The sequence below is a fragment of the Capra hircus genome, chromosome 19 (genome assembly GCF_001704415.2).
Source record: "Capra hircus breed San Clemente chromosome 19, ASM170441v1, whole genome shotgun sequence".
Classification (NCBI taxonomy): Eukaryota; Metazoa; Chordata; class Mammalia; order Artiodactyla; family Bovidae; genus Capra; species Capra hircus.
The window spans coordinates 59,835,304-59,979,482 of record NC_030826.1 but is presented as its reverse complement, the minus strand read 5'-3'; the positions used below and the strand labels follow the sequence as shown (position 1 = coordinate 59,979,482).

General features: G+C 44.7%; 1 protein-coding gene across 6 annotated transcripts; it reads left to right on the top strand.

Annotated features, from left to right (window-relative positions):
- On the top strand, positions 65,568 to 134,314 carry KCNJ16 (potassium voltage-gated channel subfamily J member 16). Of its 6 annotated transcripts, XM_018063908.1 has the most exons (4): positions 68,883 to 69,068; positions 129,433 to 129,599; positions 129,986 to 130,569; positions 131,354 to 134,314. In XM_018063908.1, exon 4 carries the CDS (start codon positions 131,453 to 131,455, stop codon positions 132,713 to 132,715), a length of 1,263 nt encoding a protein of 420 aa, XP_017919397.1. In that variant the 5' UTR covers positions 68,883 to 69,068; positions 129,433 to 129,599; positions 129,986 to 130,569; positions 131,354 to 131,452; the 3' UTR covers positions 132,716 to 134,314. The 6 variants fall into 6 exon arrangements, with proteins under 6 accessions (XP_017919399.1, XP_017919397.1, XP_017919398.1 ...); XM_013972641.2 differs by lacking the exon at positions 68,883 to 69,068 and having other exon boundaries at positions 129,240 to 129,599; positions 130,417 to 130,569; XM_018063906.1 differs by lacking the exon at positions 68,883 to 69,068 and having other exon boundaries at positions 129,240 to 129,599.

Below are 144,179 nucleotides of genomic sequence, written 5' to 3'. Positions count from 1 at the left end.
CATTTTTAGGTCTCTGTTAAATATACACATCAGAGCATTTCTTCAGTTTGTAGACTACAGAATTTAGGTATTGGCTTCCCAACCTTTCAAGAAGACCCAACTGGGGAAACTAACAAATTCTTAGTTACAATAGTAGTCTATACAAAAATAGACTATGTCACATTCCCGCAAAGTACAAAACAGAATATTCTACTTCTCAGCCAGAGCTGGGTGTCCAACCTCTCTTAGTCTCCTCTAAAACAAGATGAAGATCTTCTTTAAAGAAATGATTTATTTGCTGTCTTGGTTGTGGCATGTCAAATCTTTAGTTGAGTCATGTGGGATCCAGTTCCTTGACCAAGAATGGAACCTGGGCCCCCTGCGTTGGGAGCACAGAGTCTCAGCCACTGAACCACTAGGGGTGTCCCAGAGGTCATCTTTATTTCAGTGAAGTTGGGTCATTAAGATGAGTGTTGCCCCTGGGACCAGCAACCTTGTGATATCCCCCCCTGGAGTCCTCCATCATCCTCCACCTTGCTGCGGGCTCCGGGAGGCTGACCATTATAGATTCGATCAGGTCCTTTGAATTTCCTGTGGGCTCAGCCATGGGAGGCCACAGTGGGAGTGAAGAGAGAAGGGCTGGGTCATCTTTCTGCCCTGTGTCCCCCTCTCTGTGGGGTCTGCTTAGGCTGCCCCCCCGGCCCCCACCCCCACACTATCCCCTCCTCCCATCTCTCCAGGAGCCTCTTGTCAGGACTCGGGAACTGCTCCCTTCCCCATCTCCTGAGCCACTGATCACAGCTTGGGTGTTACTAGCCCTGGGGGTGCTGACTGCCCTGTCTGTGTGTACTTGTGTGTGTGTGTGCGTGTGTGTGTGTGTGTGTGTGTGTGTGTGTGTGTGATTTCTCTGACCTCTCCCCACAACTTTGCTAATAATTCCTCCATTAAATCTTCCTCAAATTACCACAAATCAAATGTGGCATTTTTTTTCCTTGCAGAATCTCTGGCAAATATATCCCTCAAGGAATTTATCTTTCATAAACACAGGGGTTTGTGCATAAAGGGCAATCAAAAGATTTTTGAATGATTGAGAAAAAATATCCTTTACCAGTAAGTGTGTTATTTTTCCTATTCAATAGATCTTGAGGGGCTGCGTCTGCCTTGTAGAGTTCTATAAACTTTCTTTTTTTAAAAGTTTTTATTGAACTTATTGCAATGTTGCTTTTGTTTTATGTTCTGAGTTTTTGGCCACAAGGCACATGGGATCTCAGCTCCCCAGCCAGGGATCGAACCCTCACTCGCTACACTGGAAGACAGTCTTAACCACTGGACCAGTGAGGAAGTCGTGCCTTGCAGAGTTCTTGAGGAGCTTGAGGAGCGTCAGTATAATGGCTCATATTTCCTGGAAAGTCCTCTGAGAGGCTTGAGATGATTGCTTGTTTATTCTAGAAAAGATAAGGACATTGCTTTTTACAGAATCTCTCCCTTACTCTTATCCAGTAAACAGAGGAGGGGCGACCGGGGAGCAAGGTGCATAAACGTGACAGACAGCACTCACTTCTGTGCTCACTGATGTCCGAGTCCACACGTGTCTTTGGTGGAAAAAGCAACAATGCAGGAGCAAAGGGCATCATATTAGAGAATTATCATAGCATGCTTAAAAAAGACAAAATAAATATGAATACTGGATAAAGCTAAAATGTAAAATGTCAAGGCTGTATATTGTCACCCTGCTTATTTAACTTCTATGCAGAGAACATCATGAGAAACACTGGGCTGGAAGAAGCACAAGCTGGAATCAAGATTGCCGGGAGAAATATCAATAACCTCAGATATGCAGATGACACCAGCCTTATGGCAGAAAGTGAAGAGGAGCTAAAAAGCCTCTTGATGAAAGTGAAAGAGGAGAGTGAAAAAGTTGGCTTAAAGCTCAACATTCAGAAAACGAAGATCATGGCATCTGGTCCCATCACTTCATGGGAAATAGATGGGGAAACAGTGTCAGACTTCATTTTTTTGGGCTCCAAAATCACTGCAGATGGTGATTGCAGCCATAAAATTAAAAAACACTTACTCCTTGGAAGGAAAGTTATGACCAACCTAGATAGCATATTCAAAAGCAGAGACATTAGTTTGCCAACAAAGGTCCATCTAGTGAAGGCTATGGTTTTTCCTGTGGTCATGTATGGATGTGAGTTGGACTGTGAAGAAAGCTGAGTGCCGAAAAATTGATGCTTTTGAACTGTGGTGTTGGAGAAGACTCTTGAGAGTCCCTTGGACTGCAAGGAGATCCAACCAGTCCATTCAAAAGGAGATCAGTCCTGGGTGTTCTTTGGAAGGAATGATGCTAAAGCTGAAACTCCAGTATTTTGGGCACCTCATGCGAAGAGCTGACTCATTGAAAACGACTCTGATGCTGGGAGGGATTGGGAGCGGGAGGAGAAGGGGACAACAGAGGATGAGATGGCTGGATGGCATCATGGACTTGATGGACGTGAGTCTGGGTGAACTCTGGGAGTTGGTGATGGACAGGGAGGCCTGGCATGCTGCTATTCATGGGGTCTGAAAGAGTCGGACATGACTGAGTGACTGAACAGAACTGAACTGAAAATGAAAAAAAATTAAGCATGCTATAAAGAAAATCTAAGTAAAAATATGTGAGATGGTAGGATAAACACTTGAGGCAATGTGAAAAGTTTGATTTTTAAAGATAATTTGAAGGGAATCTGGCTGAACATTCTATATTACCTTGTGGATGGAAACTGGGAAGTGATCAAGGATTAAACCAATAATTTCGGAGTCTTATTATGGCTCTGATGGTGTATAGGGCTATCTCTGGGGTTAATATTTGCTCAGTGGTGTCTGATCGATGAGAGATTGCTGAGATTTCTCAGACATCCATTTTGGTCATGCCGATATGAGTTATCTTAGCTGAAAATAGGAAATAAGCAGTGGCCAGATTTCTGGGTTTTGTCTGCATTCTTTTCTCCTATTAGTTTTGACATTTACAGACACAAGATATCCTGGACGGACGTGGGACCTTGGAGGGTGAAACCCGTTTCTAGATGTGGAGTCATTTCATTCGTTTGTTGGCCAGCTCACGGCCCCTTTTCTCTCCGCTTGCTCCCTGCGCTGCTGTGAAAGTAGGGCACACCGTGTCAAGGCTACAAATCCGAGCTCCTTTGTAGACATGCAGTCTGAGGTTCAAAGGAGCAAGGACCTGACTCTGGGATGCTTCACAGACATCGTTGGCTTGTTTGTTCGTTTTTAATTGATTTATTGGAGAATAGTTGCTCTACGATGTCGTGTTGGTTTCTGACGCGCAACAAAATGAATCAGCTGTTTGCTGCTATTGTTCAGTTACTCAGTCGTATCTGTCTCTTTGCAACCCCGAGAACTGTAGCCCGCCAAGTTCCTCTGTCCATGTTATTTCCCAGGCAAGAATACTGGAGTGGGCTGCCTTTTCCATCTCCATAGGATCTTCCCGACCCAGGGATGGAACTCACGTCTTCCGCCTTGGTGGGCCAGTTCTTTACCGCTGAGCCTCCATGGAAGCCCGGATCAGCCATACTAAACATACATCCCTGCCCATTTGGACTCCCTTCCCGTCAGGTCACCACAGTGCATTGAACAGAGTTCCTTGAGCTATCCCTCAGGTTCTCATTAGTTACCTATTTTATCCATAGATTCAGGTTGGGACTGACACATAGCACTATTGATAACCTGAGAAACACTTTATTGTCAAGAGGAGTTAAGCAAAAATACAGTCTGAGGTTAATCTCAGGTATACTTTCTTCTTTAACAGGGGTGCAACAGATCCATGTGAATGGCTCACAATATTTCCAGTGGCCACCGGTGTAAACAGGCATTTCCCCAGAACTTAGAGTTAAAATTGTTATCATGCAGCTGGTATGTCATGCCTGACTCTTTGTGACCCTGGGGAAGTGCAGCATGCCAGGCTTCCCTGTCCTTCAGCATTGCCTGCAGTTGGCTCAATTCATGGGCACTGAGTCAGGGATGCCATTCAACCGGCTTATCCTCTGTCTTCCCTTCTCATCCTGCCCTCAATCTTTCCCAGCATCAGGGTCTTTTCCAATGAGTTGACCCTTCACATCAGGTGGCCAAAGTACTGGAACTTCAGCTTCAGCATCAGCCCTTCTGATATATTCAGCTCAATTGAATATTCAGGCGTGATCTCTTTTAGGATGGACTGGTTTGATCTCCTTGCTGTCCAAGGGACTCTCAAGAGTCTTCTCCAACACCATAGTAAGAAAACATCAATTCTTCAACTCTCAATCTTCTTTATAGTCCAACTCTCACATCCATCCATGACTACTGGAAAGACCATAGCTTTGACTATTTGGACCTTTGTCGGCATAAGATCCAATAATTTTTCGCTATGGCCACCATGAACATGGAAATGGGTTTTATCCCTTTTAATAGTCACAGTAATAAATTGCATGGCCTCTGAAGATGCTAAGAGAGGAAAGCAGATGTCAGATCAGAGGGCTTGTGTTCTCAGAGTGCGCTCTTGCCTTAAAGCAGGCGTGCCTGATGAGCTTGCCTGAAGAAGCCCATCACTGATGGAGCCATGCTGCCTCTGAATCAGCTACTACTTGGGACCAACTGTGAAACGTTCAAAAGGAAGCTCACATCTTTCTGAGTCATCAAGAACTTGAACATTTATTTTCAAGTCCAACCTGGAAACAGAAGCAGTAAGATGAGTCAATACCAAAAGCAAAAGGGAGACCACATCGACAAAATCGTCAGCCCCGCCAAGTTCAGACGCCTCCAGCTTTGCGGCAGGATTCAGGGAGGTCTTACCCGTCAGAACCAGTTCCCCCTTCTTAATTTCCCTTTCATGGACTCTGCCTCTGGGCATACAAAAGTGTCCTTCCATGCAATGGGGACTTAGCTTATTTGTGTGTGGGGGTAAAGCAGCCTTTGATAAATATAAAACCCCATCATTATCTCATTTTGGTGTATTCTGAGATTTTCCTAAACAGATGTCATGGAAAATTCATTGAGAAAGAACATAACTTGTTGCAAAAGTAACCCACAGATTTTATCTTTCTCTTTTCCCTTAGGAGTTCAAAGCTGGGAGAAAAAGGCTTGATTGAGATAGGGCTGAAAGAGAAAGAACTGAACGGTCAGCATGTGGCATTGACAAGGTGGTCGGAAGCGGATTGTTTGGGATGGAAATTTAAATGCTCTCGACGCCCTGTGATTGGGTTTGGCACCGCAAATCGTCCCATTTTCTTGCAGTATTAAACCGTTCTCGTTTTGAATAGCACTACACTTCCCGTAGTAAGAGGGTGCCACCATGAACAGAAACACAGGTGCGTTTGCTGCTGCTGCTGAGTCACTTCAGTCGTGTCCAACTCTGTGCGACCCCATAGACAGCAGCCCACCAGGCTCCCCCGTCCCTGGGATTCTCCAGGCAAGAGTACTGGAGTGGGGTGCCATTGCCTTCTCCAATGCATGAAAGTGAAAAGTGAAAGCGAAGTTGTTCAGTTGTGTCCGACTCTTAGTGACCCCATGGACTGCAGCCTACCAGGCTCCTCTGTCCATGGGATTTTCCAGGCAAGAGTACTGGAGTGGGGTGCCATTTACTTTCCTACATCAGTTCAGTTCAGTTCAGTCACTCAGTCGAGTCCGACTCTTTGCGACCCCATGAATCACAGCATGCCAGGTATCCCTACATAATAGACTGGTTTTTCCCTCGAACTATGGAGAGGCCCTGCTCAAAGCTCTGATCACAGAACTTTGGTAAATAATTTTACAATTTGTTTTAAACATACGTTTGCCATATGACCCAGCCATTTTAACCCTTGATGTTTACCCAAGAAACATGAAATTTGGGGTTTATGGAGGACCTATATGTGAATGGTCGGCACGCTTTTTTTCACAATCTCCAAATCCTGGGTACAATCCAGATGGTTTCCATTCAGTGGCTGGATAAACAAACCATGTTACATCCAAGCAATTAAACTGATGCCTTAATCAATAGGAAATGGCAACCCACTCCAGTATTCTTCCCTGGGAAATCCCATGGACACAGGAGCCTGGCCAGGCTACAGTACATGGGGTTGCAAAGAGTCAAACACAACTTAGCAACTGAACAACAACAAATATATGTATTTACACACACACACACACACGGTCTTCCCAGGTGGCACTAGTGGTAAAGAACCCATCTACCAACTCAGGAGATGGAAGAGACGTGGGTTCGATCCCTGAGTCACGAAGGTCCCCTGGAGGAGGAAATGGCAGCCCACTCCAGTATTCTTGTCTGGAGAGTCCCATGGACAGAGGAGCCTGGAGGGCTGCAGTCCACGGGTGGCAGAGTCAGACATGACTGAAATGATATAGCATGCATGCACACATTCACACACACACACCTACAATTACTACAAAGTTATTCCCCAGCATTTCTTTTTCAAACTGGAATTGAAATCCAGTAACATAGCTTCAGCTTACATGTTCCCCAAAGAAAATCTGGTGCTCAGAAGTATAGAGAAACGCTGGGCTTGCATGTCTGTTAAAACTGTCAGCCTGAGATACAGTACTTTGGGCAGATTTTCTGTGTCATCCTATTGGTCTCTGACTCTCCTAGCTGCTTCCTGTGTCCTGCCTGAAGCTGTCCAGTGGCTTCCTTACTCGGACTCCACGGTAATCTGTGAATCATCAGATTCGGCAAAGATCTATTCACTGTGTACAGAGTTCCTAATGCACTCTTTCAGTGACTGGAGATTCGTCAGCTGAAATGGGTAGAATCCACCATCCGCCAAGCAACCTGAATTTGATGTTTGTAATATTCAGGAGTCAAAAGTCTTTGCCTTCAATTTTCTTGTTTGCTGGTTACTGAAAGCTTCCTAATTCAGCTGTTTCAACTAGTAATTAAAGTTGATTTGAAAAGCATAGAAAAGTAGAATCAATGAAAAAAAAAAGCAGTATCCATTTGGTGGCCTCAGTCATTTCTGATACTGCTTTTCTGAGTTATAACTCAAAAGAACTTGTGTCTTTTGCAAGTTGAGATTCTGGAAACTGACATTTTCACTTTCATTTTCAGTTTCATAAAACTATAGGCAACAAACACTGATTTGTTCATTTGAATGCAGCACGTGGAAAGTAGCGTGCTGAAGCACCAGGCAGGAGCACCCTGCCGGGCCCTGGAGTGCCTGCTAAGAACATCCTGTCTCTCAGGAAAGAACTGTGAGTATGTGACATCGATTATTTAACTAGACAGACATCTTCTGAGCATGCTGGAGCCAGGGGCTCTCCAGAACCCTGAGAAAGGAACTGTGTGTAGTAATGAAGCACCATCTGTCCAGCCAAGACAGTTTATCCTAAGGAACATCACCACCCAAGCAAAATCGTCATCCCCTGGTTGCATTTCGCGCTGATTTAAAGCCGCATGAATGAGCCTGTTCCCCCCTGGAGATCCTGCAGGCTCCACTTCAGATCACAGCATGAGTGCTGCAGTAAGTGAGCTGTGCCGACCTTCTGGTTTCCTAGTGCAGATAGAAAGGGTGCTTCAGCTGTACAGTCCGTTGAGTCTATTAAGTGTGCAAGAGCAGTCTGTCTAAAACAAATGGACTGTTTGCTTAGTCGTTCAGGCGTGTCCAGCTCTCTGTGACCCCATGGACTGTGGCCCTCCAGGTGTTTCTGTCCACAGGATTCTCCAGGCAAGAGCACTGGAGTGGGTTGCCATGCCCTCCTCCAGGGGATCCTCCCAATCCAGGATTGAGCCCAGGTCTCCCGCATTGCAGGTGGATTCTTTACTATCTGAGCCAGCAGGGAAGCCCAAGAATACTGGAGTGGGTAGCCTATCCCTTCTCCAGGGGATCTTGCTGACTCAGGAATCAAACCAGGGTCTCCTGCATTGCAGGCAGACTCTTTACCAACTTAAAAATTAGTTTATTGCTTAAAAAAAAAAAAAAACACGCTATCATCTGAGCCTTCTGCAAGTCCTAGGAGTAAGATCAAAGATGACTGGTCACAAATCACTATAACAAATATACTAATTATGAAAAAGTTTGAAATATTTCAAGAATATCAAAATGGGATATGGAGACGCGAAGTGAGCAGATGCTTTGGAAAGATGATGCTGGTAGACTCACTTGGCACAGGGTTGCCTCAAAGCTTCAATCTGTGAAAAATACAGTCTCTGTAACGTGCAATGAAGCAAAGCCCAATGAAGTACAGTAGGTACTGTATTTCTTTGTGTTGACACCAATAAACCAGAGTTTCTAACACCTTTCCTGCAAGAATTTGAAGAACCTCTAATTTTAGGATAAAACATGGTTACGCAGGACTTGAGTATTTTACCTTTGAATGGGATTTCCTCATTTGAGGTAATTTTGACCAGATTTAGCTTTTTGTTCATCTTTATTTTTCTAAATAGTGATTTAGAAAAACACAAATGAGATCCATGAGCCTCTAACTATTTTACTTTGCTGTAAGGAACGAAAGTATCATAATAAAATCTGAATTACTTACATTTAGTATGGACTTCTTAGCCAATAAGAAGTTTTTCTTATCCTAAGAAAGACGACTTGAGAACCTTAAAATTATGTTGCATTCTTTTAAATCTGTGACTCAAACTTTTTAGCAAAGAGTGAGTCCATACTTTAAAGGAGATGAAAAATATTCATAAAATTAACTCGAGATTTTGTAGACATCATACAGTTTGGATTTTCCTCTTCTCTGACCTCATAAATATTTTCATGTGCTAAGTGTACGTGGACATGAAACACAGATTAAAATAAATATACACTATTCAACAAAAAAGGAAAAGTCTTTGAAAATGAGATGACTTTGAATAGAAAAGACTGGTAAGGGCCACTAAGGACCACCAACTTGGAGGCTCCTGTTTTGGAGTCTGACAGATATATGTTTGAATGGCAGTTTTATCAGGGCAGATACTATAATTTAACCACCTCAAATCTGTTTTTTTTTTTCTTTTTTTTTGGCAGAAATAAAACTCCCATACATACGTCAGCTTTCTTTTAGGCTTCAGTTCAGTTCACTTCACTTCAGTCACTTAGTCGTGTCCGACTTTTTGCTACCCCATGAATTGCAGCACGCCAGGCCTCCCTGTCCATCACCAACTCCCGGAGTTCACTCAGATTCACGTCCATCCAGTCAGTGATGCCATCCAGCCATCTCATCTTCTGTCGCCCCCTTCTCCTCCTGCCCCCAATCCCTCCCAACATCTAAAAACAATACCTTTTCTACTCCTAGTCACATATCCAGAGAAGACCATAACTGAAAAAGATACAGGCACCCCCGTGTTCATAGCAGCACCACTAAGACCTGGAAGCAAGCTAACTACCCATCAACTGAGGAAGGGCTAAAGAAGATATGGTGTGTGTGTGTGTGTGTATATATATATGTGATGGAATATTATTCAACCATAAAAAAGAATGAAGTAGTACCATTTGCAGGGACATGGATGAAACCAGAGATTATACCGAGTGAAGTAAATCAGACAAAGACAAATATCATATGATATCCCTTGTATGTGGAATATTAAAAAATGATACAAATGAACTGATTTGCGAAACAGATTTACAGACTTTGAAAACAAACTTAACGATTACCAAGGGGGAAACGCAGAGGGGAGGGATAAATTAGGAGTTTGGGGTTGACATACACACACTACTAGAGATAAAACAGATAACAAGGGCCTACTGTACAGCACAGAGAACTCTGTTCAATAATCCAGGTGTTATTCGCTCAGTCGTGGCCTACTCTTTGTGACGCTATGGACTCTAGCCCATGAGGCTCCTCTGTCCATGGAATTCTCCAGGCAAGAACACTGCAGTGGGTGGAGTGGGTTGCTATTTCCTTCTCCAGGGGATCTTCTTGACCCAGGGACTGAACCCAGGGCTCTCACGTTGCAGGCACCGTCTTTACTGACCGGGCCAGCAGGGAAGACCTGTAATAGCCTAAATGGGGAAAATTTTGAAAAAGAACAGATACACATGTATGTGTAACTGAATCACTTGCCATACACCTGAAACTAACACAACATTGTAAATCCACTCTAGACCAATATAAAATGAAAATTAAATTTAAAAATGAATTTTAGAAAGCTAACTTTCCAAGATTTCCTTGCAGTTTGTTGTTGTTTCATCACTAAGCCATGTCAAACTCTTCGTGACCCCATGGACTGGAGCCTGGCAGGTTCCACTGTCTTTGGGATTTCCCAGGAGTGGGTTGCCATGCCCTTCTCCAGGGGATCCTCCCAACCCAGGGATCAAACCTGTGTCTCTTATGTCTCCTGCTTTGGCAGGCGGATTCTTCACCATTGAGCTGCCTGGAAATCCTTGCAGTTAGTGTGCCCTAATTAAGTAAGTTCAGACCCGTGGTATATGTAAGTGAAAACAGTGGTGTGACTTCCTGGGAGGAGGAAGCCTGTGCTTTCCTCCTTTTCTTCTCTTCCTGCTAGTGCTGGAACACACATCTTGGAGCAAGGTGTAAAAATGGTGTTATTGGGATATCATTGAAATCTGTGGATCAATTGGGTAGAAAATTTACATTTTAACAATACTGAATCTTCCCATATAAGAGCACGGAATAGCTGCCTAGTCAGAACTGATTATTAAATCATCTGAGCCTGAGGATTTCTTTTTGGGAGTATTTTTGGTTAGAAAATTCAAGTTTTCTATGTATATATAGTTAACTACATAAACTTGGCTCCATGCCAATATGTGGTATTGGCCTGAAACTGCCAATAAGATGCTTTGTTTTCTCCTCCCACTAAGAGGAGCTCAGGCAGAGATATACATTCTCATGGCCATATACAAAAGCTGGTGAAAGGTCTTAGTTAGCCCACCCAGTGTAGAAGATTTAAATTTAGCCCAGACCTAGCAGGATGTTAGTGGCTCATTTGTGTCTGACTCTTTGTGATCCCATGAACTGTAGTCTTCCAGGCTCCTCTGTCTGTGGGGATTCTCCAGGCAAGAATACTGGAGTGGGTTGCCATTCCCTTCTCCAGGGGATCTTCCTGACTGATCCAGGGATCGAACCTGGTTTTCCCGCATTGCAGGCAGGCTCTTTACCATCTGAGCCACCAGGGAAGTCCCAAGCTGGACATAAGGCTCAGTTCTAAACCTCAGTCTAAGGCAAGTTCCATGTAACTCCTCCTGTTCCTCTACGTGAATCATCCATGGTCTAGCTGTTCCATTCAGTTTCTGGGGTTCTTCTGGCAACCATCTATAAACTTATCTCTCTAGCTTGAGTTGCCTCTTTATTTCTGGAACCTGAGAATTTCCCTTTCTTTCATTTGGATTCAGCTATATGATTAATCAGCAATTTTATTGTAGGGAGGAGAGAGTTCCTCACTACATTTGAACCTAACGTTGCCACTCGAGTTTATTATTCTTGAAGGCATGTAGAGGGTGTGTTTTATTTATATCTTTATTCTTTATAGTACTTAGCTCATGGTTGTAAAACTCCATTAGTGCTTAATAAAAATAAGCAGGATGGATTTTAAAGTGGATGAAAGCAGAGGACTATAACACTCACAGTTAAAGGAGAGAAGGCTTCAGTGCTTTAAAAGACGAATTCTGTCTCTCCATCTCCAGGGGTTGTGAGAATGAGGTGGGGGAGAGGAGTTGGCAAAAGGTCTTGCCTTCCTCACTCATGTATCAACAGTCTCGTGTAGCGCTTCATTTCCAAAAGAAAAACGTCCCATGCTGGTTGCTGTCCACAGAAATTCTGCCAACATCCTGGTGGTTGCTGGTTTGTAATTTTATGGGTTTCCAGAGGATCAAACACTGTATTATTATGTTTGGCTACTAACTTGGGTCAGCAGTTCAAAAGGAGAAGAGAAGGGGAATGAAGTAGGTAGAAGGGGGCGCGGGGACCGTACAGGAGCCCATGCGTTTAGTTGTATTGAATATACTGAGAGTAAAGCCCAGTCCTTACTGAAACAGTTAATTTTGTTTCAGCAGATGATGATGGTATAGGTTCAAAGCTCTGTTTCACGAGAACGAAAGATGTGGTGATTATGCACCCATTTTAATTTTGACTAAAGAATAAATTAATAGGTTGTTTGCCACATGTATAGTCTTCCCTTTACAAAGTGCTGAAATGGAAGATTTTCTATCAACAATGACAACAACAAACACATGATTAAACATTCCCTGAGTCCCAAATCCCTCTTCCTTCAAAATAAATTTATTTACCTTAATATAATTTGTAGGAATATTTATATGAAATATTATAATTTTTGACCTTTAAAAATAATGTTTAATATTAAGAAATGGTCAAAATAACCAGTATTCAGTTCTGAAACAATGTGTATATTTTCTTAGAAAATGAAGCTCAATTTAATAACTTAAGTAACTCTGAACTTGGCCCGTTATTATTGAAATCTGCATGTCCAGTAATTTCTTTAGTGTCAGAAAAGAATTAACATATGTCTAACACTTATAGCAAGTGTAGCTTCCTTATAGGCCCAAGAAGGAATTATGTTTGACTTTGCCGTAGTTTATATGCCTTGGATCCAGAAGGGACTGAGAGAGAAATGGGTAAAACTATCTTGTTTGACGTAAGACAAACTATTCCTGTATCTGTGGCTTTTCTTTCCTGCTACATCCTCAAAATAATTGCTTTGTATTGTTAACCCTGTGATTGGCTGGCTACCTACAACCAAGAGGGGTGGGATGTGGGTTGGAGTTGGGAGGGAGGTGCAAAAGGGTGGGGACACACATATGCCTACGGCTGATTTGTCTTGATGTATGGCGGAAGCCAGCACAGTGTTGTAAATCAATTATCCTCCAATTAAAAATAAATAAATTACAAAAAACAAAAGGAATAGGAGAGAATTGTGTACGGACATTACAAAAAGCATCAGGAAGGGATAGATCGAGAGTTTGGGACTGACATATATGCACTACTATGTTTAAAATAGGGAGCCAACAAGGACCTACTGCATAGCACAGGGGTCTCTGCTCAATATTCTGTAATAACTAAAATGGAGAAAGAATTTGTAAAAGAATATGCATAGATATATATATATACACACACATGTATAACTGAGTCACTTTGCAATACACCTGAAACTAACTCAACATTGTAAATCAAATATAGTCCAATACAAAATTAATTTGACAGAAAAGCATCATAGTACAACTCTTTATTATCGTTACCTATGATAAAAGTGCATATATATATACATATATTTTATTTATTTATCAATTTATCCACTGCTTTCAACGTTCCATTATTCTTTCCTCATTCCAGTATTTGTGAACCACTGATCTTGTGTTTTGCGCCCTGGGACTACAGTCATGATCAGTGAAACAAGATCTTCGCTCTGGAGGAGGAGACGTTCCGGCCTGGAGGCACCATAAACAATGAACACAAATAATGCAAGGGCTGTGGATAAAACAGTGGAAAGGGATAGAGTGACTGGCCTGTATTGGACAGGCTGTGCAGGACAGTATGGCCAGAGATGGCCTTTCTCAGAAGATACTGTGTATACCAGTGTCTGCCAGGTGGAAAGAGCCGGTGTGAGCTTGGAGAGTAGCCATTGGCTGCGATGCCCGGGCCAGGCTCCCCGCGAGCGGGGCTCCAGGCCCTAGTGTGCTTCCGTGTGCATGCTAAGTTGCTCAGTCGTGCCCAACCCTTTGTGATCCTATGGACTGTAGCCTGCCGGGTTCCTCTGTCCATGGGATTCTCCAGGCAAGAATACTGGAGTGGGTTGCCATTTCCTTCTCCAGGGGATCTTCCCAACCCAGGGATCAAACCGGAGGCCTCTACATCTCCTGCATTGGCAGGTGGGTTCTTTACCACTAGCGCCACCTGGGAAGCCCTAGACCCCCATCTAAATACTTGAAAATTATAAATCAAGCTCACAAGCCATAATATAATATTTTATACAACCTTGACAAATAAGCCTCCCTAACAACCTGGAAGGTTTGCTTTGTATTTAAAATATCGTGGACTTTCTGGCATTCTTCCTTGGCACATGGAAGCTTGGGGAGAGCCAACCCCGTTCCCGGCATGTTCCTCCTTATCTTCTCACCTGTGGCCCCCTCACCAATCCCAGGAGCCCCCACGCTCACCTGTGGACCCCTCAGGCCATGCATCCAAGCTGTCTACACCCCCGCCGTCTGCCATCATCTGATCACTCCTTGAGCCAGGAGAGTACACGTCAATATTGTCAACCAACCTAACTTTACTGAGAGTCTCCCCTATAGCAAGAAGTTATGGCTCTAATGCTTGTAAGCCGTGACTGTGATTGGGATGTGTCAGAAAAAAGCAGAAAGTTCAGGGTGGGCAGTGAACATGCCCCCAGTGTTCAGTTCAGTTCAGTTCAGTTCAGTCGCTCAGTTGCGTCCAACTCCTTGTGACCCCATGAATCACAGCATGACAGGCCTCCCTGCCCATCACCAACTCCCAGAGTTCACCCAGACTCACGTCCATCGAGTCAGTGATGCCATCCAGCCATCTCATCCTCGGTCATCCCCTTCTTCTGCCCCCAATCCCTCCCAGCATCAAAGTCTTTTCCAATGAGTCAACTCTTTGCATGAGGTGGCCAAAGTACTGGAGTTTCAGCTTTAGCATCATTTCTTCCAAAGAAATCCCAGGGCTGATCTCCTTCAGAACGGACTGGTTGGATCTCCTTGCAGTCCAAGGGACTCTCAAGAGTCTTCTCCAACAACACAGTTCAAAAGCATCAATTCTTTGGCACTCAGCCTTCTTCACGGTCCAACTCTCACATCCATACATGACCACAGGAAAAACCATAGCCTTGACTACACGGACCTTAGTTGGCAAAGTAAAGTCTCTGCTTTTGAATATACTATCTAGGTTGGTCATAACTTTTCTTCCAAGGAGTAAGCATCTTTTAATTTCATGGCTGAAGTCACCATCTGCAGTGATTTTGGAGCTCAAAAAAATAAAGTCTGACACTGTTTCCCCTGTTTCCCCATCTATTTCCCATGAAGTGATGGGACTGGATGCCATGATCTTCGTTTTCTGAATGTTGAGCTTTAAGCCAACTTTTTCACTCTCTTCTTTGACTTTCATCAAGAGGCTTTTTAGTTCCTCTTCACTTTCTGCCATAAGGGTGGTGTCATCTGCATATCTGAGGTTATTGGTGTTTCTCCCGGCAATCTTGATTTCAGCTTGTGTTTCTTCCAGTCCAGTGTTTCTTCCAGTCCAGTGTTTCTCATGATGTACTCTGCGTATAAGTTAAACAAGCAGGGTGACAATATACAGCCTTGACGTACTCCTTTTCCTATTTGGAACCAGTGTGTTGTTCCATGTCCAGTTCTAACTCTTGCTTCCTGACCTGCATACAGATTTCTCAAGAGGCAGGTTAGGTGGTCTGGTATTCCCATCTCTTTAAGAATTTTCCACAGTTTATTGGGATCCACATAGTCAAAGGCTTTGGCATAGTCAATAAAGCAGAAATAGATGTTTTTCTGGAACTCTCTTGCTTTTTCCATGATCTAGCAGATGTTGGCAATTTGATCTCTGGTTCCTCTGCCTTTTCTAAAACCAGCTTGAACATCAGGGAGTTCACGGTTCACGTATTGCTGAAGCCTGGCTTGGAGAATTTTGAGCATTACTTTACTAGCATGTGAGATGAGTGCAATTATGCACTAGTTTAAGCATTCTTTGGCATTGCCTTTCTTTGGGATTGGAATGAAAACCGACCTTTTCCAGTCCTGTGGCCACTGCTGAGTTTTCCAAATTTGCTGACATGTTGAGTGCAGCACTTTCACAGCATCATCTTCCAGGATTTGAAACAGCTCAACTGGAATTCCATCACCTCCACTAGCTTTGTTCATAATGATGCTTTCTAAAGCCCACTTGACTTCACATTCTAGGATGTCTGGCTCTAGATTAGTGATAACACCATCATAATTATCTGGGTCGTGAAGATCTTTTTTGTACAGTAAGGTATTGAGCATGATCTGCTGTTCTCTACATCTGTTTGTCTCATATGGACATTTCCATGTGTTACAAAGATGCTTGAGGACTTCAAGGCATACTTTCCAATCAAACGCCTGGTATCATTCATCTCTGCTCCACCATCCTGGAAAGAAAGACCCGCAACTCCAACAGCAGCTCCCTGGAGAAAGGAGAACCAGCTGTGGTTTATGGGTAAGCAGATGAAGCTCAGTGTTCAGTGGGTGGCAGAGTAGAAAAGGGTTAGGAACATGGAGACTGATTTGGGTCCTTAGTGTCCCGTATGTTGGTTGTATGACTTTAGATGAGTTCATATCTTTACCTTTAGTTCCATCTAAGATATCCTCTAGTCAGTGGTGATAATGACAGTATCATCACCCAGCATCATGGACGGAACGTAAACGAGGTGACATATACAGTGCATTTAACAGAAGGCCTTGCCCATCATTCATGGTCAAGAAACTTTGATTTGTTTTCATTGTTACTTCAACTACAGGACAACTACTTCTGCTATGATTATTTACTCAGGGCTGTGTGTGTCGCGTGTGCTAAGTCACTCAGTCCTGCCCAACTCTTTGTGACCCCATGAACTATCACCCTCCAGGCTCCTCTGTCCATGGGATTGTCCAGGCAAGAATGCTGGAGTGGGTTGCCAGGCCCTCCTCCGGGGGCTTTTCCTGACCCAGGCATCGAACCCGCATCTCTTATGTCTCCTGCCTTGGCAGGCGGGTTGTTTACCACCAGCACCACCAGGGAAGCCCATTACCCAGGGTTACATTAAGCAATTGAGAGAACTTAAATATAGGTTTTCTGATTCAAAGACTTGTACCCTGGAAAGCCTTTAGCTATGCTCATTTCATAAAAAAAATAAACATAAAGCATGAAACAAGAAAATCCAACAGCACCATTACTTGCAGACACCCACCATCATCCACAATCACAGTACGAAAGGGGGTGAGGTCAGGGCAGCGACATCTCGTCGTCTTGTAAAGGCAGAGCCATTTCCTTTCCTGTATGATCACACTCACTGTGGTGCTGGCCCCAGACCAGCAGCTGGAGGAAGCTCTTGACTGTTCACACAAATGGAGTGTGACAGCTTGGAAAATGTAGAACAATGGGCCGCTCAACCTAATTACAGCTTGGCTTTTGGCTTTAGGGCTGGAGGTTCTGAGTCTCTCTCTGCCCTTCTCTGCCCGCCGCCTCTCTTTTCTCCTCTGTCTCTGTCTCCCTCTGTCTCTCTCTGTGTGTCTCTCCCTCACATGCACACAGAGGTACAGACACACACACACAAAGACACACAGGCACACATTAGACATGTGTGCAGTTTCCCTGTATTCACCTCTTTGCTCTTGGACTCACCTTGTTGCCCTTCAACTATAGTAGATAACTATTCCTAATCAAAAGCTATGCGCAAAATGCCAAGGTCACCTTAAACTTCCTGCCGTGTTACACATGGCATGCAGTCAGGGAAGGTTCAGTGAGTTAGCGAATGGTACTGAGGTTGTTTTCCAGAAGAAAATACTTTGTTCTCAAGCTTTGTTACCCGGACTTTGTTCTGCTTCTTGGAAATCTTCTATCTGTGGTAAGAACTTTGAGTTCAGGAGAATGGGGGTCAAATTCTAGCTTTCCACAAGGGATTTCTGCAAGGTTCAATCTCTCTGACAAGGTTAATCATAATAAGAACACTGTTATTATTCTAGCAGGTTCAGCCTCTCTGAACCTGTCCTGTGCTATAAGGTAGACCCTCATAAAGAACTACCTTTGTCATTGTTAATATTCATTATTATGATTATTCCTTGAAATTAGGGCTGAGAGACTCTATGAAGTGTGTAGTGGCCCTTTTCAACCACTCAGAAGGAAAATGTTTGACCAAAAACATCTTAAAGAGCATGTTGTTCGTCGAGGTTTCTTAGGAAAAAAAGGCTGAGGCTGTGTGGGGTGGTTCCTTTGGGGAAGTCATCTCAGACATGAGGAGGGGTGGACTAGAGAAGGTGAAGCAAGGTGGGTGGGGAAATGGCATTATCTCATCCTTTGTTGGCTGCGTAGTATTCCATTGTATATGGATACCACGCCTTTTATAACCATTCCTCTGCTGATCGACATTTAGGTTGCTTCCCTGTCTTGGCTACTGTAAACAGTCTGCCATGAACGCTGGGGTGCACATATCTTTTCCAAGTATAGTTTTCTCCAGATATATGCCCAGGCCTGGGATTGCTGGGTCATATGGCAGCTCTATTTTCAGTCTTTTAAGGAACATCTGTACTGTTCTCTAGGCAGTTGTGCCAATTTCTGTACCCAGCAGCACTGTAGGAGGGTTCCTTTCTCTCTACACCCTGGAGAGCCACACCCTCTCCAGCAAAGAGTCGGGCACGACTGAGCGGCTCACACGTACATATATACGCTCTACTAAAATAACGGTGTCTCTCCTGTATCCCTTTTCTGTCTACCCGCCCAGTCCCCAACAACTGACCCCTTCCTGTGCCTGTTCCCCAGGCCCAAGTACAAGGGAAAGTGGTTCATCTGTATGGCTGACAAGTGACTTGTACCCAAAAAGATTTTTCTCTGTAGTTCTGTTTACTAGAAGTGCTATTAAAAGCAACCTGATAGAGCCAACACAACTGGTTGCAATCAAGAGCAGTTAAATAAAGGAATCTTCTAAAAAAAGCATCAAGGGAGGACTCAATAGTTTGCTAGGATGAGGTACACTTAAAAATATTTTGTGTGTGTTTTTCTCCATGTTAAAATGCTCCTCATTTCAAAGGGAATGTCTTCCATAGCTCTTGAGAATGTTTCTTCCGGTAAGCGCAAACCTGACCAACCAGCAAATTAACAAGGATGATATAAGTCTGTCCAGGAACAGTTTTTTTCCCATTCAGACATTTTTGTCAACCAAATGTTTCATTTTTAGAATACTTTTAGATTGGCGAAGGTAGGACGGACGGTCCCCAGGCACCGCAATCCCAGTTGTCCTCCTCTTTTAACACCTTCCACTTCCGTGTCTGTTTGTCACAATTAATGAAGCAACATTGCTACTTTATTATTAACTGAAGTCAATACTTTATTCAGGGGTCTTCAGCTTTTCCCTAGAGTCCTTTTTTATTCCAGGATCCCATCAGGAGACCACATTACATTTAGTCATGGTGTCTTGCGAGGCGACTCTTGAGTGTGCCACTCTGTAGCATCCTTTCTCATCCCGAGTAGCCCTTTAGGGCAGAGCGCCAATGATGGCTATAGATGGGGACGCATGACTTTGCCTTCCGTGTATCCATAGGAAGTGCTACATCATGGGGATTCCCTGAGCACCAGGACCGTTGAACCAGAGACTATAATCTCATAATGATGCATGAGGTTCCTTGACACACGAAGACGTGGAGTGGCTTCATTTTTTAATGTTTTTAAAGATTTTTTTTAATGTGGACCATTTTAATAAGCCTTTATTTAGTTTGTCAGAATATTTCTTCTGTTTTCTGTTTTCTGTTTTGCTTTTGAACCCCACCCAATGCACTGGAAGGTGGATTCATAACCACTGGACCACAGAGAAGTCCCTCAGTGGCTTTGGAATCTGGTCCCAGCCTTCCTTTTCGGCCCCATGTCTTTTTGCCCCCACCCCTTTCTTGCATCCTGAGACTCAGATGTTCATGTTCGTCCCCATTCTGTGCATCCTTGACTCAGCGCTGGACTCCTCCTGACAAGCCCGTTTGGAGGGTCTTCCCCTCACCTCAGCACCTGTTAACAGCACTCCAACGTTCACGGTTACCCCCTCTTATGAGCCTTCCTCACAGGCAGTCAACTTCCCTGTTGACTCAGCTCAGCACAGACTGTTTCCGGTTACCTGTTCATTCTGTGTGCGTGCATGCTCGTCTGACTCCTTTGTGACCCCCATGGACCGTAGCCCGCCAGGCCCCCCTGTCCATGGGATTCTCCAGGCAAAAATCCTGGAGAGGGTTGCCATTTCCTTCTCCAGGGGATCTTCCTGACTCAGGGATCGAACCCGCCTCCCCTGAGGGTCCTGCATGGCAGGCGGGCTCTTGATCACTGAGCCTCCTGGGTCTTCCGCTTGTTCGGTCTAGACACGCATGGGTAATGACAGTGCTCAGAACTTTTCATCCTGTGCAGGCGCTTTCCACACGTTGCCTTGTTTAATCTTGGCGACACCTTGGGAGGAGGTTCTGCAAAGTGACCTCACCCTGCAGAAGATGAGGAGGCGCAGCATGCTTTTCCCCGTCCCGGGCCTCCTGAGTGGGAGAGTGGCGCCTGGAGACTCAGTCTCCCCTGCTCCTGATGAAGGTGAGGCTGGGGCCTTATTCTTCTCGTTTCTGATTGAAGCACCACTTTTCTTGCCGAAGCCCGTGGCTCCCCGTCCCACAGTCGCCTGTGAGCTCCTTATTCCTGGGGTCCAGTTTATTCACGTCTCCATTCACAGGGCGCTCAGTTCCATACCTTACTCATGGAAGGCATTCACTAAGAGCTTATTGAACCGGATTTCTTATGTTAAAAAACAAAAACAAAAACAAACCTGTCCTCTAAGCTTGAATCCAGCAGCTCTGAAAGTGAGCTGGAAGATGTCTCATGGGAGGAGAAGAGCTAAAAATCCTTTCGCATTAAAAGGCCAATCCAAACTACCCGTGGACAGTCTCCAGGGTCTCTGGCTGCCCCAGCTCCAGGGCTGAGGCCTGACTGAGAAAACACGCCCCGTCCAGGGACCATGCTTTGCCCACACTGGGGAAATGACAAGACAGGGTAGAATGCACTTTGCTCTGCGACTCAACAGACCTGGTGTCCAGCCTGCCAGACACTAACTCCGTGACCTCCTGGGAGTTTCCGAACCTCTCCGGGATCCAGCTTCCTCACCTGTAAAATGTAGGGGAAGGACCCCGGCCAAACTCAGAGGACCCCGCCAGCTCTCACATCCTGTGATTTTAGGTGCAGTTATGCAGGTCCTGGAAGCTGGGCTCATCCACACAGCCTTTTGGAAAAAAGGAAAGGAAAAAGGAAAAGAAAAACACTTCCATAAAAGTATTTATAGCACAGCCAGTGACTATGAATCATGGCATAATTAATTCTCTCTTATGCAGCTGCCTCGCTTTCTGTCTTGGTGGGGTCATTCCTGAGCCCACCCCAGCAGCAGCTTCATTGACAGACATAGCATCTTCCGTGTCATCTCTCCTGGAGTAAGTTCAGAGCCCAGACTGAGTTTCTGCCAGTGCCAGATTTCTGTAACTGCATGATTCTAATCTCCTCTGACTAACTGACAGACCTAGTTCCCAAAGGATGGAAGATAACTGTGATCTAGCTTGACTTCAACAAAGTTTGGAATTAACTTCCTCACATCAGTTTTGTCCATCAGTTTTGAGGATTGAGTGCTTTGCTGTTTAATTGTGATTTGTCTAGAAAACTTGACCATGGGCTGGTTTGAGATTACTCTGTGCCCATCCAGTAAAGTAAAATGTTAGTCGCTCAGTCTTGTCTGACTCTTTGTGACCCTATGGACTATAGCCCTCTAGGTTCCTCTGTCCATAAGATTGTCCAGGCAAGAATACTAGAGTGGGTTGCCATTTCCTTCTCCAGGGAATCTTCCCAACCCAGGGATCAAACCAGACTTCTACCTTGCAGGCAGATTCTTTACTGTCTGAGCCACCAGGGAAGCCTGATTCTGTAGTGAAGAGATAATAAAAACCCTTTTCTGCAAATGGGTTCGACCCTCCCTGTCTTAAATCTGATTCTTCCTGGCACAGCTTTCCAATAACTTGTCTCCTCCCAGAAGAATTGTTTTCTCTAATCTCAGATCCCATCCCAGAATTCTTAAAATGGCATTTAGGGAACTGCCTGCAAGTTTTCCAGCTTCCCAGGTGGCTCAGTAGTAAAGAATCCACCTGCCCAGTGCAGGAGACATGGGTTCAATCTCTGGATCAGGAAGATCCCCTGGAGAAGGAAATGGCAACCCACTCCAGTATTCTTGCCTGGGAAAGCCCATGGAGAGGTCTAGCGGTTTCCAGTTCATGGGGTCACAAAGAGTTGGACATGGCTGAGTGACTGGGCACGCATGCCACAAGTTTTCTTGCTTGATATCATTTTTGATTAAAAATTTCAAGCTTTGTTTTTATCTGCTACCCATCTACTCCCACCGTAGAGTGGAGGAGCCACCATTTCAGTTCCTTTGTCTCTGGATTAAATTTAGCCTGAAGCGAATAGCAGTTGATTTTATGTTGACAAACTCTTCAGAACAGCCAGAGAGAGGAAAATGGCAGGCCTGCCCAGCAGAAACACAGGAGCTTTCGCTTCCCTTTTATTCTGTCTCTTGTCTTACTTGAATTTTGATAGGAGCTGTGTGAATAAAAGGTAATAGGACCACAGCTCAGATCCCTTCTCTGACCTGGAGCAAGGCAGTTTACCTACCTGGTGTCCATTTCCTTGCATGTAGAATCAAGAACCTGACTGGATGACTTCTAAGGCTTTTTTTTTTTTTTTTAAAGCTATTGTTCAATGTAAAGAATCAGGGAGCAGTCTGGGTTAATCCATTTTTATCTGTCCAAGCTCATTTGTTTCTTAAAATGATAAACGTTCCAGGGCCACTTTAAAGCTTTTGCTTTTTAATCAAAAATCTTATTTTTCAGTAATGTGCTTTTGACGTACCCCTCCAGGGGAATGCTATATAAAATATACGACCACAGGGGTGGTGAATTTATCAGCTAGAAACAACATCATCCTTTTATCACCTGAGGTAGTAATAGAACATTATATGCTGCACTAAACGTCTAGACATTTCGGGATCACTCAGAAAATAATCGGCCTGCCATAAATGTTCCTGAGGAAGATAGCAGCGAGCCAGACAAGAAGTGCAATTCTTGGCAGAAATAACTGCTTTTCTAAAAGCAAGGTCCTTACCATCCACTTGACCCCAAATGGAACAGATTTAAAAACACTCAAGGATTTCCAGCTTGATCTGCCTGTTCACTGCCTTCAACCAATTCTGAGTCCTTAGCTTGCCCTTTGGAGAGCTGTGTCTTTGAATTCTATTTTTAATTTGTAAGCAGATAAAGCAGGAGATGCAGGTTCTATCCTTAGGTCAGGAGGATCCCCTGGAGGAGGAAATGGCAACCCTCTCCAGTATTCTTGCCTGATAAGAATACTGTCCCATGGACAGAGGCGGCTGGTGGGCTACAGTCCATGGGGTCCCAAAGAGTCTGACACAACTGAGCAACAACAATAACAAGCAGAGAGAGATATTCCTGCAGAAATGATAACGGGAGCTCTTTCTTGTTTTAGTGATGGTCACTTTCATGAGAAAAAAACATAATCTTTTTTACTGTACATCATATGAAGTCCATTGCATACATTTATAGAGAAACTTTGAGCCTCCATATGACAGCAATTTAAGACTAGATCTTCCGAATTAACTGCAACTTTGTTTTGTATTCTTCGGAGGGTGTCTCCTCATCTGTAGCCAATCCGATGTCATAACACCGCTCAACACTGACGCCTGTAGAACATTGGAGAGAAAGCTGCAGGGTGCCTGGATGCCGTGTGTAGAATTACAGAGGAGATGTTGGCATATGAACATCCTTGCTGTCCCACTCAGCAGCTCAGCCCTCAGGGCCCTGTGTCAGGACCTGTGATGGCAGAGGGCTGGTGGGTCTCCATCTAGTCTGGGCAACTGTATTTTCCAAGCTTAGCATCTGATTCTCTGACAGGCAGCTGAACGTCAGAAGACAGTCCTGACAAGTTTTTGCCATGCAAATTTGCCCTCCTAGTATCCTTAGCACAGTGAGAGAAGAAATCTGTGAGGGAAGAGCTGTGTTCAATGTGGCAATTTCTGGTTTCTGTTCACTACAGAAGTGAACCTCAAGTAGGACTCATTTCGCAACAAGATAAGCATTAACTTCAGGTTGGGTTTGCCTCGTATGCTGGCTGACTCCAGCTTTTAGTCTCATGCAGTCGCTGTGATCTAAAGGGGAGACGTGACTGTTTTTCATCTGGGATGTGCTGCTGGCTCCTGTTGTCTTTCTCGAATGTATACTTTGTCTGGAGCAGGAGAAAATGAGAACAAAAACAGAGGAGAAATGGGGATGGATTTCCTTGTCTCGAAACCAAACCAAAACAAAAAGCTTCTAATTCCGAAATTAAACATGTCGAGTAAAACAACCTCTTCCTCTGCAGGACAGACACACGTGATTGGAAGCTGAACAGAACCATTCTCACGCTGTGTGCGGCCCCTCATAGAGAAGATGGACTTTGCCCCATTTATATCCCGTCATTCTTTGAACTGGAGAAGGCAATGGCACCCCACTCCAATACTCTTGCCTGGAAAATCCCATGGACGGAGGAGCCTGGTGGGCTGCAGTCCATGGGGTCACTAAGAGTCAGACATGACTGAGCAACTTCACTTTGACTCTTCACTTTCATGCATTGGAGAAGGAAATGGCAATCCACTCCAGTATTCTTGCCTAGAGAATCCCAGGGATGGGGGGGGGGGGGGGAACTGGTGGGCTGCCATCTACGGGGTCATGACTGAAGCGACTTAGCAGCAGCAGCAGCATTCTTTGAAATAATGCTCTTAGGTCTGTCTTTAATTTTATTAACCTCACATTGCTTTAAATGGTGCTTATTTTCAGTGGATTCCCTTTATTAAGTCAGAGCTTCATGAGGGATCATTCTCTAGAGGAAAGTGAAAGTTGCTCAGTCCTGTCAGACTCTTTGCGACCCCATGCATACACTATACAGTCCATGGAATTCCCCAGGGCAGAATACTGGAGTGGGTAGCCTTTCTCTTTTTCAGGGGATCTTCCCAACCCAGGGATCAAAGCCAGGTCTCCTGCATTGAAGGCAAATTCTTTATCTGCTGAGCCACAAGGGAAGCCCAGGAATACTGGAGTGGGTAGCCTATCCCATCTTCAGAGGATCTTCCCAATCCAGGAATCAAACCAGGTCTCCTGCATTGCAGGGAGATTCTTTACCAACTGACTTACCAGGGAAGCCCTTCTCTAGAGGAAAGTGAAAGTGAAGTTGCTCAATTGTGTCCAACTCTTTGCGACCCCATGGACTGTAGCTGGCCAGGCTCCCCTGTCCATGGAATTTTCCAGGCAAGAGTAATGGAATGGGTTGCCATTTCCTTCTGCAAAGGAGAAGGAAAAAATTCTTCCTTCTCTAGAGGAAAACAGTAGCAAATACTGCTGAAACTTGTATATTATAAGTGAGATCACATGACTTGCTTGCAAACACTCAGGGCAAAAGGAAATTCCCCCTTTTTTTTAAATTAACAGAGGACTGCCCAACTGAGTAATAAAAGCATGATAGAAAGAATCATCAGGGTTTTTCTAATCCATCCCCTCATTCTAAACAAGGTTAGAAGCATCTAAACATTCTTAGAGTGATTAAAATCTCCCCTGTATCAAATCTTTCAAGGAATAAAATCCATTAAGCAGTATATTGTATAGAAACACTGTAATCATAAATATACCTTTATTTTTATTCTTATTTTCCACTTATAGAATATATAACCTTGGACAGTTATGCAGTGTTTAGAAGTTTAAATATCTTTCCCCTCTCACTTTCACCTAAAAATGTCTCATTAATTGAAGTTGGTAATAAGTACTATATATATTATTACAGAGATGAAAAATCATAGCATGTATTGCTTATATGTGAAATCTAAAAAGAAAATGATAGAAATGAACTTATTTACAAAACAGAAATAGATTCAAGATGTAAAAAAAATAAACATATGGTTACCAAAGGAAGGGAGGAGGGATAAATTAGGAGTTTGAGATTAAAATATACATAAGACTATATATACAGTAAGGTAGGGCTGTAAGGAAATTTTATAGGAGGGAAACAGGACTATGCTGGAGAAAGGGGACTGGGGTCTTAACTCCTCTCTGCAATTCTTGGGTGGTGAAACCAGTTAGACAGGACCTAGATGGTGCCCTCAGTGAAGGTGTCCGTCAGGAAGGGGAAGGTGGCCCTGGGATCTGAATCATGGGAAGATGGGCATATTCATAAGCACATAAAAATACATCCTAGATTTCATATCTTTGCCGACAAAGGTCTGTGTAGTCAAAGCTATGTTTTTTTCACTGGTCATGTATGTGAGAGCTCAACCAAAAAGAAGGCTGAGCACCGAAGAATTGATGCTTTTAAACTGTGGTGCTGGAGAAGACTCTTGAGAGTTCCGTGGACTGCAAGATCAAACCAGTCAATCCTAGAGGAAATCAACTCTGAGTATTCATTGGAAGGACTGATGCTGAAGCTGAAGCTCTAATACTTTAGTTACCAGATGTGAAGAGGCAACTCTTTGGAAAAGACCCTGATGCTGGGAAAGATTGAAGGCAAAGGAGAAGGAGGCAGCAGAGGATGAGATGGTTAGGTAGCATCACCAACTTGATCGACATGAATCTTAGCAAACTGGGAGATGGTGGAGGACAGTGGAGCCTGGCATGCTACAGTCCATGGGGTCACAACTGAACAACAGCAAGATTTAACATTTCTCCAGTGTTGTCTCAAATGTACTAAAAACCAGTCAACCCTGGTTCTTTGTATAGAGAGCTAATATTCTTTACAGATTCTCCACAAATAAAGTAAAATTCCATTTCTAATTTCCCAAAGCCTGTTCTCTCTTAGCAAAGCAGACTAAGAATTAGAAATCTTACCACTCGTCAGATTGTGTTCAGCTCCTGGACCATTGGCAACCGGCTTCCAGCTTATCTGGAGCGGGTTGAGCAGTGGAGAGGTTGCTCAAATCTGGTGTGGGAAATGGAAAAAATTCAGTCTGTGGTGGTCAAAAAAAAATGGGAAATGATACTTTTCGTATCGCTGAGAAAAACACTGGCCTTGTTCTTTGGCCTTTGGTTTCATAAATAAGCTTGCTATGGATCGAAATAGTGTTCAGGCCGCAAATTCCCTTAGCATCATCTTTTCACTTTATTCTCACCATTTTAAAATCGAATGAGTTTTTGTTTAAGAGATTTCCTAGGTAGAGCTGTTTTTTCCTCTCCTCCCTGTTTACCTCTGTCCCAGGTCATCCTTGAGGGCTCTCTTACAGAGGTTCTTTTGTTTTCATCAAGGAAACAATGGTTTTTAACATAATTGGCATTGGATAACTGATAGCCATTTGAAAAAAGGTAAAATTGAGCTTATATTTCACAGCACGTATCACAATAAGCTATAAAGGCATCTGAGTTCTAAAGGCAAAAGCCAAACCCATACAAATCCTAGAGGAAAACATGAGGGAATTCTTTTATAACCGGAGTGTGGTGAAACTTTTTAAATTCTTTCTTTTTTGTGCTTTCTTTTTCCAAAAAGTGGGCAGAAGCTCTAAACATACGTTTCTCCAAAGAAGACATGCAGATGGCTAATAAACACGTGAAAAGATGCTCAACGTCGCTCAGTATTAGAGAAATGGGAATCAAAACTACAATGAGGTATCATCTCACACCAGTCAGAATGTGCAGTGCTGTGCTAAGTCACTTCAGCTGTGTCCAACTCTGTGTGACGCTATGGGCTGTAGCCCGCCGGTTCCTCTGTCCATGGGATTCTCCAGACAAGAATACTGGAGTGGGTTGCCATTTCCTTCTCCGGGGGATCTTCCGTCCAGGGGATAATCCTTCCAGGATCAAACCTGCATCTCCTAGCCCATCAGGCAGGCAGAGGACTTACTGCACCGGAATTCTCATCCACGTCTCAAAGTCAGCTTTTGAGAGAAACCACGAAAGAGGAAATGATTGATAAAATACCTTTAATGATAAAAATATGTGTGTTTATATTTAGAACACATTTCTTCATCCTTTAATCTGTTCATTCATTTAATCACATTGGAGTCAACCCATCTACCAAGTGAAAGTTGTTGACTATCTGGGATTAAAAAACAAACAAACAAACAAAAAAAGATAATTTATGACTCCAAGGGGACCCTAGTCTGGTAGCAATAGGCAAGTGAAAATAATAAGCAAGTAAAAATAAATATACAGGATGAATCTTGGATGCCTTCAATAAAGAAAGCAGGGAGACAAAGCAGGACATTAGGTGCTGTTTTGAGAAAAACAGACCCTCATTTTATGAATGTGGGCTCAGGGTGAGGGAAGGCCACTGGGCTAGTCTGGGGAGAGTGGAGAGAGCAACGCAGGTCTCTCTACTCTAGTCCAGTATTCCTCCTAGCTTCCCATATGGAAAAATGGAAAGAGGTGAATTCCTGACGTTTTATGACTTCAACTATGTCCAGAATTGTATGTGATAAGGTGGTACGTAATCAGTAACTTTTTGTTTCAAATGGATTTAGTTAACTGGAGAAAGAACTAAGTGAGGAAATTATTTTTTCCACTTCTTAACCCACTTTCATGGGCCAAATTCAGCGCTCTTAATATCAGTCTGTAAAAACAGCGAAAAACAAAGAAAGCAAATATAAAACTTAAATTCTATTTAGGTAGGTCCCTTGGACTGCAAGGAGATCCAACCAGTCCATTCTGAAGGAGATCAACCCTGGGATTTCTTTGGAAGGAATGATACTAAAGCTGAAGCTCCAGTACTTTGGACACCTCATGCGAAGAGTTGACTCATTGGAAAAGACTCTGATGATGGGAGAGATTGGAGGCAGGAGGAGAAGGGGACGACCGAGGATGAGATGGCTGGATGGCATCACGGACTCGATGGACGTGAGTCTGAGTGAACTCTGGGAGTTGGTGATGGACAGGGAGGCCTGGCGTGCTGCCATTCATGGGGTCGCAAAGAGTCGGACACGACTGAGCGACTGAACTGAACTGAACTGAACTGAGGTGCAATGAATTGGGAAGAAACGGGTGGTTTCCAAATAATTTTTTTTAAAAATTTTATTTAATATAGTAGTATAGTTTGTTAACAATGTTGCATTAATTTCAGGAGTCCAGCAAAGTGATTCAGTGATACATATACATGCATCTATTCTTTTTTATCATCAGCTAAATGGACATGAGTTTGATCAACCTCCAGGAGATAGTGAAGGACAGGGAAGCCTTGCATGCTGCAGTCCACAGGGTTGCAGAGAGTCAGACAGGACTCAGGGACTGAACAACAACAATTCTTTTCCAGATTCTTATCCCATTTAGATTGTGACACAGGATTGAGCAGAGTTCCCTGTGCAATACAGTAAGTGGGTCCTTGGTGGTTATCTACTTTAAATATAGCCATGTGTACCTGTACCAAATGCTTTCTATTGTCTGGTTTCTCACCTTTGATCTTAGAGCACGACTGTACTATAGTTCAGACTTTCTCCCTTGAGCTGGACATGACACGTGATGGAATGCTTGGGACGGTGAATGTTTGGGAATTGATCACGGGTCATGGCTTGGCAATTGCTTGGCCCTGTGTCTTGAATAGCTTCTTACAAGGCAGGGCCAAAACGTTGCTTGGGGTCCTAAGTTGTCATCTGAACAGGCAGAACGTGTCTTACTGTGGTTCAAATTCAAGTCCAGGGCCCTTTATTATTATTCTCTTCAAAAACAGAGCCTGCTCATACTGGTCCAGATCCCCTTGTATTTGTTTCAAGAGCAGTATCAGGTGACCCCCAATGATTTATTTGTTCATACAGCAAATTAATGGAAATAAATTCTGATTCTCACTAGTCCAGTGAAGGCATTCCAGCAGTTGCATATTGGACCAGCTTGTGACTTCTGCTTTATTATGATGGTACCAGCATTTCATACATAGGGACCATGGGCTTGCCTCCCCTGGTCTCCTAAATTAGAAAAGTTCAACAAATGCCTTATACACCTGCATCCCCTCAAATATTTATCTTCCTTAGCTTTCTAGCATCCTTTACATTTATCCCCTTCCATAATCCTCAAGCAATTACAAAATCCATTCACTATAATTACAATGCTCCATTATAATTTGATACATGCAACAATTAATATTCACCATCTGTAATCTTCCAAATGAATATTTGTTTATTTCAATACTTCAGCTGTGACATCTAAAAATGAAGGTGAATAATTTGACAAGGGCCTCAAAAGGCTTGAATATTTTCTTTCAGTTGAGAAGTGTATGACTTCTTAAAATATCTCAGCTCTTTATCTTTCATAGAACTTCTATGAATGCCCTTATGGATTATTTTGTGAGACTATAAAGGGAAAAGATTTGGATTAAAAAAACCCTTGGCTATTTTTAGAGAAATACTCAACAATCAGAAGATATGTTTCGAGTTTTTCTAAAAAGATTGCTATTCTGTGGTCCATGCAATTCCTAGTTCATAACTGAGGCTCCATCATCATCAAAGAGAAGCGTCATCATATTTATCGAAGGAATCTAATATTATGCTACTTGGAGTCAGAGTTCTTGGTTGAAATTTGTTGTTGTTGCCGTTCAGTCACTAAATCGTGCCTGACTCTTTTTGATGCCATGGACTGCATTACACCAGGCTCCGCTGTCCTCCACTACCTCCTGGAGTCTGCTCAAATTCATGTCCATTGAATTGGTGATGCTATCTAACCATCTCATCCTCTGTCGTCCCCTTCTCTTCCTGTCTTCAATCTTCTCCAGCATCAGGATCTTTCCTAATGAGTCAGCTCTTTGCATCAGGTGGCCAAAATTTTGGAGCTTCAGCTTCAACCTCAGTCCTTCTGATGAATATTCAGGGTTGGTTTCCTTTAGGATTGACTGGTTTGATTTTCCTGCTGTCCAAGGGACTTTCAAGAGTCTTCTCCAGCACCACAATTCAAAAGCATTAATTCTTCAGCCCTCAGTCTTCTTTATGATCGAACTCTCACATCTGTACCTAACTACTGGAAAAAACATAGCTTTGACTATAAGGACCTTTGTCAGCAAAGTGATGCCTTTGCTTTTTAATACACTGTCTAGGTTTGTCATAGCTTTCTTTCCAAGGAGCAGGTGTCTTTTAATATCATGGCCTCAGTCATTATCTGGAGTAATGTTGGAGCCAAGAAAAGAAAATCAGTCACTGCTTTCACTTTTTCCTCTTTCTCTTGGTTGAAATAGAAACCAACAAACCATCTCTGGGTAACTTATGTGGAAAAAAGATAGTTTATGAGATCTGTAAAGTCTCTCAGATTGAAGCTGGAGAACCAGGCTGACACCAAAATCAAGGAAGGAAAGTGTTTTCAATATGCCTTCAGTGAACTTCAAGACATCACTGTTCACCAGATGACCCTTTTTATAGCTACCTCTGGGGTGGAGCAGTGGTTTCAGCAGTATGTGAACTGAGAAATTCCAGATGTCCAAGCTGGATTTAGAAAAGGGAGAGGAACCAAACATCAAATTGCCAACATCCATTGGATCATAGAAAAAGCAAAAGAATTCCAGAAAAACATCTACTTCTGCTTAAATGACTATAGCCTTTGATTGTGTGGATCATAGAAAACTGTGAAAAATTCTTAAAGAGATGGGAATACCAGACCACCTGACCTGCCTCTTGAGAAATCTGTATGCAGGTCAAGAAGCAACCGTTAGAACCAGACATGGAACAACAGACTGATTCCAAATTGGGAGAGGAGTACATCAAGGCTGTATATTGTCACCCTGCTTATTTAATTTACATGCAGAGTACATCATGAGAAATGCTGGATGGATGAAACACAAGCCGGAATCAAGATTGCTGGGAGAAATATCAATAACCTCAGATATGCAGATGACACCACCCTTATGGCAGAAAGTGAAGAGGAACTAAAAAGCCTGTTAATGAAAGTGAAAGAGGAGAGTGAAAAAGCTGGCTTAAAACTCAACATTCAGAAAACTAAGATCACGGCATCTGGTCCCATTACTTCATGGGAAATAGATGAGGATACAATGGAAACAGTGTCAGACTTTATTTTTAGGGGCTCCAAAATCACTGCAGATGGTGATTGCAGCCATGAAATTAAAAGACGCTTACTCCTTGGAAGGAAAGTTATGACCAACCTAGATAGCATATTCAAAAGCAGAGACATTACTTTGCCAACAAAGGTCCATCTGGTGAAGGCTATGGTATTTCCAGTGGTCATGTATGGATGTGAGAGTTGGACTGTGAAGAAAGCTGAGTGCCAAAGAATTGATGCTTTTGAATTGTGGTGTTGGAGAAGACTCTTATGAGTCCCTTGGACTGCAAGGAGATCCAACCAGTCCATTCTAAAGGAGATCAACCCTGGGATTTCTTTGGAAGGAATGATGCTAAAGCTGAAACTCCAGTACTTTGGCCACCTCATGTGACAAGTTGACTTATTGGAAAAAGATTCTGATGCTGGGAGGGATTGGAGGCAGGAGGAAAAGGGGATGACAGAGGATGAGATGGCTGGACAGCATCACCAACTCAATGGACGTGAATTTGATTGAACTCCAGGAGTTGGTGATGGACAGGGAGGCCTGGCGTGCTGTGACTCATGGGGTCGCAAAGAGTCGGACACGACTGAGTGACTGAACTGAACTGAACTGACAAGGCATGGCTCGTAGTTTCACTGAGCTACACAAGGCTGTGGTCCATGTGATCAATTTGGTTAGTCTTCTGTGACTATGGTTTTCAGTCTGTCTGCCCTCTGATGGAGAAGAATAAGAGGCTTATTGAAGTCTCCTGATGAGAGATACTGACTGAGGGGGATACTGGGTCTTATTTTGATGGGCGGGGCCATGTTAAGTAAATGATTAATCCAATTTTCTATTCATGGGTGGGGCTATGTTCACTCCCTGTTATTTGACCTGAGGTCAAACTATGGTGGATGTAATGAAGATAATGTCAACCTTCTTCAAAAGGTCCCAGGTACACATTGCCACACTCAGTGCTCCCGACCCTGCAGCAGGCCATCGTTGACCTACACCTTCCCCAGAGACTCCTGGACACTCCTGGGCAACTCTGGGTCAATCTCTTGTGGGGTCACTGCTCCTTTCTCCTGGGTCCTAGTGCACAAGTTTCTGTTTGTGCCCTCCAAGAGTCTGTTCCCCAGTCCTGTGTATGTCCCGGCTGCTCTATTGTGGGATTAATGGAGACCTCCTCCAAGAGGGCTTGTGCCATATCCAGGCCTGCTGCACCCAGAGCCCCTGTGGCAGGCCACTTCTGACCCACACCTCCTCAGGAGACACTCAGAAACAGTTCTGGCTCAGTCTTGTGAGTTGGGCGTGCATTTTGTGCCCTTCCCTGGTCTGAGCAGCTCAGATGACCAGGTGCTTGGGGGGCACACTGTCCCAGGAGGGCCGTGGTCTTACTCACCTCCCAGTCCTGGCCACTCAGTTTCCTGGGTGTACCACAAGAGCGCCGTCTCAGGTGTGCCACGTGTCTCCTCTGGGGAGCTGATCTCAGGCTGCGACCCTCCTGGCAGATGTCAACTGTCCAGGATCCCAGGAAGACATGGTTAGCAGCTTGCAGCCTGCTCACAGTTTCGTGGAGGATGCTGTCTCTGGGGCTGAGATTGCCCCTTGCCTTCCAGCTCTGGCTGTCGGCCACCTGCCTCTCTGCCTCCAGGCGGGCAGGGGCCAGTCCGCAGCTGGCTAGATCTCCTTTGGGTTTCACTCAGTCCTTTGTTTTGTGAGGGCCAGGCTGTGCATTAGGTTGTTAGATTAGAGCCTTTTGCAGGAAATTTCTCTTTTCTACAGTTGGGATTAAGTGTGTATTCTGTGTGTGTGTGTGTGTGTGTGTATGTGTTTCTCCTTGTTATTTTGCCCTGTGAGATTCCAAAACTCCCCACAGACCCACTGGTGAGAGGGTTTCCTGCTGTGTGGAAACTTCTCCTCCTTCACGACAGGTCTCCATCCCTAACTCTTGTCTCTCTTTTTGTCTTTTATATTTTGTCCTACCTCTTTTAGAAGAGAATGGGCTGCCTTTCCAGGTGCCTGGTGTCCTCTGCCAGTGTTCAGAAGTTGTTTCGTGGAAGTTGCTCAGCATTCAAATGATCTTTTGATGAATTTGTGGGGGAGAAAGTGGTCTCCCTGTCCTTTCCTATCAAGTGGGCCTTAGGAAGCATCACTATGAACAAAGCTAGTGCAGGTGATGGAATTTCTGTTGAGCTATTTCAAATCCTAAAAGATGATGCTGTGAAAGTGCTGTGATGCTGTGAAAGTCAATATGCCAGCAAATCTGGAAAACTCAACAGTGACCACAAGACTGGAAAAGGTCGGTTTTCATTCCAGTCCCAAAGAAAGGCAATGCAAAGTATGTTCATAGCACTCATCTCATATGCTGGAAAAGAAATGCTCAAAATTCTTCAAGCCAGGCTTCAACAGTATGTGAACCATGAACTTCCATATGTTCAAGCTGGATTTAGAAAAGGCAGAGGAACCAGAGATCAAATCACCAACATCCACTGAATCATCAAAAAAGCACAAGAGTTCCAGAAAGACATCTACTTCTGCTTTATTGACTACACAAAAGTCTTTGACTGAGTGGATCACAACAAACTATGAAAAATTCTTAAAGAGATGGGGATATCAGACCACCTGTCCTGCCTCCTGAGAAACCTGTATGCAGGTCAAGAAGCAACAGTTAGATCTGGACATGGAAAAACAGACTGGTTCCAAATTGGGAAAGGAGTACTTCAAGGGTGTATATTGTCACCCTGCTTATTTAACTTCTATGCACAGTACATCATGAGAAACGCTGGACTGGAAGAAACACAAGCTGGAATCAAGATTGCCGGGAGAAATATCAATAACCTCAGATATGCAGATGATACCACCCTTGAGACAGAAAGTGAAGAAGAACTAAAGAGCCTCTTGATGAAAGTGAAAGAGGAGAGTGAAAAAGTTGGCTTAAAACTCAACATTCAGAAAACAAAGATCATGGCATATGGTCCCATCACTTCATGGAAAATAGATGGAGAAACAGTGGAAACAGTGACTTTATTTGGGGGGCTCCAAAGTCACTGCAGATGGTGACTGCAGCCATGAAATTAAATGATGCTTGCTCCTTGGAAGAAAAGCTATGACCAACCTAGACAGTATATTAAAAAGCAGCGACATCACCAACAAAGGCCCATCTAATCAAAGCTATGGTTTTTCCAGTAGTCATGTATGGATGTGAGAGTTGGACTATAAAGAAAGCTGAGTAGCAAAGAATTGATGCTTTTGAACTGTGGTGTTGGAGAAAACTCTTGAGAGTCCCTTGGACTGCAAGGAGATCCAACCAGTCAATCCTAAAGGAAATCAGTCTTGAATATTCTTTTGAGGGACTGATGCTGAAGCTGAAACTCCAATACTTTGGCCACCTGATGCAAAGAACTGACTCAGTGGAAAACACTCTTATGCTGGGAAAGATTGACAGCAAGAGGAGAAGGGGGTGACAGAGGATGAGATGGTTGGATGGCATCACCACTCAATGGACTTGTGTTTGAGCGAGCTCTGGGAGTTGGTGATGGACAGGGCGGCCTGGCGTGCTGCAGTCCATGCTGTCACAAAGAGTTGGACATGACTGAATGACCAAACAACAACAGCAACTGGGTCCAGCAGCCCTGGACACTGGCAATTGCTCTCTCTGAATTGCCTTTGGAGTTTTACTGCTATGCCATTGGCATCCCCATATTACACGGAAACTTTCCGATTTTCTACCTACATATCTTTTATATTGGTTTTCCCCTCCAAGGTCAAATGCAGGCTTTCATGTTTCTGGATGCAGGGTTCTCACAATCTTACAAACTAAGTTCTAGCAATAAATAGATTAGGGGTCTTGAGAGAAGATTTATTTTTAATACTGTAATAAAGGGGATGAGAACAGTTTTCTTCCCAAAGAGCCTTATTTGCTCCTTGGAAGCTATTGTTCTAAGTTCATTTTAATGACCTTATGTCTTAAGAGTCTTGGTTGTCAAGGACTAAAATGCTGTTCATTATGACTTATCCTGGTGTTTTAGTTCCCTGAGATGAGTTTGTTTTTCATCAGAGGGAAGTGATACACTGAAAATAGATGCCTCCACAGAGATCATAATAAGTGAGCTCTTTCAAAGGGGAAATTGCTTTTGCCCGGAGAAATGTTCCCACCATTTTACTTTTTTTTTTTTTTTAATTGTTCTTTCACACCTTACTTCACATAGGAAGAAGTTTTCTTTAATTACCGTCATCAACTGAGAAGCTTATAGGAAGTGACTCAAAGGAAAAGGTGTAGACTCTTGTGAGCTGATAACATAGAAGCTGGTGGCCATGCAGGAAGACTTTCAATGGGGAAACACAATGTTCATTTTGTGCCAGCATTCCATGGCCTGTTACAGGCCACCGTATTCCCTTATATTTACACAATTTCATGAAATCACTTTCAAGTAAAGATTTCAGTCTGTTCAGTTCAGTCCAGTCACTCAGTCATGTCTAACTCTTTGCGACCCCATGAATTGCAGCACACCAGGCCTCCCTGTCCATCACCAACTCCCAGAGTTCACTCAAACTCACGCCCATTGAGTCAGTGAAGCCATCCAGCCATCTCACCCTCTGTCATCCCCTTCTCCTCCTGCCCCCAATCCCTCCCACCATCAAAGTCTTTTCCAATGATTCAACTCTTCACATGAGGTGGCCAAAGTAGTGGAGTTTCAGCTCTAGCATCGTTCCTTCCAAAGAACACCCAGGGCTGATCTCCTTTAGAATGGACTGGTTGGATCTCCTTGCAGTCCAAGGGACTCTCAAGAGTCTTCTCCAACACCACAGTTCAAAAGTATCAATTCTTTGGCATTCTGCTTTCTTCACAGTCCAACTCTCACATCCATGCATGACTACTGAAAAAATCATAGCCTTGACTAGATGGACCTTTGTTGGCAAAGTAATGTCTGCTTTTGAATATGCTATCTAGGTCTGTACTACATGTGAATATATATTACATATTCAGTGAGGTCAAACATTTCCATTTTATTTTATTCAAAAACTATATTTTATATTGGAGTATGGTTTTCCAGTAGTCATCTACGGATGAGAGTTGGACAGTAAAGAAGGCCGAGCACCAAAGAATTGATGCTTTTGAACTGTGGGGCTGGATAAGACTCTTGAGAGTCCCTTGAACTACAAGATCAAACTAGTCAATTCTAAAGGAAGTCAGCCCTGACTATTCATTGGAAGGATTGATGCTGCAGCTGAAATTCCAGTACTTTGACCACCTGATATGAAGACCTAACTCATTGGAAAAGACCCTGATGCTGGGAAAGATTAAGGGCAGGAGGAAAAGGGGATGGCAGAGGATGAGACAGTTGGATGGCATCACTGACTCAATGGGCATGAATATGAGCAAACTCCAGGGGATAGTGGAGGTCAAGGGAGCCCAGCATGCTACAGTGCATGGGGTCACAAAGAGTCAGGCATGACTTAGTGACTAGACGATAACAACCAAAACACAAAGCTGTTGTCTAGTGGAGAGTTGTCTCACACCCTAAGGAGTGACAGCGCAAAGAGATTCCATTGAAAATACTTTCTATGTGTGCTAGTTAAATGTTTCAAATTTGAGATTTTTTTCCCCTTTCCCCCCCAGTGATTTATTATCTTTTTATGTTAGATAGTATCTTTCCAATTAAACAAGACCTAATTTAATTTTTTCAAGAATAATTTACCTTCATATATCTTTCATGTGGTCACAGAGTCAGTCAACAGATATGTATAGATTTCTGAGCACCTGTGAGATGCTGGTCAGTGTTGGAGACACCTTTGTGAGCATGTTTGACATGTGTGTTTCTTCCTGCCTTTCGGATACATCACACTCATTGTGAGAAATCACAAACCTCCATGGGGGGGCCACTTTGAAGTTCTGCACAAAAGCAACACAGGACTCCAAAGATTTAAAAAATCATTTCCTTTTATCACAAAGGGAAGAGCTCACATTTTCCTCTCTATTTTGTGAAGAGGAAATGGGAGTTTGAGTAAATCTTAAGTCTTCTTTTTTTTTTTTTTTCAAAACGTGGATCATAAAGCAAAAAAACAAACAAGGAACAAAGAACAAAACCCACAATAATAGAAACAACAACAACAACAACAAAACTAGGAGTCTTCCGGCTCAGTCTAAGGCAATAATCTATGTGACAGGTAACAGTGACGATCATTCTATATATTCTCTTCCTATTAATAAAAGAAACACAAAGAGAAGAAAAAACAGTCATCATCTGGCTTCCTTTGGATGACTGTGACCATATTAAAAAAAAAAAAAACGAGAAAAAAATAGTTATTTCCTTACTTGATTCATACAAGCAGTCATTTTTATTTTCGTAAATACAAAACAAAAGGCTTTCCCCTATAAAATTTTGGATTGTTACTAAATTATCAGATAGCCTCTTCTACTCTATTTCACTGTTGGTGACTATTTCACCTGTGGTCCCAAAATATCGGCATAAGGCCATGTTCCAAAGGTAAATAACAATAATATTGAGTTGATGCATGCTTTTGAACAGCCATATTCTAAAAAGACAATTTTTTCCAAAACAAGTTTGTTCATCGTGCTTTCTATTTTTAATTTGCACTTAACGCTCCATTTCAGTCCCCACTATGCATGTGGTCTGTGTTTACTCGCCTCCCTTAAAACAGGTCTGTTTCCTTTTCTGCTTTACGGAAACCTTCACCATCTGTTCCTGATGCCATAATAGCCTGCCCTGAGGTTTAGGGTTACAGCAATACTGACAAATTTGATGGGGGAGAGAGATGGCAAAAAAAAAAAAAAAGTAAAGAAGAAAAAAGGACTGAAGCCAATTGAAATTCAAGTTAATTAATGGAAAACTTTCAGGTTAGCAAAGCATTTTTATGGCACACTGTAAAACAAAGTTTACATTTTCTAAAAATGTATTTATTACTGTATCTACTATTAATATGATTAAGTCCTTTTTTATTTGCAGAGTGCTTCATCTCTGAGAGGTTTATGTTATCATCACATCCATAAGTGGGATCAGTTTAGAGAAAAAAGCATTAAGATCATTTTACATTAATAATAAACCAACTCAGTGGAAACATCTCACCAAGAAAATATATAGCATTACTTATTGGGGAAAAGCAAATTTCAGCCATAGTGAGATACTATTTCATATTTATAGAATGGTTATAGAAGGAAATGGCAGCCCACTCCAGTATTCTTACCTGGGAAATCCCATGGACAGAGGAGCCTGGCAGGCTACAGTCCATGTGGTCTCAAGGACTTGGACACGACTGAGAAACTAACTCTTTTTTTACCATACAAAACAGAAATTTTACTTCTAGTTATCTACCCAAGAGAAATGAAACTGTATGGTCACTCCAAAACATGTATATTCCTAGCAGCATTATTCCTAATAAGCCAAAACTGGAAGCAATTCAAATTGTTCACTAACTACCGGAAGGCTAAGTAAGCTATGTTTCCATACAATAAGATACTATTGGGCAATTAGATTAAACTTCTGATACACTTTACAATGTGGTGAACCTGAAAGCGTTGTGCTAAATGAAATGAAGCAGGCAGAAAAGTCTACATATTGGGTGATTCCATTTGTATGGAAATATAAGTACACAAATACAGAGAGACAGAAAAAAAATAGTGGCTACTTTGGGCTTAACTCTAAAGAGGCTCGAGGGATCTTATTAGGATGATGAAATGCTCTAAATCAGGGTTAGAGTGGCAGATGCACCGTTCGGTACATTTACTGAAAACCCTTGAATCGCACACTTGTAATGGGGTTGAGCACCAGCGTGGGTTTCTCTGCAGGTGTTCTGACACCATCTGAAGGTTGGAAAGAGAGATTTGCCCTCATCTAGCAAAGAGAATAGCCAGAATTCAGTCAATTCTGTGTCTCTGTCTGTGCCATTTGCTCCCACCAGGAGACCTTTATGGCCAATAAAAATGGGAAGTAGACCATTCCTGGAGCTTCGGTTTTATATTTTCCTGCCCCAAAGGGTGACATTAAAACTGCATTAACCTTAGGTTTTATGCCCTTCAGGTGTCCCTAAGAGGGTGCGGTGCAGGATGATGTGGGGCTCTTGAAAAGGAGAGCAGCTGGCCCCAGCATCCTGTGGTCAGGTGTGGCCAGGAGGAAACAAGACCCCTGGCAGGTAAAGCTCACTGGAGGCCACACGAGCAATAAGTACAGCAGAGAAGCGTGTGGAGTAGCCAGAGTGGGTGAACAAAGGATTTCCATGTGTATCCTGCCATACTGCATGGAAACTGCATGTGCGACTATTCACTTGAAATTTTGAAAATTAGAATCTTTCTTCTTTTTTGCTATTCATTAGAGCAACAACTTTGGGGCCCCTGTCTCTGTGATGTGGGCTTCCTCCGTGGCTCAGTAGTAAAGAATCGCCTGCAATTTCAGGAGCCACAGAAGACACGGGTTTGATCCCTGGGTCGGGAAGATCCCTTGGAGGAGGGCATGGCAATTCTTACCTGGAGAATCCCGACAGGGGAGCCTGGTGGGTACAGTCCTTAAGGTTGACTTAGCATGCACACATATCTCTGTGATATGTGAGCACTAAAACAGCAATATCATGCATGGTCTTCCATGAATAAACATCACTTTGGTGTTGGGTCTCCCAGAGAAATGGGTTTTCTGCTAGGTGGACAGATGCAAAGGGTGTTGAATATTGTCTTCAGTGATTTGCTGTTCGGTGCACAGGCACAGATAAATAGCTGCAATAAAACAGGAAGGCAAATGCCAGCAACCAGAGGCGTCGAGAGTGGTAGTTCCTAATGCTTTTCCATGTGCTGTTTCCAGATGGGTTGCATTCAATTCAGAAGAGAAATGAAAACACAGCTTCATTGCCCTATTCTAGCCCCCCGCTTCTCAGTGTAGCCTCAGAGCCTCACCTGGAAGCTTGTTGAAGAATGTAGCCCCGCCCCCCCACAACCCCTTCCAAGACCCACTGAATCAGTTTCTGCATTTTTAATAAGATCCCAGGCTTCTCCTGTGTGTCCCACAGTTGAGGAAGCAGCTGGCTGGGCTATATATTTATTATGCCCCCGATGTGGGATCCTGACACGTGGGTTTTCAACAGACTCCCCCAAGGGTTCTGTGTTCCAATCATTCCGAGAAGGCAGGGACCCCTGGAGACCTGGGGCATTACAGAGGCTCTGCAGTGGGTCAGAGAAGGGGGCTGGAGCTGGGTCTGCTGGTGGGTCGAGGGTGGATGGGAAGAGTTGTGGGGCATGACCAAAGGCACTAAGGCAGCACCACACGTGCTCAGCAAGATGAGCTCTCATCCACGCTCCCCACCTCTCAATGGCCCTGTTTCTGATTTCCTATAAATATTTAGACACACCCATACACACACATATATCCCCTTCTCCTGGATTTCCCTCCCATTTAGGTCCTCACAGAGCATGGAATGGGTTCCCCTGTGCTATGCAGCAGGTTCACAGTAGTAGTTCTCGATTTTAAATATTGTGTGTGTGTACCCGTTGGTTGCTCAGTCATGACTGACTGTTTGCGAGACCATGAACTGTAGCTCATCAGGCTCCTCTGCCCATGGGAATTCTCCAGGCAAGAATACTGGAGTGGGTTGCCATGCCCTCCTCCAGGGGGTCTTCCTGACCCAGGAATCTAGCCCACATCTCCTGCACTGGCAGGGGATTCTTTACCAGCTTAGCCACCAGGGAAGCCCCTCTTAAAGAGTACCTTGCAGCAACCAACCAGCATTTTTGTTGAGTGTAACGTTCTTTAAAGGTTTATTTAAAAACATAATAAACAAGCAAGCAAGCCTTAAAACAACAATATAGACTAAACATTTAGTACTGTCCACCTTGAATTTGGAAAAAGAAAGTCTAAGACACACCAGTTTTCCTAAGTAAAGGTAATTTCCAAATACAATGGTCGCATTTTGCATCAGAAGGCCTGTTGGAATTCACAGCCTATTCTGACTTTCCATTTCCTACATCGGCCAGTAAGAGCAGCTGGAAATAACACAGGCACTGCTGGAAATAGGCAGTTCTTTGATAGATACTCAAGGACGTGTTCAGTTTTGTCTTTGGTATGAGACTTTCTGGGCTTCCCTGGTGGCTCAGTGGTAAAGAACCCACCTGCCAATGCGGGAGATCCGGGCTCAATCCCTGGGTTGGGAAGATCCCCTGGAGAAGGAAACGGCAACCCACTTCAGTACTTTTGCCTGGGAAGTCCCATGGACAGGGGAGCCTGGTGGGCTACAGTCCATGGGGTTGCAAAGAGTCAGACACAACTTAGCAACTCAACAACAACAATAAATGAGACTATCTGCTCTTAATCGAAACAAACCTGTGATGAATTATCCTTACTGGAAATTCTGTTCTTCCATCATTTCTACCTTGAACCTCATGTGAGAAATCTTATGAAAAAGGCTCACAGTGCCCTCATTGAAAGTTTGCAAGCCTCTTTGCTTGCAAGGCATGGTCTCTATAGACTGCCCCGCTATCTGACAGAAACCTGGCCTGGGACTTGCCCTTTCTCCTGGTGCAGGGGCAACACCGAAACCGCTATCAGGTGCTGATGATTTCTGAACCAGACGAAAACAACCGAGAGACGCGCACACAGATTTCTGCGCTGTCATCTCCTTCCTGGCGATTTATTCACTGCGAGGCACTGTTTGTTTTCAAAGGCGGAGCCGTTAGAGAAGGTCCAGACTCATCTTTGCAATTTCTTAAGATGCTATCAACAGATCGAGTAGTGCGCTGACCTAATTTTCCAGGCAAGGGTTACCCAATAGGTCAGTCGGCTAATTCCAGATTTTGATGTACTGTGAAAAAGCGTGGTCATCAGATGGAGAAGGCGATGGGGGCGGAGAGCTGCCCTTTAAGAAGAAGATAGCTGACTGGTGACATCACCGTTGGCCCGGCCTCGCTTGCCTTTGAGGGCTGAAGTTTCATAAATTATCACAGATCCATGTTTGTGCAGCATGGGCTATGTAGAGGCAGGAAGATATGATGCACTTTGTGGGAATTACTAGTACTAGGAAAGAATTTACAAAAAGAAAAGAAAGATATTTTGGTTTAAATGAGTCTATAAAATCTTCATATCGATCCATTTCATTTTATTTTAGGGAGGAGGAGTATTGTCTGATAAAAAAATCATTCTTATTTTCATTTATTTTTTAAATTAGCTTTTATTGGAGATAGGAAACAGCAACCCACTCCAGTATTCTTGGGAAATCCCATGGACAGAGGAGCCTGGCTGGCGGGCTACAGTCCATAGCGTCTGTAAGAGTTGGACTCAACTATGCGTGTACAAACCTATAGCCCAATACAGTAGAGCATCCTATAGAGATGCCTTAATTTATCCCACCATTCTCTTAATGCTGGGCATTCGTATTATTGCAAAAACTTCGTATTCTAGTAAAACTTTTTCATCAAACGGCTCTGTGGTTAAAATTGTGTCTGCGCTTCCAAAATTGCCCTTAGAATAGATTCCTAGAAGTAGGATTTCTAGGTTCAATGCTGTAAACATTTGTAAGGCTTCCTATTCTTTTGCCTCCTGTGAGGAGTGTGAATTGGTGTGGCACTTGTGGAATGAAGTTTGGCAAAGCCTCACTGATGCCTCCCTAAGATCTCACTGGTTCCAAGGATGATCCTTTGTAAAGGGAAACAGAGAGAGGTGCATGGACTTTATGTTAGGGAAAAAAGCGTCCTCCCTGAATTCATTTTATGTGCATACAACTTATTACAGAAGCTTGATTTTTTCCAAGTTATTATTCATTTGCACGTCTTCTGTTTAAGTTCTCATTTGCACATTGGCCCCTTTTCTTTTTAAACAATTCTTCATTCACATGCGTTGCTGTGCTGGGGTCTTCACTGGTGCCTGCTAGCTTTCTCTAGTTGCGGCAGGCCGGGCCCCCTCTCTCGCGGTGGAGCACAGGCTGCTCGCTGCGGCGGCCTCTCTGCTGCTGAGCACAGGCTCTCGGCGCTCAGGCTCGGCGCTCTGGCACAGGGGCTTCGCTGCCCCTTGGCAGCTGGGATCTCCCTGGAGTGGAGATCACACCTGCGCCCCTTGCACTGGCAGGCGGGATCCCAGCCCCTGGCCCGCCAGGGGGGTCCCCCCTCGCCTTTTCTTTCTCTCCTTTTTCTCTTCTGCCATTTTGCCTTTTCCGCTCCAGCTTTGCTTCCTTCATCCATAGTTCAGGTAAAAATCTGGGAGCACGGGTTCTATAGTCAGACAACCCAGGGCCGTATTCTGACTCCGCCACTTCTAGCCTTGCGACCTAATTTGTTTCCCATATTTCTCAACTTCTGTATTTTGGAAATGGAGTGTGTAGGAATGTGTACATAGTGTGGCTTTGAGAAAAGTATGGAAAACCCTTTTCACATTCCATCACACACAGTGAATGCTCAGTGAATACCACCTGTGACAGTGATGGACAAGGCACAATTCTGTTATTACTTAAATGTTCATTATTCGTCTGGTGATCAAATGTAGCTTCACCTGTATTTTCCTTTAACTTTATATGACTTAATTAAAAGTTCCCCAGATGCTGTTTTGGTGCAAGTTATGAAGACATGCTCTGAACTGATGTATATTTTCCAAATAGTCAGCCAATGATTGCAGTAGCCTTTACTAAGAAGCACATTCCTTCCCCATTAGTTTGTGCTGTGACCTTTATCAACTATTTTGCTTTAAAACATTTTAGGATCTGCCTCTAGTGTCTTAAATTTATCTGCTGGTTTATTGTGGCCTCTTCATCACTGATTTAATTATTGTGACTTCATAACAAATGTGGGTGGTGGTAGTTTAGTCTCTAAGTCGTCCAACTCTTGCAAACCCATGGACTGTAGCCCACCAGCCTCCTCTGTCCATGGGATTTCTCAGGCAAGAATACTGGAGTGGGTTACCATTTCCTTCTCCAGGGGATCTTCCCGACCCAGGGATCGAACTTGTGTCTCTTGCATTTTCTATGTTAGCAGGTGGATTCTTTACAACGGCACCACTTGGGAAGCCCTTATAATAATTTTAACACCAAATAATACTTGGCATTGCTCTAATTTCCCATTTTTCCCCTGGAATTAATTTTTTCTCCCAGGTGTATTGTATTGTCATGTTTTCAATTTCCAAAAAGAATTATTGTTACTTGAATTTGGATCGTGCAGTTATTGACCCCAAAATATTTTATCTGGGCCTTCCATGTACCAGACACTCTGTAAGGCTCTCAGAAAGTTTTAGAGAAAGATTAAGTCACAGCTCAAAACATTGAGAATCTTCTAGTCTATAAGGAGAGAAAAACCTGTACAAATGGGATTGTAGTCCACGATGGTGGGTGTTACAATAAAAATAGCTTAGGAACAAATGGCTGGCATACAATTTACAGCCGTTTTATGGGGGCAGTCCTTCTAGAAGAGCTGATGATTAAACTAAGCATAGAACTAAGGAGGAGAAGAGGGCAACAGAGGATGAGATGGATAGATAGCATCACCAACTCAGTGGACATGAGTTTGAGCAAACTGCAGGAGATGAAGGACAGGGAAGCCTGACCTGCTGCAGTCCATGGGGTTGCAGAGTCAGACACAACTTAACAACTGAACAACGATAAGAAAGCATAGAAAGATGGACAAGAGCTTTCTAGGTTTGCAGAACAGCAAAGGACGTCGTGAGGTCTGAACCTGAGATCTGCCCATGGAGATGTGAGGAAACAGCCTGTTACTCTCTGTGAAGCTGGGGCTCTAGAAAGCCCCCACACGTCCACTTGAGTTCAGAGTCTGCTCGGAGTGGTCCGCTGGCTCCCTACAAGATGCACCACAGTCCCCAGTGTGGGTTAGCAGGCTCTCCAGAGGGAGCCAGTGATGGAGTGGTAAGACGCACTCCAGTTTTTCTCTAAGCTTCCATCTCACATGAGTTTCTCCTCCAATATTTGGTGATTATGTGGTCTGCCTGAAGGGGAGAGACTTCACGAGTACTGTGTCAGCAGAATACTGGTGTCCAAATTTCACAGTTATCTGGGTTCTCAGGGGCTGACTGGGCTGGACAGCAGACTGAGATTCTGATAAAAGGAGATAAGGAGCAGGGAACGGTCAAAGCAGGAACCACACTTTGTTCAGCCTGAATCAGAAGCAACAGGAGAAATTTAAAGAAGGAGCTAACACCGGAAGTCTTGAGCCTGCAAATAGGTAAGTTAAAACTTTAAACTCCAATAATGTGTAATAATAATAAAAATATTTTTCCTACTTATTATATTAGTGTTGTCAGCTTTAGTCTAGATGCTTCTGTCGTAAGTATGTTGTTTATAAAATTGTCTTTAAAATGTGTATTAACACCTCATGCGAAGAGTTGACTCATTGGAAAAGACTCTTGATGCTGGGAGGGATTGGGGACAGGAGGAGAAGGGGACGACCGAGGATGAGATGGCTGGATGGCATCACTGACTCCATGGACGTGAGTTTGAGTGAACTCCGGGAGTTGGTGATGGACAGGGAGGCCTGGCGTGCTGCGATTCATGGGGTCGCAAAGAGTTGGTCACGACTGAGCGACTGAACTGATGATCATTCATTGTATAATATTTTATTTAATGGTAAGCTCTATTGCAATTAATAATCATTCTGAATCTTTTCATTTTATACATAAGGAATCTGAGGCTTAGAGAGAGGAAGTGATTTATTCAAGTGACATAGTTGGTCCAGGTGTGGGGCAGAAATATCCTTTTGGAAATACAGGACTGACATACACAAGTCTAATGATATTTTGAAACTACTGGACTGTGGAGCTCATTCCTTGATTCTAATTATTTTCATGATAATCATCAATAAAGAAGTTGATTAATCCTGTTATCTGAGCTAAGTTGCTACACACATCTGTGAGCAGAGTAGATATTAAAATGGTTAATTCCTAAAGACCATGACTTTACAGATGATACAGAGGAAAAATGTATTTGGAAGATAAGAGAGAATTTCTCAAGTCAAAAGGAAACAGAGCCTGAATATTTTACCTAACATCCTCAAACCAAACTCAAAATCATTCTTAATTGACAACCTACATTTTCTTGAATGAGAGTTCAAATTTTATCTCAAGACGCCCTTTAATAAATTTCTGATCATGTATTAGCCCATGAAGGGGGAGTGCCCACAATGTTACATTCAGTCACCTCTGTCGCAGATGAGTTTTGCAAGAGGGAATGAGTGGGATAGCATTTAAAGAATCAGAGGATAAAATGCCAGCCCAAGTAAGTGAGGCCTGGGGAGCTCTCTGCTCATTTGTTTTGGTAAACTTACCATTGGTAAGCTCCAGATGATGGACGCGAGGATTCCTCCCAAGGCTCTCAGATGATAATATCTTTTGTCCAGATGCATTTTCATCCTCATATTGCAGAAGACCTAGTAATGCTGAGCTGATGACGAGCAGAGCTCAGGTGGTTCACCTCTCTGTAGCCTCTGAACGTGTTTCTTATTAGGCAAAAGACTTGGAGATCCCTGCTCCCTCTAAGTCACCGAGACTGGCTTACCTGAGGCAAATCCATGATGCTTTTTCCTGACAGGCATCACAGCAGTGGTAAGATGCAGCCTCTGCGGGGTGTTGCCTTTACCTGCCCGATAGCATAATTCATCAGTTATTAGGACATTTACGGATGCATTCTAAGTTTTTACTGCCAGAATTGCCAAGACATGCATGTGCAGAAGCTAAATAAACCTTTTTTTTATATGACTCTCACTGCCTTTTGGGAATACTATAGCCTTGACTTATAATTCAGCAAATAAATTTTATTTTGTAATTGGAGAATTTTTGAAATGTGGCTCCATAATATCCCTCCATTCAAATGTTGGCTTCCCAGGTGGCTCAGATGGTAAACAATGTGCCTGCAAGGCAGAGGATCTGGGTTTGATCAGTGGGTCAAGAAGATCCCCTGGAGAAGGGAATGGAAACCCACTCCAGTATTCTTGCCTGGAGAAGCCCATGGACCGAGGAGGCTGGCTGTTTACAGTCCATGGGGTTGCAAAGAGTTGGACGTGACTGAGCAACTAACACTAACACTGAACAGAATTCAGAAACTAACTTATGTCAAAGACTAAACACTCAGTTATTACTTAAACAACTCAACTGTTGTTCACTGAAACGTGTAAAGACAGATTCACCTTGGGTTTTTGTTTCTCTTTCTCAGCTGTGTCTCTAGAATCCTTTCTTCTTCAGAGGCAGATCCCTAATGTTGAGGATCCCTTTCCTGGGATGGGGGCAGGGACTGGGAATTAGATTCGTGGACTTTTTCCTCTTAACATGAGCTACTCTGGCCTTGGCGACAATTTTTGTTTTCTGGAATTCCTGCAAAACTGGGAATGATTGACTTTGAAAACTAGACTATCCAATTTAATTATTTTGCTCCTAATGCAATGGGAAATGTTATTGAAGATATACCAACCTAGATTCTAAGTACAATTGAATCATTTAATTAAAAAAAATTCTTTGAATATATCTAATCTCATGACAACCATTGATTTCAATGCCAGTCTTTCGTTCTGTTTTGAGTCCTGAGGCTGACTTCATAGGTCTTCAAAGCACCCTCATGTTGAATAGGGTTGATAAAGAATCAAGGTCAGGTTTAACCAGCTAGAAAATGTGGATTCCCTTGTCACAATGTGTCCATGCCAAGGTCAGAAGCTGTATTTCTGTCTATGTGCAGAGGTCATTGAGGAGCTGGGAACAGGCTACTGAAGGCCAGTCAAGGGCAAGCACGTTTACGGCTAGCAAATAGGAAGGCCGCAGCTTTTCCTTCGTAGTGTAGTCGAGTCAACAGGATCAGGCTGAGGAAGCAATTCAGATCTCCTACCTACCTCCTGATAAAGGATAGTTGCAAAAGAACATATGCCATATTTTCCTTAGGGACAAGGCATTCGTTCATGTGAAGGACAACCAGAGGTGACTTATTTGTTCATTTGTATATTTACTTAAAAAGCCAGTATGGAATGCCCCTTGTCCATCAGTGACATAAAGGGTTAGAGAGACCGAAGGGTCAATGGTGGATTCCAGCGTGATGGAGACAGGGCTGACCTCAAAGGTAAGAGCTATGTCTTATTCAGCAGGAACGCTGAGGACTTCAAGCTCGGGAGGCAGTATATCGAGGGACCCTGAGAGAACTGCTCTGAGGAGGTTGGGGAAGAAGCCAGGTTAGATAGAAGTTTTGCAACAAGGGGCAGGTACCCTGAAAATGAGAAGGTTATTGTTAATTAAAGAAAACCAGAGAGCTCAAGGTAAGGAATTTAGTGCTGTACTATGGACAGGAAGATGTAAGACTCTGGGCTCACTGAAATCATTCCTTTGATATTTCATCTCAGCTCTCTGGGGCCGGTATCCTGTGTTTTCACATCCTGCATTTCCTGGGGGGCGGGGGGGGGCGGGGCTCACCATGGAGAGTGGCTGCAGTCCGATGGCTGCTGGATGGCAGATATACGCTTTCCTTCCTGAGTTCCCTCAGGGCTTGCCAGCTCCCCATCCATGGTTGCTGCCGTTGCTGATGACTCTGACGTCCTTTATTTACTAATATGGCAGGAAATATTCCATCCTGGCTTCCCTGATAGCTCAGTTGGTAAACACAGTGCAGGAGATTCCAGTTCGATCCCTGGGTCAGGAAGATCCGCTGGAGAAGGGATAGGCTGCCCACTCCAGTATTCTTTCAGCTTGTAAAGAATCCGCCTGCAGTGTGCGAGGCCTGGGTTTGATCCCTGGGTTGGGAAGATCCCCTGGAGAAGGGAAAGGCTACCCACTCCAGTATTCTGGCTTGGAGAATTCCATGGACTGTAGAGTCTGTGGGGTCACAAAGAGTCGGACAACACTGAGTGACTTTCACTTTCATTCCATTTTTCAGGGCCTTGAGCAGTTCACAGCATGGTGAGGAAGAGAGTCGTGCTTATAAACAGTTATCATTGGCAGTCATCAGTGTGATGGGAGACCCTGAATGATGTGCTGGGGAAGAACATACTTTGCCTAGGAAGGAGGGGAGGGTTTATTAAGGATGTACAAATCTCTTGTAAGTCAGTGGTACAGTATATCTAGCTGTTATGGACTTTATAAACTTTCTCAACTAGACAAATACATGGACCCATTTCCACACTAAAGACACATTCTGCCTCCTATGGATGGCCCTTTGATTGAGTCAGGAGTAGGGTGGAGTGGCCGAGACTTGTATGTGTGGACACAGGGACCAGTAGCTGGTGTGGGGCTGCTGAGCTGTCTGCGGGGGTCTCCTATGTTGTGGTCTCCAGTGGTCACAGTGGATTCTGTGGGATCAGTGGGAGTAGGAAGCAAGAAGAGGGTGAGGGAGGAGAGTGAAAAAGCTGGCGGAGACTCAGTTCAAAAGCCTAAGGTCATGGCATCCGGTCCCATCACTTCATGGCAGATAGAAGGGGAAACAATGGAGACAGTGAGAGATTTTCTTTCCTTGACTCCAAAATCACTGCCAACGGTGACCACAGCCATAAAAAGAAAGAAACATGGACAGCGTATAAAAAGCAAAGACATCACTTTGGCAATAAAGGTCCATATAGTCAAAGTTGTGGTTTTTCCTGTAGTCACGTACAGATGTAAGAGTTGGACCATAAAGAAGGCTGAGCACTGAAGATCTGATGCTCTCAGATTGTGGTGCTGGAGGAGACTCTTGAGAGTCTCTTGAAGAGTAAGGGGATCCAACCAGCCCACCCTAAAGGAAATCAGTCCTGAATATTATTGGAAGGACTGATGCTGAAGCTCCAATACTTTGGCCACCTGATGTGACAAGCCGACTCATTGGCAAAGTCCCTGATGCTGGGAAAGATTGAAGGCAGGAGCAGAAGGGGATGACAGAGGGTGAGATGGTTGGATGGCATCACCAGCTAAAAGGACATATTGAAGGCAAAAGGAAAGGAAAACAAGATGAAAAAATTTACTTGGAAAGTGAGAAAGCGGACAATTTTTCCAGCGTGGAGCAGACTCTTTCCTTGGTCCTCCCAGCTCTTGCTCCCTCCCCCCATTTTTCTGTTTGTTTGTTTGCTTCTGATTATTTGTGGAGCCCATCTTTCTGGAATGCCATGGATCAGAGTACTGTGAGATAGTAGAAAATAAAATTGAAAGGCCAGAATGAGACCAGATTGCACCTACTAAATGGTAGCTTGGGACAAAACTGTGTCTTTGGTTGTCTGGCATTTCCCTTGGAAGATCTCCAGTAACAGATTATGGAGACAGAACTGGGGAGGGGGAAGAATTACTAAAGGGCTCTTGTGTGCTTTAATGCATGAATATATGAGTCCTTTGTATTTTAAAAATAGCTTTGAACATATGGATTTCAGAATATTATAAGAAATACTGTCACATCCTGCATGCATGCTCAATTACTTCAGTTGCGACTCTGCAACCCCATGGACGGTAGCCCACCAGGCTCCTCTGTCCATGAGATTCTCCAGGCAAGAACACTGGAGTGGGCTGCTGTGCCCTCCTCCAGGGGACCTTCCTGACCCAGAGATGGCACCCTGGTCTCTTATGTCTCCTGCCTTGGCAGGCTGGATCTTTAACACTAAAGCGCCACTTTGGAAGCCCACCACATCTTACTGAACCCAAATAATGACTTTGACTTGTAACGTAAATGTGCTCCTTACTTTCAAGATGATAAGTTGTGTTTTGAACTGCTAGGATAATTAAAGTTGCTAAGCCTTTAAGGTTTTTCATAACAGTGACTGTTATTTTTGTTTAATGATTAGGAAACATGCCCCATGACAATGCAAATCAGGTTGTCTAGGGCAGTCTGCCATGACCCTTCATATGCTTTTCAGTAAAGGCAATTCATTAAAAGGATAATCACATTTTGTTTATTCAGAAATAAACTCATAAATCAGAAACATATTCTGCTGATTTTCTTCCACAAAATTTGGTCATTTCACCCATGATAATAATAGCAAAAGTGGCACAGCCTAGAAAATAGACTGTTAAAGAAAACATTCTAGTAAGATTTAAAATGTGGGATGGCTGTTGTTAGAATGGAAATGAGCCTCTGCAGGGGCAGGGAAGGGAGGGACCAAAGAGACCTCAAACCTAAAACACAGTATAGGAGTGCATGAAATGGAGGGAACTCCTTCAGTAGATTTTGAAATGACGCTGATCCAACTCTTTCCAGCCTCACAATTCTTTGTCTTTGCGGAGATCTTGTCAAGTTCTTGAATTTCAACTTGCTCCTTGGAGTGGCCAGTGAAAATCCCACGGAAACAGTTTGTGACTTTCTCTTTCCACCACCCCAGCGTGGTTTGGGCGCTCGGAACATCTAGGAACTTCCAGATCGGCATCAGTTTCATGGGCTCAGTTGTTTCAGGAACTCAGCAGAGTCGCTCTGACCTCCAGGAAGTTAGCCTGGCTGTTTCTCCCGAGGACCTTGAAAATCATGTCTGGGACCAAGGAAGCTCTCTGCGAACACTCAGAGGAAAACAAGTATTTTCATGAAATGGGGAGAATTCAAGGAAGAAAAGTGCCTAACGCAACATCTAGGTCCACAGCATGCACCGTGAAGATGAGGCTAGGACGAGCATTTGGACAAGTGTCAATTCCAAGTTCCTTGCTTCCAGGATAATGAACCTTCACTCAAGAGTTGGGCTCTGCCGGTTTGCGTTTTTCTCCCTGAAGGATACCTGTAAGACATCCGTTTTCATTCAAGAAGAGATTTCGCATTTAAAAACATTGAGTTCACTTGTGATCGGTCCCAAGAACCACAGGCTAAAGTGTGTGTACTAGCAAGAGTCATAATAAAGAGACGCCAGGCTCCTGTGTAGCCGCGTGACACTGAGGTTCCCTTCAAGGCTCCTATTTTTATTTGTACAACAGGAGTGATAATTTTGTGTTGACTCCTGAGGTCACGAGGATTAAATATGATAACATGCTTCAAACACTTTATATACTGCCAGGCCTTTAGCAAATGCTACACAGAACACAGCTGCTATTAATAGCTCCAGAGGGTTGTTTTCAAGTGAATTCTTTCCTCCTGCAGTGATTCTCTATCTAATAGTCGGTAGAAAAGGATTTTTATCTGTTTTGGGGGAAAATAAGAACATATAGAACAAATCTACTTTTTAATTCCTTTGTTATGATATACGCTTCCCCTCAGCAAGTATCCAGAACAAGAACAATTCAGATGCAGTAAAAAGGGTCCTCGTTCTCAAATGGTCATCCGACTGAAGACCAAAAGAACAGGACACGCTGTGTGTGTAATTGTTTCCCTTGGCTTGTTGGGCTTCCCTGATGGCTCAAGCAGTAACGAATCTGCTTGCAGTGCAAGAGACAGGGGTTCAATCCCTGGGTCAGGAAGATCCCCTGGAGGAGGGCATGGCAATCCACTCCAGTATTCTTGCCTGGAGAATCCCATGGACAGAGGAGCCTGGTGGGCTACAATCTATGGGGTCGCACAGTCAGACATGACTGAGCATGCAGGCTTATCTTTTTCTTCCCTTGGTTTACTAGGCTTCATGGTAAATTCCCATTACTAGAATTGCATCATTAGCATATAGTGCGGTCCATGGGGTCGCGAAGAGTCGGACACGACTGAGCAACTTCCCTTTCACTTTTCACTTTTATGCATTGGAGAAGGAAATGGCAACCCACTCCAGTGTTCTTGCCTGGAGAATCCCAGGGACAGGGGAGCCTGGTGGGCTGCCATCTAAGGGGTCACGCAGAGTCAGACACGACTGAAGTGACTTAGCAGCAGCTTTATGTTAGAGAGCTCTGAAGAGAACCCTGCTCCCTAGAAAGTGGGCACCATGGCCTTTTACCAATAGCATAAAGATGTCACCATCCGAGCTCTACAATTTCAAGCGATTTTATTTTATGACTTTTAAATGCCCACTGAGCCCTGCTTGATGTAGAGGTACTGATTTCTTCTACACACAGAGCAGGTGCTGCTTTTTGGAAGTTGGAAGGATAACAAGATTAGATTTTCCAGCCCACCTGTAGCACGCAGATGCCATTCCTGGGGTTTGGGGAGTTGCAGTCAGTTTCTGGCACCACCACTTTGCTGCGTGTGGCACTTGTTCAGACAATTCTCAGGTTTCACTGAGCTTATGATTTTCCATCTGGTTGTTTTGGAATAACTTCCCTTCTTTGTTCACTGACCAACCCAACAAATAGTAAACGGTGAGGAACAAAAATATTCAGGATCCGGGTGCCAGGATGGCTGTGTTTCTGTGACAGAATTTGGCTTCATTTTTAGAAATAACACACATTTTTTCCACCCCTCCAAATACTACCATCATCATCTCATCCCGAGTTGGGACAAGCTAAGGGAGCAGGTCCATGTGTAAATTCTATTCTCTACTCACTACCATTTGTGTGTGTGTCTTCACTTGCTAAATTGTATCCAACTCTTTGAAACCCCATGGACTATAAAATGCCAGTCTTCCCTCAAACACAAATAATTTCCAACTCACTGTGTTGAGAGACCATATTATTTGTTGCAGATGAAAATCCCACTCCTGAATTAGAATGTATACACTTAGAGCTCGGTTTACACAGAGAATTGATTGGCATGTTCTAGGCCAGCAATATTACCAAATATCTGAATCACATATTACACAGCTACCTTTCTGGTAAAGTAATTTGACTTGGTTCATTCAAATCTGTTACAACACTAAAAACTGTATGATAATCAGGTTGTATGTTAAAAAGAAAGTAAGAGAGAAGGAGGTGACTAAAGCTCTAGCTTAAGCTCCTTGAATAATACGTTCCAAATAAATGTCTGGATGGTATTATGGAATGTTCATGGAATTTCTAGACTGGAAGAAATCTTAGATTTTACTTTAGTCATCTTCATTTTATAGATGAAAAACAGAGAGGAAGGAAAGTTAAATGACATCCCAAGGTCACAGTTTAGTAAGTGGCAAAGTTGGGACCACAGGCTAGAGCTCTCAATTGTAAGACCAGTGGTTTTCAAAATATATAATCCGAGTGTGTCTTCAACATTTTCCATTTCAATTGTATTTAATATACATCTGCTGTTTCCCACACTGATATGTTCACGCATCTCATTTGAATGCTCTGTAAAGCCCAGACATGTCAATTGCTTGATGAGATTGAATAAAATGACCCAGAATCTACCTTTTATTATATTTCAGAAATCACTTCTGCAATAGTTAGTTTTTACATTTTACTGACAATAACTGTGCATTTGTGTTGTCAACAGTAGTATGCAATTTCTTGCTCTTTTTATGTTCAAATTACTTCCATTTGGGAGCTTCAGCTGGCTGTTCCCGCTTCCGGACCCTTCTCATGTTTTGTCTCCTCTTCCCCGGGGACCTGGACAGCCCATCACCTGTCACAGGTTTAGTGCTGATCGGACAGGAGTATTTGCGACTGCTTACTGCTCTCTGCTTTCCTCCAGGTCCTGAGACCAGAGCAGAGCCAAGTAAGTGAACTTGATACAATGCTGCCTGGCCCCATATGCTGCCCAGCTCAGTCTCGGCTTCTTGAATTCCTAGGGTCCACTCATCTTGGGGCACTCTCTCTTTACCTAAGTCACCCCAGGTGGTATTACAGGCAGGCCATGATGCTGTATTCCAATAGCTGGGTTATGCTAGAAATTACAGTCATATGAGAGAAATCTCCTATGTAGAATGACACAATGGGAACCCAGAAAGGGTAGGGCATTAGAAATGTGAGTTCCCACTTTAAAAATAATCTGAGTTTTTAAATGTAATGTGGTTCTCTTCTTCGCTTAAAACTCCAGAAATCTAGCGGGGAATGCTGGGAATGCTTGGACAGTTAGACAACAGTGAAGTCTCAGGCTTTGATAATCTCTCATCTCTATGGGAAAAAAAAATGAAAGAAGCATGACTCACAGTCATTGATAGTTCACAAAGAATTGTACCATCCTACTCTGAGAAAGCCAAATATACTGGTTCCGTAAAGGGAATGGAAATATTTGTCTTCAAAGAAGTATAGACAAAGGGGTTTAATACCTTTAATGAAACAGTGTTCTCCTATGAAGTATCTGCCTGTTTCTTTTTCACTCACACTGTAAGCACTGAGTCGTAAGGACTGGATCGCCAAGGAAGTCCCTGGCGATGAAATTTTTGTTTTATGCCTCAATCCTATTTTCTTCATAAGTCCTAGCTTTGGGGTTTATTATTATTATTTCGGTAGATTACGGTGACTTTTAAGAACATGCATGTCATGTTGGAGCAGAGCTAACTGCTACACTATGGAGGAGAGCTGAACTGCACCAGGACCCTCTTGCCTTGGTCGTGCTGTTTCCTGTGAAGAAGGATCTGCTCTCGACCCTCACCATCAGCATGAAAATCTCCGTGTTACTTCCTCTTCGTGTCTGAACTTGTCCTCTGGCCATGCCATTCCTCATGGCCCCCAGGCTTCACTGCCCCAGGGTGAACCTCACCAGTTGGCAATGCCTCGGACTCTGAGATGGGCTTTCCAAAGATCAAATGGACTCTTTTCTTGCCTTTTCAAAGAGAGCCACACAGGAAGGAAAACAAGAAATTCAACTTTTAAGCTGGGCTATTCATGGCCTTTGCTAAATCCTGGCAGAGAACCCTGGCTTTTCATTACGATTCATCTCACTGATTTCCAAATGGAATAATGAACCGGCCTTTTGATTAAGGCCATAGCCAAGCCAAGTGGGGTTGCCCAGGTCAGTAAGTGCTGCTGCTATCTGATGAGTGAGAATCGGGTCACTTTTCAGTGTGCATTGGGGAGCTCTGTGTTTTCTTGCAGTGGATTCTATTCTATGAGAAGCGGCTCAAGGGGCGGGAGGAGTCCAGTCTTGCCTTCTCTCTTCAGCTAGCATAGCCTATGCCTCTCTGCTCTGTGGGCGGTCAGAGACAGATAGATGGGCTCAGGAACCGGAAGTGGGGTGTTTGGTATCCTTATTTCCTGCCTTCTGGAGAGTCCACCATCACACCGGCTCCAGAACATTCTATTCCCCAACTGAACTTACTTACCAAGCAGAAATAGAGTCACAGATGTAGAAAACAAACTTGTGATTATGAAGAAAGAAAGGGAGGTGGGGAGAGATACACTGGGAGATTGGGATTGGCTGGTACATGTGACGAGATATAACAGAGAATAAGGACCTACAGCACAGGGGACTCTACCCAGTGGTCTGTGATGACCTTCCTGGGAATGCATTTTAAAAAGGGGGCTATATAGACGTGTATAACTTATTCTCTTTTCTGAATAGCAGAAACTAACACAACATTATAAATCAACTACACTCCAGTAAAAATCAATTATAAAAAAATCACCCCCCACAGAAAGGAACATTCTTTTCCTATAAACAACAGGAGTATGATTTCATTAGTTTCTTAGATTGTCAACTGAAGCCAACACACACTCATGCACACACACACACACACACTCATGCACGCAAACATATATACTATGATGCTTCTTTTTTCTACCAACCCCCACTCCCTCAAGCCTGGAGGAGGAAATGGCAACCCACTCCCATATTCTGGCCTGGAAAATCCCAAGACAGAGGAGCCTGATGAGCTACAGTCCATGGGGTCGAAAGAGTCAGACACAACTGAGTGACTAACATGCACACCCACACCCACACCCACACACACCCACACACACACACACACACACACACTCCCTACAGATATCATTTTACATAAGACTGGAGGATAGATTTATTTAAACTATGTTCTAAATTATTAGGAAACATAACGATTTTTAACACAATCTATTAAAATGCTTTCTGGATAAATAATATAATGCTTTCAGTTCAGTTCAGTTGCTCAGTTGTGCTCGACTCTTTGTGACCCCATGGACTGCAGCACACCAGGCCTCCCTGTCCATCACCAACTCCCAGACTTTTCCCAAACTCATGTCCATTGAGTCAGTGATGCCATCCAACCATCTCATCCTCTGTAGTCCTCTTCTCTTCCTGCCTTCAATCTGTCCCAGCCTCAGGGCCTTTTCCAATGAGTCAGCTCTTTGTATCAGGTGGCCAAAGTATTGGAGTTTCAGCTTGACATCAGTCTTTCCAATGAACACCCAGGACTGATCTCCTTTAGGATGGACTGGTTGGATCTCCTTGCAGTCCAAGGGACTCTCAAGACTCTTCTCCAACACCACAGTTCAAAAGCATCAATTATTCAGTGCTCAGCTTTCTTTATGGTCCAACTCTCATGTCCATACATGACTACTGGAAAAACCATAGCCTTGACTAGACAGACCTTTGTTGGAAAAGTGATGTCTCTGCTTTTTAATATGCTGTCTAGGTTGGTCATAATTTTCCTTCCAAGGAGTAAACGTCTTTTAATTTCATGGCTGCAATCACCACCTGCAGTGATTTTGGAGTCCCCGAAGTTAAAGTCTGCCACTGTTTCCACTGTTTCCCCATCTATTTGCCATGAAGTGATGGGACCAGATGCCATGATCTTCGTTTTCTGAATGTTGAGCTTTAAGCCAGCGTTTTCACTCTCTGCTTTCACTTTCATCAAGAGGCTCTTCAGTTCTTCTTCACTTTCTGCCATAAGGGTGCTGTCATCTGCATGTCTGAGCATAAAATGCTTTAATTTGAGCTAAATTTACTATACAGTTCCTGTAATTTATAAGTTATTGAAATGAATGCATTATATTTACTTACTTGGATATTAGTAAATGTCATCCTTGAAGATATTATTTTGTGTTCAGTCTTGAAATCGTGTCCGACTCTTTGCGACCCCCCATGATCTGCAACAGCACAGGCTTCCTTACCCTCCTCGGTCCCCTGGAGTTTGCTCAGATTCATGTCCACTGAGTCAGTGATGCTGTCTAATCGTCTCATCCTCTGCTGCCCCCTTCTTCTTTTGCTTCAGTCTTTCCCAGCGTTAGGGTCTTTTCCAATGAGTCGGCTTTTCGCTTCAGGGGGCCAAAGAATCGGAGGTTCAGTTTCAGCATTAGTCTTTCCAATGAACTTTATTATAGTTTTAGACTATATCATAGTCTTTGGAGTTTCAGGACCCAGTTCCAACCCTGTAGGGGACAGTTTCCCTCACCAATAAGGGGTGATTCTCCAGACACTGATTGGGTGTCTTATCATTCAGCTCAATTTTGAAATGATGTTAGCATCAGATTCTGCAGGTTAAATGTTCAGCCCTACAAGACTGCCCCCCCTTGCTCCTCAGACACCAGTTATGAGCCCAGGTTGTTAACTGTGTTTCTGACCACCAACTAGCTCCATATTGTAGATTCCAACAACCCCGCTCTGACTCAGAATGTCAACCGTGGGTCCAGGTTGTCACCTGTACTTCTGGCCAACTGGCTATCAATCAGAAATTCCCACAACCTTTTCCTCGGGTTTGACTGATTTGCTAGAGTGGTTCATAGAACTCAGAGAAACAGGACTTACTAAATCACCCATTTATTAGAAAAAGACATAACTCAGGAACAGACAGAAGAGAGGCACAGGGCGGAAAAGGCGCAGGGATTCCATCCCCCGCAGGTGAACCACTACCCCGGGCCTGATACACACTCGTCAGCTTTGAAGCTCTCTGAACCCCATCCTTTTGGGTTCCTATGGATGCTTCATTCTGTGGTCATGATTGGTTAAATCATTGGCCTGTGGTGGTAGGGATTTGACCTCTGGCCCCTCTCTCCTCCCCAGAGATTCAAGACGGTGGAACCAGTAGTCTCAACCTCTAGTCACAGTTGATTACCTTGATAACCAAAACTCCAACCCTCACCAATTTAGGTTACCTGCAGGCTTTCCAAAAGCTATGTTGTTAGCATAATAAAGAAAAGTTTATTGCTCTTATCACAGGAAATTCCAGGCTTTTAGGAGTTGTGTGGCCGGAAGAGATCTTATAAATCCCAACATCACTCTTAGACTGAACTTTTTGCACATCTAATTCCTTACATTATCAACTTTTTTAAAAAGAAAAAATGGTAGTGGGTTAAGGATTGTGATGAGATAGTATATAACTTGTTAGATATATACCATTTAAATATCTTCAGTTCAGTTAAGTTGCTCCGTTGTGTCCAACTCTTTGTGACCCCATGGACTGCAGCACACCACGCCTCCCTGTCCATCACAAACTTCTGGAGTTTACTCAAACACATGTCCATTGAGTCAGTGGTGCCATCCAACCATCTCATCCTTTGTCATCCCCTTCTCCCACCTTCAATCTTTACCAGCATCAGGGTCTTTTTCAATGAGTCAATTCTTCCCATCAGGTGGCCAAAGTATTGGAGTTTCAGGTTCAACATCAGTCCTTCCAATGAACACCCAGGACTGGTCTCCTTTAGAATGGACTGGTTGGATCTCCTTGCAGTCCAAGGGGCTCTCAAGAGTCATCTCCAACACCACAGTGCAAAAGCATCAATTCGTCGGTGCTCAGCTTTCTTTATACTACAACTCTCACATCCATACATGACTACTGGAAGAACCATAGCCTTGACTAGATGGGCCTTTGTTGGCAAAGTAGTGTGTCTGCTTTTCAATATGCTATCTAGGTTGTTCATAACTTTTCTGCCAAGGAGCAAGTATCTTTTAATTTCATGCCTGCAGTTACCATCTCCAGTGATTTTGGAGACCAAAAAAATGAAATCTGTCACTGTTACCATTGCTTTCTCATCTATTTGCCAAGAAATGATGGGACCAGATGCCATGATCTTAGTTTTCTGAATGTTGAGTTTTAAGCCAACTTTTTCACTCTCCTCTTTCACTTTCACCAAGAGGCTCTTTAGTTCCTCTTCACCTTCTGCCATAAGGGTGGTGTCATCTGCATATCGGAGGTTATTGAGATTTCTCCTGGCAATCAGATATCTTTGTTAGAGGTAAACAATATCATCCAGGTATCTTGTTTGTGTGCATGCTAAGTTGCTTCAGTCCTGTCAGACTGTGTGGGACCCTGTAGACTGTGGCCCACCAGGCTCCTCTGGCCACGGGATTCTCCAGGCAAGAATACTGGAGTGGGCTGCCGTTTTGTCCTCCAGAGGGTTTCCCGACCCAGGGATCCCACCCAGGTCTCCTGCATTGGCAGGCAGTTGTTAACCACTGCGCTACCGGGGAAGTCAGTGTAAAAGGGTACCCCCTACCTGACTCTGCTCGGTAAGCATTTCTTATTGGGCTTATTGGACTGGCAGCTCAGTCGGTAAAGAAACTGTCTGCCGTGTAGGAGACCTGGGTTCAATCCCTGGGTCAGGAAAATCCCCTGGGGATCTATACTGGGAACCCACTCCAGTATTCTTGCCTGGGAAATCTTATGGACAGAAGAGCTTGGTGGGCTACAGTCCATGGAATCTCAAAGAATCTGAAACGGCTTAGCAACTAAACCACCACCATTTCTTGTTGCTGTCATTTTGATTCTGATGATTATTGCCATGGTAAAAACACACAGTTGGAAAATTTCAGGGGAAAAAAAGTTATCTTCAGTGTTATTATTATTTTTTAAATTGTGAAGCCATTCTTTATTGTCTTCTGTCTTACAGCATCTTTTGTTTCTTCTTTTTTGTTTGTTTATTTATTTTTGGACCATGAAGCGTGTAGGCTCTAGTTCCCCAGGAGGGCCTGAACCCAGGACCCCTGCGTGGCAAAGTCACCAGGGAAGTCCCTTCTCTTCAGTTTTAGAGCAATGCTCTTAGTCGCCCATACAGAATCTAACAGGCTGGAGGAGATATCACCTTCATTAAATCAATTCATTTGAAAAGACACTGACATAGATGTATTTCATTCCCATTCTGTACAAATCACTGCCTTTAGGAAATTAAGGTTTTATCCTTTTTAAAATAATCGTCTATTGAAATATTGTGCCTTATGTTAAAAACTGCTAAAATGGATTTCTCCTTGGAATAATAAATTCAAGTTGATTATTTTTCCCTCACCCAGTTATTGTCACATACGCTCTGGAAGATCTGGAACATAGAGAAGTACACAGAATGTTAGTTTTGTTTTTGTTTTTTTTTAAGGAGGAAATGGAGGAGAGGAAGGCAGGAAGGAATCAAGGAGACAAGGCTGTCTGGCAGCAAAGCATGGGTGAGCAGAAACTTACTTTGAGTCAGACTTGTAGCTCTCCTCACAACACGAGGCATTTTGATTTGTGGTTTGTGGGACTAGCTGTTGAACTTTATCTTTACAAGAGGAAAAATCCCGTTTGCATAAGCAAAGGCATCACATTTCAGTCCTATTCCCTCTGGAGATTCAAAGGCTCTCAAGTTCTCCCTCCTCCATAGACAAGCATCAGCTCCGTCAGGCTTCTCCACAGCCCGCACAGGGCAAGTTAGGAACACGTGACTCTCGTAGACAAAACAAGAAGGTAGACAGACTCACGGGAAATGTCTAGATTTTGAAAAGTACCTGATGTGGAAAAAAATTAAGAGAGACATAGGAATGGAAAATTCCTTTGCTGGCTTCCTGTTCTCTTTCCTGCTAAGGTGGGATTAGTTACCAGCTGTCAAAAGAAATATCACTTTTAATTCTTATTTAGGGGGGAAGGAAAGCATTAGAGGAAAATATGTCTTGGAGGAGAGGGAGGCTGGGAGGACCTCCCTTTTGACAATCTGTCTCTGTAGCTTGAAACAATACAAGTGGGGACTTAAGGAGAGCAGAGACAGTTATGTTGCCTTATGAAAATTGAAGACAGCTGAGGGTGTTGTGTAGGTAAATGGCTCTCCTTCTAATGTTTCCTAATGAGATAATCTAAGAGGCAATGAAGCTAGTGAGGAGTTTGGGGCTTCAAGTACTCAGGTAATTATCTCAGTCTTCCCTTGGAGAGATAAAAAGTTCCTAAAAGAAGTATGGTCTTTAGAATAAGGGCATCTTATGAAATCCAATCAACCAACTTTAATGCAACCCCCAATCCCATAAGGCTTCCTGGAGAATTGTTGCTGAATAGCTAAGTCATGTCTGACTCTTTGTGACCCCATGGACTACAGCACACCAGGCCCCTCTGTCCTCCACTGTCTCCAGGAGTTTGCTCAAATCCATGTCCAGTGAGTCCGTGTTGCTATCTAACCATCTCCTGCTTTTTGGTAGATAAGCACCTCTTCCAGAGAAGCCGAAGCTCCGATACTTTGGCCACCTAATGCAAAGAACCAATTCATTTGAAAAGACCCTGAGGCTGGGAAAGATTGAGGGCAGGAGGAGAAGGGGACGACAGAGGATGAGATGGTTGGACGTCATCACCGACTCAATGGACGTGAGTTTGAGCCAACTCTGGGAGATGGTGAAGGATGGGGAAGCCTGGTGTGCTATACTCCATGAGGTCGCAAAGAGCTGGACACAGTTTAGTGACTGAACAAGTGTTTAGGCACACCTTCAAATGGCATGCCGGAGAGTCTACAAATCTGTCTCAGAGCACAGTTCCAGTTGATACCAACAGCTCAGAGTAAATCCTATCAGTAAACACGGGTGGAGATAGACTGTGGAGTAACAGAAGCCCAGCACCTGTCTCACCAGGTCTTCTTCACCCGCCTTTCTGGGATGTCAGGAATCCCATGGTTACTAATGCATTTTTTTTGCTTTAAGACGAGAGCTCTTTGACAGTGATTAAAAAGCAAGATTCAAAACTGTGAATATAATTGAATCTCAATTTTTTACTTAAAAGCAGTGGGGAAGAGCGGGAATAACTTTGCCAAAAGAAACTGAGGCTGCTGAATCATTTTTATCAGCTGTTTCACATTCTTATTCATAGCGTCTACGGTAAACATATATCACTTAAATATCTGAGAGAGAGTCTCAGAGGTGTTCTGCTGCTCCCCCTCCCCGGCTCTGAGAAGAACCTGTTAGCATGATTCATTCAAGGTATTGCGCTCATCTGAATGATAGTCAGTTATATCATTCCTGTTTAAATCTCTTGCTGCCATAGTGTGTGTCAGCTTATAAAATGCTGAACTGGATTGCACCTTGAGGAAGCAAGTTCGAGTTAACCTTTTATTATTATTTTTTTCCTTTGCCTCTCATCGTGTAGGGCTTGTTAGTGTCAGTTACTCAGTCATGCCCAACTCTGTGACCCCATGGACTGCAGCCCACCAGGCTCCTCTGTCCATGAGATTTTCCAGGCAAGGATACTGGAGTGCATTGCCATTTCCTTCTCCAGGGGATCTTCCCCACCCAGGGATCGAACCTGGGTCTCCTCCTCTGCAGGCAGATGCTTTACCGAGTAAGCCACAAGGGAAGCCCCATCATGTAGGGCTTGGAGCATGGCAAAACAGAGAGTCCTTCAAGTGGAAATGAGACACAGTGAAGGAAGATGTTGGGAGTTGGGACGATAAAAAAGACCCAGGCAGGATCCAGTAATTATGATGTTGGGTGAGTTCAAACAGGCAGCAAGAGAGTCTTGGACTTTCAGAGACACTGAAGATTTGTCCATTTGGAGATGGACAAAGATAGGCCAGCTCAGTCAGACAGCTGAAGAAAAGGGCCAAGAACACTACAATCAATAGCTCAAAACGGTTTGGTCTCCAAATATGGTATACTTACTACCTTTTTAAAAAAAAGCCTTCATGCCTTAGTATCTGTTGTGTTGCAGTGTTCTGCTAGGCACTCTGTTGCATTCAACAGTGGCTACATTTCAGTCAATCCTGACCCATGAGTGTGTAACACTTGGTGGAGGAAATGACACATGCGACATAAAGATCAAAGGGAGAAAGCCTTTAAAAAGTTTATCTTTTTTTCAGAATCATTTAAAAATAAGTTATGAATCAATGCAGTAGGCAAGGATAGACTGAGTCAAAGGAACCTTGAAGGAAAAAATGTTCTTTCAAAAAAAGATTATTTTATAGAGCAGTTTTAGATTTACAGTAACATTGAGGTTCTGCAAGGAGATCCAACCAGTCCTTTCTGAAGGAGATCAACCCTGGGTGTTCTTTGGAAGGAATGATGCTAAAGCTGAAACTCCAGTACTTTGGCCACCTCATGCAAAGAGTTGACTCATTGGAAAAGCCTCTGATGCTGGGAGGGATTGGGGGCAGGAGGAGAAGGGGACGACCGAGGATGAGATGGCTGGATGGCATCACCAACTCGATGCACATGAGTCTGAGTGAACTCTGGGAGTTGGTGATGGACAGGGAGGCCTGGTGTGCTGTGATTCATGGGGTCGCAAAGAGTTGGACACGATTGAGTGACTGAACTGAACTGAACTGAACTGAACATTGAGGGAAGACACGGAAGGATATGGGGCGTCCCAAGTGGCTCAGTGGTAAAGAACCTGCCTGCCAATGCAATGTTCAATCTCTAGGTCAGAAAGATCCCCTGGAGAAGGAAATGACAACCCACTCCAGTATTCTTGCCTGGAGAATCCCATGGACAGAGGAGCCTGGTGGCTACAGTGCGGGGTCACAAAAAATCAGACACGACTGAAGCCACTTAGCATGGGTGCACATGATGCTATACATCCATCATTGTTAAATCATACAGAGAATTTTCTCGGCTCCAAAAACCCTCTGGGCTTTGCCTGTTTATCTCTCCCTCCCTCTGCCCCTCACCAACCCTGATCTTTTATTACCTCCATAATTTTAGCTTTTTCGGAATGCTGTATACTTGGAATCACACTTTATGCAGGCTTTTCAGATTGCCTTCTTTCACCTAGTAACATGCATTTAAGGTTTCCCTGTATATTTCCAGGGCTTGGCAGTTCGTTCTTTTTAGAACTGCATAATATTCCACTGTCTGGATGTAGCACTGCTTATTCACCTACTGAAGGATGTCTTGATTCCTTCTAAGTTTTGGCACTTATGAATAAAACTTCCATAAATACTCTGTGTACAGGTTTTTGTGTGGACTTAGGTTTTCAACTCTTGGTCTCAGTAAAGACCAAGGAACATGATTGCTGGGTTGGATGTAAAAAAGATAAGGTTTTAAATTCCAGAATTTCAGTTAACTTGGAGTTAACTATGTGTTCATCATTAACCAGGGAAGAGGAATATCATCTTTGAAGAATGCAAATTGCATAGTTTAACTAGCTCAGGGCTCTGCAAACATTTTTTTCTGCAAAGGGCCAGATGCTAAATATGGGAAGTTTTGAGGACCACCTGGTCTCTGCTGAGACTCCGAGGGTCACTGAATTCTGCTGCCATAGGGTGAGTACGGTCATGGATGACTTGTAAATGAATGGAAGAGTGGGACTATTTCAGAAAAAAAAACTTTATGGATATTGAAGTTTGAATTTCATGTAACTTTACATCACAAAATATTACCCCTCTAGTAATCTGCTGTCTGCCATTTAAAAATGTAAAAACTATTCTTAGCTCCCAGGTCTTACAAAAGCAGAAGTAAGGCCGAACAAACAAAAATAGTTCGTCCATGGCAGAGCCAGAGTAGGATCAACTCAATCCTATGCTCTAGAGTGTTGGATGGTGTACAGGATTTGTGCGGTATATCTTCTTTTTAGAGTCTGTCTTCTTTTTAGGCCATGACTAAAATCACTGGACAGCAACAAAGTACAGATTATTGACGAAGGTATCGGCGTTCTTCCACTTGAGTAATGAACCCTTTCATCATCTTGTCATTTGTCAAATCTTAAAACAGGCTTTTTTTTTTTTTTAATTTGCCTCAGTTTCTCTCTGTGTTTCTGGGAGGACTGTAGTTCCCCAAAGCTGAACTTCAAGACGTTTAGTTTTCCGTTTAAGGTGGATTTAGGAAGCATAGAATGTAACAGGGAAGCCGATCCAGATGATAATTTTACTTGGCTTTGGCAAGTGTTTTTCTGCTTACATGTGAGTATGGGCGTGCCTGGTGTTCTGGGAATTTACTTCAAACAAAGGGCCGAGGCGGCGGCGATGGTCTGACTCGGGCTCGGGAGCCCGTCCAGGTCCCCATCTTGCCTCCTCGTCTCCTGCAGGGTCTTTCCTATGCTGTGCATGTTCGGTTGCCTCATCTCCTCGGCAGTCAGCCAGACAAAGCCACCTTCCCCGAGACTGTCCTTGTAGAGAGAGTCGTGTGTGTTCTGTTCAGTCCTTTCCTATGGACCACTAATAAAAAAAAATCCCAGCTCCCCGTCCAGGAACAGAGCAGAGTAACTGATAACATTCACTAAGCAATCAGTCTGCCCCGCAACGGAAGTGGCCTCCATGTGTGTGGGCATGCAGACATCTCTCCAGTCTTCAGATTTCTCGGCAGAAAGGCTCACCTCCAGGTCCACTGCCTCCCTGACATTTATGGGTGATTAAAAAGATATGTCCCTTGAAGGCTTTAAGCTCGTCTACTGGGTTACTGTGTAACAGGTTGCAGATCACGCGCTCCTATCAGAATGGCCAAACCTGATGGAGAGCTCTCAGGCTTGGAACACCAAGTACCAGCTTGAGTAGGAGCTGCGGTTGTAATTGTTATTATTATTATTATTTCCACTTTACAGATGAGGAGACTGGGATACAGAGCTGTCAAGCGGCTCCCAATGTCACAAAGCCAGTAAGTGAGTCCCAACACTGAAATCCAATCCTGCCTCCTCAAGTGTTCATGCTGTTAAAAATGCAAACACCTAGAGTTTGTCATACAAAGTGAAGTAAGTCAGAAAGAGAAAAAGGTGTTGTCTATTAATGCATAGGTATGGAATCTAGCAAGACGGCTCTGATGAACCCATTTGCAGGGCAGGAGGAGACGCAGACAGACAATAGGCTTGCAGACACAGCAGGGGAAGGAGAGGGTGGGAGGAATTGAGACAGTAGCTCTGATACACACGCATTTACACGTGTAAAGCGGGAAGCTGCTGGGTAGCCCAGGAAGCTCAACTGGGTGCTCTGTGATGACCTAGACGGGTGGGATGGGGAGTGGGGAGGGAGGTTTAAGAGGGAGAGGATAATGTGTGCACACAGCTGACTCACCTTGCTGTACAGCAGAAACTGATACAACATTGCAAAGCAACTATACTCCAATTTTTTTAATTAAAAAATTTTTTTTTAATTAAAAAAATGCAAACACACACCCAGCAACACTCCAACAGCAACTCTGGTCAGAACTTAGGCACAGCCCCTTTAATTTGGAGGGTTAACCAAACTGGACAGGGCTTCCAGACCCCTGCCTACCAGTGCTCTTCCGAGGAAAGAAAAATGCTGGTTTCCGGCCAGCACAAGCCTCCCTTGGCAACACTCTGCATACAGCCCCGCCCTCCGCCTCCCGCCCCCAGGTTCTGAAGAGCTGGGATTGTTATTTCTTCCCTTTCTTGTGGCTGACTTTTACCTTTTCGGGACCTTTCTCTTGACTCTACCAGCTCGTCCCATATTATTCAATTTTCTGACTCTCGATCAGTCCGCTTGACCCCGTGACCGCCTCAAAATTTCATCTCACCCCCGAGGACTGGTTGCTGGGGCAGAGGGACCATCAGATTGTACGTTCTAGACTTGAACAACAGCCTGTATTTTCTTTATCATCTCTGTCTTAAACGCTGATACTTTTTTAAAAGATTTTGTTGCTGTTATTGTTGTGGATGGTTTTTAAAGTCTTTATTGAATTGCTACAATATGCTTCTGTTTGCTGTTTTGCTGTTCTGGCCACCAGGCATGTCTTAGCTCCCCAGCCAGGGCTGAAGCCTGAACCTGCTGTGCTGGAGGGTGAAGTCTTAACCACGGGGCCACCTGGGAAGTCCTTTAAACTCTGACTCTTGAGGTTGTGGGCAGGAGAAACCTCCGGCCTCAGTCTCTTTCTTCTGTTTCTCGAGGCTATTCAACTGTGGATGCCTCTGCTTTGGAAGCATGTGTCCATGCGTGTGTCTCTTTGCGACCCCATGGACTGTAGCCCACCAAGGCCCCTCTGTGCTTGGGGTTTCCCAGGCAAGAACACTGGAGCAGGTTGCCATTGCCTTCTCCAGGGGATCCTCCCGACCCAGAGGTCGAACCTGCATCTCCTGTTTTGCAGGCAGATTCTTTCCCACTGAGGCACCCGGGAAGCCACACTTGGAATCACGCTGCACAGGGTAGATGACCACCGAAAGCACGCTGAGTAAAGGGACGAGTGGCTGCTTAGCCACTGCAGGTTGTCCCGTCTCCGTTTTCATCGGCATCTCGTCTCAACTCTGACCTGCTCAGATGTATGCAAAGAACTCTGACAAAAGAAACTTCTTTGCATTGCTCAGAGTCTGAAAACTGAGCCTCCAATAGCCCTGTTTGTAAATATTTGAGTCACTTACAGGCATTGCTGAACATAATTCTGGCCCAGGAAATCTTCCTCCTTTGTGTTCCAGAGCAAGTGAACAGTGAGTCAGGGGACACCTGGGTGACCTTCTCCCCGAACCTCCTCCAGGGGTGCAGGGGCGGGGCCCCGCCGTGGTCTCAGCTGACCGGTTGGCGCCGGCTTCCTAAGATGCCAAGGGCTGCCTATGCATGCTCCCAGGGTGGAACTGTAGGAACAAGCCAGTGTCAATGGTTAACCCAGGTTCTTGGGGCCTGGAGCTTTTCTTGCCGGTATTATTAACTAAAGAACATTTTCACTCTTGCCCAGCTGTGAGTTCCTAGCTCCTAGATCCTCCGTTGGGAGAAAGGACACAGGTAAGCCTGGCTCTGTTTTTGTCCTTATTCAAAGTCATTCAGTCTGCATTTGCTCACGCTGCCCTCTGATCAGAAAGCAGCAAAGCTCTGTATCCCAGCGATGTCAAGATCAGTGTGGAATGAGATGCAATTAAGACAATTTAATTCCCTATGTGAGGGCTTTAAGTAGGCATCTTATGAAACTTTGGTAAAACATAGTCTCAAATTGGTCTATAAAGAGCTTATGAAAGAGACCTTATATGTAGATATCTAAAAGTGACTTCTTCAGATCCTGTATTTAATAGCAGATGGAGTATTCCATAAGTTCTATCAAAAGCAAATCATGGCATCCATATATATGTACACATTTATGAATATATGGCTCCAATGAAATGTACATTTAAGCATCCCCTGAAAATACTTCAAGAAAGCAGGTTGATTATTTTTTATATGAGAGGATATAAAAACATCCACTTCTCTAGACTGATTTTAACATAGCTTCTAAATAGAGAGTTTCTATTGTAATTTCTATTTCTCCTGTGTGTTCACCTTAATTTCTCTAAAGCTTTTTCTCTTGTCCATTAAAATCTGAGACCTTTTGTCTTTGAGTATTTATTCAGAAAACTATGGACTTGTCAATTCTTGCTCTCTGGACGCCATGAATTTTTTAACATGTAAAATCAAATTGTTTCCCTTGTTGCTGGATGGAAGTGTATAAGTGGAAAACAAGAACTGTCTTATAAATCCAATGGATTTTGGTCATTTGCATCATACTCTTATATGGTTATAGGAATTGAGAGGTTTTTAGGGAAATGGGACGGGAGTGTTTCTTCTAAACATCTACCCGCTCCAGCTACAAGAGACAGCCCTTAAAGAAGAAAAACATATTGATACCCTTTTGCCACTTTACTTTGGAAAATGTAGACCAACCGCTCTCGGTCAGATTTTAACCAACAAAGTGACTTGAAGTCCTTATGCCACAGCTCTTTTGTTCAATGCCACTGTAGAGTTCCGGAAATTAAGCCAAAAATAAGCACAAAAGTGAACAGGGTCCAGAGTTCAATTCAATTCAAAAAAAGAAGGGAGAGACAGAAAGAGAGACAGAGACAGTTAGAAAACCAGAGTAACTAACAGATGCAATTCCTTAAGTGTTTTTTTAGAACACGTGAGCACCTGCGATAAATCCAAGACATTAGTCCCATGCAAAATAAGACCATGGCAACATCTGAAACTGGACAGAAAGACTGAAGTGGGAGGGGCCCTCAAGTTGCTATTTCAATGCGTTTCCCCAAATAAGTGTATTTTTAATTGCACAAGAAGAAGAGTTTTCAAGGACATTGAAAAGTATGGTTTTTTTTTAATTTTTTTCCATTATACATGTGAGTGGTGAGTCCACATCAAGATTTGGATATAAATTAGCTGAAAGAAATTAGTGAAAAGCATAATTTGGGGGAAAACAATAGTTACATAAAGAACGAATACTTAGAGTAAATATTTATAACCAGGACAATCCAAGGATTTAGTTGAATTGTTTCTTTTCTGAATTTGTAAAAGCTATCACTTAGCGGACAGTTTAGCTTTTATACCCCATGAATTTGTCCTAGAGCACCTTATGTTACTTTCTTTTTCTAGGAAAAGTGGCCTCAAATCTAACTTTAGGAACAGTAGATGGAAAATGTCGCTATTTCGGGCATCACATGGACTATAAATATTTCTATGGCAGCATGGGGAAATGGGCATTCACATGCTTACTATGTTCTGGGTGATTAAACGCTATATTCATTGGCTCTTCACTTCAAATTTGGAAGGATCTACTGTCTTCGTTTTATAGATGGAGATCTAGGTTTTCCACTCTAGCTGTGTAATCTGGGGAGAGCCATGTAACTTCTTCAGGTCTCAGATTCAAACTCACTCCTGTCCGAATTCCAAGATACACGTGCTTCTCATTACCAGATGACCTCCTACCTTTTCCTAGTGTGATGTTGCCCACAGCCATTAGGCTGATGCAACTGCAAAGAGGAACTGTCTCTAAAGATATCCTGCATGAGGCCACTGTCTGTAGAGTGGCTGAGGACGCGCATGGGCGACTGGTACCCGCTCTGCAACGGATGAGTGAGTGATGTTTTCTCCACGGATATCAGTTTCAACAAATTGGTGGGCTACCTGTCATCGCGCCTCCATCCCTCTACGTAGCGGAAACCTTAACCCTCAAGAATCTACGCGATTCTTTTCATAAGGTGATGACTGACACTGTTCTTTTCCGGGCATTTATGTCACATTCATAAATGCATTTCTTCCAGAATGGGGGGCATCTTGCTGTTTGTCTTTCCTGCTAGTATCATTGTTTTGGATAATGGGAAATAAATAAGTTAATGTCCTAAAGAAGACAATGACATACATTTTGTGAGAAAAATGAAAACTCTAGAATTCTAATGTTTTTCTTGCCACCACAGTCTCAAATTCTTCACCTCTGTAAGACAGTGACATGGAAATAAACGGGTCATCTGATCATTTCCCTGACTGGATTGTTACTGCACTTACAAAATAAATCCAATTTTCTGTAATTTATTCATTGATTGATCCTCTCAACAAATATTTACTAAATATAAAAACATGTGAAAGAATGAGGGTTCAGTGGGAAATTGCTTGTTGCAATGAAGCCATTTCCTTAGGAATGTAGGAAAAACAGTTTGCCATTGAGTGATATAATACTTCATGTATTTAACAAATATTTGTTGATTAACTACTCTGAGCCAGGCAGTGATTAGACTTCAAACGTATACTGATGAAAAGAAAAAGACAAAAGTTTCTGCCTTCAGAAGTCTCATATTTTAGTAGATGTCTGGGAAGATGGTCAATAAGTGAAATACATTGAACATTAATGGTGATGTCTTAAAGAAGAAAAAGTAATAAAGAAAGAAATCAGGTGCGGGGCTGGAAGAGTAGATATTGTGTTAGTTATTTTAGAACAACAAGCATTTGTTATCTCAGTGTTGGTGTTGGTCAGGAAGCCAGTTTATCTGGGTCCTTGGGACCAGCGTCTCCCTTGCTGCAGTCAGAGTCCAGTGGGACCGCAGGCGTTGCCAGCCTTGCCCAAGCAGGGTTCTCCTCCAAGCCTGGCAGAACTTGGCTCCTCTGGGGCAGTCGCCAGGGGGCTCAGTCTCTATGGCTTGTTGGCTCGAGTCCTCCTCCAGTTCCTTGCCATTTGGGCCTCTCCATAAAACAGCGCCCAGCATGGCAGCTGCTTTCCATTAACTCAAGAAAGGGAGTAAGCAAGACAGAAGACAGAGGCTTTCTCCAGCCTCATCTTGGACGTGACAGCCCCTCAGCTTGGCCACGTTCTATTGAATGAGTCACTTCTTCCAGCCAGCCCTCAAGGGGAGGGATTTCACAAAAGCCTGAAGGAGGCAGGGGTCACAGGCGGCCAGCGCCAAAGCTGCTTGCCACAGGTTTACATGTTTAAGTAGGACAGCCCAGGAGAGCTTCACTGAGGAGGTGATGTTTGGTCAAAGAACTCGAGGTGGTGAGGAATCGAGCAGGCGGATACCTTGGAGCAGAGCAGGCCTGTGCAAGCTCTGACGTGCTGAGCCTGTTTGAGAAGCAACAAGACCAGTGTGGCTGAAGTAAAGTCACGAAGAGAAGAGGGGTCCTAGGGGAAAATCATCTATGTGCCAGGATTGTTTTCCAAGACGGAGCGGATTCTACAAGCGAGATATGGCTGAGATTTTCTTGTCTGAGATCTTATAAAAGGCCAGGGTAGGTATAGATTCCAGCAGTTAGACAGGGAGCAAGAATACTGTGCATGACAGGTGGGCGATGGTGCTGAGCAAAATACAGGGTGGCAGTCAGGGCGGCTGAAGCCCTGCTTCCTGCAGCCTGACGGACGGAGACTGACACCGTGCTCACCAACTGAGACTCGCAAGGACCGCCCCGTCTCATCAACAGAAACTCATGCCAGCTGTTGCCAACAGCTGGGAAACTACAAGGCAATTGTAGATTTCTTGGGGAGTAAACCAACCCTCGGAGAAGGCAATGGCACCCCACTCCAGTCCTCTTGCCTGGAAAATCCCATGGATGGAGGAGCCTGGTGGGCTGCAGTCCATGGGTCGTGAAGAGTCAGACAACTGAACGGCTTCACTTTCACTTTTCACTTTCCTGCATTGGAGAAGGAAATGGCACCCCACTCCAGTGTTCTTGCCTGGAGAACCCCAGGGACGGGGGAGCCTGGTGGGCTGCCGCCTATAGGGTCGCACAGAGTCGGACACGACTGAAGTGACTTAGTAAGCAAGGAAGCGAGCAAACCAACCCTGAGTATTCACTGGAAGGAGTGACACTGAAGCTTCTGAAGCCCTAATACTTTGGCCACCTGTCGCAGAGAGCCAACTCACTGGAAAAGACCCTGATGCTGGGAAAGATTGAAGGCAGGAGGAGAAGGGGACGAAGGCGATGAGATGCTTGGATGGCATCACTGACTCAATGGGCATGCATTTGAGTGTACTCCAGGAGATGGTGATGGACAGGGAAGTCTAGCGTGTTGCAGTCCATGGGGTCGCAAGAGTCAGACACAATTTAGCGACTGAGCAATAAGTTTGTTTCCAATTCAAGTTTCTAGGCCAAAGAGCTCCGCTTTGGGGGAAAGAAAGGCTTGTCTGGACCGTGTAATGATCGCACTGGAGGACCCCTCTGCATGCTCATCTGCATCCTGCTTTCCTAGGAAGCCAGCGTCAGAGCAGAAGTCTTTTTCATCATTTTTAGGTGTGTGCACCCTTGAGTTTGGAGCTGTTTACACATACGGGGTGGATGAGTGGATGACTTGACTTTTCTTGTAGCTGTTTTTCAGTAAAGGAGATGGAATCAATTCTTTTCCTCCTGTCCTTCCAGGGGCTTTCTACTCTAAGATCAAGGATTCAGATGCACCATGCATATAGTAATTTAAAGAGGCTTTGACTTTTAAAGATTTCTCTGGCTCCATATTCATGGTCTTTCAAAAATAGACTTGAAACTGTCCACAGATGCAAGGGAAAACTGAAAAAAAAGTCAATAATCTGAGCAAGAAACAGCCAGCCCCCAGAATAGGTTTACCCAAAAGTTCCACATAAAGAAGATGATTTTTCGCTTAACAATGTCGAGAAATATCACCTCAAGTTCTGATTTTATTTAAACTCTGTGAGTATAATTTTAAAGACTTCAAATGGTTGCAGGGCTTTAGATTATTGTCCATAAGATTTATTCTTTTAACTCAAAAAGAAATATTCAGTTTTTCTTTTTTTAAAAAAAAAAAAACTATGTTCCAGCAAACATGACCAAAACCATATTTTATCATGATGAATTTTCATTTTTCATTCTATTCTATCTTAAATTAGAACCATGTTCCCATGCAATCAATAATCATTTACTGGGTCTGGTATCAAGATGACAAAGACCTGGTCCCTATCCTCAGTCTGGCAGAAGAAGGCAGATCTGTAAATAATTAAGGGTAATTCAATGACCTAGTACCACGATAATATAAGATACAATTAGCACATTAACGAATTGAACTTTTTTTCATGGAAGCAATACGGTGATAGACCAATGAGTGGCCTGTAGCTCTTGTCCTGGGTATGCTTTTGGAATTCAGAACTTCTGTGTGCTGGAATACTGTTTTCTCTATGAACTCTTTTACAAGACTTTTTTTCCTGAGCTTAGTCTGACAATTATCTTAGAATTATTGCTTTCTTTCCACTATAGTTTGGTAACTGTATAAGGGTTATCCAAAAAAAATAGAACCGATATGATACACACACACACACGCACACACACGCACACACACACACACACACATATATACATATAAAGAGAGAGAGAGGGAGATGTAGGAAGAAATTTAATGCAAGTTTGGGGTCATATGACTGTGAGGGCTGGCAAGTCTGAAATCTGTAAGGTGGGCTGGCACTCTGGGAATTGAGAGTTAATATTTCAGTCCTGAGTCCCAAATTCTCAGGGCAGAGCAGCAGGCAGCTGGTCTGGTGGACTGTGTGGCAGCCTCAAGGCAGAATTTCTTCTGTTGCTTCTTTGGAAACCTCACTGTTTACTCTTAACGTCTTCACCTGATGAGACAAAGCCCAGCCTCACTGTGGAAGGCCATCTGGTTGCTCAAAGTCTACAGATTGGAAAGGTGAACCACACCTAGCGAACACATTCACAACAACATCCAGAGGGTGTTTGGCCAAACTGGGAGCCGTGGCCTGGCCAGACTGGCACAGGACATCGTCCCTCCCAGGAGCACAGGGAGTCTTCACCAGGCTTGTATTTTCCCATGTAGCTATCAGACATTCTAAGTTTGCAGCTTTAGTTTCTATAAAAGGAAATTAACTACATTTTACTTGTTATGCTTTTAAAATTCCACAAAATGGATATGCCTAACAATGCCATCATTTGTGTATAGAAGCATCCAGTATTCGGCACAGCACTTTCAGGGCCACAATTTTTCAATAAGGCAATCTAGATGAAGACAAACATTTCTTTTTCTTTTAATTGAGACAAAGAACAAATGTACTTTATTTAAGAGACACCCCAGCCTCCTAATGGCATTGTCTCTTTTTCCATTAACTTCATTTTCCCTACCATGTATTTCAGCTATTGTATATTATCTCCTAGATTTTTGTGCAGTCTAATTTTCTTTTTATAAAAAATTATTGGAGCAGAGTTGATTCACAATGTTGTGTTGGTTTCAGGTGGACAGCAGAGTGATTTAGTTACACAGATACATGTATTCCTTCTTCTTCAGATTCTTTTCCCATGTAGGTCATCACAGGACGCTGAGTAGAGTTTCTTGAGCTGTACAGTAGGTCCTTGTTGGTTATCTATACATAGCCGTGTAGAGAGCAGTGTGTGGATGGCCATCTCAGGCTTCTGATTTACTGCCTCCCCCCCCAACCCATGTTTCCACTTCTATACCTGTAAGTTTGTTTTTAATATCTGTAAGTCTGTTTCTGTTTCATAAATAAGTTCATTTGCATCATCTTAAAAATTGGATTGCACATATAAGTGACAACATGTGATATTTGTCTCTTTCTCTCTGGTTTACTTCACTTAGTATCATAATCTCCAGGTGCATTTCTATGCTGCAAATGGTATTACTTCATTCTTTTTTATAGCTAAGTACGGGTAGTTTGTGGGCTTCCCTGGTGGCTCAGCAGAAAAGAATCCGCCTGCCAAGGCGGGACACTCGGTTCAATCCTTGGGTCGAGAAGATCCCTGAAGAAGGAAGTGGCAACCCACTCCAGTATTCTTGCCTGGAAAAATCCCACGGACAGAGGAACCTGGCAGACGACATCCATGGGGTCGCAAAGAATCGGACATAGCTTAGCAGCTAAACAGCAACGATGTGTAGTTTATTTTTCGTATATGTGAGTCCTGCCCCCAAAGGACTCTGTCCACAGGAGTAGCAGCATCTCGGGAGCAATGAGGAGCCACAAGATAAGCAGGGTGTATCTTTGAAGCATTAATTTAACTCAGCTTTTTCATAGAGAATAGATGAAGGAAATCATTTAACTGATAAGCCTGGTTAAAAAATTATCTTTGTAATGCAGCATGTATTTTAAAGAAAAACCTTAAGACTGAAATACTGTGAGTTTGGGCCCAGGCCTCTGGGTTATATTTTCAGATGTCCTAGGATTTTAGGAGTCGGGATAAGGGTCACATACTCATTTCTCTTTTGCTTTTGTTTTTTTAATGAACAATTTTGAGAAGCACTATAAAAGGGGAATTTTTGTGAGGTTAAATACATGGGATAGGTTGGTACTTGATTGGTTAAAGGGCTCTGCCCACCTTCACCCCCAACGAAAACAGCTCCTCACCCACAAAGTTGGCAGTCTTCTCACAACTGTGTACTTATTTCACGTGAGATTGTCCTAAACAGTAGTTTTCAGGACATTCTGTCTCTACTTTAGGAAAATAATCCAAAGTAACCAGCTTCCCTGGTGGCTCAGTGGTAAAGAATCTGTCTGCAATGCAAGAGACCTGGGTTTGATCCCTGGGTTGGGGAGATCCCCTGGAGAAGGGAATGGCTACCCACTCCAGGGAGTTTTCTTGCCTGGAGAATTCCATGGACAGAGGAGACTGACGGGCTGCAATCCATGGGGTTGCAGAGTCGGACACGACTGAGGGACTAACACTTTCAACCTCAAGGCACGTGCTTAATGGCCAGATCACCCCCGCCCCCTGCCTACAAAATGTCCAATAGATCTCTGATTCAAAGTTCTGTGTGGAAGCCGCCGCCTTGAGTCTGCTGAAGAAGGCCTTAAGACTGACGCGTGCACGCTCAGTCACTTCAGTCATGTCCAGCTCAGCAACCCCATGGACGGTGGCCCACCAGGCTCCTCTTCCACTGGATTCTCCAGGCAAGAATACTGGAGTGGGTTGCCATGCCCTCCTCCAGGGATCAAACCCGCATCTCTTGTGCCTCCTGCTTTGGCTCTTTACCACTGGCACCAGCTGGGAATACCAATGAGACTGGTCAACTTGCATTTACCTGAAAGACGCACTGAGCTATCCTGATGAAGTATGAGGTTATTAACTGACCTTTAACGTTCTCATCATGTACCACTGAGTTCTATTTATAGACGGCACAAGAAAATCTTTCCCTGGACATGCAATTAAAATTTGAGAAGATGCCGGAGTCTTAGAGGCTGTGTGTGACACACCAGGATTGCCACACCGAGAAGCCTGGTCCTTTTGTTCAGGTCAGGACTGAGTCAGCTTGTGGGTGGTTGGAGAACACTCAGGGAGAAAGTAGTGTGGCTAATTTGAGCAGATGACCTAAGACTTATGAGCTGCACATATTTAAATTTAGGCTTTGTGGGAAGGGAAGGCGTTGCACTTCCTTATGACTAAAATTTTTATTTAACTGTATCAGATAACAATATTGAGTTGGAGATAAGATTACAGCGTTTACACCAGAAGTTTAAAAGCTAAAGAAACAGTCAGAGAAACAAATCTGAATCTGAAGGGAAACCATAAACAAGCCGCCCCAAACCAAACCCGACAGAAGCAAAACATGCTGTGATTTCTGCTCACAGCAGGGCTCAGAACACTTTGGTCTACGCCTTCTGGTGCTGCAGCGGGATATTCCGTGTGGGCTTTTCCTAAACATCTGTGTCACCCCGTTCCCGTTCTTTGTGGGCAGAGTGGACCCTGCCTCTGCAGTCGCGCCTGGAGTTTTATGTGGGGAAAAGTGACTGTGTTAATTACGCACAGAGTGGAACAGTGATAACTCTGCCTGGGTCTGGTCACTGCAGGCATCAGCATGAGCGTGACCCCACCGCCAGTCAGGAGACAGAGCATCTTTTACTCTTTGGCTTCGCAGGTTGAACAAACAGTATCTCTGTTCTTCCAAGTGGGTGTGCGGTACTCATTCCACTGGGCACTAGGGTATACCAGAATAAGCCCATCAGCTCTTTGCCATTGGGAAAGACAAAAACAAAGCCTTTCCAAGGAGCACTAGGGCAGAAAAATCAACTTTGCTGGGAAATTGAGGGAAGTGTCACAGTGGACATAGTTCAAATACTCGTGTTTCAATGTAAAGAAAAAGGGAATGCCTGCCTGGCTTCCTTTTGCCTTACAGACTTCAAGCAGAATGTTTCCTGTGGCCCACGATAACCTGAAACGATGCAGGAAATTCAGCTCTGGAATGTGTGGCCCCAGATTCGCTAAACTGATACAATCCAAACCCACCACCCCTGACAGCTGCCGTTTAGAATACAGACCAGCCCTGTGACGGAGTGGTGGGATGGGTGGGGGAGGCCCAGGAGGGCAGGGACACACGTGTACTTACGGCTGATTCAAGTTGTCGTATGGCAGAAACTGATACAACATTGAAAAGCAATTATGATTGGCTTAGTTGCTAAGTCATGTCAGACTCTTTTGCGACCCCACGGACTGTAGCCCTCCAGGCTCCTCTGTCCAGGGAATTCTCTGGGCAAGAATGCTGGAGCGGGTTGCCATTCTCTTCTCCAGGGGATCTTCCTGACCCAGGAATCGAAGGGAAGCCCACTCCAATTTAAAGTAAATCAACAAGAGAAAAACAAACCAAGACGTGACTGAAGCACAGTTCTTATCTCCAAATAGCTGACTGCGTGGTGACGGAGAGGCCTCATTCCCTCCGATGCCTGTCTCAGCAGAAGCACTCGTGTGATAGAGGCCCGAGCTCAAAGTGAGCCCAGCACGCACAGCCAGGCTCTGGGCCTGCCGTGTGGCCAGCGGCTTTGCAGAGCCTTGCTTTGGCTATTTGATGCTAGATCACCTCTATGTTTTAGAAGGGAAAACTGGAAAACAAACAATATTACAAATGGTATTCCCTGAGATCCTCTCATCTCCATCTTATTTCACCTGGGTGAATGGTGGTGCTAAATGGTCAGCAGCCCCATCCCCACAAGGACCCAGCCCTCTTCCTTCTCATGATGCTTGCCCGTTTCAGACGCCGACCATTTTCCCACAGGAATGAGGTTTGTCTTGCTCAAGTATGACTTGCTCCTCTTTTACCTGAGGGGGGAAAAACCCAGAGCTATTAAGAAATTCCTGGAACTTCCCTGGTGGCCCAGGGGTTAAGGATCTGCCTGTCAACACAGGGGACATGGGTTCAACCCCTGGTCCGGGACAGTCCCATCTGCCGAAGGGCAGCTAAGCCGGTGCTCCACGACTGCTGAAGCCCCCGATCCCTGGCGGCTGTGCTGGCCCACAGGAGGAGCCCCCCAGCAAGGAGCCAGCGCCTGCAACGAAGGGTAGCCCGGCTTCCCGCAGCCAGAAAAAGCCCGCACGCAGCAGCAAAGACCCAGTGCCGCCTAAAGTAAACGACTGACTAAATAAATAGAAGAGATGCCTCGGCTGGTGGCAAAATTGCTTGACCATGGATGATAAAGGGAAAAAAAAGCACTGAATAGGAAATAGTTATGCCTACCAAAATGCTATGCCCAAACTGTGTCATAAAACCCGCGTGTTTATCATCACCATCCTAAATGGGTTTTCTCTGCTGTTTGATTAGATTATGTTTGATATACTCTTTCAGCGTAACCTTCGGCCTGTGTCTCTTTGATGCTGCCTAGTAGGGTGGATTTGGTGTTTTACAAAGACTTCATGTTTTCTCTGTATCATGAGAACAGGTGGCTTCATCCGTTCTTGGAAGGGTTTGTGTCCACAGCCCAGGCTTTCTATTACAAAAGTCGAGGAAAGCGGATGTTTCTGCTGAGTTTCCCAAAGAGGGGAAACTTATGCAATGTTTCGCCTGCCAACAGCAGAGGAGCATGTGTCATTTCACAGCGGAAACAGTACTTTCAATTTACTCCCTGCTTTCTTCTCTTCTTTGTTTTTAATTTAATTTTTTATTAACGTGATGACAATGTTGTGTTTGCTGTAGGTGTACAGAATTTGGTTCACTTACACGTATATCTATTTATCTTTGGGTTCTTTTCCTGTATAGGTTATTACAGAATGCTGAGTAGACCTTCCTTGCTATACAGTAAATCCTTGTTGATTATCTGTCTTATATGTACCCATATTGGTATATACATGACTTTGAAAAGTTTTCTTGGAGTATAGTTCCTTTACAGCGCTCTGATAGCTTCTACAGTTAAGCTGAAAGAGTTAACTCACTTTACTCACTGATTTTTATTTAACAATAAAAAGACAGGGCGTTAACTACGTGTGTGCCTTGTTCTAAGGGCTTCACAAGCAATCATGCTTCTACCCCCATGAGAAAGCTCACGTTTGCAGAGAAGAAAACAGGGGCCCAGAGAGGCCACGGAATGTCCCCAGGGTCACACAGCTATTCGTAGTAAACGGAACAGCTGACTTCGGACCAGGCAGCTTTTCTTTCTCTATAGGATGTGTTTTTAACCACTGATCCATGTGCTCTGAAGAACCGCACTTCAGTTCAGTTCAGTCGCTCAGTCGTGTCCGACTCTTTGCGACCCCATGAACCGCAGCACGCCAGGCCTCCCTGTCCATCACCAACTCCCTGAGTTCACTCAAACTCATGTCCATCGAGTCAGTGATGCCATCCAGCCATCTCATCCTCGGTCGTCCCCTTCTCCTCCTGCCCCCAATCCCTCCCAGCATCAGAGTCTTTTCCAATGAGTCAACTCTTCGCATGAGGTGGCCAAAGTACTGGAGTTTCAGCTTCAGCATCAGTCCTTTCTCCATAAATTTGTATCTGTGTGCTTACTAGGAAAGCTAAATAATATTAACACGTAATTTGGATTGTTCACCCAACATTTGAGAAACCTTTGCACACAACTCAAAGTGAAACCCTGAGAAATGTGCGGGCACGGAAACGACGGAGTCAAACGCTGCCCTCCGGACCCTCTTCTCTGCTCTCTGTTTATCGGCTGCTTTGAAGAATTCTGTTTTGCCCGCCAAGCATTAAATTGTACTTTCTCTATCAAAGACATTCAAAGGATAGGAAAACGGCAAATCAGAAACAGAAAAGAAGGTATCTGTACTCTATTTAACGGGCGGAACCCCAGCCGCACCGGCCCATGGATTTGTCATTTTCATCAAAAATTAATAAACACAAAAAGAATTTTAGCACCATAAATCAACAAGGATTTCACTTCACTGAGCAAGTATAATATCCAATCTAAGGAAAGTAATATTTCATTGATGGGGAAAAATACAGCCGTTCTTTATGTTCCTAATGACAAATGGAAGTTTGCAGCTTTAATACCAAATATTGAACTAATACCAAACAGGTCATTTGTCTGAGGGAAAAAAGCATAAATAAAAGTAGAGCCCAGTGGGCCTTGACAGATTTCTTAGTTTACAGTTTGAAGTCTAATTATTCAGTATAAGATAGACCCCTTTCTTTTTTTTTGCCAGTGAATATTAACTTCAACAGTTAGAAGTTACTGCTCATAGTATGCAAATATTTCCAATGGGAGTTTTCATGGAAAAAGTAGAAGCTGCCTTTAGTTTTCACTCTTGCATTAAAATTATTGCATTGGCCAAAATGTTTGTTTGGGATTTTTCCACAGTATGTTACAGAAATACCCAAATGGAATTTTTAGCCAATGCAATAATTAAGAATAACAGTTATATGAAGTCACCTGTGTTGACCACTTACTGCAGAGCAAATCCTGTATTTCACTGGTTCTTCCAGTTATTACAGATGAAGTCAAATTTATGTTTTGAAAAAGAGCAGCTGATAGAGACAAGGATCAGTGTAATAGAATTGTGTTTTTAATAGTAAAATATTTTCAGTAGTCCCTGAATGAATATATATATATATATATATATATATAAAAGAAAGCTGGTAATATTACATTTTTACTGTTCAAAATGAATTACATGAAATGTGCTGTGCTACTGGAAAACAGCTTGTCCTGTGCTAAGTCGCTTCAGTCATGTCCAACTCTTTGCGACCCCATGAATGGCATCCCGCCAGGCTCCTCTGTCCATGGGGCTCTCCAGGCAAGAACAGTGGGGTGGGCTGCCAGGCCCTCCTCCAGGGGGGCTCCCCGACCCTGGTCGCTCACATCTCTGGCGTTGGCAGGCAGGTTCTTTCCCGCTAGCGCCTCCAATAATTAATCATTTTCTGGCATTCATCACAAGAACGTCTGTTGAAGAAATAGGATGTTCACGTTTTAAGCTGAAAAGAGAACCACTATCGGACATGTCTGGCAGCTGCCCAACCCTTAGGACCTTTTAGTGCACTCGTCTTAAAGACCCTGAGCTCCTAAAAGTTCCAATAAACCTCTTTGTCGTGCGTGGCATTTCCTTTTACGTAGTCTCAGCTTTTAAACTAAAGACCAGATCCTTCACTTGCCTCTTTTTGTTTTTCTTGTTTTGTTTGTTTTTACTCTTTTCCTGATTTGATCCCTAACGAAAATAACAAAAAGATCTGTGGTAGCACGCCAAAGTTTAGACAAATCTCTCACAACAATGATCACGTTTTATCTTCAAAACAACTCTGTGAGATCAATGAGAATAAAGGAGCAGAATTCTTTTTTTTTTTTTTTTACATTAAAAAAAATTTAGTTTTAACTGGAGGATAAACGCTTTACAATATTGGGTTGGCTTCTGCCATGCATCAGCTCGAGTCAGCCAGAGGGATACATGTGTCCCCTCGCTCTTGAACCTCCCTCCCACCTCCCACACCTCTAGGTGGTCAGAGACCACCTGTTGAGCTCCCTCTGCTACACAGCACCCCCTCTGGCTGTCTCTCTTACATATGTTACTGTAAGCGCTTCCAGGCTGCTCTCAGCTCGCCCACCCTCTCCTTCCCCCACCTTGTCCGCAAGTGTCTTCTCTGCAGCTCCACTTCTGCCCTGCAGATAGATTCGTTGGTGCCATCTGCCTAGATTTCATGTGTATGCTTTGATATAAGAAATTTGTTTTCCTCTTTTTGACTTACTTCACTCTGTATAATACATTCTGGGTTCATCCATGTCATTAGAACTGGCTCACATGCCTTCCTTTTTATGGCTGAGTAACATTAGCTGTAGAATTCTTAAGAATAGTGGTGGAAACAGTAAGGATCAGGTCGGTCAAGTGATACAAGGCAACAAGGCAACCCACATCCCAGGGTATCACCTCCATATCCACGTCCCTCTTGAGTACCACGAGTCTCCTCCTCCTCCATCTCTGAGGGAGAGAAGTCTTCAGAGGATGACAGCTACCTTCTCAGTGGGCAGTCAGTTTGTACCATAGAATCAGACAGACCTCGATTTTAATCCAGATTCTGCCCCGATGCCTTTTGTGACTTATGCTTGAGGTTCTCCAAGTGTGGACTGGCTCTAACAGAGTTCGGATCAGGTGAGAACTTCTTGTTTGTTGTTGTTTTTCAGTAGCTGACGCTTTGTGAACCGGTAGACTGCAGCACACCAGGCTTCCCTGTCCTCCACATCTCCCAGAGTTTGCTCAGACTCATGTCCATTGAGTTAGTGATGCCATCCGACCATCTCATTCTCTGTCATCCCCTTCTCCACCCGCCTTCAATCTTTTCCAGCATCAGAGTCTTTTCCAATGAGTCAGCTCATTGCATCACATGGCCATATTATTGGAGCTTCGGCTTCAGCCTCAGTCCTTCCAATGAACACCCAGGACTGATCTCCTTTAGGATGGACTGGTTGGATCCCTTGCTGCCCAAGGGACTCTCAAGAGTCTTCTTTAGCATCACAGTTCGAACGCATCAGTAAAACAGAACTTGTGAAAGATGCAAACTCTCAGGCTCCATCTCAGCTCCTCCGAGTCTGTCGGCAGCCAGGGTTCTTGGCCTCCTGAATCAATAGAAGTTGAGGCTGGACAGGAAGCTCAGGTGGGGCTTTATTGGGGCCCCTCCTGCGGCGGGAGGTAGTGAGAACCAGCACCAGGCACCCTTGCCCGCTCGCTCCCCAAGGTGGGCCAGTTCCTTATTTGAGGTGGTGGGTAGGAGTGTGTCCAGGGATCAAGTCAGGGTGGTTGAGGTGTTTGCCCCAGCCCCTGGAGTGGTGCTGTGCGCAGGAGACACTCATGGTTTTGCGCCCGGATCTCCAGAGGGGCCAGCTGGGGGTCTGGTCTCTTTGTATTCCTGCAGTCCAGACTTTGCCCTCACTGCCCACGCTCACTGTTGATTTTAGTTCTGTGCAGTTTCTTGTATTCTGTTGCTGAGGAAGACGTGCGTCCAGGAGCGAGCGCTGCAGCAGAGGATCTGAGGTCCCAGCCGGTCCCCACCAGCTTTGGGGAGGGAGCCCAGTGCATCCACAAAGGACTCCAGGTGATCCCACCCACAGTCAGGTTTGGAAATCAGCAGAATATGTGGGCTGAGGCACTTCACCACAGTCAGACTTGTGTTTCTCTTTAAATTGGTCAGTGATGGCTGTGATACACAGCTCTTAAGAGTCTGTGTGTCTGTGAGTGTGTTAGTCACTCAGTTGTGTCCGACTCTTTGGGATCTCATGGACTGTAGGCCACCAGGCTCCTCTGTCCGTGGGATTCTCCAGGCAAGAACACTGGAGTGGGTTGCCATTCTCTCCTCCAGGGGATCTTCCTGGCCCAGGGATGGAACCCAGGTCTCCCGCATTGCAGGCAGATTCTGTACCATCTCAGCCACCAGGGAAGGCTTTATGAGTCTGGGGGCAACGGCCAGGAAACGGCAAGCACAGAGTGAACTGGCGCTTCGGAAATGCGGACATTCCCAGGGGACTGGACTTCATCAAAAAGGTTAATTCTATGCATGACTCATTGAGTGAATCTGGTCCTCTGTGAGAACAGAAGCAAAGCGGCAGCCTCTGCTGGACGTAGCGTCATTTCTAAACCTGGAAGACAGGACCACTTCTAACTTATGAATAAACTGGATGGTCCTTTGTGGCTGTGTTCGAAGTCATTAGTGGCTGCCGTGAAAAGAAATCAAAGGAAGTCAAGTGCTTTTTTTTTTTTTTTTTTTCTACTTGGGACTTTAGTAAAAGCTCAGGGAGAAGGCACGCTCTCTGCGTCACCAGCATTTTATTGTTCATGGGATTCTGGCAGTTCTGTCAGCATACCTTTGCCCAATGGCCAAATTTAGTTCCATGTTCTTGAATTACTTAAAATGTATAGATTTTAATATGGTTCAGTAAAATTCTTCAGTTTTTTTTTAACAAGTATTTGCTGAAGTCCCCAAAGTCTTCAGCTGAAAATAAACTACAAATTCAATTTGAAAACTCAGTGATTAAAACAATATATATATATATTTGCTGAATCCCTGGCAGCTCAGATGGTAAAGAATCTGCCTGCAACACAGGAGACCCAGATTTGATCTGGACAGTCTTCTGGAGGAGGAAGTGGCAACCACGCCAGCATTCTTGCCTGGAGAATCCCCATGGACAGAGCAGCCTGTTGGGCTACAGTTCACGGGGTCGAAAAGAATCAGACCTGAGTGAATAAGCACGCGTATTTGCTGAATCATATATGCATACACAGATACATATTCATATCTATTAATATTTGCTGAATCATATATGAATCGTTATGAATCATGTATATACATATATGCATAAACACACATGTATACATGTTTGCTACATGAATCACTATGCTACACCATTTTTTAAAAATTTATCTATTTGGCTGCACCAGGCCTTAGTTGCAGCAGGCAGGATTTTTATTTGACCTCTTAGTTGCTGCCTGTGGGATCTAGCTCCCTGACCAGGGATCAAACCCAGGCCCCCTGCACTGGGCATGTGGAGTCTTAGCCACTGAACTACCAGGGAAGTCCCCAAAGTCTTCAGTTAAAAATAAACTACAAATTCAATTTGAAAACTCAGTGATGAAAAATGATAGCCTTGTGTCTACCAAAAAGTCTGAAAGTTGCTCTTCTGCAGCCATATATATATATATATATATATATGTATGTATGTATGTATGTATGTATGGAGTGTAGTGGAGAAGGCAACAGCAGCCCACTCCAGTGTTCTTGCCTGGAGAATCCCAGGGATGGGGGAGCCTGGTGGGCTGCCGTCTCTGGGGTCGCACAGAGTCGGACACGACTGAGCGACTTCACTTTCACTTTTCACTTTCATGCATTGGAGAAGGCAATGGCAGCCCCCTCCCGTGTTCTTGCCTGGAGAATCCCAGGGACGGGGGAGCCTGCTGGGCTACCATCTCTGGGGCTGCACAGAGTTGGACACGACTGAAGCGACTTAGCAGCAGCAGCAGAAGCATGGAGTGTAGAGGTATGAACAAGCAGAACTTTTGAGTCCTCTAACCTCTTCATGGACCCACAATAGTTGAGAGCACTTGTTAAAGACCTCAGAAGGGTTCTGTAACAGGAACTGGGTATTTAAGCCATACATTTGGCCACCTAAGTATTTGTGTCTAGATGGAACTATGGACCTTGTATAATTTGTACATGAATTTTAGCCACCAGCAATGAGACCTCATGCCTGCTTTCACTGAACCCTCCCTATGCCCAGATTCCTGAAGTTGGCAGAGAAAGTGAGAGTGAAATCTCTCAGTCGTGTCTGACTCTTTGTTGACCCCATGCACCAGGCTCCTCCCTCCACGGGATTCTCCAGGCGAGAGCACTGGAGTGGGCTGCCATTTCCTTCTCCAGGGGATCTTCCTGACCCAGGGATTGAACACAGGTCTCCTACCTTGCAGGCAGATGATTTACCCTCTGAGCCACCAGGGAAGCTTGGCTCAGATGGGTTCAATCCCTGGGTCAGGAAGATCTCCTGGAGAAGGGAATGGTAACCTACTCCAGTATTCTTGCCTCCCCCCAACCCCCTCAAAAAAAAAAAAAAAAAAAAAACGGGCTCTAAGTTGGAAGAGAAACAACCACCTAAAACCATGGGTGTTTGTTTGTTTGTTTGTTTGCTCCCAGAGTTCCTAAACCTGGGATTTTTGACTGGGAGGGGACCGTGAGAAAAAAAAACCACCACATGCTTTATGTTACTAAGGTGTAAACTACAGGGTTTCCATGATTGCGGTAGTTTGTAACCAGAGGGGATGCTAATACATAAACTAACTTCACTAGGAGGAAGGGAAAATATTGAGCTGTAAACTAGGCTTGCCACCAAGTGTAACATTTTTCCCGAAGGTTACCCACATCTCTGTTTACCAAATCTATATGTAGATAAAACATTAAAAGCTAGTTACTTCAATATTTACAGAGAACACACGGCTCTAACTCTGTTTAGACTCTCTAGTTCTATCACACTCCAGATAAAGGCCGAATGTGATGTTCTTAGCACTCTCTAACCTTGGCAGTAACTGTCTCCATCACCCAACATCTAGTGCTGATGTCCTGGGGAAGCTTTAAGCTGAGAGCTCTGACCGGGACTGGAAGGGTCCACTTCGGTCCGGTCTCAGCTGCCTCTTTGCACAGCAGGAAAGCTGTTCCGTCATGTGCTCGAGCATTTATTTTTTTAGGCTCCACCTTGAATTTAATCACACACTTATCTGCCAAAGTATTTGTGCTGGTAAAACAGGGTGACTGGATCCAGGCAGATCCTGCTGATTCTGCTTCTGTCCAAAGGGTCAGTGGCAAAAAGGCTGATGATGGTGATTTTATAATTGAATGGGGGTAATTGTTCTGGGTTTTTTGTTTTCCCCTTGAAAGAAAATGCTGCAGGCTTGAAAGCTCTAAGATAAGGGGGAAAGTTTACCGCAAAACACTATGTGCTTTCTCACAAACCTCCAGCTAGTAGAAAACAGGTCATCTTTGTTACACTCTGGCTGGGTGAAATTGACAGAACACGTGGGTAATTGAGGCCAGTGGAAACCTTTGGAATTTATTTTCCCAGGTACTTTTCTTTTCTGGGCTGAATTATGGACCTCATTTAGACACACAGTCTTACACACTGAGTTTAATTCTTGGGTTCATTTAGCATATTCGTCTGTTAAAGATACTTAAAAGCCCATGGTTGTCACTGAGAATGATAAAATTCTTCAGTCTCTCTTCAGTGATCTGCAGTTTCTCTACCTAAGTGACCAGGAATGTATAAAGTACCACGCAATTTTGCTGAGTTTGTCAAACAGAGAATCTGAAAAATGGACATGTCCTCCATTTCGTTTGCCTCTATGGCCAGGAATGCAACCAAAACCTTTCAGAAATACTGTTTTGCAGGTTTATGGCTACTGAAAAAAGACTCTAAGTCCTTAGCCAGGCAGGTAAAAGTTTTGCCATTTGGGATCCAAATTCATGTCTTGGACCTCGCTGCCACCATTTCTCTTTTCCACTTGACAAAAATGCGGTGCTATTTCCTCCCATCTGGAGTATGTAAGCCCCCTCCCTCTTATTTGAACAGAAGTCTCAAAGTTAGAGCCAAGTCCGCTTTTCCCTGGTTGCTCCGTGGTATAGAATCCACCCATCTGCAGGAGACATGGATTCCATCCCTGAGTCGGGAAGATCCCCTGGATGAGGAAATGACAACCCACTCCAGGGGTCTTGCCTGGGAAATCCCATGGACAGAGGAGCCTAGTTTGCAATAGCAAAAAGGTTGGACATGACTGAAGCAACTTGTATCCACCTTTTACAGGATACCTTTCCAACTGAAATAAACCAACAAGGAGCTCCTTTCGAATTCATGCTGGTTTCCATCTCCTCTTCTGCTTACCCACCATCCTCCATGACAGTTTCCCACTCAGTTGACTATGGAAACATAACTGAAATAAAAATACAACTCAAGTGATTATTCCCTATTTGTTACATCTTGTCTTCGAAACCACTTCAGTCAAGTCACTTCAGTCGTGTTCGACTCTGTGTGACCCCATAGATGGCAGCCCACCAGGGTCCGCCGTCCCTGGGATTCTCCAGGCAAGAACACTGGAGTGGGTTGCCGTTTCCTTCTCCAATGCATGAAAGTGAAAAGTAAAAGTGAAGTCGCTCAGTCGTGTCTGACGCTTAGGGATCCCACAGACTGCAGCCTACCACTTACCAATTTCCTATGGACTGGCATCATGTCTTATAAATCATAAATTTGCAAGTAGCCTACTTATTATTGACCTCTTGAACTCTTTAATCAGTAGGAAATAAAATGAGGAATTCCAGGGAGGCTTTACAGAGGGGTTATGCTGCAGCAGGATCGGGTGGGTAAGGTGACCTTGCTCCATCTCTGTGGGGGCTTAATGGGGGCAGACTGGTGGGTCAGGTGGAAGGGTGGCTGGGGTGGTTAGCCCACCTCCTTCCTGGTGCCGTGTGTAGGGATCACATGTAGTACCCTGCTTTGCTTCCAACACCTCAGAAGTGGCAGCTGGTTTTTATTCAGTCTTTTTGTAACTTGCTCATAATTTGCCCCGACTCTGCCTGCACTGGGTCATTTGTAGCCCTTTATAGTTTCTTTGTATCTGTTGCTCAGGGAGACGTGTGTTCATGCCCAGGCACCGCAGCAAAGGCTTCCAGGTCCCGGGTCTCAGCCTGTCTCATAGTGACCACCTGCTGCTGCTGCTGCTGAGTCACTTCAGTCGTGTCTGACTGTGTGCGACCCCATAGATGGCAGCCCACCAGGCTCCCCCGTCCCTGGGATTCTCCAGGCAAGAATACTGGAGTGGGTTGCCATTGCCTTCTCCAATGCATGAAAGTGAAAAGTGAAAGTGAAGTCGCTCAGTTGTGTCCAACTCTTAGCAACCCCATGGACTGCAGCCTACCAGGCTCCTCCATCCATGGGATTTTCTAGGCAAGAGTATTGGAGTGGGGTGCCATTGCCTTCTCTGAGTGACCACCTAGAACACAATAAAAGGGGTGGGAGGGGGCCAAGGAACGGCATTTACTTCTTTGGGGCAGAGGATAAAAAGTTAGGCTTATTGGGCTTCCCTGGAGGCTCAGATGATACAGAATCCGTCTGCCATAATGGAGACCTGGGTTTGATACCTGGGTTGGGAAGATCCCCTGGAGGAGGAAATGGCTACCTACTCCAGTATTCTTGCCTGAAGAATCCCATGGACAGAGGAGCCTGGCAGGCTATAGTCCGTGGGATCGAGAAGAGTCAGACATGACTGAGAGACTTAACACTAACTAACTAGGAATTATATATAATAGGATTTCAGTTCAGTTCAGTGGCTCAATCCCCTCCAGACTTCAGTCCTTCCAGCATCAGGGTCTTTTCAAATGGATCAACTCTTCACATCAGGCGGCCAAAGTATTGGAGTTTCAGTGTCAACATCAGTCCTTCCAATGAATATTCAGGATTTACTCCTTGATAAAAAGGGCTTCCCTGGTGGCTCAGAATCATCCTGACCCCCTAGTCCATGAAGAGTGACCTTTTCTTTATTTTACCCTCTCGTATAATATATTTATTTTGAGACCCTCTGTTGCATCAACAATACACTCAAGTATTATGATGACCTGGGCAGGGTGAGGGGAGCTTAACTTAGACCGAGTGAGGGTAGAGTGTGGTTATTTATCCTGTTTAAGCAGAACCTCACTTATGGACCAGAAAATCAGGTGTTTTTTAGACCAGAAGGTCTAAAATGTGGTCTGCGTTACAAGTGAAAACTTTGGAAATACCTATTTAAGAGCACATTGGCGTAAACCGTGGAGGGATATATACGTATGTATATATATTTTTAATTTAGTTTTTTATTGTCTTATGAATGTCAGTTTCCATATAGGAACAAAATAACTTACACCACATCTTCCAAATGTGTTCTTGCTCCCTTTAGCCTGTATATTCAGACTTATGTGATAAAACTATATAAGCAGATTTATTCCCAGGAAAAAGACATCTAGTGATCTGTAGGTACCATGTAAAACTGAAGAGCAACTTTAAAAGACTTCTGTCACTTCTTGATAATGTGATATGTTACAACCTAAGAGTACGTTTAATGTCCAGAATGGCATTTCTGGAGAAAACAAAACAAAACAAAACTTTGCTTTATGGCAAGCTGCTACTGCTGCGGCTAAGTCGCTTCAGTCGTGTCCAACTCTGTGCGACCCCAGAGACGGCAGCCCACCAGGCTCCCCCGTCCCTGGGATTCTCCAGGCAAGAACATTGGAGTGGGTTGCCATTTCCTAGCAGCTGGTTTGAAATCATTGAATTTACTCGTCTAACAAGTTGCCAAGATTGAAAGGCAGTAGCAGATTCCTCAGAGAGGAAGAGATAGACGGAGAAAGTCCTGAAGGACATAGGAGACGCTCTCAGATCCCAGTGTGGATGTTGATCAGCTCGCGCGACTCCCTCAGGTGGCTTCACACAACAGAAGCGTGTTCTCTCACAGCTCCGGCGCCGGAAGTCTGAAGTCGGGGCTACCCTCCTTCCCCCGCCCCACAGGAAGCTCCTCCCCTCCCGCGTCCAGCTTCCGGTGGCCCCGGGCGGCCCTGGATTTGTGGCCGCGGCTCACGGGCTTCCCAGGCGTCTTCGCTCTGCGTGTGGTCCTTCTTTGAAGGACAACTTTCACACCGGGTGAGGGCCGGCTCTGATGACCTCATCTTCCCTCCATTACATCTGTGAAGACTGTTTCCAAATCAAGTGCTATTATTGACAGGTACCAGAGGCTAAACTTCAGAATCTCTCTCCGGGAGGTCACACTTCAGTCCATCAAAGGCAATGACAGAACGAAATGAGAGGCTCCAGACTTTCCTCAGAAAAGAGTTGCTGTTTAGTTGCTCAGTGGTGTCTGACTCTTTGTGATCTCCTGGACCGTAGCCCGCCAGGCTCCTCTGTCCGTGGGATTTCCCAGGCAAGAATCCTGGAGTGGGTTGCCATTTCCTTCTCCAGGGGATCTTCCCGACCCAGGGATCGAACCTACGTCTCCTGCATCGGCAGGCAGGTTCTTTACCACTGAGCCACCAGGGAAGCCCCAGAAAAGACTAGAGAAACACGAAAGGAAGAGTGGTTTTACTTTCTTTTTCTAGAATCTTTCTACTGTTATGCTTTTAGTTGATGGTGGCCAGTATGGAATGGTAAGCTGGAATGAGGTGGAAGCGTTTGTTTTCCTGCTTAACGTTCTGACTCTCATCACTCTGAAGGTTCGCCCTGACTATTGGCATTCGATTAATCATCAGTAAGTAGGTAACATTAACACTGTCCTTAAACAACATGGAAAAATGCATTTCACAAAGAGGAAAGGAAAGACGACATAGAAAAGGGAAAATAAAAGGAACATTTAAGTGTGGGTTAAGGAAAGGTGGAAGGCATGAAGTGTTCTCCGAAGTAGTTATCCTGTAAACATGAAGAAAATTGGGATTCTGGTCTTGACATAGTAACATATGACTCAGATTTTCTTCCATAACTTTTCTCGTGGGCCCCAGACAGCTTCCCTGCGTTCTGAAGCTCCCTTTGTATTTTCCAGACTTCCTAGCTTAAAAACAAAACAAAACAAAGAAACAATAGTAACATTTGCATTTACTTAAGGCTTGTTGGGTGGGATCAAGCTGAATATAGAAGTAACCTTCACAGAGTATCTGCCGGGAAAAACAGGCTCAAATATTTTGGCCAACCTTGTTGTTTGGTCCTTATTTTTCAGGGCAACAATAGCACCTTTAAGTATTGTATGGCAGTTGCAGTTTCATGAAACACATATGTGTAAAGTGGTTTTCCCACATTTCATTTATCACCAGGTTGTGCTGATTGTTTTGAGAGGTTGAGTATACAAACGAAGGCCAGTATCTTATACAACAGAACACCTCTGACCACTGAGTTCTGTAGCAAACAGCCCTGAAAAACACATTTTTGTAGCAATGGAGCCACAATGGTCAAGAATTGGGTCATTGACTTCCTACGTCCCCAATTTTTTCCCGTACTTCTAACTTAGAACCAACCAGAGGACTGCTCATCGCAGAAGACACCTCATTCCAGTTAACCTGATTTCAGCTTCTCAAGCCCACAGCCCTGGATCAGAGCATACCTGAAGCCGTTTTGTGTTTGTTTTAAGCTGTAGTTCTTTCCCATGCTTCTGCCTCGGTTTGAGGCTCTGCCAAACATGAGTGATGGTCACAGACTAGCTTGCTAAAGCAAACTGTGAATGACAGCCCCTGCTTGTTCTCATCTCATCTTTATTGCTACAGTATTTATTGCTATTTCTATATGTTGTTGTTGTTTGGTTGCTAAGTCATGTCCGGCTCTTTGCGACCCTATGGACTGTAGCCCACCAGGCTCCTCTGTCCATGGGATTCTCCAGGCAAGCACATGGGAGTGGGTTGCCATTTCCTTCTCCAGGGGATCTTCCCGACCCAAGGACTGAACCTGCGTCTCCTGCATTGGCAGGTAGATTACTTTACCGCTGCGTCAACTGGGAAGCCAAACCTTTAAATGACAGGATGAGCCCTGCCCAAGATTAGATAATCACTTAGGGCCACCGGACATTCAGTGGAGTGCCAGTAATTTTAAAAGCCGGACGGGCTGCTGGAACTGGTTCAAACTTGGGTCAAGACTCCTTTGACCTGGTTCAGATGGATGATAATTCAGCATTTCTCATAGTTCTCTTTCCAGGTCGTTGCAGCAAAGCTACCACTCCATGTGCTTCCTGCACACAATCCGAATGGGGGGTCATTTTCTTTGTGAAATGACTTCACCTGTGATGAATTTAAGTTTAATATATCTTTGAGTTGGTCTATTTTGCCTTTATTAACTGAAAAGTACATGATCTTTGAATTTTTAGTAGGCTTCAGTTCTAATCCTTCTGTTGACTTTTATTCATAGTGAGAGTTGTCTATTCTTTGGAAGTCTATCGATATGGTTAAGTCTTATTTAAAAACTGCTAGTGACATTAGTACCTATCTTATGGGTCGCCTAAGCATGGAAGCAATTTCTGTAAAGTTGCTACCAAAGTTTTAGTACTCATATGTGTGTAGCCTACATGCAGTGGGCTTCCCAGGTGGTGCTAGTGGTAAAGAATCCAGCTGCCATGCAGGAGCCACAAGAAACATGGGTTTGATCCCTGGGTCGGGAAGAACTCCTGGAGCAGGAAGTGGCAACCCACTCCGGTACTGTTGCCTGGAGAATCCCATGAGCAGAGGGGCCTGACGGGCTACAGTCCATGGGGTCACAAAGAGCTGACATGACTGAAGTGACCCCGCACAGCACAGCACTCATACATGCAATACCTAGAAGTCACTCGGTCACGTCCCGCTCTTTGCGACCCCACGGACTGTTTGGTTCAAGGAATTCTCCAGGCCAGAATCCTGGAGTGGGTTGCCTTTCCCTTCTCCAGGGGATCTTCCCGACCCAGGCATCAAACCTGGATCTCCTGCATTGCAGGTGGATTCTTTACCAGTTGGGCCACCAGGGAAGCCCCTATTAATCCAAAATAATGGCTCATATTTCCTACGGGAAGAATCTCATGTGACAGCACAGAACATCTGGAGCAAAGATTTATAGACTGTTGGTGACTGGCTAGCTTTCCAGATTGTGTGAGCCATCAGACAAGTGTGGATACCTAACAATTAAACATTATGTCATGTGGAGAATAACGGTAATTGTCTTCATAAATCAGTTGATATCTACTTGCTGTGCTGAAAAATATGTCTCTCAGACCTGGGATAATTTGGGGTTAGGGAGGCAGGGCTGTGTTTAACCTCAAGGCTTTCAATGACCTGTGCAGATTGAGCAGTTAATAGCTAGCAACTTGGTTAAGGTTTTTTGATATCAACTTGCCTTTTTAAGTAATTTTTATTGGACTACAGTTGATTTACAACGCTGTGTTAGTTTCTACTGCCCAGCGACATGAGTCGGCCATCCATATCCGTGTATCCCCTCCCTTTCGGGCTTGTTCCCAACGTGGTCACTAGAGTGCATGAAGCAGAGCTCCTGATACTACATGGTATGTTCTCGTTAGTATTTTATGTGGTGGTTTTTGTTGTTCAGTCACTAAGTTGTGTCTGACTCTTTGTGACCCCCACGGACTGCAGCACGCCAGGTTTCCTTGTTCTTCGCTATCTCCCGGGGTTTGCTCAAATTCATGCCCATTGAGTCAGTGATGCTGTCTAACCAGCTCATCTTCTGCCGCCCACTTCTTCTCTTGCCTTCAATCTTCCCCAGCATCAGGGTCTTTTCCCAAGGAGTCGGCTCTTCCCATCAGCTGGCCAAAGTATTGGAGTTTCAGCAATAGTCCTTCCAATGAATATTCAGGGTTGATTTCCTTTAGGATTGACTGGTTTGATCTCCTTGCTGTCCAAACGACTCTCGAGAGTCTTCTCCAGCACAATGTGAAAGCATCAGTTCTTCTGCACTCAGCCTTCTTTGTTGTCCGACTCTCATATCTGTCCATGGCGGCTTGAAAAACCATAGATTTGATCAATAGTGTATATATATCAACCCCAATCTCCCAATTCCCCTCTTTTCCTCTCGGTATCCATACATTTGTTTTCTACATCTGTATCTCTATTTCTGCTTTGCTAACTTGCCTTTTTGGAGTAGAGACAAATCTGCACTTGTCTATCCCACTCCAGAGGTGTGGTAAGGCACACGACCCAGCCAGCGGAAGAAGGCGGTGTGCTCTTTGTCTTCTTTTGCATCCTATGACAGTCAGAGAAAATGTCTGACATGGGGAAACGCTCCTTTTGCAGACATGACCTGTGTACAAGTTTAATTTCCGAATCAAACAAAGGAAAAATTCCTGGGCATTTTACGTGCATTTTTCTTAATATGATCACAGAATTGGAGTTAGCCATTTAATCCTGAACGAGACATGACCTCACTGGGGTTTGTTCCCCGACTAAATTTCGGATTTCCACACCAGGACGCGTCAAATTGCCTGTACGCTCCCATTCCTATTGCTGATGTCAGGGGCTTGTTTGAGGGTGGGGGCGTGGCGGGGCGCTGCCTGACAAATGTTTTCGGAACAAGCATTTGTGGGAAGTTCACTGTTTTTGTCATAAAGTCCATTTAGTGGTCAATCTGGAAACCCAGGCTGGAATAAGTTACCTTGTTAAAATTCTTCAATGCCAAAGCATTGGTTTTTCTTGGTGAATTTCACTGAAAACTAGAGACAGAGCTCTTTACAGGGGAGAGGGGGTCCCGAACAGGAGCATGTCAAACAGGGTTTCTAAATGCACATTTTCAACCAGATTGTTTGTTTGTTTGTGTTTTAACGGACATCCCTGTATTTGTTGTACCAGTCAGAATGGTTACAAATTACTTTTCTTTTATCAATGCAGTTTTCCAGTTCAGCTTTCTCACAATAAAAGAAAAACAGTGAATTAGATATACTGATGCAACTTTGCAGGCAGATTCTTTACCTTCCGAACCACTAGAGAAGCAACTTTTTCTAAATACGACGTCTTTAAAAATAAATAAATAAATAAATACGACATCTTTTTACAGCATGTTCTGTAGCTTCCTAACAAAGGCTACCACATGAAAACATGTCAGATTCCTGATGGAACATTCCCAAGGATGAACCCTCAACACAGCACCGCAATAGCATAGTTTCTAACTTCCCTACGTTGATGGTTTCAAATATTTTCCATCCTCTTTAAATCTCAGATCCTGTCTTCTGTACCCACTGTCCACCCCCTTATGGAACCAGGAAATAAAGTCACCAGCTTCTTGCCATCCACCCTGCAGACCTGACTGCAACCATACCTACCTTTCCTTTGAGATCTTCCTTGACTCTCCCCCAACCCCTCCCTTCTCTGAGCAATCCTCTTTCTCTTCCCTCTCCCTCCCTGAAAAACTTCTGCTTCTTGGGGACTCAGACCCCCAAGTCCCTCTTGAGTCTGTTCCTTTGCTTCTTCCCCTTGCTGTGCTTGTTCAGTTGCTAAGTTGTATCTGACTCTTTGTGACGCCATGGACTGTATCATGCCAGGCTTGCCTGTCCTCCTCAATCTCTCAGAGTTTGCTCAGACTCATGTCCATTGAGTTGATGATGCCATCCAACCATCTCATCCCCTGTCACCTTCTTCTCCTCCTGCCTTCAATCTTTCCCAGCATCAGGGTCATTTCTAATGAGTTGGCTCTTCACATCAAGTGGCCAAAGTACTGGGGCTTCAGCTTCAGCGTCAGTCCTGCCAATAAATATTCAGTGTTGATTTCCTTTAGGATGGACTGGTTTGATCTCCTTGCAGTCCAAGGGGCTCTCAGGAGTCTCCTCCAGCACTGTGATTTTTCAAATCAGTTCTTCACTGCTGTCTTCTCTGTGGCCCAACTCTCACATCCATGTGTGACTACTGGAAAACCCACAGCTTTGACTATGCGGATCTTTGCAAACTGGCGTCTCTGCTTTTTAATATACTGCCTAGGTTTGTCATAGCTCTTTTTCCAAGAAGCAAGCGTCTTTTCATTTCATGGCTGCAGTCACTGTCCACAGTGATTTTGGAGCCCAAGAAAATAATATCTTCCTCACTTTCCTCCCTATCTGTAGTCTGGCCAATCCAATCTCACCACTGTTGCCAGAACACATGCTCTTAAATTCTAATCAAATTGTCTTACTCCCCTGATCAAAGCCCTAGCATCCTGCCTGAGAATAACTGAAATTCTTGGACCTGACTTGCCAGATGCAGTTCACCACTCAGCCCTGCCTCACACTTCTCCGCATCCTAGAGCTGGCCATCAGGCCAGATAAACACTTTGACTTTCCCTGCTAACTCCTGTTCTGTGTGAGGAGACTTTGTTTCCACCAGTTGCCTTCGGGATGAACAGAAGAAGGGTGTAAATTATACCCTTGGGATGGAGTGACTCACAGGTAACTACTGCAGTGTGGATTCCATAAAGAATGGTCCCAAGCACACCCACAGCTTTAAACAAGGCAGCTGTCTACCGGAGAGTGAGGAAGGAACCACATGAAAAGAAGTGTATTCATTTGCAGAATTTCAAGTTAAATATTTATACAGTTTTCTTAATTTGTGATAAGGACTCCATAAGGTTTACTGAATTATAGGGAAACATTAAAAAAATTTTTTTTTGGTGGAAAGGAAAATTTGCCTGCTTTTCTTTTGAAAAAAAAAAAAATTTTTTTTTTTAATTTTATATTGGAGTATAGCTGATTAGCAATGTTGTGATAGTTTCAGGTGAACAGTGAAGGGACTCAGCCACACACATCCATTTTTCCATCCTCCCCAAAACTCCCCTCCCATCCAGGCTGCTGCATGACCCTGAGCAGAGTCCCCTGTGCTGTGCAATAGGTCCTTGTTGGTTCTCCATTTTAAGTAGAGCAGTGTGTACATGTCCATCCCAAATTCCCTAACTATCCCTTCCTCCTACCCTTATCCTTTGCCCCCTGCAGTCATACATTTTTTTCTCTAAGTCTGTGATTCTCTTTTATAAATAAGTCTATTTGTATCATTTATTTTGAGAGTCCCGATCTAAGGAATATCATATGGTGTTTCTCCTTCTCTGACTTCAGAACAAAACAGTTAAAACTTTAAATCACATTTTGTACTCTCCTCTTAAGAAGCCAGCCATTTAAAATTCAGTTTTACATTCCATTTAAGAAAATGACAACTTTGATTAGTGGTATCTAACCATTGCTTAGTGATACATATATAATTTAATATATATCAGCTTTGCCCAATTCTATTTCCAGTACAGACACTGAAGGCTAACTTTTTTTTTTTCCTGACCCAAATATTAGAATCTCATGGCTTTTTCTGGGACTTTGTCTTTCTCTGCCTCCCTATCCTCATTCCCAGTAGTTGAGAAGTTGAATTTTGATGAAATTGGATCTTCAAACTGGAATTTTGGGTGGAATCTGAGCAGACTCTGGACTTTCCAAATAACATCGCAGTAACTGTGAAATAAGATACATCACATTTTAAAAGAGAAGCTTAGAGACGAGCAACTAGGACCTTGAGCAGATCCTAAGACAGAGTTTATAATCCAGGGCTCTGATGGAGCAGAGCCTTGTCAGTGCCCAGGCGCTGGTGTGCACCCTCTTACCTCCCCCTGCTCTGACACATCCCATCAGCAACTGGGCATCAGCAAGGGTTGCAGTCTATACCACAGAGCTAGGCAAACTGTGTACAAAACCGAAATAGAGTCACTGACTTAGAAATATATAGAAAGCTCCATGGGGTTGCAAAGAGTCGGACATGACTGATCGACTGAACTGAACTGAAAAGCTCCTTGAAAAAAAAGCTATGACTAACCTAGACAGCACATTAGAAAGCAGAGATGTCACTTTGCTAACAAAGGTCCATCAAGTCAAAGCTATGGTTTTTCCAGTGGTCATGAATGGATGTGAGAGTTGGACTATAAAGAAAGCTGAGCACTTAAAAATTGATGCTTTTGAACTGTGGTGTTGGAGAAGACTCTTGAGAGTCCCTTGGACTGCAAGGAGATCCAACCAGGCCATCCTAAAGGAGATCAGTCCTAGGTGTTCATTGGAAGGACTGATGCTGAAGCTGAAACTCCAATACCTTGGCCACTTCATGTGAAGAGCTGACTCATTGGAAAAGACCCTGATGCTGGGAGGGATTGGGGGCAGGAGGAGAAGGGGACAACAGAGGATGAGATGGCTGGATGGCATCACGGACTCAATGCACATGAGTTTATGCAAACTCTGGGAGATAGTGAAGGACAGGGAAGCCTATTGTACTGCAGTCCCTGGGGTCGCAAAGGGTCGAACACGACTCAGCGACTGAACAACAAGGTGGAAGACAAACATGGTTTCCAGAGGTGAAAGGCGTGGGGGAAATAAAGTAGGAGATTGGTATTGACATAGGCACAGTGCTGTACAGGAAGTAGATAACTGTATAGCGTGTCATACAGTAGGTATATCTACTCATTATTCAGTATAGGTTCCCAATACAGCCTATAGGAGAAAAGAACATAGAGAAAGAAAGATACACATATCTGACTCACTTTGCCATGCACCTAAAATGAATACAACATTGTAAATCAATTGTGCTACAGTAAAAAAAAAAAAAAAATTGGTGATACGATCAGTGCTTCTTTCCCCCTTGGAGAACCTGTCGTTAAAACTTGCCTGCACACACCTGCTCATGAACAAGCTGGATATCCCAGCAGTCTTGGTTGACACCTGCTCTCTTGGTGACTCACCATTTTATCACTGGTCCCAACCCTCTTCACTTTCAAACCTGACAAGTTAAATCATCAGTCTGCATATCAGGATCCTAGGAGGTTTTGGAGGGTTTTCCCTGAAGGATGTGAAATCTGACTTGGAAGGCAAGCAGTAAGTGTGAGATTCTTATCATGTTTGTCGAAAGAACTGGCTATTGGGAGTAGAAGGGGACAGGAACGTCCTGTGAGAGCCACGGGAGACAAATGTTTATCTGAGTTTAAGGAAGGATGTCCTCACTGAGAGAGGTGAGTCATCACAGAACAGGAAGTGAGCATGAGCTTTGGTCCTTGTCAACGGCGATGTCCCCGCAGAGACCGAGGGCCGCCTCAAGGGGCAGTTGTAAGGTGGGCTCACGGGCTGCGGAGGGTTTAAGATGACCTCTCCCCGGTGGCTCAGTGGTGATGAACCTGCCTGCCATTGCAGGCGGTGTGAGTGCAATCCCTCCGTAGGGAAGACCCCCTGGAGAAGGAAACAGCAATGCACTCCAGTCTTCTTGCCTGGGAAATCCCATGGACGGAGGAGCCTGCTGGGCTGAATAGTCCACAGGTTTGCAAAAGAGCTGGACACAACAAAGAAACTAAACAAAAACAACAACTCTCCTGACAGCACCCGACTTGGTCACGGGGCAGTTCCTACAGGGTCTCTGCCTGGGAATGTGTGTCTTTGGTAGATGGTACAACAACCAGCAGGAGAAGTGATTCATTCCAGTTCAGGGGAAGAAAAAATCCAAGGAGAACTTTGTGTGGCACCTCATTAAGTTTTTAAATGGGACAATGATCACTGATTTGAGAGGAAGTCCTTGCCAATCCATTGACCGCTGATTGATCTCTGAGTCCAGATGTTGAAATCGATTACCGTCATCTACTCCACTTTGGTACGGTTTGACCAGGGAGAGGAAGATGAGTCCGTGAGTTGTAAATAAGCTGAGGATGTAGGTAATGGACGAGATTTCCCTGCGTGGCTGGAGAGGAATGCCCTGTTTAGCAGTGAGAGGTTCAGACACTTCCTCTGTCCTCCTTCACCCTCAGGACTGTTAAAGCAGCAGGAAGCTCTCCGGCCAGCAAAAGTGACTCCTGTGAAGTTTGTCTGGGTCTGGCCAAAGCTATGGTTTCAGCAGGAACTGAAGCTGTGCCAAACAATGTAGAATTTCCCCTTCGGTATGGGAAATGATGTTAAATAATTCTGCCCATTACCTAGTGTCTACATTTGTTTTGCTGTTTTTAGTTGCTGAGCCTTTTGTGACCCCCTGGACTGTAGTCTGCCAGGCTCCTCTGTCCATGGGATTTCCCAGGCAAGAGTACTGGAGTGGGGTGCCATTTCCTCCTCCAGGGGATTATCCTGACTGAGGGTTTAAACCCACGTCTCCTGCATTGGCAGGAGGATTCTTGGATTCTTTACCACTGAGCCACCAGGATTAGACTGTGATTAATTTGTAGATGAATGTTAGAGCTATTTTAGCTAATTTTTACTGAGAAGCTGTTAAAAGGTTTTATATTTTTATAGTTTATATGGTTTTATACAATGAGATAAATGATGTTTTATTTAAGATGGAATTAAGCAAAGTATTTTGCATACTGTAGGAAAAAATGGGAGATAAAAAGATTTTTTAAAAACTTGATTACTCACTTTTCACCCACACATGGTTGGTAATGAAGCTTGCCTAAAGCAGACACTGTTATTGGTCCAATAATAGTATTTCATTCTTTCCTCTTGATTCTATAATGAAACCATGAGAGCAAATAGGACTGCCCTGATGCCTCAGTGGTAAAGAATCTGCCTGTCAATGCAGGAGACACAGGTTCGATCCCTAGGTCAGGAAGATCCCCTGGAGGAGGGCATGGCAACCCACTCCAGTATTCTTGCCTGGAGAATCCCATGGACAGAGGAGGCTGTCGGGCTACAGCCCGTGGGGTCGCAAAGAGCTAGCAACTGAATGACACCAGATTGTAACTGTGGTTACTTTGGGGGAATTACTAGGTGGTCTGGTGGTTAGGACTTGGTGCTTCTACTGCTGGGGGCTGAGTGCAATCACGGGTTGGGAAACCACAATCTCACAGGCTGTGCGGCATGGCAGTCTGGGGGGTTAAGCAGGCTGATGCGGCAAGTGGAAGGGCGTGCATGCACATTCTCATCTACTCAATCTGTGTCTTTTGTTTGGTGCATTTAAGAACCTGCCTGTCAATGCAGGGGACGTAAGGGAAGCAGGTTCGATCCCTGGGTCGGGACGATCCCCTGGAGGAGGGCATGCCAACCCACTCTAGTATTCTTGCCTGGAAAATTCCATTGACAGAGGAGCCTGGTAGGCTGCAGTCCATGGGCTCGCACAGAATCAGACACATCTGAAGCGACTTAGCACACACAATCCATTTACATTTAAAGTAGTTATCTCTCTGTATGATCCTATTACCATTTTCTTAGTAGTTTTGGGTTTATTCTTTGTAAGTCTTTTCATTCTCTTGTGTTTAAGACACCTTCTTAAAGACTCTCAAAAGAAATACTTTTTTTTTTAAAAAAGGCTTTTTTGATGTGGACCGTTTTTGTTAAAGGTCGTTATTGAATTCATTACAACATTGCTTCTGCTCTATATTTTGCTTTCTTGTCTGGGAGGCGCAGAGGATCTCAGTTCCCAGCCAGGGATCAGTCCCACACCCCCTGCAATGGAAGGTGAAGTCTTAACCCTGGATGGCCGGGGACGTCCCAAGAAGTGCTTATTTTTTAATAAAAGTGACGCACGAGAGTCATTGGAAGGCATTTACTTAATAAAAATCACTAAGCTGACAGCATCTTATATGGCAAACTGTCTATCTCTCCTGTTAGAACAAGAAAACTCCCTGAAAAATAACCCTCTCCTAAGCCCCACCTTCCTTCCCAGCCCATCACCCCGTTTTCTACTCCATTTGACAGCAGAGCTCCTCACAAAGCAGACGCGTGTGACCTCCACTTCCTCTCACTCCTGATCTAATTAGGCATTTGTCTCTGAAACTCTGCTGAGACATCTTTCATCAGAGCTACCAGACGTCTCCAAGCAGCGTCCCACAGTCAGCTCTCAGTCCTCGTCCTGACTTCTCACTGGCCTCCGGTGCAGAGGATCAGCGCCTTTCTCTTGTATTACTGTCTCCTCCACATACCACCTCTCACGGGTTTTTTTTCTACTGCAAGAAATTCTCCTTTTGAGTCTCTCCTGTTGGCTCATCCTCATCTTCCCAACTTCAAATTGGCTCGTCCCAGACCTCAGCCACTGGACACTTGCTCTTTTCTAACTGCCCTCATTCCTTGTGTGGTCTCATCCATGTTCCTGGCTGTAAATGCTGCAAATGTACTCGTGACTTCCAATCCTACACCTTCCTGAAATTAGAGAAGAGACGTGCGTTGTCTACCTGACCTCATTTGGTTGCCGGTGTATCCAATTACCACGATAAAACCTGGGCTGCAGAGTCCCCACTTCAAAATTCCTCCTCCCGCTTCCATCATCTTGCTAATTAGTACTAGCATGCACTTGATTTCTTGAAAATGGCCACATTTTCATGACTAGTTCGTTCCAGATTGTAAGACTTCCCAATAGGTGAATAAATGGACACTGAGTAAGACTTATTCTCTCATATCCCAAACTTAGAACAAAGAGATAAGCCAGAAAATAAAACTGGATTCTCAGAAAAACAATCTAAATGCTGTCCTGGAAACCATTCCTGAGGTTGCCAGTGGTCTTCTGGGGTGCACATGTCCTTGGAACCCAAATGAATGCTCTTTGCCTTGCATGTACGATTGCACAGTGAGACAGGGTGTGTGTTTGCACGAAAAATCCTTACAGTGACAATCTAGGGCACTCGCACTTAAGAAGAACACACTTGGAAGAAGTTGTTCAAGTCCTGGAGCTGTTAGTGAGAAGAAAAAAAAAATCCCTCCTCTGGGACTGTGAGATGTTTAAGGGCAATTCTGGGTTGTTTTGTGAATGGGGGAGAGCCTTGTTAAATAAGTTTAAAAGACAAAGATATCGATGGGCAGGAAGGGAGGCTATTTCTTCTGGACTCTTGCTTTCTGGAAGTCACCATTGGCAAGACTGTGTACTACGGGTAGGCATGGGAACAAGAGAAAGAAAGTGTTGATTCACTGGAGGCGAGCAGAGAACTCAGTGGCCTTTGTGTCTGCTGAATGAGTCCGGAAAGGCAAGGGAGAGCCAGATTCCCCGGTGGGCTTTCTCATCTCCATGGTGGTGGGCGCCGATGGCTGCAGAGAGAGCTCGGAGGAGCAGAGCGGAAAGAACCCCCAAACGCCAGCCACCGAGCTCCTGTAAGACGTGCAGGACACGGGGTCTGAGCTGACCTGCACCACCGGTCACTAAGGTGAGACTACACAGTGGGTTCCAGAGGGAACCAAGCTTGAACGAGCCGCTCTTCTGCTCTCGGAAGCTCATTCCCTTTGGGGTGGGCACCTTGCGATGCTTCCTTTGGTTCCGTGGTCGTGCTTTATTGCTGTCCAGTCTAGGGCTAGAAGTAGTCTTTCTTTCCTTCCTATAATCTCTGGCAAGAGCTGAATCAAGCAGGTTAAAAAGCAAGCACCGTGTTTATATTAGGGAAGTAACCATCAGAGACAGCAGGATAACTTATCCAGCCTAACATGGCTTATTGACGTGGGGCGATGTGGCAAAGAATGAGTCCTCAATTCCCTGTGGAAACTCTTTCATGAAACCCTCTTTCGTGTGTCTGCCTTACTCTTCCCCTGCCCCACGTGACAACAGAGCGACGCTGAGGTTTCGAGACTGTGTGCTAAGATCTGCTGCTGTTGATTTGGCGTTTATCATGACTTTACAGCTGCTAATACAGACAGGAATACTGTAAAGACTCATTAGGGAAAAAAACCCAAAACTGCTGAACGGTGACATCGATAAATAGTAAGCTCTCCGGGCACTGGCGTCTGCTAGGGTAGGAAAGCCCTGGGCCTTTACACTTCGCATGTTCTGCTTCTGCTTGTTCTTGGCTTTTGGTTTGCAACCTGGAGGGTTGCCATGGAGTCGATAACATTGGTTAACAGCTCATGGCTTCAGATTTTGTTTTTCTGGTGAAGTGAGCAAAGGCTGATATGCATGTAACTTGTTTACCTGGAAATTCCAATGTTGGACAGATGCAGGTCTCCGGGTTTAGCCATGTTGTCATTACTGTTTAGTCACCAAGTCATGTCCGACTCTTTGCAGCCCCAAGGACTGTAGCCCACCCGGTTCCTCTGTTGGTGGGATTCTCCAGCCAAGAATACTAGAGTGGGCTGCCATGCCCTCCTCCAGGGGGTCTTCCATCTCCTGCATTGCAGGCAGATTCTTTACCACCGAGCCACCTGAGAAGCCCAGGTTTAACCATAAATACGTCTTAGTTATGAAACTCCTGAAGCTGTTCATTCTCTTTTGATTTGCCCCAGTTTTAAGTCTTTTATTGAATTTGTTACAGTATTGCTTCTCTTGTTTATACTACGGGTTTTGGCCGCAAGCCATGTGGGACCTTAACTCCCCAACCAGGGGCTGAACCTTCACTCCGTGCACTGGAAGAAGTCCTAACCACTGGAGTGCCAAGGACGTTCCTAAGCTTTCCTTTTCAAAAGCCCTTCCGCCTCCTTCTTTATCTTCCGGTGAGCCTAGAAATCGTTCTGAGAATTCAGATGGGCCCAGGGAATATCCCTAGAGGTCCTGAAAGCCCATAACCCTCATGGTACAGCCTGCCCTTCCCACGTGATTCCACCTCAATCTGCCTCTTTCTCAAAAGCCTTTCATAACTTTTCTCTCTCTTAGATATCACTTAATCTCCTTCTGCATGATACCTGGCACATACAGTGAGCACAAACTCAATGGAGACAATTATTATTAGCTTCATTTTAGAGAAGAGGGAAACTCTGATACAGACAGTGATAGTCAGTTATTAGTTAAGCTTAAAGTCGTATCTCAACTCTGAGGCTCCACTCCAAGGAATGTACATCTTATTCTCAAGTTTGAGAGAATTACCAGCCAGTTGCAATTTTGCAGTAAGGAAGGCCGAATACCTGTGATGTCCAAGTTGTGGCAGTTTTTTAGATCAATTTTTATTGGCATATAGTTGCTTTACAATGCTGTGTTAGTTTCTGCTGTTCAGCAAGGTGAATCAGACACGCGTATACAGAGACCCTCTCTTGCTGGGATTTCCTCCTGTTTCAGTCACTTCAGAGCACAGTAGATTTCACTGAGCTATATAGTAGATTTCCATTTGTTGTCTATTTCATGTTGGTATCATTCAGTTGCTCAGTTGTGTCCAACTCTTTGTGACCCCATGGACTGCAGCACACTAGGCTTCCCTGTCCTCCGCTGTCTCCCAGAGTTTGCTCAAACTCATGTCCATCGAATCAATGATGCCATCCAACCATCTCATCCTCTGTTGCCCCCTTCTCCTCCTGCCCTCAATCTTTCCCAGCATCAGGGTCTTTTCCAAGGAGTCAGCTCTTCCAACAAGTCAGCTTTTCAGATCAGGTGGCTGACGTATTGGAGCTTCAGCATCAGTCCTTCCAGTGAATATTAGGGGTTGCTTTCCTTAGGATTTGCTGTCTTGATCTCGTGTCAATAATCTATATGTGTCAGTTCCAACCTCCCAGTTCATTCCACCTCCACCCCTCGGTCCTGGCAGTTTGCACCAGCCTCGACCCGCTACTCACATGATGTTCCGATCAGCAGTATTCCACTGGCCGCTTCCAGACGCCCACATTCCATGGCTGGGCTGCGCCTCTCTGATGAGGCCAAGCTTTTCAGTGGTGCAGCCAGGGTCCGGGGAGGTATGCAGGAGGGGCTGGCATGCGGGGTGATGAGAGTCAAGAGGAAGGTCAAGGGTCAAGAGGGTCAAGAGTACAGGCCAGGGACGTTCTGTGTGCATGTGATTTAATAAAGACAAATCAGCCATTTCACATTTTGATCTTTTTAAAAATCAAAACGGCTGCCCCTCGGGGGTAGAGACGCAGACGTAGAGACCAGACAGGGAGTGGGAGGGGGGCATGAACTGGGAGAGCGGCGCTGACAGGCACGCCACCGTGTGTAAAGAGGGAGCTAGTGGGAAGCTGCTGAGTGGCCCGGGGGCTCAGCTCAGTGCTCTGTGGCGACCCAGAGCGGTGGCATCGGGCGGCGGTGGGGCAGGAGGCCACAGAGGGAGGAGACGTGTCCACAAGGATGACCCGTGCTGTCCTTCAGAAACCAGCACAACACTGTAAGTTCGTTATTCTCCAACTAGACAAAATAAAGGAAAGCGTCTGCCCCATCATGGCCACCGTGGCTGCTTCCAACCAGCCAAGGCAAAATTCCTGTTCTGGTCCAGGTGAAAGCCACTGACATTTGGGGCACACCTATCATTTTATAATGTGACCTGATTTCATTCCCATCAGTATCCTTTTAAAGGGGCGGGGATGAAAAAGAGGTAAGATAACTGGTCAGAATTCACATAGGTAAGTGGTAGAGATGAGATCCCCATAGAAATCAGTCAGACTCCAAAAATCAAATCTAAGTGATTCAGATAAAGACACTCACTTGTTTGTATTACAGAAATAATATAAATGGAATAACAGGTTGTGAAAGGTACCTGATAAAGACTTTCTGGGACTCAAACCATCAAAACCTGAAGTTGGTTTCCCTGCAAGAGCCCTCACATTTGCCTTGAAGGAAAGCCTGGAACCAGCTTCCCTCATGGCTCAGCCATAAGGAACCACCTGCCAATGCAAGAGCCTCTAGTTCCATCCCTGGGAGGGGAGGATGTCCTGGAGGAGGAAATGGCAACCCACCCCAGCGTCCTTGTCTGGAGAGTCCCATGGACAGAGGAGCCTGGCGGGGTACACAGTCCATGGGGTCACGAAGGGTCAGACAGGACTTAGCAAGGAGACAACAAATAAACAGCCTGGAACACAAGACTAACAGATCCAGAAGCATCTCCTGCCTGTGGAGCTTCCCTGTCAGCCATTATTCTGGGCTTCCCCTAATTTTTCTCTAAAGAAAAATCTATGATTTGGCCTGGGATTTTTTTTTTTTAATTTAGGACACACAGAGAAATACAAAATAAAAGTAAAAACAGATCAGCTAAAAAGCTGATGCAATGAACAAGGGCATAAGCAGTACCAAAACATGGGCCAGTTTGATCTTTCCTTTTGGCATGAAAGTATGGCTCATAATTATTAGAAATTTAAAAGTAGACCCAACTGTTTTTACTTTAATGAGAAGATGAGGTCTTTCTTACACTTCATTTTTAATCCTCCTGGACTGTCTTTCACCATTGTTCACTTCATAAAGTTGTTCATTTCATGAAGTGCTATTTACTAGTTAGTGAAAAACACCATAAAAACCTTTAAATCTTTGCATAAAAGGCAGCCTTCAGAGTTGCCTAGTTCCACTTGCTAACAAATTCAGGAAATTCTTCTCTATATATATTCTTCAAGTGGTCATCCATTTTCAGAATCAGTAGCCTCGCTCTTCACCAGATTGTTACAGATTCTAAAACGGATGGTGACTGCAGCCGTGAAATTAAAAGATGCTTGCTCCTTGGAAGACAAAGCTATGACAAACCTTGACAACAAGTTATAAAGCAGAGATAGCACTTTACTGACAAAATTCTGTATAGTCAAAGCTACGGCTTTCCCAGTAGTCACGTACAGATGTAAGAGTTGGACCATAAGGAAGGCTGAGTGCCAAAGAACTTGATGCTTTCAAATTGTGGTGCTGGAGAAGACTCCTGAGAGTCCCTTGGACTGCACAGAGATCAAACCAGTCAATCCTAAAGGAAATCAGTCCTGAATAATCATTGGAAGGACTGATGCTGAAGCTGAAGCTCCAATACTTTGACCACCTGATGGGGAAAACTGACATTGGAAAAGACCCTGATGCTGGGAAAGACTGAGGGCAGGAGGAGAAGGGGACGGCAGAGGATGAGATGGTTGGATGGCATCACTGACTCAATGGACATGAATCTGAGAAACTTCGGGAGACAGTGAAGGACAAGGAAGCCTGGCATGCCGCAGTCCACGGGTTCACAAGGAGTTGGACATGACTTAGCCACTGGACAACAGCAAAGTGGCTCTGAGTCCACGAGTGAATGTCTCCTGCTTCTTCCTCTCTTCTCCGAGGTCTCCTGTACCAGTTCTTCGCTGCTGCCATGTCTTCTCCTGAAAAGCAGAACATCCAGAATTGAACATTAGACCTCAGTGACGAAATCTCTCCAGTTCAACAAACTTTTATTACTTTCACGGAGAGTTCTGTGTGGATGAAATTCTGTTTTTGTTGACTCTTGGCCTCGATTTTCTGGGAAAGATTTTTCAGCTTGTTGGCCACCCCTCCCTTCCTCTCTGTTCCTCTTTGCTGACCTCCTGAGCTTGGGGATGGATCAGCTTTCAGTGGAATCATTTGCCTAGATTGCCCTCCTGTGAATTTTCCCGGTGCCTGGGGCTTAGGGGACTGGACCCCATGCACATGCCCATCAGCTGCTTGTTCTGAGATGGGTCAATCCCGACTGCTCCTGAGTGGCTCAAAATCACATCCCAAAGAACTCAGCCAAGTACCCAGTGCTGTTCTGAACAAGCTCCCCAGTCCTAGTGACTGAGCCTCCTCTTTTTTTTTTTTTTTTTGTTGATGAGATCAAATCCAAAGAACCACCTTCACCCTTCTTCTGCCAACAGCTCCTTTCCTCATTAAAGCTTAGAACTTTATCTCTGGAAGGAGCTGACTTTCTTATAGTCCTTTTCCCCTCAGCGTTGGCTTTCTTTTTGACTCCAGATAAATCTACCAAACTAGTTAAGCTTTAATTGTTTATCACTTGCATGCATGCAACTCTGCAAACCTATGGGCTGTAAGCCTGCCAAGATCCTGCCATGGGACTTTCCAGGCAAGAATACTGGAGTGGGTTGCCATGCCCTCCTCCAGGGGATCTTTCTGACCCAGGAATCAAACCCGAGTCTCCTGCATTGCAGGCAGATTCTTTACCGCTGAGCCACCAGGGAAGCCCCTCTTTATCCCTTGCAAACTGTTATGTAGAGAATGGATAAGCAAGGTCCTAGTCTATAGCACAGGTGGTGGTGGTGGTTTAGTTGCTAAATCGTGTCTGACTCTTGAGACTCCTGAGACTCCTGGACTGTAGCCCGCCAGGCTCCTCTGTCCATGGGATTATCCAGGCAAGAATACTGGAGTGGATTGTTGTTTCCTTCTCCAAGGGATCTTCCCGACCCAGGAATTGCCTCTTGAATTGCAGGCAAATTCTTTACCGACTGAGCTATGAAGGAAGCCCAGTTAACTACATTCAATATATGTGATAAAATATAATAGGAAAGAATATGAAAAAATATATACCCCAATCTCCCAATTTATCCCTCCCCTATACACACTGCTATATATAAAATGATAGCTGTAAAGACCTACTGTACAGCGCAGGGATCTACTCAATACTCTGTAATGACCTATATGGGAAAAGAATCTAGAAAAGAGCGGATACATGTGTATGTGTAACTGGTTCACTTTGCTGTGCAGCAGAAAGTAACACAACATTGTAAATCAACTGCACTCCAGTAAGTTTTTGTTAAAAAAAAAATGTGTGTGTGTGTATATATATATATATATATATATATATATATAATGGAATCACTTTGCTGTGCAGCAGAAATTAACACGGAGAAGGCAATGGCACCCCACTCCAGTACTCTTGCCTGGAAAATCCCATGGACAGAGGAGCCTGGTAGGCTGCAGTCCATGGGGTCGCCAAGAGTTGGACACGACTGAGCGACTTCACTTTCAATTTTCACTTTCATACATTGGAGAAGGAAATGGCAGCCCACTCCAGTGTTCTTGCTTGGAGAATCCCAAGGACGGGGGAGCCTGGTGGGCTGCCGTCTATGGGGTCGTACAGAGTCGGACACAACTGAAGTGACTTAGCAGTAGCAGTAGCAGAAATTAACACATTATAAATCAACTGTACTCCAATAAAATAAATGTTAAAAAATTCTTCATCCTCAAAATGGGGATGGTATTAATACCTAGTTCACAGGCTTTGGAAGGAAGTTAAACAAATTCACAGAGGTAAAGTGCGGGCACTTAAGAAGCATTTCTGTTCACGCTGGGGATAGTACGCAACCCTTTGCGTCCGCAGTCTGGTGCCCCATCCTGAAGCCCAGCTCCACACACAGGCTCAGTTGCTTTTATCCATACCTGTTTGATGTGAGCGATCACCTTCCTCGGTGTCTACCTGCTGCCCACACTCACCTCTCTTTTTAAAGTGTGTATTGTTTGTGTTCATCTGTTTCTGGCTGTGCTGGGTCTTTGCTGCCGCCCGGACTCTCCTCTAACTGCAGTGAGCGGGGGCTGCTCCCTGGGTGCAGGGCGGCTTCTCAGGGCCATGGGTTCTCTGGTTTCGGAGCTTGGTCTCCAGGGCTCGGGGCTGCAGTAGTTGCGGCATGCAGGCTTAGCTGTGATGCAGAACATGGGATCCTCCCGGACCAGGGATCGAACTGTGACTGCTGTGATGGCAGGCGGACTCTTGTCCATTGGACCACCAGGGAAGTCCAACCTCTCCTGAACTGCCCAGCTCTGTATTTCCCTATCTTTGTCGGCCTCTCAGGTGGCTAAGACATGAACACGAAAGCCCTCTGAGTCCTTCCCCCCACACTACCCTCCCTCAGCCCCACTGAATCCCTGTCCGTCCACAGTCGCTGGGGGCCTCCCTCCAAGCACAGCTGGTGTTCCATGCCAGTGGACAATCCCAAATCCTTGACCACTGACCTTTGGGCTCTGGCCATCCTATTGCCTCTCAGTCCACACACATTAGATTTGGTGCTTAGAAAGGCATCACTAAATATGTGCTTCTCCCTAAATATGTGCTCCCAGCCATGGGGCTGACCCTCGGAGCTCCCAAGGCCCACAGGCTGCAGCCGTGAGCATAGCCAGCCATATTCCACCACCAGCTGCTGCGTCACGCTTAACGATGACCTCTGAGGCTGCAAGGCTCAGAACATGGCAGTCCTCCATGCACAGGGCTGTAAGGTGAATCTCCGCAGTGGAAGAGGCACTCCTTCCCCTCTAAAAACATCTGGACTGGAACATAGTACATTCTTCCCTCGGGGGCACTTCTTTTGCAGTGAAGATGGAAATGTGATTTCTCTCATCCCACCCTTAGATTGCTTTGTATTGTTTTATGAGATGGGCAGTCAGATGTGGCCATGAGTCTCGGAAAAATCAAGTGCGTTATGGACTTGAAGGTCCTTGAGGCCCGCGGTGTATGCGGCGTGCAGCGCAAACCACGTGGGGAGGACAGGAGGGGGTGGAGAGGCAGCAGAGAGCAGCAAGGTCAAGGGCAGGTCACAGCTGGCTTCTATTGGGGTTTGCGTGGGAAAGGCCAGACAGCTTTGTATTGGCGAGCTCAAATGACTTGGGAGAACTCTGGGTGATAAGGGTGGTTCCAAGTTGCTTCATATCTGGCCCTGGGATGAGAAGGCAGAGGAATACTACCTTCGGGGGTTTGTAGCCATCTAGAGGAGACGTGGTCCTGGGTGGGTGCGTTAGTTTGTGTATCAGAGTTGTGCTCCCTGCCGAGTTCCTTTCTGTCTCTTTTAAGAACTGTCTATCCCTCCCTGGTGGCTCAGATGGTAAAGAATTTCCCTGTGATGCAGGGGACCAGGGTTCAGTCCCTGGGTCAGAAAGATCCCCTGGAAAAGGGCATGGCAACCCTCTCTAGCATTCTTGCCTGGAGAATCCCCATGGACAGAAGAGCCTGGCGGGCTACACTCCATGGGGCTGCACAGAGTCAGACATGCCTGAAACAACTGAGCACACACATGGGCTCAACAGATGGACCTAATAGCCGAACGTCTGGGCTTCCCTGGTGGCGCAATGGTAAACAATCCACCTGCCAATGCAGGAGACACTGGTTCGATCCCTGACCTGGGAAGATCCCACGTGGTGCAGAGCAATTAAGCCCCTGTGCCACAACTATTGAGCCTGTGCTCTGGAGCCTGGGAGCCTCAACTCCTGAAGCCCGCGTGCCCTAGAGCCCGCACTTTGCCACAAGAGTAGCCAGCACAATGAGAAGCGCACAAACCGCCCCAAGGAGGAGCCTCCACCTGCCGCAGCTACAGAGAAGCCTGCCCTGTGCAGCAGCGAAGACCCAGCACTTAAAAGAAAAAACAAGAGTCACGCTTCTGGTTGCAGAAGGAACTGATGCCCAAACCAGCCTGTGTCCCTTGGACCCGAGCAGCAGGAAGCTTTACCCTCTTCCCTCTCCTCAGGGCGCTCTGTGACGTCACCCACACAGGATTACTTTCCCTTTGTGTTCACACACTGCGGCTCAATTCCAAAGGGCGTCCAGAGGCAACAGGCCTTCCCTCCAACCCACCTGCGGGCCCTGTCATCTCACAACTGGGAACATTCTTCTCCGTGGAAAGGCATCGCCCAGTCTGTTCTCATGGGTGGCCTTACCCCACCCCCAACACAGCACTGGGCTTCCTCTGCCCTCCTCCCTTGCTGGCCGTCTTTCCATTCTGAGTGCTTCCGTCAGGTGGCTTTGCTGGTTGACCGTCCCTGAGGCTTGTGTGCACATCAAGGGCTGATCTTATCAGTGGAGTGGCTAGACACAGCTCAGGAAAGCACAAAAAACAACCTCAGATGCTCAAGTATTTTCCCACAACCTGCGTGCTTAGAGTTACAGGAATAGCATTGTCATTGTTGTTCAACAGCTCAGTCGTGTCTGACTCTTTGTGACCCCATGGACTGCGGCACACCAACTATTGGCCATCTGTCCAATAGGTCCATCTATTGGCTATCTCCCGGAGCTTGCTCAACTTCATGTCCGTGGAGCCATCCAACCATCTCATCCTCTGTCACCTGCTTCTCCTCCTGCTCTCAATCTTTCCCAGCATCAGGGTCTTTTCCAATGAGTATCAGGTGGCCAAAGTATTGGACTTTCAGCTTCAGCATCAATTCTTCCAATGAATATTCAGGGTTGATTTCCTTTAGGATTGACTGGTTTGATCTCCTTGCTGTCCAACGGGCTCTCAGAAGTCTTCTCCAGCACCACAGCTTGAAAGCATTAGGTCTTCAGCACTCAGCCTTCTTTATGGTCAACTCTCACATCCATACATGACTATTGGAAAAACCATAGCTTTGACTATGCAGACCTTTGTTGGCAAAATGGTGTCTTGGCTTTTAATAGGAATAGCACACTTAATTCTAGGAAATCTGCTTCAAGCCTTGTATACGAAGGATATATACACCCAAGATGATGACATTCACTCTCATACACCACCTAGAACCTAGCTTTGGAGACCTGGGCTGCAATCCTTACTTTCACTTTCAACCTCTATGATAGGTAGTGAACAACTCCATTTCTCTAAGGTTTAGTTTGTTAATTTGCAAACCAAAAGAAGGTATAATAAAACAGGAATCTGGGGCTTGCTCTTAGGACTAGGAAAGAGTGCCCAAGAACTGAGGACCCTCGAGAAGAGACCCAGCAGGACAGAGGAGCTGGTGTCACTGGCAGTGGAGGCTAGGAGCGCCTTGAAGGACTTGATGAGCATTGCATGGGGCCTGTGGGTGGGGCTTCCTGGGATGCATCACTCAACTGCCTGGCCATCACCTATTAGAGGGCTGAGATTTTGATTATGCTGTTCTATTGAGCTGACAGTAAAGTCTCCTTGTGGAGATGGAATGGGGGTATATGCCTACACGTATGGTGTTGCTTCATGACAGAGTGTTCTTAGATTCAGATGACAAGGATAGAGGTAACGCTTGGCCCTGCAGGGGACGGGAGGTGGATGCCAGCTTGGCCTGATGGCACAGACATAGATGTTGGGTCTCAGCCCTGGGACCCAGGACCCAAGAAGCAAATGGCAGCTCTTGGTTGGTGGTACTGGGGAGTGGAATTCACAAGATTGTGGTGCCAGGTAGCCAAATCCAACTGATTAAGAGAGCAAATATCCCCTCAACCTATTGCATCTACTCTCTTGAATGTGGGTGTGGAAGCTGGCATGAGTATATTCACAAGCTGTTGAATATACTCATGTCTTTGAGGGCAGGCTTCTGATTTTTTTCAAGGGCATCCAGTCTATTTTTCTATGGGAAATTTGCATGAGGTTTGGGAGTTTAAATTGTCAATGATATTTACATTTCTCAGTTAAAAAACCAATAATTCTTCCTCTGGTCCTAGATTCTGTGAAGGGGAAACAGTTATTTTAGTTTATAGCATATTCTTTCTGTTAAGATTTTAAACTTCTGCAGTACCACCAAGGCTCATCAATTGAATGAATTTTTCAGAAATGTTATCTCCCTTACATGGATGCAAGCTGGCATTTTGATTAAGTCAAAGCCAAAAGTTATTTTGTTACCAGAGAAAAGATGCTCTTCATCACCTCCTCCAGTCAGCCTCAAATGAAAGACAGCTACAGTTACATTAGTTATGAATGATTTTTAATAAAATCAGTAGCTAAAAATTGTGGAATTTTCAAAACATATTGGCAATCTCTCTCCACGTCGCTGTGCTGTGTACGTTCTTGGCTAAAAATGAATTTTGATTTGGATGAGGGGGATCTATGTATTTGTTCAAGCCTAGTACCTCTTGAATTTCCACAGATTATTTGCTGGATGAATTAGCCCAAGGAATTAAAAATAAAAATTTATAAACCACCTTTTGCTCCACTACCCAGAATGTTCCCCTTGATTACATCCTGCCTCTCTGATAGCTTAAATTCAGGGAACAGAAAGTCTTTTTATAAGCCAGCAATGTACAGAAATGGGGCATGCTTTTCAGAGCCTGTGATTTATTCCAAGCCAAATGCAAATCGATTTCTCACTTCTTTCCTCCTGTGGTTTATCTATGCCACCATCTTTCTTCGTTTGCCTAGAAAATCAAGTATTAAGTACAAAAGTCAAACCCTGGGGAGGCGCCTTTTGTGCCTTAAATGCTGGGAGAGGTCTCAAACCTAAACACCTTTCTTTTGGATCTACAACATGATGCCACCTTCATATTCTGAACTCTAGTTGCAGCGTGGGGGTCCAGTTGCTCTTCGGCACGTTGAATCTTAGTTCCCTGAACAGGAATCAAACCCACATCCCTTGCCTTGCAAAGCAGATTCTTAGCCAGTGGACCAACAGAGAAGTCCCTCAGGGGCCTGTCTTGACAGAGCTTGTGGGGTGTCCTTGGCAAGATTGATATCAGCTCAAGGGCAGTAATCATCCTCATAATCCTTGGGAATATTCCCCCCGTGCCAACCTAGTTAAAGGTTGATTGCATTGAAGAATACACAGAGGCTGTTTCCATGACCTTTCCAGCTCCTTACAGGCATTGGTAGGATAGAGCCTTTTACAGGGCAGGGGAAAGACTGACTTTACATCTTACCTGGAGATTTAAGGGGAAAATGCACCCACCTGCTTTAGACTGAACTCCCCAGTGTTCAACCCAGTGACTATTCCCACCCAAGAAATGCTGGGAACATATCACTTCTTCTTCTTTTTTTGGGGGGGTATAGTTGTCTTAGGGCTTCCCAGGTGGCACTAGTGGTAAAGAATCCGCCTGCCAATGCAGGAGACAAAGGGGACCCAAGTTCAGTGCCTGGGTAGGGAAGATCTCTTAGAGTAGGAAATGGCAGCCCACTTCAGCATTCCTGCCTAGAGAATCCCATGGACAGAGGAGCCTGGTGGGTTACAATCCATAGTGTTGCAGAGTCAGACACAACTGAAGCAACTTAACATGCATAGTTGCTTTACAATGCTGTGTTAGTTTCTGCTGTACAATGAAGCAAACAGCCATATGCATACTTAGATCTGCTCCTTTATGGTTCTCCCTCCCACCTACCCCCATCCCACCCTTCTAGGTTGCCGAATCAAAGACAACACAAACAGATGGAGAGATGGCACCATGTTCTTGACTTGGAAGAATCAATATAGTGAAAATGACTATACTATCCAAAGCAACCTACAGATTCAATGTAATCCCTATCAAATTACCAATGGCATTTTTCATAGAATTAGAACAAAAACGTGTACAATTTGTATAGAAATGCAACAGATCCCAAATAGACAAAACAATCTTAAGAAAGAAAAACAAAAACGGAGCTGGAGGAATCACTTCTCCTTTTAAGCTAAGTATCGCTAATCTCTGGTGGCTCAGACGGTAAAGAATCTGCCTGTAATGCAGGAGACCCGGGTTTGATCCCTGGGTTGGGAAGATTCCCTTACACCCTTATATCCTTATACCCTTATACCCTCTTATACCCTTCATAGAAGTATTCTTGCATGGAGAATTTCATGGACAGAGGTGTCTGATGGACTACAGTCCACGGGGTTGCAGAGAGTCAGACACAACTGAGCGATTAACATAACATTGCTAACCTGGGTCTCCCCTGTTTGTACAGACATTCACAGGTAATGAAATCTAACCTTCCACCTTAGGTAGGGTGATTTCTTCTTCTTCTGTAGCACTCTAGTGGAAACTGAAGCACAATCAGAGGAGAAGTAGAGGAAATGAAATACATGGAAACTCAAGAGTCTATCAAACGCACTAACTTCTGCCAGCTACCTAAATCTTCTGTTTTCTGTAGTGAGTGGCAATGCTTTTTTTGCCAAGTGTCTTTGAAAAGGCTCAGGCTAATAGAAAACTAATCTTATGTGACAAGCAACACACAGCTTAAGGTATTGTCTCCGTGGCCTGTCTATCCAAATCTTCCTAGAGAAATCATTTGTCTTTTATTTGAAGACCATCTTCATCTGACTGTATCCACAAAGGAAAACAGGAACTGAAATAAGAGCCAATCACAGTTGCTTTGTTTTCCTTCCCAGTAAAGATGTCCTGAGTTTTCATTTTGACAGCTTAGAACAGACACTCAATCATTTAAAGGTCAAAGACGCAGTAGGTGCTATCCAAGGAGTTCCTGGTCCATGAGCAAATGACATTTTTGAGTTCAATGATACCCAGAAGATTGCACAGATTAATAAACAGACTCTCTGTAAGTGTAAAAAAAAAAAAAGAAGATAATTTGCAGATGATTCTCACAAAATGGGAATATAACCACAGAGAGATAAGACATGGTTTCTGGTTGGAATTCCATGCATACCAAGCTTGGAGAAGGTCAAGCATGACAGCACACACACTTCCCATAACATCTGTTTCCTTTGGAACAGGCAGTTAGGTTCTACCAATGCAGCTCCCAAATCAGGCTACATGGGAGCCATCCTAGGTCGGTCACAGATGACCTGCTGTTTAAAAAGCAATGTGAGTGACTAGTAGGAAATGGGTTCTATTCTGAGTGATACTTGTGATTCTTCTGGGCTACTCTGGCATGGCTCCTGGAAGGCTGTGGGCATGCTAAGTTATTTCATTCGTGTCCAACTTTGTGACCCTAGGGACTGTAGTTTGCCAGGCTCTTCTGTCCATGGGATCCCCTATGCAAGCATACTGGAGCGGCTTGCCATTTGCTACTCCAGGGGATCTTCCCGACCCAGGGATCAAACTCACGTGTCTTTCGTCTCCTGTGTTGGCAGGCCAGTTCTTTACCATTGAGCTACGTAGGAAGCCTTGAAAGTTTTATCAAGGCAATTATGTGCTAGGAGGGAACTTTTAAACAAACATGGAAATTGACAATCTAACCATACTTAGAAAAAGAGAAATGGCTGATAAGTCTCAGCCTCTCACTCTTTTTTATTAATTTTATTGGAGTATTGCTAATTTACAAAGCTGTGTTTCAGGTGGACAGCAGAGTGATTCAGTTATACACACATCCATTCTTTTTCAGATTCTTTTCCTATGTAGGTTTTACAGGCTGTAGAGTAGTGTTCCTGTGCTATACTGTAGGTTTGCATTGGTTATCTGTTTTATCTACAGTGGTGTATGTATGTTAAACCCAAACTGCTAATTTATCCCTATGCCCATCCCATGTTTTCCCGTTGGTAACCACATATTTGTTTCTGTAATCTGTAAGTCTGTTTCCATTTTGTAAATAATTTCATTTAAATCCCTTTTAATTAGATTCCACATATAAGCAACACCGCGTGATATCTGTCTTTGTCTGTCTGACTTACTTTACTTAGTTACGATCATCTCTAGGTCCATGCTCCACTCTTTCTCTCTCCTCATTTGGATCGATACTTGAATGGACTGTAGCCATAGTTACGAGCACTGCAGTTAACTCCTCATTAAATACCAGGGACTGTGAAAGCAGGTTTGGGGACATAGCTCATTTACTCCTCCTAGCAACCTGTGAGCTGCCGCTTTTCGCGAGGGCAGGCAGAGGCTCAGGGACTAACAGGCAGAAGTGCACAGTCTTGCTCGTGATCAAGCCTCTGAGCTCAATGTCATGTCTGTTAGAACCCAGCATCTCAGTTCTTGAAGTTTCAAGACAGTAGATCTCAGTCGTGAGACTATGTGACGGTCCACGAGGGAGCTGAGCAGGGGATGGAAGCAGAGTGATGGGGGTGGGACCCGGAGATCTGCAGGCATAACAGGCTTCCCTAGAATCTCAGAAGCAGGTGGATAATAGACTACACTTAAAAGAATACACGTCTCCATCTCTGCTTTGCAAATGGGTTCATCTGTACCATTTTTCTATTGATAGAGTCCACATATATGCATTGATATATGATGTTTGTTTTTCTCTAATGGGATTGATGTATATACAGTACTACATATATAATAGGTAACTTAAGAACCTAGCATATAGCTCAGGAAACCCTACTCAATGCTTTGTAGTGACCTAAAATGGAAGGAAACCCAAAAAGGAGGGGATATATGTAAACGTACAGCTGATTCACTTTGCTGTACAGTAGGAACTGGATGACATTGTCGTCAACTATACTCCAATAAACATCGAAATTCAAAAGCAAACAAAGAAACAGCCCTCATACCCTTCTGTTTGTAGGGGTATTTGAAGGAGATTTTAGATTCCTGAAGATGAGTTATGAAGAACTGGTTAGGGCCAGCTCTTTAGGCCAATCAACAAGGAGATCAAACCAGTCAATCAATCCTAAAGGAAATCAATCCTGGAAGGACTGATGCTGAAGCTGAAGCTTCAATACTTTGGCCATCTGATGCGAAGAGCCAACTTGTTGGAAAAGACCCTGATGCCGGGAAAGACTGAAGGCAGAGGACAAGAGGGTGGCAGAGGGTGAGATGGTTGGATATGGACATAAATTTGAGCAAACTCCGAGAGAGAGTGCAGGACAGAGGGGCTTGGCTTGCTGTAGCTCATGGGCTTGCAAAGAGTCAGACAGGGCTCAGTGAGTGAACCACAGCATCATAAGTATCTAATTGCCTTCTTCAAATTCACCTGTCTCAAAAGGCCCTTTCCTTGTGTCTTGAAGATTCATTGACATAGACCTTAAAGTAGTCAAGTTGAAAAATGGCACAATGGTTAACATTTTCTTTCCAAAGTGATTGCTAATATTAGGATGAAAGACGATCCTTTAAACAGACTTGAGTATACCAGCCAAGCAGTGCAGGCATCAGCAGTTTAGTAGGTTTTGGAATGGGGAAGGGAGAGAAGGCGGCACTGAGGGAGAGGAACCACTTCAGATGCCTGTTGAACTTGAACTCTGCTGTGTATAGCCCTGATCTGTGGCCAGCTGCTTTCACGGTTTCTCCAGCAGCCAAATCTGACCCAACTCTCTCTTCCCCCACTTCCTTGTTTTAAATGAGATCTGGTTTTACTTAGATGAATTAAATGTCACTATATTTGTTTCTGTGAATTGTTCCAGCAAAAGTTACAGCATCAGTGTCTGACTTTGAACGTCTGTAATGCTGTCAGCCTCTCTGGGCTATTTATAGTTGCTTTTTAAAAGTTCTAATAAATGGTTTTAGACAGCGATTGGTTTCCTTTCTCTATAAGGAGCCTCAGAATCGGGATGCTTCAAAGTACCAGCTGAAAATACCTATTGATTTTTTTTTTCAGAAGGAATGCATGTTCATTGTAAAATTTTAGAAAGTGTAGCTAGACAAATTAGAAGAAAAAAAGGGAGAAAAAGTATATCGTGCCAGAGAGGGTCACAACCCATATTTTATTTATATCATTTTGTCTTTTCTCCATGTTTAAATGTATTTAAACTTAAAAACATTATATCGTACAAGATGTTTTATACTTCTCTTTTCATTTTTTTTCACCAAACAATCTGTTCTCTATTTCTTCTCTCATGCTTCTACTCTATCTCATTTAATGGCTACGTGAAAAGTGATGTGTCACGATACAATTGCAGCATTACCTATGGAACAAGCCCACATTTATTAGATAGTGAGCCATATCCAAAGTCTGCTACTACAAAGAGCCCTACAGATTAGCTGTGTCTCTCTGTCCTTTCATGATGGTTTCTTCAGGATAAACTGTTACAGGTGAAATTGCTAGATCTGAAACTGTGCCAGATTCACACTCTGTTGTCACACGTAGCCAACTCACTTCCACAAACAGTTCACATTATATATATATACACACACACACACATATATGGGCTTTCCGGGCGGTGCTAGTAGTAAAGAATCTGCCGCCAATGCAGGAGACTCAGGAGACAGGGGTTCCATCCCTGCATCAGGAAGGTCCCCTGCAGGAGGGCATGGCAACCCACTCCAGCGTTCTTGCCTGGAGAAGCCCATGCACAGAGGAGTCTGGTGGCCTATTGTCCGTGGGTCCTAAAGAGTTGGGCACAACTGAAGCCACTGAGCAGAGAGGGCAATGGTGACCCACTCCAGTACTCTTGCCTGAAAGTCCCATGGGTGGAGGAGCTGGGTAGGCTGTAGTCCATTGGGTTACTAAGAGTTGGATACGACTGAGCGGCTTCACTTTCACTCTTCACTTTCACTCTTCACTTTCATGCACTGGAGAAGGACATGGCAACCCATTTCAGTGTTCTTGCCTGGAGAATCCCCGGGATGGAGGAGCCGGGTGGGCTGCCATCTATGAGGTCACACAGAGTTGGATACAACTGACGCGACTTAGCAGCAGCAGCAGCAGAAGCGACTGAGCACACTCATGCATATGCGTGTGTGTGTGTGTGTGTATGCTGTGGTTTATTTGTTAAGTCATGTCTGACTCTTTTGCCATCCCATGAACTATAGCCTACCAGGCTCCTCTGTCCATGGGATTCTCCAGGCACAAATACTAGAGTGGGCTGCCATTTCCTTCTCCAGGAGATCTTCCCAACCCAGGGGTTGAACTCACATCTCCTGCATGTCCTGAATTAGTAGGTGGATTTTTTACCACTGCACCACCTGGGAAACCCCTATATTTTATCTTTGAAATAAAAATATAATAGCATGCATTTGTGTGGAGAACCACATTTCTAATCATCCAATCATCTTTTTAACAAGTTCTATTAAACACTTTTTAGTGCCAGACATTTTTTGTTTTTTGATCTCCATATCCCCGTCCTCTAACTTCACTGCTGGAGGACTGTATTGTGGAGCTTGGACCATAGCCCATCGTAACAGGAGAAGGGCATTTCAGGATAATCACGCTGGATGAAAGTGACAAGAGATGAAGGCCATTGTGGAAACCAGGTAAACCCAGGTTCTTACCTAATCAGGAAAGTTTGAATTCAGTGACAAAAAACACAGATGAGTTCCTGTGGTGGTAGGTTCTTGTGAGAACCAGGTCTTAAAACCATCCAAGAACAAAGGACACTGCAGCCAGCCTACAGATAGCAATAGTGAGAGCCTTAATAAGGAGAATGATGCAAACAGACAAAAGAGGGCAAGAGGCCTGTGCTGAGAGCATCGTCACCCATGGCAGGAGCCAGGAGGACCGAGGGTCTCTCAGCCCCGGTGCCAGCTCCTGGGCCCAACCTGCTCTGCTCCCCTTGGGAAACAACGCCGCCCCTGGGGCTCCAGCCACTCTCCAGATCCCTCACTCATCTTGCTTTCTCTGTGGTATTTACTCCACACTTTCCGTGATCATCTCCTTTTATTATTTATTAGTGCCCAACTCGCAAATGCAAAGGTGGGTGCGTGCATACATGCTAAGTTGCTTCAGTCACGTGTGTCTCTTTGTGATCCTGTGAACCGTAGCCCACCAGGTTCTTCTGTCCGTGGGATTCTCCAGGCGAGGACACAACTATGGAGTGGAATGGGTGGCCATGCCCTCCTCCAAGGCATCTTCCCGACCCAGCGATTGAACCCCAGTCCCTTCTGTCTCTTGCACGGCAGGCTCTGTACAGTCGTACAGAGTGCGCCACCTGGGAAGCACCACAAAGGTGGCTCCCTCATTCTTGAAGGTGGGTAGGTCAAGCACACAGCAGAAGTTCAATTTTTTAAAAAAAGTAATTCAAAAAAATGCAAAATAAGAAAAAAAATCACAAATTTTCCACTGGAGAGTTTTAGAGACCACTGGGGAAGGGCTTTCCTTATACAACAAGGGGAAATTGAACTGTGGTCTCTCAAAGAGACATTAAGATCTCATGACATCCATGAGAATCTGGGTCCAACTCAAGGTAAACTCTAAGCAACAAGGGCTGACACCCAACCAAGATGGGATGACAGGTTTATTTTCAAGACAAGAACAATAAATACCTTCAGAGATGGCTCAGCAATGCAGGTACATAGCATTTAAAACAGAAGACAGCATGATAAGCTGTTTGAGAATTAACTTGTTAACATTGCTGAGCTTGTCAGTCTTGTTTCCTTTAGTTTGGTTCCTCAGAGTAAATAGCAATAAAATTCTTAAACAGAGCTGGAAGTATATGTACCATGTACATAGGTGTGTGTGTGTGTGTGTGTGTGTGTGTGTGTGTGTGTGTGTGTGTGTGTGTGTTGAGAACAAGGTCTAGGGGGTTTTCTATTTGGTAATAGTTGTGAAATATTTGATGGAATAGTTGATGAAAGTGAAAGAGGAGAGTGAAAAAGTTGGCTTAAAGCTCAACATTCAGAAAACGAAGATCATGGCATCTGGTCGCATCACTTCATGGGAAATAGATGGGGAAACAGTAGAAACAGTGTCAGACTTTATTGTTTTGGGCTCCAAAATCACTGCAGATAGTGACTGCAGCCATGAAATTAAAAGACGCTTACTCCTTGGAAGAAAAGTTATGACCAACCTAGATAGTATATTCAAAAGCAGAGACATTACTTTGCCGACTAAGGTCCGCCTAGTCAAGGCTATGGTTTTTCCTGTGGTCATGTATGGCTGTGAGAGTTGGACTGTGAAGAAGGCTGAGTGCTGAAGAATTGATGCATTTGAACTGTGGTGTTGGAGAAGACTCTTGAAGGTCCCTTGGACTGCAAGGAGATCCAACCAGTCTATTCTGAAGGAGATCAGCCCTGGGATTTCTTTGGAAGGAATGATGCTAAAGCTGAAGCTCCAGTACTTTGGACACCTCATGTGAAGAGTTGACTCATTGGAAAAGACTCTGATGCTGGGAGAGATTGGGGGCAGGAGGAGAAGGGGACGACCGAGGATGAGATGGCTGGATGGCATCACTGACTCGATGGACGTGAGTCTGAGTGAACTCCAGGAGATGGTGATGGACAGGGAGGCCTGGCGTGCTGCGACTCATGGGGTCGCAAAGAGTTGGACGCGACTGAGCGACTGAACTGAACTGAACTGAACTGAATAGTTGTGAACCGATGCTTCTGAATGGTGCTATTGGAGAAGGTGCTTGAGAGTCCCTTGGACTGCAAGGAGATCCAACCAGTCCATCCTAAAGGAGATCAGTCCTGGGTGTTCACTGGAAGGAGTGATGTTGAAGCTGAAACTCCAATGCTTTGGCCATCTGATGTGAAGAGCTGACTCATTTGAAAAGACCCTGATGCTGGGAAAGACTGAGGGCAGGAGGAGAAGCGGACAAGAGAGGATGAGATGGTTGGATGGCATCACTGACTCAATGGGCACGCATTTGAGCAAGCTCTGGGAGTTGGTGATGGACAGAGGAACCTGGCAGGCTACAGTTCATGGGGTCACAACGAGTCAGACATGACTGAGTGACTGAACTGAACTGAATAGTTGTGAAAGATGAAAGGAAATGACTCGGCCCCTAGGGTTTTGGGGAAGTGGCGGAAGAAAAGAGAAATATGGCCCAGGTGGCTTAGCGGTAGGAAGCAGTGACGACATCCACGTCTCTTGGGAACCATGCGTCGTCTGCCTTGCTGTTGTTTACTCGCTCAGTTGTGTCTTCGCTACCCCGTGGACCGCAGCCCACCAGGCTCCTCTGTCCATGGGATTCTCCAGGCAAGAATACTGGAGTGGGTTGCCATTTCCTCCTCCGGGGATCTTTCCAACTCAGGGATGGACCCCAAGTCTCCTGCATTGCAGGCAGATTCTCTACCATCTGAGCCATGAGGGAAGCCCAAAGGAAAAGTGGGCTGAAAAAAAGGATCTCCAGATAAAGCTAATGGCGATATCATCAGGGTTGGATTTTTCATGTACCCAGCATCTCCCTTCTCAGCTTCTCCTTAAGTTTGCTGATAACATATTATATACATATGTTATAATATATGTATTTATACATTTAATATATATATTTAACATGTATGTTATCAGTGAACTTAAGGAGATGCTGAGTATGAAACCGCCTCTATTCAGCATAAAACTTTGTAAATTGATTCAGAAAGAGAAGCTGTAAGATTCCATCTGGGAAGAGGTAAAATCCATGGTTACTGAGAAGCTGGACCAGGGTTGGGGGGGTAGGGGGAGGAGGGGAGAGGGAACAGAGGCGGAATGGAAGCTCGATATGTAGCCACGGCTACTCTGGGGGGTGTGAGAACAGCTGAGAAGGAAACATGAAATGGTGTGGGTTTGTCAGCAAGGGAGACACTGAAATCAGGCAGACAGGGGGTACGTGGAGGAGGACGAGCAGCATCTTGCAGGCAGTGGGTGAAGCAGACGTTCAGTGACTGAGTGTCAGGCCCTCCTAAGAGCATCTGAGTGTCTTATTGATGATTCCAGGCAAGGTCAGGCTCAGACTTAATTCCAAGGCAAGAAGTTGTGGGATAGATTTTGTGCAAAATAGCTTCTTGGGTTCTCTCCTAACTCATTAACATCTCTCTTTCTTGCCTCTTCACCAACCAGAGCCCACCTACATGCCCCTGGATCACACCTCTCCTGAACTCCCTCTCCCCTCCCCAACCCCCTCACCCCCGACTCCTATGAGCAGATCCTCAAAGACCATGACCTTCATGGAGAATTCAGGCCACCCTTTCTAATCTCTACCCTGTCAACTCTCACGTTTCCACTAAAATTTACCCCATCTAATAGTTTTGCCAGGAAAGTGACTTGACTCTGGACAACTTCATGAAAGTCACTTACGTGGGAAGGAAAGTGCTTGCTCATCTCAAAGGCCACAGATGTGACCAAGTGAATTTTATCAAAGATATTTTAGACTTTTATTGGTTCTGCCTCTCCACTTATACGGATATGATTACTGTTGCTATTCATATATTTATATTAAGTAGATGCTAGTGACTGGATCAAATTTTATTACAAAAGTGACCAAGGATTGTAAAGTCTAAGCCACTGTGTTATACACTCAATGTGCTATTGAGAAGCTTAGGCCTGAAGAACTATTTACAGAGCATTCTGCCTGGTAAACGACTGAGTTTGAGAGTATATAGCAAAATGGCAGAACTGCTTCAAAACTGGTGAGCCTGACTGACGCGCTTCTGTGCGTTGAGAATAGGGGACAGATACGCAGGCCGCTCCTTCCTTTTGCTGAAAATATTCCCTGTCATTTCTATGTGCATGCTCTGAAGCTCAGTCGAGTCCGACTCTTTGTGACCCCTCGGACTGTAGCCTGCCAGGCTCCTCTCTCCATAGGATGTCCCAGGCAAGAGTCCTGGAGTGGGTCGCCATTTCCTCCTCCAGGGGATCTTCTCGACCCAGGGATGGAAGCCCCGTCTCCTGTGCCTTGGAAGGTGGATTCTTTACCACTGTGCCAACTTCTGTAGCCCATGCACTTTATTGGTAAAGGTTTCTCCCTGAATTCACACCAAGATCTGAAAAACCTGGGGCCTGACAGCAGATGTCACTAGTCAGAGCAGATCAAGGAACTTTAATGTCTTGACTTAGCACAATGAGCAAGTTTGGAGAAAAGTCGTTATCAGGGTTGGATCTCCTCACCCTTCTAACTTTCTCTCTCTCACCTATGTGTCAGCAGTTCCCTCCTAAGTTTCTTTGTAAATAGCTATGAACTTGGATGCTATTTTCAGGGAGATCCACCCTCCTCACTGTGTGTTGCCTCCTACTCAAGCCACATCTATAAAAGAACTCCATGTCAGGATAAAGGCCATGTAACATTGAAGAGCCTTTCCTATCTCTCTCATTAATCGCCAGGCAAGGTAGTTTGAAACCGGTGTAGAAAAGGGGACCTTAGATCTAGCATTTGTTTTTGAGCTTTATAGCCCACCATTTTGTAGTTTCAGTGATCAAATTTCCATTTTTATTTTTTTAAAAAAAGGAGTTTCGCAGGCAATGAAATGGCCACCATTAGTTTTAGGAGACCAAGGAATAAAGCACGCAGAAAGAAAATACACGCAGGAGCACTGCAGATAGCTTGCTCTCTTCAGTGGTTTGTTGCTCAGTCGTGTCCAACTTATTGAGACCCCATAGGTTGTGGTCCCCCAGGCTTCTCTGTTCAGGGGGTTTTCCAGGCAAGAATACTGAAGTGGGTTGCCATTTCCTCCTCCATGGTACTTTCCCGACCCAGGGATCGAACCCGAGTCTCTTGTGTCTCCTGCATTGGCAGGTGGACCCTTTACCACTAGCACACCTGGGAAGCCCTGAAAATAATTTCTCATGATGGAATTGATGGGGACAAGATGATTTTGAAAGCAATCAGGTCATTTTAAAGCCCAATTTTAATTCTGAGGAAAACAAATGTTAACTGTCGAAATGTTCAGTCAATCAGCAAACCTTATCCTCTGTTCTTTATCCATAAACTATTAGAAGAGTGCTCAAGTTAACACAACATACGAAACAAGAGACTAAAAATAAAAAACACCTACGTTGTTTCTAGCCATTTGGACAACAGGGCCTTTGTAAACATCTTAGCACATGGTGCAGGCTGAAAAATGGTAAACACTAAATACATCAGTTTGGCTACGATCTAACATTTAGCTTAAAAGAAATTTCCTTTTAGGAAATGCGTCATTTACATGGTGGGAAAATTGAAGGATAGATGAATAAACTGTACACATTTAAACAGAATCTGAACGCTTTTCTCTGGATAAGTTGAAATGAATGATCAGGATAATAAACCACAGTAGAAGACCTGATGGTTTCGGGAACAGAATTCTCACAGCTGTTAACTTGTATCCCTGACATTGTCACATTACGCAGAAATAATTTTTCCACAGATTCACATTTGCTCACTCGCAGCTTGTATTAATTGAAACTTCATTCACCAATTAGCATACTGTGGAAGGTATTTTTAAAAAGGGCTTGTTTATAACAGTTGTTGGCACTACTGAAACTCCGAGCGATGCCAAGTAAATGCCATTTCAAAGGAAAAACTCTCTCCCTCTGGCAGCAGGAAAGAGCAGAGTGTCTCACAGCGGCTCTCAATTTACGACTCCCACGATGGGTGCAGTTCCCTGGAAGGAACTGGGTTAGAAGGGAGCATGGATGAAGAGGAGAGCCCTGTCTCTGAACTGGCTTCTTAATCTGCAGTCCTGCGGGCCTCTGATGAGACTGTCGCATTCTCACGGCTCCAAGGATCAGAGGAGGGAGGAGGAACTGACAACCTCGAATAGCTAACTGTTTGTAAGATGTCCATCCGAGGCACATCAGACAAATCTACACAGAGCCCCGTATCCTGTGGGCAACCTTTGTGGAAATATATATATATTTTTAATTTAAATGTTATTTTTAATTGGAGGATAACTGCTTTGCAATATTGTGTTGGTTTCAGCCGTATCTCAGCATGAATTGGCCGTAGGTACAACCCCCTCCCACCTCCAGCCCCAGCTCACCCTCTAGGTTGTCACAAGGCATGCGGTATTCTACCTTCAACATTTCAGGATGTGTTTGCTCAGCCATGGGCCATATCCTGAAAGTATGTGGCTGTCTCCCCAAAATGCAGTTGAAGAGCTGACCAAAGACACGTGACTAATCAAGGCAGATCTGAAGGCTGATGGATCAAGCGGCCAGAAGCAGACGGATGGACGGGGAGAACTTGGACATGCCTCCCAGGGCATTTTGGCTGTAGACAGAGTGTCCATCCTCACAACGGGCCACCGGACAAAGCGGGTATTGTAAAGTGGGCCTGGTCCCTGGAGAAGAAGAAAAATGATGCCTGTTGACTTGGGAGGTGGGGGGCGGATTAACTCGTTCCTCCCTTTCCTAGTGGATAACTACTTGGTGATTAATTTCTTTGGTTGGTCTCCAGGTGGAGGTGTCTCAATGTCTAGAATAGTATTTATTCCTGTGAAATTTTTTATGCAGTCCAGCAACAGGATCCTCTAGTGCAACGTCTCCCCCTTCCTCCACTCTCCCCTACCTGGCACAGGTAGATGATGTGGAAAACAGGTTCTAGAAACTCCTGAACATTAGCCCTGGGCCCCAGGGACTTGGCGTTTTTGGCAGAGAAATAACTAAAGACCATTCAATATTGAATTATCCAAACTTACTTTCAGACTTGAGCTGGAAAGCCGTTGACCTATATTGAAGATGGTGAAAGCAATAATAACTGTATGTATCAATATAACTTGATCTTTTAAAGACCGAATGAATTTGGAGGGAGGAAAACGCCTTTGCTCAGGCAGGGGTGTGAAAACCTTAGGAACACGGTGAAGAGCCGGGGAGAGGGCCCAACCACAGCACGCTCCCTTTAAGAGGGAAGCAAGAGGAGCGGCCTTGGCAAATCTTCGGCTTCTATTCAGAAAGAGAAGAGCTTCCAGTGTCAGAGAAAAAAAGGAAAGAAAGACAGTAGAAGAAAAAAAAAGGATGGATGTTTTGAAACAAAGGCAGGAGCAATTTTATACTTTATTGAAAGCTTACCTGGGAGTGGTTTTAACTTCTCCAGGGTTAAGAAAGATTTTTTTTTTTTTTCTCCTCTCAAAACTAGAGGAGGAGCTAGGGTAAAGGAGTTGAGTCTGAAAAGGCATCCTTGTCAGTTCTGTTCTGTCCTGGGAAGTACACAAGGAAGAAACACCTCCGTGGAAGAGACAGGAGGCTGCATATACAGAAGGCAAGGGACCGTCTATGATACAAGCTGTATGTAAGTTACGTTGTAACAGTAGCATAGAAACCCCTCTTTTCTTAAGTTACTTTTTACTGGAGCACAGCTGCTTCCCATTGCTGTGTTAGATCCTACTGTCCAGCAGAAGGAGTCAGTCACAGGTGTACGCATATCCTCTCCCTTCTGGCTTCCTTCCCCCTCAGGTCACTACAGTCCATTAGGCAGAGTTCCCTGTGCTATACAATGTGATCATCAGTTATCTATTTTATGATATTTTATACACCATAGCAATTGCCTATATGTGCCAACCCCAGTCTCCCAATTCCTCCCTGCTCACCAACCTTTGGAACATAGAAACTCTTAATTGCCTCCTTTTTCTAAGGAAAACCATCTGACTTAAACAGAAAGCCTCTAAGATGGCTGGACAAATACCTGACTTCTATTTTGCCTTTTTACATTATAGATTGCTTTGTTTTCTAAATGTCCTCAGGCCAGAAGCATCTACAAAATGAAGACAATTTTTTTTTTCTTCTTTTTTTAACGTTGGGTCAGCAGGGGCCGTGAGGCCTCATTTGGGATAATCACAGTGTTTGCTGAAGCCTTATGCATATATAAAAATGTTATTTTCTCTAATTGCATACTTTGGTCCTGTAATGACTGAGCTGGATTCTAAACTGAAATGAGTGATCGATACTTAATGTCTCTGCCGTTCAGATGAAGTCTGAGCTGTTTCAGACGGCATCAAATTGCTTCGAATTGGGCCAATTGCTCTAAAGACGGAAATTGAAAGCTAAAGGAGCGTGTGGAATTTTCTGTTTTTCAGATTTGAAGTGAAAAAACCCAAGCTCGCAAATAGCCGCGCTCCTAGGACCCTTGCTTCCCCAGCGGTGGCCTGGATACACCCTCAAGGGCACTGGAGAGCATGAGCTACTACGGCAGCAGCTACCCCATCGTCAGCGTGGACCCCAAGTGCCCGGGGTACACCCCGGAGCACCTTCTGGCCGAGAAGCGCGGAGCGAGGAGGCGCCTGCTGCACAAGGACGGCAGCTGCAACGTGTACTTCAGGCACATTTCCGGGGAGTGGGGCAGCTACGTGGCGGATATCTTCACCACGCTCGTGGACACCAAGTGGCGCCACATGTTCGTGATCTTCTCGCTGTCCTACGTCCTCTCCTGGCTGACCTTCGGCTTGGTCTTCTGGCTCATAGCCGTCCAGCACGGCGACCTGCAGGACGGCGGCCCGGACGCCACGCCTTGCGTGGACAACGTCCGCTCCTTCACCGCGGCGTTCCTCTTCTCCCTGGAGACCCAGACCACCATCGGCTACGGCTACCGCTGCGTCACCGAGGAGTGCCCGCTGGCCGTGCTCGCGGTCATCCTGCAGTCCGTCCTCAGCTGCGTCATCAACACCTTCATCATCGGGGCGGCCCTGGCCAAGATGGCCACGGCCCGGAAGCGGGCGCAGACCATCCGGTTCAGCTACTTCGCGCTGGTGGGCATGCGGGACGGCAAGCTCTGCCTCACGTGGCGCATCGGGGACTTCCGCCCCAACCACGTGGTGGAGGGCACGGTCCGCGCGCAGCTGCTGCGCTACGCGGAGGACGGCGAGGGGCGCGTGACCATGCTCTTCAAGGACCTGAGGCTGCTCAACGACCAGATCATCCTCGTCTCCCCCGTGACCGTCGTGCACGAGATCGACCGCGACAGCCCCCTCTACGCGCTCGACCGGAAGGCCGTGGCCAGGGATAACTTTGAGATCCTGGTGACGTTCATCTACACCGGGGACTCCACCGGGACGTCCCACCAGTCCCGGAGCTCGTACGTCCCCCGGGAGATCCTCTGGGGCCACAGGTTTCACGACGTCCTGGAAGTGAAGAGGAAGTACTACAAAGTGAACTGCCTGCAGTTCGAGGGCAGCGTGGAGGTCTACGCCCCCTTCTGCAGCGCCAAGCAGCTCGACTGGAAAGACCAACAGCTCCACGGCGCGGAGAAGGCCCCGCCCGTGCGAGCATCTGCCCCGCGCGACGCCGAGGTCAGAAGAAGGTCGTTCAGCGCCGTGGCCATCGTCAGCAGCTCGGAAAACCCAGAGGAGACCACCCCCTCTGCCCCCGAGGAATGTAAGGAAGCCCCGTACCAGAAGGCCCTGCTGACTTTAAATAGGATTTCCGTGGAATCCCAAATGTAGTCCTGAATCTTAACTGTGACGGCTGCCTACCACCCAGCGTTTCTTTCTCTCTAACCAATCACCATAAGGCAAGTAGTTATATATAAACAGAGCTTTTGAAGAATGTGACACCTATCTTTGATGGTGATGAAAGATAAATAGAGCAGGTTAAGCTTGATAAAAGATATCTAAACATTACATTATATACAATTGTTTAATTTTTTTTTTTTTTTTTGGCTAGCAACTATTGTATTTAGGGAGGCTACCAAGAAGCCTAATTGATTAATTTAAATTTCATCTCTTTTAATTATTCCATACACTTGTATTATCAGTTGGAAGTATAATATTTCAGTAATAAGGAACAAAGATAGGCTATGAGGACAAATAATAATAGAGAATAGAAAGGAAAATAGCACGGACGATAAAATGTTAAACATATCCAAATTGATAGTGTAATGAGCTGCCTATAAAAACCTTATGTCTTACAATCAAGATGTGCAAGGAGCGCCTTCAGAAACTTGTGGTGTTGAGCTGTTTCACTATGAACTCACCCGACCCGTCTGAGCCGTCGTGTTTACCCCTCCCAGGGTCTTGGTATCAGCTGGCAGAGAATGTGTCTGTAAGAAGTAACCTATCACCAAATTCTGACCGGCCTATGTGCCACTTGCCAGGGAATGATCAAAGAGGGCTAGCAGTTACTATTTATCTCATCCGGAAGGCAGAAGAAACATTGGCATTACTTTTCAGGGAGAGATTTCTCTCTCAAACGCCCTGGGTGATTGACTCTAAGGAGTGGCTGTACGTGGAAGAGCAGACGTAAGGCAACCACGAGTCTTGTCAGGTCGGTGACGAGGGGGCTTCTTCCACCCACCTGCACCCACCTTCTCTGAGGACAGGAGGACAGACTGGGATCGCAGAGGTGGGGTGAAGAGTTGGAGAGCCATAAACAGTCTCAGACTCTCCGAGAGAAAGCATGTCCCTGTATCTTGAAAGACTGGAGCTCTGGTTACACATGGGATAGGGCCTTTTTTATTTTTATTTTTTGGGCAGTTGGGTGGGGCGTTAGGAGGTGGAGAGACTGTGAGGAGATAAGTCTTTATTTTTGCCTACGAGCAATTATGTATATTTTCTATCTCGGTCACTTTAGAAAACAGAAACAACTTAAACTCTGGATTTTAAGAAACCCTTCCTTGGAACTTGGAACCATCATTTAAATGAAGGATTTTGTGAAATATAATTAAGGTGAATCACCTTAATTTTGAATGCACATTTTGAAGCAGATCAGCTAAGTGCTTCGGAATTGCTTAAATTGTAGGGCAGGAGATAAATGTGTACATTCTATTTCCATGTTAAGAGATGTTGATCATGATTACTTTAAACACAAACCTGATCACCTAGGAATGAAGAGTCACTCTAAGCTTTATCAACTGAAGAATTATCAGCTACCTTCAGAATTATCTGTGTGATTTTTTTCCATTGTTGCTGAGCTGACATTAAATATATGCCACAGTTCTCTTTTTGTTTATTTTATATAAATATAAATATGTATACACATAGTTTTTGCTTTTTTTCTGGAAAATTCCCCCCTCTCTTTAAATTAAAGCGCATAAGTAAATTTTACTGAATCAGAGTACCAGATTACCAATGGAAGTAAAATATATGGGTACATAAGCTAGTTTTCTTTTGTTTTCTTTTCCTCCCTCCCTTCCTTCTCTCCTTTTCCTCCTTCTTTCTTTTGCCTATGAGCAATAAAGTCATTTTATAAATGCACGCATGCAAATCTTTTATTCCTGCTGTTGTATGGATAAAAGATCTCTGAAGGTCACAGGTTGCAAAATTGTCCTGGAGCTTAATGTCAGAGAGCAAAATCATGCAATTTGTTTTTCTCATCTTGCTTCAGAAATGCAAAATCCATTCTTTAAATTGCACATGCCCTATCGAGTTGGATTTCAGAGTGGCAATTACTCAGCCAAATTAGAGTACTGCCATCTACCAAGTAGAAAACCACCTCCAGAACAACAAGCAGACTTGCCCCCCTCCCCCTTTATAGCCTGCTTCACACCAGGCTAGTTCTGTTCACTTTACTTTCCGGGTGCTGCCTGTCCTGATCTTGCATGGATGTCCAATAAATACATTCTGTCCAGCAAACCCTCTTACCCAGATTAGATGTATTAATATGACCAGCATCCTGTGTAATACATATCTCTCATTTTCTGTTTAGACTGATAACACACTTTAATGCCCCAATGAGTTGCTGCTACTGCTGCTAAGTCGCTTCAGTCATGTCTGACTCTGTGTGACCCCATGGACTGCAGCCCACCAGGCTCCTCCGTCCATGGGATTTTCCAGGCAAGAGTACTGGAGTGGGTTGCCATTGCCTTCTCCTGTAGCCCCAATAAGTTACTTTATGATAAAGATCTTAAAATTGTGTAAAAAGTGTGTGCCTAGGCTGGTGGGAACTCTGTGGATGTGGTCAGCACTGGGACAAGGCACCAAACATGAGATTCCTGTTCCTTCGAATTAGGATGTGTGCAGAATTAGAAACCATTTTTATGGGTTTCTAACAGCTTGCAGAACAGCTCTATTCAAATGAACGGTTAAGTGCTCCTGTAAGCATGAAAGAAATCAGTCTTCAAAATAGCATTTCTAGTTTGAAACACTCTGTCAATGATGAGAATTTTCTTTTTTCTGGCATGCCTCTTCCCCTAAAAAAAATGACATTATTCAGTAGACCTAATTAGACAGAAAATAGATCGTGGCATCAAGGCTCTGCTGTCGTGTGCATCTCAGCCTGGGAGGAGGGAACACAGGAGGAGAGAAAGAAAAGCTCTTTCCTTTACCGCCGACTAGGTGCTTTCTGCAGATGCACTTAATCCCCACACAAAAACAGCGGGGTGGATATTTGCAATTTCTACATCATCAAATATCTCATTCTTGACTACTTATTGACTGACAAATTCCTAACTGGGATAACCAAGTGCCTAGGTTAAAACAGAAAATTCCAACTGCGTTTCCCAGTCTCTCTTGCAGTCGAGGGTGGGATGGAGGGCGTGCTTCTGTGATGGAGTTCTGGTTCCTGAGAGGTCAGCAGGACTCTCTGAATGTGACCTTTGAGAAAGCTCACTGGGACTTCCCTGGCCATCCAGTGGTCAGGACTTTGCCTTCCAGCCCAGGGTTCTGCAGGTTCAATCCCTAGTTAGGGAGAGTCAAGGCCAAAAAAATAAATAAACTTAAAAAAGATGCAATTTTGTCACAAATTCCATAAAAACTTAAAAATGGTCCACATCAAAAGAAAATCTTAAAAAAACACAGATAGCTTTTTGCCTGTGTCTGTCTTAGCTGTCAAGTGCCCTGGCTCCCTCTTGCATTCATCCTCCTCACCTGGACCTCAGTCGTGGTAGCTGGAGCTCCTGCAGCCATCTCCTGAGCATGAGGATCAGGGATATTCCTTACAAGGGAAACTGGCCAAGTAGGAAAGCGTGTGAGCCTAGATAGCACACCTCCGGACTTGTGTAGAGATGACAATAAATACAATTTCTGAGAGTAATTTTAAAGGAAATCAACCTTTAATATTCGCTGGAAAGACAGACGCTGAAGCTGAAGCTCCAACACTTTGGTCATATGATTTAAAGAGTCAACTCATTTGAAAAGACCCTAGTGCTGGGAAAGATTGGAGGCAGGAGGAGGAGGGGGTGACAGAGGATGAGATGGTTAGATGGCATCACTGACCTGAAGGACATGAGTTTGAGCAAGCTCCGGGAGATAGTGAAGGATAGGGAAGCCTGGTGTGCTGCAGTCCATGCGGTCAGAAAAAGTCGGGTACAGCTTAGTGACTGAACGACTGTGCAACTCAGAGTAAGCCACAGATCTAGAGGGACTGGCTTCCCTGGTGACGCAGATGGTGAAGAGTCTGCCTGCAATGCAGGATACCTGGGTTCCATCCCAGGTCAGGAAGATGTCCCGGAGAAGGAAATGGCAACCGACTCTAGTGTTCTTGCCTGGAGCATTCCATAGACACAGGAGCCTGGCGGGTTACACTTTATGGGGTCACAAAGAGTTGGACATGACTGAGCAACTCACACTAGAGGGAATTATCCAGGAAGCAAAGGCTCGGAAGGAAAAATGAATCGGATGTACAAGTTACATCCAACTTGGACTTGGAGATGACCTTTGATGGAGTGGGTCTCTGTGGAAACCACAGATTTTCTGGAAGGGTTGAGGAAACGCCACTATGATTGTTAAACAAATACAGAAGGATTGTTCTGGGCCTGGACTGCCCCAGAGACACCGAGGACTAAGTGACCTCGATGGGAGAGTGAGCCTGGCTCTGGTGGGCTGCCCCTCCTCTCCTTCTGCCCCTCATGCAGATTAGGTTCTGTGTTTGAATGGGGCCCTCACTAGGGCTGTTGAAATCTATGGAGACCCAGGCCGGCAAGTGCTGTGCAGCTTGGACAGAAAAGCAAAACTCCCCCAAGGCCGTGTTTAAGAATCCTCGGCAAAAACGAAGGAGAACCTCTGTGTAGCATAGGAAGCTCCCCTTACTGCTCTGCAGTGACCCGAACAGGAAAGCGGTCCAAAAGGGACGGGATATATGGATATAGACATATGTGTGTGTGTAGATATGGGCATAGTTGATTCATTTTGCTGTGCAGTAGAAACTAACACGGCTTTGTAAAGCAATGGTACACCAATACAAATTTAATTTAAAAAAGAGCTCCTGGCAAGGTCAGACTGCATAAATTCATCTACATGAACTCTAAGTATATATACCAAGAAACCCAGACCCTGGTTTTAAATATTTTATTTCGTTTCTTCAGAGTTGGCCAGGATATGTGTCAAGCGGATTCTCTGGACCACTCTTATTTAAATGATTAGACACCCATTCTATTCAGTTTAAAATATCCTACTAGTTCCATCTATTATAAGCACTGACTCTTCTGTTTCAAATGTTCTGCAAGGCGTGTATATAAATACCTGGGCTTTTTTTTGTTTGTTTTGAACTTTTACTTTTGATTAGGGTATAGCCAATTAACAATAGTGATAGTTTCAGGTGGACAGTGAAGGGACTCAGCCACGTGTACACGTGTATCCCTTCTCCCCCAAGCTCCCCTCCCATCCAGGCTGCCACATAACGCTGAGCAGAGTCCCCTGTGCTGGACAGCTGGTCCCTGTTGGTTCTGCATTTTAAACAGAGCAGTGTGTCCATGTCCATCCCAAACTCACTAACTATCCTTTATCCCCAGCAACCGTAAGCTCCTTCTCTAAGTCTCCGAGTCTGCTCCTGTTTTCTAAGTCAGCTCATTTGTATCGTTTCTAGATTCTGCACATAAGGGGTATCATATGACACTTCTCCATCTGACTTCACGCAGTAGGATGATCTCTAGGTCCATCCACGTTGCTGAAAATGGCATTATTTCATTCTTTCCAGTGGCTGAGCGATTGTCTGTACGACGTCTTATTTATCCATTCCTCTTTCAATGGATATTTAGGTTTCTTCCGTGTCTCGGCTATTGTACAGTGCTGCATTGAACACTGGGGTGCGTGTACCTTTTTGGATCATGTTTTTCTCTGGATGTATGCCCGGGAGTCCCCAGAACTTTTTTAAAAGGAAGCTTCACCTGTGGACTTTTGGAATCCCCGCCTCTACACCTGAGGCACTCTAAATCACACGGTATTAGCTGTTTAGTCCTGTCCGACTCTTTACAACCCCATGGACTGTAGCCTGCCAGGCTCTTCTGTCCGTGGGATTCTCCAGGCAAAAATACTGGAGTGGGTTGCCATTTCCTCTTCCAGGGAATCTTCCCGACCCAGGGATTGAACCCCGGTGTCCTGCATTGCAGGTGGATTCTTTACCATCTGAGCCACCAGGGAAGCCGGCTAAATCACAAAACCCTGCCCCAATCCTACACTGGCTGTGACCAACCTCCTTCTCTCCTTTTACTTTCACTTTTAAGGGAAAGGGATGCAAACCCTTGGGTCCTACACACAGAAGGCAGGGAGGAATCACACAGCCCGACAGCCGAGGCAGCAGGGAGGCGCTTGGCAAATTCTCTGTGAAGGCCTCCGGGGAGGGCAGAGCTTTAAAAATAAAAGTTAGTAACTGGGACGCAGTTCAGATCCAAGTGTGGGCAGAGTGCAAGCCCGGCGGCCTCCGGGGACGCCCTCCCAAAGAGACGACATCTTCCTGCGGCTCGGACACCATTGTTCGCCTGCATCCCTGCATCGCTTTGGAAGCTTTTCCGCAGTAAGAGAAACCCCATGTCGGAGAGAATTCGCAGGCTCCTTTTTCACGGCTATTAGTTTACTAAAGCAACTTCATGCAGTCCTCTGAGGGCGGTGTGGTTGGGTCATGAGATCTGGCTGGGGGCAAACAACGTCTTGCTCCATCAGGTCGCCCCGGTTCCTTTCCTCCGGGGATATCCAGGCTTGTGGTCTGGGATCTTTTGTGCCAAGTCGGGAGACTTAAGTCAACATGGCTGAATATTTCAAAGTTTAATAGACTCTAAGTTGCTGAGCACCTACCAGGGAACATTTAAAGTTAAATAAACGCTTGCTGTTTGGTCTCATTGATTCATTTCATTTGCTAAATACTGCGAAGTAAAAGAACAGTGGATCTAGAGTCTGCCTGTTATCCCAAGAAAAAGCCGCTGGACTGAGATTGAGAGGCTTCTCAATAATTAAGGTAACTGGAGCTGGGTGATCTCTGCTGTCAGGCTCTTGATGGAAGCCCTGGAGAGTTTGCCGGCCACAGAGAGACAGGTTAATCATTTAAAGTTTTCAGCAAGCCCGGTGGATGAAAACCCAAACAGATAGATTAAGTCTTGCTAAATTACGCAGCCAAAGAATGCTTTTTCCTCTGTTCTCTCATTTACCGCTGGGGCCTATAAAAGCTTCTTAATCACGGGCTAAGTAACTTGAACTTGAAACAGAAACAGTCCCCAGAGGTTCAGACCCTGCAAAAACGTCTTTACAGAGACTGATCAGAAAGCTTCCAATTTCCACGTAAAATACTTGAGTCACATGCGCTGCACACTGTGGTTCAAGGCTCTTTATTTGAATTAGAAGCACATGTTGGAGATCAGTTATTTACTGTGCACTGTGCTGCCCGTTGATTGCATCTGATACCAGCTTGCCTGGGAAGGCAGGCTGGCCACGGGGCAGGGCTAAGGCAAGAGGGGAGCCTCTGCCAGCCACTGCCGATTCCAGACTCAAGGGCTTCTAACATACTAGAGGGACCTCAGCTCATCGAGCCAGAATCCATCTTACGTAGGAGGAAAAGTTAAGTTCTCTTATAGAGATGAAACCATGGAAGCGCAGCCGAAAAAAACCCACAGATACCGAGGACCAGTGCCCTCCACAATCCTCAGAGGCGATGGTTGGTCCTGATGCTGCTGGAGGTTGAGACATTTCCTTCTGTAATCATTCAACCGGAGAAGCAATCCTTTTGCTATCTCTGTTAAATGTTGATGTGGTTGTAAGTCACGTCCAGCTCTTTGTGACCCCACGCACTATAGCCCAGCAGATTCCTGTATCCATGGGGTTCTCCAGGCAAGAAGACTGGAGTGGGTTGCCATTCCTCCTCCAGGGGATCTTCCCGACCCAGGGATCCAACCTGGGTCTCCTTCATTGTAGGCTGATGCTTCACCATCTGAGCCACCAGGGAAGCCCCCAGTGTCTGAAAGTGAACTATTATAACCCAGATAAGCCTCTGTGAATTGAACTTGGAGAAACTTGGTCTGTGATGGGCTGGTGGGCGCCGGGAATGTGCAGAGCCCCCAGGGGACTGGCAGCCACACTTCAGGTGCCAGGCAGGTGTTCTTCTCTAAGCTGTGACATCCTGTGTGGGGGATCATGGACTTTCAATCAGATGGACGTGGGCTCAGAGTCCAGGTGTACCCTGTGCCGCCTCTGTGAACTTGGGCAACTCCCTCTTTGTCGCTGAGCCTCCCTTTCTCCGTGAGTATAAATAGATATGATGCTACTGACCTTGTGGGGTAACTGTGAAGAATTTATCAGGATCCTCACACACACACACCCTGATAACCTCTTCACATGTGTATGCGTGTGTGTGCATGTGTGTTCAAAAATACACACACAACTCTGTGGCTTATAGGAGTTGCTCAGTCAACGGATATTCTGTTTTTCTCCACATACATCCGTCACAGGAGCATGTTTCAAAGGCACTTGAAAGTGAAAGCATTGTTGGCTGTGAGATTATACTGTTTTAGTAAGGATCACAAAATAATTTTTTTCCCTAAATATTCATGCTTTCATTGTGACCTGTAGGTTGATGGCTGAGGTCAACTTTCTAAACGTGTTCTCTCCCAGCTCCCCACAGTAATTGGTTTTAGTCCCATCACTGCCACTAACAAAGCTGTGCAATTTAGGGAGATTACTCAACCTCCCTGGTTCATTGTTTCCAGACATTTCTGGTTCGAAGTTTGCTTTATATTTTTTCATCATTCTTTGAAGCCACAAGGCATGATGATTGTCCCCTCACCCTACTTTTACCCTTGGTTTTTTGTTTGTTTGTTTCTTGGGCTTTTTAATGCTTTTTTCATTGATGTGTGTATTTGACTACAATTATTTTATAATTGCTGAACTATCTCAGTTTAAAAATTGAGAAAAATTCCTCATTCATGTTATTTTCTGCTTCTTTTCAAATCTTTCCTTAATGACTAGCTAACTATGACATAATTGAATATCTTCATGATAATCAATAACCCGTTACCAATAGTAATATCTGTTGCACTTAGTTTGCGGATCTCGCATTACTGTACTTTTTAAAACTGGACTTACTTGAAATGGCAAAAGTTCAGGCATTTAAAATGACACATCTGAATTCATAAAAAAAATGAAATATTGCTTTTGCAATTACAAAGGCCGGAAGTGAGTAGTGGCATAAAAAACGTAGTCATTAAAATAGAGCACTGTGATTCTGATGAGGGCAGCCTGAATTTATAACTAACAAAGGGCATCAAGTATGCTACTAAGTTTCGAGACGCTAAATGCTTGATTGATGGAAGCTGGGGGCAACATTCCCCAAGGATGCCGTCGGCCCTTTGTGTTATTATTCAGAGGCGCATCTGCAGACCGGTGAGTTGTGCAGTGAATGACTTGGGCAACTGCACCTGGACAGCCTGAATTTCATTTCCATGTGGGAAAAAGTGGCTGCTTTTTTCAATATGCTCCCAATGAGTACATAACTGCCTATGATTGCCCCGCCTAGATTCCCAGACCCCAGTCGTCTGCTGGTCCCTGAGCTCTTAGGAGAGATGGTCTAATCTCAGTTCCAATTATAAAATCAACGGACAGCACGTTGCAGTGTTTTGGAGTTTCTTTCCAGCATTCCATCTGGCGTGGAACCCAGAGAGATAGCAGTTTATGAAGAGCAAATCTGGACCCCAACTGTAAACCAAAGTTTCCAAAATGGCTTCTTCATTCTTACATTATAAATAAACATCAGAGTAGGCATGAAAGACTAAACCCTTGAGAGCTGCATTAGATTCATCAAACAGCATAAGGCATGGTTTATCCGTCTCCAGAAATGTAACTTGCTACTATCCAGGCTGCCAGGTTTTTTTTTTTTTTAAGTTACTTCTTTGTTTTTAATTTTATTTATTTGTTTATTTTTGGCCGTGCTGGGTCTTAGTTGCTCCACGGGCTTTCCTCTAGCTGTGATGAGAGGGGGCTCCTCTCTAGTTGTGGTGGTGGGCTTCTCGCTCCGGTGGCCCCTCTTGTTGCAGAGCACGGGCTCTGGGGCTCTCAGGCTTCAGTACTTGTGGCACGTGGGCTCAGTAGTTTGGCTCCCGGCCTCAAGAGCACAGGCTCAGTACTTACGGCGCACAAGCTTGGTTGCTCCGTGGCATCTGCGATCTTCCCAAATCAGGGACCGAATCCGGGTCCCCTGAATTGGCAGGCGGAGTCTTTACCGCTGAGCTGCCAGGGAAACCCAGCTGTCTCAGTCAACAAAGGATCTGCATACCTACTTGTGCAAACTGGGGACTCCTAGGGTTGGGGATTGGAAGAAAGCAAAATATCAGATTGTGGCAGGCAGAGGGAAGAAGGTTAAAAACAGAAACAAAAGCTCCTTCTCGTTTCACCAGAGGCTAGGGCTATGTGTTGGTCTCGAGGCGCATTGTAATGATAATGATAACTGCGGCGTTAATAATAGCAATTATGTCACAGCCTCCAGTAATTGCCGCTCTACCAGGAAGCTGAGGGTTTTTGGTCCCCACTGCGCCACCTTGTGGTGACAAGAGGACCCATGCTTTTTCCCGTGAAGTAAGTCCGTTGCTCGTTTATTTCCCCCCACAGCTAAGGGATGACATTTGGAAGCGTAGCTTGGGAAGCACGTTGCCAGTGAAGCCTAGAAACAAAATCTCATGGGCATCGCTCAAGTCAAACATCGCACAGGCGTAAAAGGAACAAATTTAACAGTGGTCTAAGGATGAGTTCCCCGGGCCAGGTTTTCCCTCTGCTATCTAGGCATGGATTTTACAAACTAGATGAAATCAGGGTTCATTTAGATGTCATTCTCAATTTACGAATATAGACCTGGAAGTCTGGGTCATCTCCATGGAGAATCTAACAAATAATTTAGCATTCTATTTATAGCATGAGACAGTAGCCAGCCATTTAGGGATCAATGACCAATATGTATTAGCATACCTGAAAACATTTTTAAGAAACTTGATTTTAGTAACACGAGTACAGATTTGCTTTTATACATAAATATATATTATCAGAGATTTGCTGTGTAAATAGATATCTCATCTCAACTTTTTATGCATGTCAAAAAGTTGTGATATTGATTTAAAGGATTTTTCCGTTTTCTGAATTCCATGTGTGGCCGCATCCGGATGTGAGAAATAGTTACTGCCTTCTCACACAGCGACTAAGCGATGCATCTTGTCCTCGGTTCGGGTGTGGACTGGCCACGGTTCCTCGTTGTTAGCGCTTGCTTCAAGCATATAGTGTTTTATCAGGGACGAAGGGAGCAGAAGAAAGTGGAGCTCCAGCCATCCTCTCACCATAAACAGCGTGTGTGTGGAGAGTGAGAGAGCGGAGCGGACTCTCAGAGCATCCGCAGATGCGGAACGGAGTGGAGCAGGCGCGCCGCCCTGCTCACGAGGGCTCCCAGCCCCTCCATCCCTCCCTCGGCCCACCTCCTCTCTGCGTCTGTGAACTTCTCTGTCTCCATCTCTCGTCGCCTGAGCCTCTCCTCCCGGCCTTCCTGGGCATCTCTTGTCTCACTCTCTAATTCACATACCTGAGACCTAGAAGGGGGGCGGGTCTGGCATCGAAGCCCGGCTCGCTGGGTCACTAGCAGGGCACCCGCTGGCCAACTTCAGTCACCCCTTAGCCTCCCAGGGTACCTGCTCCCAGGACCCCCCGGCTGCCCAAACCAACCGACGCTCAAGCTCCTCACATCACAGAGCAGAGCACGGGCCGCCCTCCACCTCCGTGGACCCCACATCCCCTC

Coding starts and splice junctions, on each gene's coding strand:
- KCNJ16 (XM_018063910.1), top strand. CDS start 131,453: ATGAGCTACTACGGCAGCAGCTACCCCATCGTCAGCGTGGACCCCAAG.